The sequence below is a fragment of the Neoarius graeffei genome, chromosome 10, assembly GCF_027579695.1.
Source record: "Neoarius graeffei isolate fNeoGra1 chromosome 10, fNeoGra1.pri, whole genome shotgun sequence".
In the NCBI taxonomy this organism is placed as follows: domain Eukaryota; kingdom Metazoa; phylum Chordata; class Actinopteri; order Siluriformes; family Ariidae; genus Neoarius; species Neoarius graeffei.
In genome coordinates this window covers 85,482,628-85,594,781 of record NC_083578.1, presented here as the reverse complement: position 1 = coordinate 85,594,781, position 112,154 = coordinate 85,482,628, and the positions used below count along the sequence as shown (strand labels likewise).

General features: G+C 42.1%; 3 protein-coding genes across 3 annotated transcripts; 2 read left to right on the top strand and 1 right to left on the bottom strand.

The window, feature by feature from the left end:
• Positions 1 to 4,737: 4,737 nt before the first annotated feature.
• Positions 4,738 to 39,950, top strand: si:ch73-233m11.2 (NACHT, LRR and PYD domains-containing protein 3). Its single transcript, XM_060932480.1, has 9 exons — positions 4,738 to 4,855; positions 19,049 to 20,603; positions 27,621 to 27,782; positions 27,900 to 28,067; positions 28,188 to 28,361; positions 29,129 to 29,302; positions 32,253 to 32,426; positions 38,175 to 38,339; positions 38,443 to 39,950. Exons 1-9 carry the CDS (start codon positions 4,825 to 4,827, stop codon positions 38,510 to 38,512), a joined length of 2,673 nt encoding a protein of 890 aa, XP_060788463.1. The 5' UTR covers positions 4,738 to 4,824; the 3' UTR covers positions 38,513 to 39,950.
• si:dkey-222n6.2 (keratin, type II cytoskeletal 8) lies at positions 39,710 to 66,105 on the bottom strand. Its single transcript, XM_060932481.1, has 10 exons — positions 65,730 to 66,105; positions 59,306 to 59,514; positions 55,849 to 55,909; positions 55,641 to 55,736; positions 55,370 to 55,534; positions 49,391 to 49,516; positions 46,155 to 46,375; positions 45,947 to 45,993; positions 44,352 to 44,411; positions 39,710 to 42,636 (listed from the first exon to the last, which is right to left on the bottom strand). The coding sequence occupies exons 1-10, from the start codon at positions 66,015 to 66,017 to the stop codon at positions 42,545 to 42,547; spliced, it is 1,365 nt and encodes a 454-aa protein (XP_060788464.1). The 5' UTR covers positions 66,018 to 66,105; the 3' UTR covers positions 39,710 to 42,544.
• Positions 66,106 to 72,629: 6,524 nt separating this feature from the next.
• Positions 72,630 to 108,887, top strand: abtb1 (ankyrin repeat and BTB (POZ) domain containing 1). Its single transcript, XM_060932479.1, has 12 exons — positions 72,630 to 72,937; positions 79,610 to 79,672; positions 81,811 to 81,866; positions 82,178 to 82,322; positions 85,516 to 85,675; positions 93,981 to 94,026; positions 94,134 to 94,250; positions 98,422 to 98,534; positions 98,616 to 98,714; positions 98,835 to 99,002; positions 100,907 to 101,107; positions 105,367 to 108,887. Exons 1-12 carry the CDS (start codon positions 72,882 to 72,884, stop codon positions 105,571 to 105,573), a joined length of 1,431 nt encoding a protein of 476 aa, XP_060788462.1. The 5' UTR covers positions 72,630 to 72,881; the 3' UTR covers positions 105,574 to 108,887.
• The last annotated feature ends 3,267 nt before the right edge of the window (positions 108,888 to 112,154 follow it).

Below are 112,154 nucleotides of genomic sequence, written 5' to 3'. Positions count from 1 at the left end.
CGAGCCGCCAGTGGCTGCCGGTGAACTGTAGCTGTGCACATGGTCCTTGAGTCTTATCTGTAGTCACAGGGGGAGGTGGTGCCCTCCGTTTCTTGGGTGCTGTAGCAGTTGGATATATCATTAAAGATATTGGGGTACACAAGGCCTGACCATGAGACAGCTCTGTGTACGGTACTTGATTTGAGTGTCCTCTTGGGCTTGCCAGAGACACTCGGCTTAAAGACAATAGTCACTCCATTTTGTCAGGAAAACGCAGTCTGGGGGGTGAAGGAGATACAGAGGGGCTTGGGGTTACATCCACTGTTGTTGTTGGTGATTGCCTATTGCCAGTCTCAGGAGGTTGTGGTGATGCTTGTTTATCTGATTGTCTTTCTGATAGTTCTGCCAGCTTACCCGTTAGCTCAGATATCATGTTGCTAGCCTTGGAAAGCGACGGGGATATGTGTGGTGATAGATCCACCCTCTGATCATTTTCCTGAACTGTATTAGGGGCAGATGAGTCAGCATGATCCTCTGTAGTTGCTGGGGGCTTAGTTGCCTTCGTTGGTGACAAGGAGTTTTGCTTGACTCCACTGAGAATGGGAACTGAGATTGGACATTTCCCGGAATGTTGTGAATCATCTGTGTGTTTGATGTTGTTTATCATTTTTTCAGTTTGTAATCCATCAGAGTGAGCGTTAGTCCCGCTTCTTTCTGCCTGCAGATTCACTGTTACAGAGTGTTTCGTGTCGTAAGCCACTGCTTGAGTTTGAACCTCAACAGTGTGTTTCCGTACTGTTTTTGAGTCTTTGTTGATGTCCCTGGGAGGTTCAGTTTGTACCCAAACAGAGTTCGTATCAGTGTTGTTAACTCCTTTCAGTGCAGCTACAGAGCGCTTATCAGAGAGTGTACCCAAGGTTGGCATGGAATGGTGGACAGAGTATTGATAATGGTCTGCCAAGACTTTGGCACCAGTCCAGCTGAGTTCTGTGCTATTTGGGCTGAAAAAGGCTTTGCGTTTCCAGAAAAGGTTGAAGTTGTCAATAAAATTAATGCCAGAGGAAAAACATGTCTTTGCAAGCCAGGTGTTGAGACTGAGCAGTCGGGAAACCCCATAATTGCCGATCACAGATCCTGGTAATGGACCACTGATAAAAAAAGACATTCCAAGTCCGTTTAGGGCAGAAAAAAGGTCTTTGAAAGATTTCCTCACAGTGAGCTGTTCCCTGAAAACATCATTTGCTCCAACATGCACAATAATGCGTTTAATTGATTTGTAGTTTGGCAGCATTTTTGAAATGTTGTCTGTAGTCTCTGAGATGGAAGCGTGAGGAAAACAGCACACAACCATGGACTCTCCTCCAATATTTTTCACAGTGAAATCACCCACAGCAAGGGTTGTAGGATTAACAGGTGTTGGGGGCTGCTTTCTACCTCTACTGCGAGCTTTATTTTTGTTATTCAAATTCTGCCACTTTCTAGGAACTACTGGTTCCATGTCTGTAAGGCACTGAAATCTGTTCTGGAGTGTAATGGGCTGTGTATATCTGTAGTTTTCAGCCTGGTGGTATTCATAGACTGTAGGTCTGACGGCATCAGACCGCAATGGAGTTGAAGTTAATGCCCTTTTGTTTTTGGGTCTAGCACCTTGTCTTTTCCAGCAATCAGTACTCACATTTTGCTTTGTGAAGTCAACCGATTCATCCAAATTCCCATCATTCAGATGCTGAACATTCCCCTTTGCGGTATCAGCTGCTGGACTCCCTTCAATCCTTAATAGATGGGCATCAATCATAGATTCCAGGCTAGAAATTCTTTTTTCAAGCTCAGTCCATTTGTTACTAGAGTTCCTTGGTTTCCCCATTTTACAATAATCCAGTCTTCTGTGTCAGTTGCTTTGTTTAACTTCTAGGTTATCTTGTATAAATGGGAGAAAACATATGTCCTTCCTTGCTAAACTTGTTGAATGTAAGTAAAAAGAAAGCAAATAAGAAAAAAATAGAGAAATAGTGAAAAAAGCAGAAAAGAGGAGTTCAAGCAGGAGCAAAGCAATAGGAGCAGAGCTATTGTCATCAAAGATGCATCATGAATGAAGGGCGTTGTACAATGTGTAACCCCTCTGAGGTGTCTTCTACCTAAAATGACTCTTCTGGGACTGGTCAGGCTTGTGGTATTAGCAGGTTTATTCCACATCTGCATTTATAACAAAGGACAATAGGGTAGAGTAGAATCGTCATTTCTTGTGGACAAACAGCGCATGCTCTGTCTTGTCATAAATCCTCTGTTGCCTTGAGGATTATCCATGATCCTTTGCTATTACTACTCATGCAAGTACAACTTTATGACAGCAGGTGGCGTAGTTGTCCCATTTAGCTGGATTTAACTTGCACAAATGCACACTGGTAGTAAAGAGTAGTAGCAAGATGGTGGTGCACTCTGATTACTTGTGAGCTTTTGTTCTGTTATTGCAGATGTTTTCGTTCCATTTTTTCTGAAGATGTATCCTTTTCCACTGTGTTCTCCATTGCTGCGCTCTGCTTCCTCTCCAAACTAATAACGCACCCACTGGGTGACATGGTGGTGTCGTGGTTAGCACTGTTACCTCACAGAAAGAAGGTTCTGGGTTCTGCGTGGGTTTCCTCCGAGTGCTCCGGTTTCCTCCACGGTCCAAAGACATGCGGTTAGGTTAACATGGGGCAGCCATGGCCGAAGGTTGGGCTGAAGTGCCCTTGAGCACTTAGCAAGGCACCTAACCCCTAACTGCTCCCCAGGCGCTGTAGCATAGCTGCCCACTGCTCTGGGTATGTGTGTGTGCTTATTGCTCACTTGTGTGTGCATGTGTGTGTTCACTGCTTCAGATGGGTTAAATGCAGAGGAGACTGTGCTTAAGTCTGTGCTCGAGTGTACGTGTGATAAATAAAGGCTTCTTGTCTCTCTTGTTCTGTCTTGTTGTCACGGGTCGCGCTGGAAAAACCAGCTATAGTCTATTTTGGTTCCAGTCTATTTTGGAACCAACCAGTGGTGGTTTTCCCAAAAGCCTTTTAACACTAAGAGCATCTTAACTAGGAGAGAGATAGAACACTCATTGTGTTGCTTGCTCTACCATTTAAAGGTAGACTGCCTTTCAGGTTTTTCAAGTTTAGGTCATAAATTTTTTTTCCCTGACATCCAATTATTTTTGTTTAGTGGAATGAAAGATACTGAATTCGAATCACAGACTTCCAATTGTATTAGTTTTTTTTTAAAATAGAACAATTAATGAATTTAGGGGCATGTGGCCCTAAATTCTTGGCTATTTTTACTTGCATCACCATGACGCAATTCAAGATACTATGTCATGCATCACGTGGTGGGCTTTTCCCATTCGCACAAGGCATTGTGGGATACAAATTTGAAACAGGAGAGAAAAATGGAGGATGTGAGTGTACAAATGAAATGTGAAAGACCGACTACAGTAATGGAAAACGAGAAGAAAAGACGTTGCGAAGGAAAGGAAATGCAGGACCAAACTAATAAATATCGGCGGTCAGCGAGCACCTCGGTGTGATCAGCCGTTCGTTTGGCGACAGAATGATGGAACTGTCAGTGCATGGTCAAAGGTAAACCTGTAGATGGCAGTAATGCAACACTGTGGATGCCAGCTGCTGGAAAACCCAAAAGAGGAAGAAGGTCAACCTGTGCGTGCTCCTCTGTCTGCCTGATTGTGCGAAGTGAGTGATTTCATGCACATTATTTGCTCAGGAATCCCCTCAAATTAAATAACTTCCCAGCCACAGAATGGCCTGATATTTTCGAGATCTTACAGAAATAAACATATATCACAATTACCAAATTTCAGAGGGAACCAAATTACATCTTTGTGCTGCAATGCTTTTGGGAAACTCAGACCAGAATGGAACCCGTTTCCATCCATCCATCCATCCATCCATCCATCCGTTATCTGTGGCCACTTATCCTGTCCTACAGGGTCGCAAGCAAGCTGGAGCCTATCCCAGCTGACTATGGGTGAGAGGCAGGGTACACCCTAGACAAGTCACCAGGTCATCCCAGGGCTGATATATAGAGACACACAACCATTCACACTCACGGTCAATTTAGAGCCACCAATTAGCCTAACCTGCATGTCTTTGGACTGTGGGGGAAACCGGAACAAACCCATGCGGACATGAGGAGAGCATGCAAGCTCCACACAGAAAGGCCCTCGTCGGGCGCTGGGCTCGAACCCAGGATTTTCTTGCTGTGAGGCGACAGTGCTAACCACTACACCACCAGAACCCGTTCCTTGTTGGTGGAAAAGGGGTATAGGTGGAATTTTACATAGTTATCTGTGTCTTGAACTTTTTAGACGGTCCCTAAGTAATAACTCCAGTGACTTGTGTTATATAAAGATTTCTGAAATATTGAGTTTTTACAGGAGAACTTTATTTAAATATATATATATATTCGAATCTATTCAGCTCTTTGTCTACTCCAGGTCATGAATATAGGCATTTTAATCATCATCTGTAGGTTTATTTCATGAAAAATAGAAGACAGAAGCTCGACAGTGCAATGCATGCCCAAGATCAAAGATCATGACTGTGACAGGGACACGCCCATCATGACTGTGACAGGGACACGCCCATCCTGCGTGGGCGCCACGTGCAGTGAGTGAGGCGTGTAAATGGACTGGTTCACGCCTTTGGGAGGGATTTGATTTGTGTTAGAAGTCAGAGTACAGAATGCTGTCAGAGCACAGCCCAGAGTCCTGCTCCAGAAGGCGAGATCTGTTCACTGCAGAAGGTTTTCCTCCAGAGGAACATTGGACATTAAAAACCAAAACAGGAAGCAGAAATCTGTTTGATCATGGAGGCAAGAAGTTTGGATTGGCTTTCTGGTAAGACTTTCCTTCATTCCTTCACCTTTTCTCCTCTCTGTCCCTCTGAGAAGTTTAATTTTCCTTTCCTATCAATTGCTTTCTGTCTTTCTCTCTCTCTCTCTCTCTAGAAGGGCAGTACCAGTCAAAAGTTTGGACACACCTTCAAATAAATTTTTTTCTTTATTTTTATGGATTAAAAGTCTTATAGTAATGATGCAGAGCATTTTTTAACATAGTTACTGGGAGACCAAATGGTCTCCCAGTGGCCAGATTTGGTCTCCTAGTCAATGCCAAACCAGCTTCACTGGGAGACCAAATTTTAAACCAAGTTATGTCTTATCATTTGGTTCATCTCATCCCATCTCATTATCTCTAGCCGCTTTATCCTTCTACAGGGTCGCAGGCAAGCTGGAGCCTATCCCAGCTGACTACGGGCAAAAGGCGGGGTACACCCTGGACAAGTCGCCAGGTCATCACAGGGCTGACACATAGACACAGACAACCATTCACACTCACATTCACACCTACGCTCAATTTAGAGTCACCAGTTACCCTAACCTGCATGTCTTTGGACTGTGGGGGAAACCGGAGCACCCGGAGGAAACCCACGCGGACACGGGGAGAACATGCAAACTCCGCACAGAAAGGCCTTCACCGGCCACGGGGCTCGAACCCGGACCTTCTTGCTGTGAGGCGACAGCGCTAACCACTACACCACCGTGCCGCCCTCATTTGGTTCAATCAGTTGCAATTAATTAACCAAGTACCATGTAAGTATACATCTAACAAGGAAAACTTGGCACTGCATTAACTATGTTGATATTATGCTGGCTGAAACGAAGATTCGTAATGCGGCAATTTGCATCACAGAATATGCCGCAGCGGTGCAGCCGCATGGACTCTGGGGCCTGTGATTGTATTGCCCAGACCAGTTGGTCTCCTAGTGGAAAATCCTTAAAAAATGCTCTGTGATGATGGATGTCATTTCTGTTTACTTAGTTGGGTGGTTCTTGACATAATATGGATTACTACAGATGTCATCGAATAGGGCTGTTTACTGTATATTTATTATTTACTGTTTTTTGATCTCGTATGCGGGGTGGCACGGTGGTGTAGTGGTTAGCGCTGTCGCCTCACAGCAAGAAGGTCCGGGTTCGAGCCCCGTGGCCGGCGAGGGCCTTTCTGTGCGGAGTTTGCATGTTCTCCCCGTGTCCGTGTGGGTTTCCTCCGGGTGCTCCAGTTTCCCCCACGGTCCAAAGACATGCAGGTTAGGTTAACTGGTGACTCTAAATTGACCGTAGGTGTGAATGTGAGTGTGAATGGTTGTCTGTGTCTATGTGTCAGCCCTGTGATGACCTGGCGACTTGTCCAGGGTGTACCCCGCCTTTCGCCCGTAGTCAGCTGGGATAGGCTCCAGCTTGCCTGCGACCCTGTAGAACAGGATAAAGCGGCTACAGATAATGAGATGAGATCTCATATGCATTAAGAAGGAAATAACCTAGCCCACTAGAAGAAGAAGTGTTACGTGCACACTTCAAGCACAGTGAAATTCATCCTCTGCATTTAACCCATCTGAAGCAGTGAACACACACACACCCAGAGCAGTGGGCAGCCACACCAGAGTGCCCGGGGAGCAGTTAGGGGTCAGGTACCTTGCTCAAGGGCACCTCAGCCCAAGGCCGCCCCACGTCAACTTAACTGCATGTCTTTGGATTGTGGGGGAAACCGGAGCACCCCCACACAGACACGTGGAGAACATACAAACTCCACACAGAAAGGCCTTCACCGGCCGCTGGGTTCGAACCCGGAACTTTCTTGCTGTGAGGCGACCATGCTAACCACTACACCACCGTGCCACCCGCTAGTTAACTTTTCACGAAACATCTGTTAATTGAAAGGGGTGGCACGGTGGTGTAGTGGTTAGCGCTGTCGCCTCACAGCAAGAAGGTTCTGGGTTTGAGCCCAGTGGCTGATGGGGGCCTCTTTTTTTCTGTGTGGAGTTTGCATGTTCTCCCCGTGTATACGTGGGTTTTCTCTGGGTCCTCCAGTTTCCTCCACAGTCCAAAGACATGCGGTTAGGCCAACTGGCTACTCAAAATTGCCCATTGGTGTGAATGTGCATGTGAATGATTGATTGTTTCTCAAGCCTGGAAACAGGACGGTTGCGGCAGGAAGGGCATCTGGCGTAAAACTATGCTCCAATTAATATGATCTATGGATCAGTAGGGTCCACAAGGACCTTGACCTGGCTATAGTTCTGGACAAGGAGGAAGAAGAAGACCGCTGTTAGTTGAAAAGCATTTCAGGTGACCACCTCATGAAGCTGGTTAAGATGATGATGATGATGATCAATAGTGTGCAAGGTGTCATCAAATAACACTTTTTTTTGTTTATCACATAATTCCATACATTTTCCAAATGTTATTTCATAGTTTTGAGGTCTTCAATATTGTTCTACAGTGTAGAAAATAGTCCAAATAGAATTTAAAATTCTATCCTCTTACAAACTTCCATGAAACATATATGAAAATGACATACATGGAGGATATTACACGGTGGCGCGAAGATATGAAGTTTATCTTCGGGTGGTGAATGTATACGGGTCTGTCTCAGAAACTGGGTACTGTGGGGGAACCCCACTAAATATACTCAGTCAATAAACTATACAGTTTTGAATGGTGATGTTGGTTTTAATTTGAAATAGAATGATGACAGAAATAATACAGATAAAACTAAATCTTTGATGTGAATATTCAGAATTTGGCAAAAATTCTGCAAATTTGTGGAAAAATGGCGGTTTGATCTGGGACATGATAAACGGTTGACTACATCGCGTTCCCTTAAAAAGGTTGTAGTCCACTGAAAAGTCTACAGTTATCACTAATTGTATTTTAAGTTGTAACTTTATACACCTAAGGATTGGTGCGCTCACAGAATAATCATAACCGTAATAAAACATCATGCAAAATATTTGATCACCGTTGTAACTCCGTTTTCCGCAGACCCGAAACCAATACGATCGTGTGTTTTGATCTAAACGGAAAGCCTCAGGGTCGAGGCCACTACCTCACCAAAAGTAGTAACTTAAAATCACTACGCCGTATATAACTTTAGTTATAAATCTGCGATTTTGTTTTTTAAAACGAAAGCTGAAGGTTAGGTATAGAATATGTTTCTTACAGAATATGTTACGATGGTAGCTGGTCTTTATGAATTTCTGAGCTATAAAATGAGTTGTGGTCTATTTTTTTACCATAGCGTGTTATTTGTGTGCGGGGAAGGACACACATTAACAATTTGCATGTGTAGAATGGAATTTTCCACTCCAACAGTTAGAAGTTGATCGTGCTTCCATTTGCGGTCTTTCTGTTACGCGAGTGATCTGTTCGGACGTTATCGCTGAAAAGGTGAGTTTTGACAGTTTTATTTTGTTTTAGTCTTGCAGTATAAGGCAATAGAATGTTTGCTTCTTTTTCATCTTACTTTCATATTTCGTAGTGTTTGCGTATTTTTGGCCAATATTTTGCAACCATGGTCAATTTAGATCGAACTTTTGATAGAATCTATGGCCAGTCATTTTGCCCCACCCCTGCCTCGCGCTCCGTCCGGTGTGGTAGTGATGTCCCGTTGCTTGCGCGCCGCAACAGAGACCCGCGCGACCTTCAGCCGGTACAGTCGCTATTCTTTTACCACCGCTGTTATTCTCATCTTTCCGGTGTGTTCTTGATTTGTCCATTGTGTCCTATTTCGCCATATCTCATCTCATTATCTCTAGCCGCTTTATGCTGTTCTACAGGGTCGCAGGCAAGCTGGAGCCTATCCCAGCTGACTACGGGCAAAAGGCAGGGTACACCCTGGACAAGTCGCCAGGTCATCACAGGGCTGACACATAGACACAGACAACGATTCACACTCACATTCACACCTACGGTCAATTTAGAGTCACCAGTTAACCTAACCTGCATGTCTTTGGACTGTGGGGGAAACCGGAGCACCCGGAGGAAACCCACGCGGACACAGGGAGAACATGCAAACTCCACACAGAAAGGCCCTCGCCTGCCACGGGGCTCGAACCTTCTTGCTGTGAGGCGACGGCGCTAACCACTCCAAAACCGTTCCGCCATATCAAATACCCAAAATGTATCATATTATTCATATTTAAGTGAATAATCAATTCAGTCATCATAACTTGGCATTTTTAACCCAAGCAATCAAAAAGAGGAAATTTTATTCAATATTTTCACTCATCTGTGAAGGAGGGGCTTTAATTCTTCATGATGTAGTTATTCTCATCTCATCTCATTATCTCTAGCCGCTTTATCCTTCTACAGGGTCGCAGGCAAGCTGGAGCCTATCCCAGCTGACTACGGGCGAAAGGCGGGGTACACCCTGGACAAGTCGCCAGGTCATCACAGGGCTGACACATAGACACAGACAACCATTCACACTCACATTCACACCTACGCTCAATTTAGAGCCACCAGTTAACCTAACCTGCATGTCTTTGGACTGTGGGGGAAACCGGAGCACCCGGAGGAAACCCACGCGGACACGGGGAGAACATGCAAACTCCGCACAGAAAGGCCCTCGCCGGCCCCGGGGCTCGAACCCAGGACCTTCTTGCTGCGAGGCGACAGCGCTAACCACTACACCACCGTGCCGCCCGATGTAGTTATTTTATATGAAAATCAATCAGTTTTATAAAAGCCTTTGAATTGTAATAAAAAAAATTTCCACAGTGGAGGCCAGATAAAGCAAATACTATCTTTATTCTTATTAAACATGACAAAAGAAACATTGAGTGTTAGGGAAATGCAAAAAAATAGTAAAATTAGAAAATGTATTTTTTGACCATAACAACCCAAATGAGAGACCAGTTTCTGAGACGGACCCATATATTCATGAGTGAGCTAAGTGAACGAGTGAAATTATTTTCAACACGAGAAGATAAACTTCATATCTTCACGCTATCATGTAATGTTCTTTATATTATATGGACACATCCACAAAAAAACCCCCAAAAATGCAAGTTAATCAAAATAATTTTAATTTTCAACCGGTTCTTCATTTTGACAACGCAACATCTTGTCAGTGGAAAAACACTGGGAGTGACATCATCAGAGTGAAATATCAGGAATTATCCATACGGGACACTTTTTCGATGGAATAAAAACGTGTTCTATTCCCTTCTAGCAGGTTTCATTCATTTGGTTTGATATCATGCAGTATCGTTAGCATATCGCTTATCCTACGTGTATTACATCACTCTACCCATTGGAGAATGAGCGTTGAATATGGTTTGATATTGCATGGTTGTCAAGACAACATGACGTCACACATCGGTGATGTAAAACTTCTGCGCTCGTGAGTAGCTGGGACAATTTGTAAACGAACATGGCCGCCAGATTTGTTTCGTTAAATACGGAAAATTTTGAGGGAATTTTGAAAGAGAAAGACACGTTGAACACCCAAAAGGAGTGTGTATGTATAATAATAATAATAATAATATTGGCTGGCTTTTTTTCGTGGTATATCAGATATATTCCATTCACCTAGCATGATATTGAATGAGTCGAAGACACCCGCCAGTATAATTTAAATATGTCACTCAGATCCGTGAAGTATTTCGTGCGAGTTTTTCAACACGAGAAGATAAACTTCATATCTTCAAGCCAACGTGTGATTTTTCTTTTTATTATATAGACACGTTCACAAACAAAGTCCCCAGATTTATCAAAACAATTTATCGATTTCCTCACAAGTGACACGTAGAGATTTATGTCACGGTTTTGATTCTCCATGTCCCGGATGGAGCTCGTATGAAAAATATGAGTGGTGTATTTCCCAGTAAAACTCTCGTGTCCATATAATATAACCCAAATATTATACGCTCAGACAATATTTACTTTTGAAAAACATGAAAATGTACGTCACACTGCAAAAAATAAAAACCTTAGGAAGTTTGTCTATTTTCAGGTCAAAACATCTAGCCACCCTTATTATAAGACATAATTGCCCAACAAGCAAAACCTCATTTAGCTAGAAAGGCTAGTTTTTAGACAGTCCATCTTGAAAATCTTGTATAGACCCTTCCCACTGACGTCACCGGAAGTAAACAGACCCTGCGCCATATTGGAAGACCAACAAACTCGTGATTAGGGGGAAATAACGGCAGCGTGCGGAATTTAAACCCACGAGGCACTTGATTCATCATAAACCTACAATGGTAAACTTTTGTGCTGTGTTAGGGTGTTCCAACAAAGCTGATGGGAAAGGTGAAAAGACGTCTTTCTACAGAATACCAGCTGTGACTGAGACACAAGCAAACCAAGGAGCTTTCTTCTTCTTCTAAGTGAAATGGCGGATTAGACACTACTCGGTGTATTACCGCCACCTACAGGATAATTATGTCCACTACTAGACCATCAGTCTCATATTCTGGCAAAAAGGCCAGAGGATTTTAAAAATCTAATTAGGCATGAAGTTACTTTTGGATCCTTCACTTGCAGCAGAGCAGGGAGGGTAATAGTGGTAACACCCAAGCTGGATAGGTCAGTTATCAGTGTATGCCTGTACTCACTATACATCTTGCATTCTAATAAACTGTGGAAAACTGTCTCAGGAACTTTGCAAACATCGCATAATCCATCCCTATGTTTATGAATCAGATGTAAATTTGAATTTAAGGCACAGTGCCCCAATCTGAGACGGGACAATACGACTTGCTCAGACCTATTCCCAGATATAATGCTTTGTGAGCAGACTGACGGTTGGATTGCATACAAATGCCTACCCTTTACATCCCTATCCCATTGGTATTGCCACGTTCGAATAACCCCCTCCATCAACTTACTCCTTAATTCTGTTCTCCCTGGTCTAATTGGGGCAGAAATTGAGTCTTTTTTTAAGGATTCTTTTGCAAGTTTGTCTGCCACCTCATTCCCTTCAATGCCTATATGGGCAGGAACCCATAGAAAAGATACTTCACAACCCAATTTATCAAGGAGCTTTCTGCCAGGAGACAGAGAATAAGTGCATTACTGAGTGTCTGTGAGCAAAAGAGAGCCTGAACGTTGCAACCTCCCTATTGGCTGTTTATTGGCTGTTTGTAAAAATGTATCAATTGTTGCCCTTCATCGCGGACTCGAGAGACGAGACCTGACGAGTTAGTTCGTTGGTAGCAGAACAAAATGTCTGGACACAAATCGGGTTTTCAGAAAAGGAAAGAAAATAAACGGAGGGTCGAAAATACAAAAAAGGAGGCAGAAAATGCAAAACGAGTTAAGGTAGGACAAATGGTTACTTTTCTGAGGCAGCCCGCCATGGCTGCCTGCAGGCTTATTTATTATAGCCCATTTAGTTAAAATAGTTGATATAAAATGTTTATAGTTATGTGATGGTTGTCCTCAGTGTTCGAACTATGCCGATATTTTCGGGGGGTCCCTTTTTTTCCCTGGGGGTGTGTGCTTGCGCTTGTCTCGGAGCGCGGATCTCCAAACACACGAGAAGCCTATCTTACGCACATATCACGCGGACTCCACACCTCCACACACGCATCGCGTCTGAAGTCATAACTCATCAGGGGAAATCGTGTCCGCATTGGCATGTTCAAAAAACAACCTCGCGTCAACAATGATACCACACGCAAGAAAAAAAAAAAACAGTCAGGCTACTCAACAACCAACCTGGCAGCAGCAGTCGTTGTCATATCGGTTTATTTTATCTTTGATGTAAACACAACACTTCGGATATGCAAATGCTTCCCGTTACACACGATTGCTATGTCAATAAACATCATTTTGCCAATATTTTAGAGACCATCCAACATTTCCCAAATCATGTTTTCAAGGGATCTCATGTCTGTTTCAGGGGATCTCGGATCCCCCGAGTACCCCGTAGTTCGAACACTGGTTGTCCTGATTTAGACTGGTGTGGGGCTTTTTTTTGGGGGGGTTGCGCGATGTTGCACCCGGGTCCAGATTAGGGCAGAACCGGCCCTGGCTACATTTCAGGTGTAGTTTGTTTTATGTATGTATGTACTTGCATAGATGTGTACTTGGTCTTCCAATATGGCGCCTACCGAAATCTCGCGGCGCGGTGACGTCATGCGGGAACCCTCTTGACGTCATGCGGGAACCCTTGAAAACCTTGTTTTCAAGAACAAAATGTCTTGAAAAAGTCTTATTTGGAGCACCTTTGAAAATAAAACAAGTTTTTTTTTTTTTTTTTTTTAAACAAGTAAGTACATTTTGGACATTTGTCAAATGCGGTTCATCTTGTTTCAAGAAAAAAAAACAAAGTATGCTTGTTTTGGGAATAAATGAACTTTACTGAAATCTTTGAATTTTTCATTACAATTCAACTCCATCTTGCATATCCTAAGTTTACTGCGACTGTTTTCTTAGTCATTCAGAGTGAGCTCCTTCTAGATGCTGTACAGACTCGAGACCAGACAAGTGCCTTCAAAAAGGCTGTGAGTGAGTGGAGGGCGTTTAGTGAGGTCTTTTTGGAATGCTGTGAGTTAAGTTCAGTGGTTTTTTTTTTTGGTTTTTTTTTTTGTGCCTGATCTTGTAAACCCCTCGTACACATGAATAGTCAGTGCCCCCAGAATGCACTGTTGCTTTGGCGTTGTGTAAGCACTGTAAGTCAAAATGCGTAGACTTTTTTTTTTTTTTTTTTTCTTTTTGGTGCCTGAGGTCCTGGGGAAGTGGAATCTTAAGAGATGTTTTAATGTTTGAATGTTGAAATGGTAAAAAAAATAAACTTTTGCAATGCTACACGTGTCGTCAACTTGATTCAAGATAGTCTCTGGTCTCATATCTAGAGTATTTTACTAATTACAGGTCACAAAAGGAGAATCTTTTAAGCTAGCAATGCTTAGTTGTAGAATTTAACAATCCTAATATTAGTATATTTATCTTAAATTCAGTTTTTACTGCTAAGACTTTGTCATTTGTCATGAATTTAAGTGAAATACCCTTAAAATGAAAAAAATAAAAATGACTTGAATGGCTAAATGTAAGAAGTACGATCTTGTTATAAGAACTATTTTGATTATTTTGAGTTAATCAGGGGGCGGCACGGTGGTGTAGTGGTTAGCGCTGTCGCCTCACAGCAAGAAGGTCCGGGTTCGAGCCCCGTGGCCGGCGAGGGCCTTTCTGTGCGGAGTTTGCATGTTCTCCCCGTGTCCGCGTGGGTTTCCTCCGGGTGCTCCGGTTTCCCCCACAGTCCAAAGACATGCAGGTTAGGTTAACTGGTGACTCTAAATTGAGCGCAGGTGTGAATGTGAGTGTGAATGGTTGTCTGTGTCTATGTGTCAGCCCTGTGATGACCTGGCGACTTGTCCAGGGTGAACCCCGCCTTTCGCCCGTAGTCAGCTGGGATAGGCTCCAGCTTGCCTGCGACCCTGTAGAACAGGATAAAGCGGCTACAGATAATGAGATGAGATGAGTTAATCAGATCTCGCATAAGAAGTTCCCCAATCTTATTTTGGAATTATTTAATCTAAAAACAGGTTAGATTTTTCATCTTACTTTAAGAAATCTTACCAAGTCAAATCTGACTAGTTCCATTGGCAGGTTTTTTTTCACCTGATTCAAGCAAATATGCTTTTTTTTTTTAAAATCTTTTATTTCTTATTTTTGAAAGGCCATTTTTTGCAGTGCACCTCCAAATCAGACACTATCCATTTCCAATAGAACCACCCAAACAATCTCCCAGTACAGACTTTTTACAGGGAAATTACATCACTGTGCTGGAATGTGATCGTCAGGGTTCTCTGGTTTACTCCCATCTCCGAAACAGGGATTATATTGCCTCTACGAGTGAATGCATGCGTGTGCGTGCATGGTGCCCTGTGTCATACAGGGTGTATTCCAACCTCATACTTAAGGTTCCCAGGATAGGCTCCAGATCTACTCTACACTTTTTTTCTACATTAATTTTTTTAGGGCCCGAACACTGTACGATGCAAAGACCCTATTGTTTTCCGAAGGATTCTTCTTCTTCTTATTTTTCTGTCGCGTTTGGCCTTATTTGAGGCATTTCCCATGCACGAGAACTCATGAAATTTGATACACACATCAGTCATTGTAACCGCTTCTCAGCCACAGACGTTTGGCCCCGGGCGTGGCCCAGGGACTTCATAGCGCCCCCTAATGTCATGGAGTCCTTGGATTGGTATATAGTTTCAGCTACGCATACCAAATTTGGTACATATGTAGTACGTCCCAAGACGAACAACTTTCATATATACATTGCATTAGCCACGCCCAACAGGAAGTGAGGTAATTGGGCTTATATGCGTTTGGACACATGGTCATTTTTAATGTACTCCTCCTAGACGGTTCATCAGATTCATGTCAAACTTGACAAACTTGATGCCAAGATATTGATGTTGAATTGCGAAGGGATTTTTGATATGTTGTAATATGTTGAAATGGCAATATGATGAATTTTAATACTCGCCACATAAACAGGAAATATGTCATGAAGTCATAATACATTTAATGATTTGGCTGAAACCTTTCAGGTTATTAGAGAATGTGATTATGACTTCTAGACGCACAATATGCCTGTCTGGTATAGCGCCACCAACTGGCCAAGGAAAGAATAGGGTTTTGAATATGTGTGTGTTTTGACACACGATGAATTTTAATATACTCCTCCTAGACGGTTCATGAGATTCATGTGAAATTTGTTATACGTGATGCCAAGATGTCGCTGATATTAAATTGCGAAGGGATTTTTGATATCTTGCAAAATGTTGAAATGGCCTTATGATTTTAATATCTTGCCACATCAACAGGAAACGTGTCAGAAAGCCACAGTGCATTGACTGTATGGTTGGACACTTCTTACTTCAATAGATATTATGATAACCTGATGCCCAATGGGCCTGCCTGTTATAGCGCCACCACCTGGCCAAGCAGGAAATGTGCCAGAAATTGGCAATGCCTTAACTGATTGATCTGAGACTTTACAAAATATTGGATATCGTGATTCTGATGATATTGACACGTCTAATTCACATGCCTAGCACAGTATCACCATCTGGCCAGGCAGGAAATGTGCCAAAAATTTTCAGTGCTTTGACGGATTGATCTATGACAGGGGTTCCCAAACTTTTCCATGCCAAGGCCCCCCAAACAGCATTAGCTTCTGGCCGGGGACCCCCTTTGCAAATCCACAGACAGTGCTACAAAATATGTAAAGAAACATCAACTTTTAGAATGTTTTCTCTTTTATTCAATATTCAATAATTGTTACATTTGTTTAGCATAAGAATATTATTAACCAACATGTTTTCTACACAAATATTTTCGCACTGAACAATAAACTTTTCAACAAACTGTTGATAAGAACAGCACAAAAGAAATCAAACCACTCTCAATTGTGTGTGTGTGTGTCTGGGAGTGGCAGACGGTTTACACTAGTGGGAGGGATGGGCTTTGTGGCTCCTACATAGTTTGTCAACCCTGGGCTTAATCTCCGTCAGTGCCATACTCATGTCATTGTCCACATGTAGACGTGCTCTATGTTTGGTTTTGAGTACCTTTAAAGTTGAAAAGCCAGACTCGGACAAGTAGGTTGTTGCAAAAGGGAGAAGGCATTTCAATGCCCTGTCAGCCAAGCTGGGATAGTCCTTTCTTACATGTAGCCAGTAGTTAAACAGGGGAAGAGCCTCAAAGTCCATTTTTAAATCCCCTGAGTTTGTCATCTCAATCAGCTCCTCCTGTGACTTTAAGTCCAGACTAGAACCGACACCGGGGGCAAAGGGGTTCCTAACCCAGTTTAAATGTGTGTTTTCGAGGTCAGGGAAATAGTTTTTGAAATATCCTTGGAGGTGCTCCAGGTGGGACTGAATCAATGGAGAGACGGAGCCCAAATCATCACATGACAGCAGCTCCTGGTGAAGTAGTGGGAACATTTCTGTAACTCCCTCCTGGAGCTTGTTTGACCACAGCATGATCTTTTTGGAAAAAGCACGCACTTTGTCTTGCACCTGGAGTATGTACGTGTCACGTCCTTGCATGCTTTGATTCAGTACATTTAGATGCTGGAAAATGTCTGACATGTACGCAAGTTTGCAGATCCAGGTTGCATCGGTGAACCGATCTGCCAGCTGATGCTTTTCAGATGAGAGGAACTCTGCAGCCTCCCTCCGCAGCTCAGGTTCAAAACTGCGCCCCGTGACAGCCAGCGCACGTTCGAGTGAAGCAGCAGCCCCTCAAAACGAGCGCCCATCTCATTACAAAGCAGAGTAAACAGTCTGTGTTTCATGGGACGGGCTTTAATCAAATTCACTACTTGTATAACCTCCTGTAGTACCTGATTCAACTCGTTATCCATCCTTTTTGCGACCAGTGCCTCGCGATGGAGCATGCAGTGTGTGGTCACTACATGTGGGGCCTTCTGCTTAATGAGAGCGGTCACTCCACTGATCTTCCCGGTCATTGCCGCGGCTCCGTCCGAACACACCCCCACACAACGGGCCCAGTCCAATCCGTTAGACTCGATGTAATCGTCCAAAACTTGACAAATGTCTTTCCCAGTAGTTCTTCTTTCAAGTGCTTTACAAAATAGTATTTCCTCCACAATACGCTAGCTTGAGGAGCAAAGCAGCTTGATAAATGGCGCAAACCGCAACGTCACAGGCAATTGGAGAGATGAGCATGGCAAACAACGTTTTGATGTGATTTATTATTAATAATTATATTTTATAATAATGATTAAAAAACTAATTACAATATCTCATCTCATCTCATTATCTCTAGCCGCTTTATCCTTCTACAGGGTCGCAGGCAAGCTGGAGCCTATCCCAGCTGACTACGGGCGAAAGGCGGGGTACACCCTGGACAAGTCGCCAGGTCATCACAGGGCTGACACATAGACACAGACAACCATTCACACTCACATTCACACCTACGCTCAATTTAGAGTCACCAGTTAACCTAACCTGCATGTCTTTGGACTGTGGGGGAAACCGGAGCACCCGGAGGAAACCCATGCGGACACGGGGAGAACATACAAACTCCACACAGAAAGGCCCTCGCCGGCCCCGGGGCTCGAACCCAGGACCTTCTTGCTGTTAGGCGACAGCGCTAACCACTACACCACCGTGCCGCCCGCTAATTACAATATATTTAATAATAATTATTTAAATTTTTTTTTCGCAATTTTTTTGTTATCGTCCCTCCAACTTTCTGAGGCCCCCCTGGCGGCCCCCACTTTGGAAACCACTGATCTATGACATTCCTGACATAGCGCCACCAACACACTCACTCGTATACACACACACACACACACAGAGCTCCAATCATATACACATACATGAATACTCACGAGAATGGGTAACATATACAATTCTGTGCACACTCATACACACACTCAGTCATATGCATATTTATGCATACACACATACACACTCTCACAAGTATGCACACACAACATCTATGAGCACACGCTCTCTTTCACACACACACTTTCTCCCTCTGACAAACATATACACACACACACACACACACACACACACTAATAGTGACCTGCCATCATTGTGCATTTTGTTGCAGACATATGAAAACTCTGCATGTACACACACACACACACACACACACACACACTGCAGACACAGGAAAGCTAAGATGACTAAGATGACACCACAGAAACACACACACACTTACAGTCTATGTCTATCTCTCATCTGTCAAGCAGTTGTGGCATTGCACATCACCTTTGAACATTTGATGAATATACGACATGTGACTGTTTTGTTGGGTGGCGGAATGTCCTGGGTTGCGGAACAACACGTGCGAGGGTCCGTCAAGGCCGCTAGCGGCTTTAATTTTTTGTTTGTTTTGGAACTAGAAATGGACTTAATTGTGATTTTTATATGTCACAAATTCACACAAAATAACCCATAATATCAAAATGGGCGGGTCAAATTTTTCTACAAATAAAAACAAAAATTGTGATTGCAGATTGCAAGTATTCACACCCTTTGCTGCAAAACCCCTAAATTCATTGAGTGTGCAGGATTAGGACTTCTACCTGTTGTACCCAGCCAATCCTGGACTTCACGTAGTCTAGCACGAATAACGTTTCTACCTTTTTCAAGCCCTAGAGCGCTACTTCTGTTACTTGGTATTTCAACACCACTTGGCTGTTGAAATCATTTTCCTAAAACCAACTTCCCCTTGTTTTTTCTTGCAGATATGCAGAACTTGCACAAGGAGGTCATGAGGAATGGAGTGCTCAAGTCCACCCAGGTCAGCTCCCTTTCAAGTGGTCAGTCAATCAAAGATGTGATTTTAAACAAATACTACATTCCCCTTTCAATCAGCGTAGACGACATAACCTTGGACTTGGAAAGTGTGATTTCTCAGGAGTTTGGAGCAGGAATTGAGGCTCGTAAATTGCTCCTGTATGGAGGACCAGGGATGGGCAAGACCACGGCGGTGGAACGGCTCATTTGGGACTGGGCCACTGGGATCCATCTTCAGCGCTACACGTTTGTCGTGCGACTGTGTCTGAGCGTGCTGCGTGGACCTGAACAGAGTCTGCAGAGCATGCTTCTCAGCACATACCCTCATATCTCTGCTGAGCATCTTGAGATAATCTTGAAAACGCCTCACACAGTACTTTTAGTGTTGGATGACATCCAGAACCTTCTATCGAAATCCAGTGAATCTGGTAAGCTGGTGTGTGAGCCAGATCAGCCAGCAGGGGGCACTGTGTTGGTACAGAGTTTACTAGAAGGGTCTTTGCTGCCTGGTGTGTCATTGTTTCTCACCTCCAGAGAAGGTGTTAAGCTCGAATCTGTGCGTTTTGCTCACCTGAGGGGTTTCTCCAGCATCCAAAGGAAAGCATTCTTCCAGCGCTTCTTTGCCAACAATGAGAAAGGAGAACAGATTCTCCATCACTGTGAGCATGCTGTGGGAGTCGAGGAGATTTGTGCTTGTCCTGGATTTTGCTGGACACTGTGCTGTGTGTGCAAAGAGCAACTGGGGCATCAAAAGTGTGCCCTGGAGACACTGAGCGGGCTCTACAGTCTGATCACACACACACTACTACAAGAGCATAAAGTGAGCATGGAGGCAGCAAAGGAGCTTATTTATGGTTTGGGGAAGCTCGCAGAACAGTGCACATCGGTCACCTGTACGCAATCTGATGTCATTAAATGTGGCCTTCAGTCCTTCCTGGGCTCCCAGATCCTGTCTGCAATTTTGCGCCCCAATGCTGATGATGCCACTTCCAACAATCCTACATTCTCCTTTGTGTCTCCGACATTCAAAGACTTCTTACAGGCAGCCTCCTTTTACCTTGACCATGATGATGGCAGGATCCTAGAAAATCCCATGGAAATACACAACTATCATTTTTTTCTTGCCGGGCTTTCAGACCCTATGCAGAGGAAGCTCCTGGAAACCTCCATAGGCCTCTTCAGCAGCGGCCGTATCTCCGAGTTCCACCGCTGGCTCATGAGGACGGTTGCAGAGGTACTGCCGAGCATAGACGCAGAAAAGCACTGGCATGTTTTGCGTATCCTGTACCACACACTCAGTCCCACACTGGTCAGGGAGAGCGTGAGGTCGTGCGAGTGGAGGATGATCGGCTATGGTGGCATGCAGGACGCAGACTGTACAGCCCTGGCGTTTGTAGTGCAGTGCTTGGGAGAACTGCAGCACCTGAACCTGTACCGTAGCTCACTGACCGAGGAGCAGGCGGAGAAGCTCATGCCTGTCTTCCGCTTGGCCAAAACCATCAAGTAAGTAAGGGGAGGATGGAGGGAAGGCAAGTCCTGGTCTTTATTGACTTGGACTTGTTTCTGAATTATTGGGAGTTGTACCATGGACTTATCTCACTCTTGGGTATTGGTCTCGCTGTGCAGAAATAATGTTTAGCTCATCTGTCCATAAGACCAATGAGGTGTTACCATGGCGTGGCGTCCGTCCGTCTGTCGTCCACGATTCATTTAAATCATATCTCCTCCGTCAGTTCTCCACAGATTTCTGTTCCGATTGTCTTGTTTGAAAGAACTCCTCACTCTGCACAAAACTTGGTCGTTTTGTCAAATTTTTTTTTTTTTGCTAGCGTTCATAATTAGGCCAAATTTAATGAATTTTTTTTAGGCCTTTCAGTAGAACTTTATCTGCTCTCTGATTTCTCATCCGATTCCAGTTCTGATCGATGTTTTGGGTCAATCTTCCCTTGAGGAACACAACTTTTGGTCATGTCTTTGTTGATTTTCCTGTTGTAAACAATTTATTTACAAATTTGTTTATTTTCAGTTAAATCGTGTCTCCTCCCGCCTTCGGTTCTCAATTGATTTCAGTTCTGATTGCTTTATTTGAAAGAACTCGACTTTCTGCACAAAACTTGGTCATTGTATTGTCAATTTTTTTACTAACAAATTAGTAACTAGGCTGCATTTCTGGAGAGAAAATGCAAAGTGTGCTTGCTGAGCTGTAGCAGAACAGCTATCATGCTAAAAGCTAGCATGCCAACATGTTAACAACTAGCATGCTAACAGTTAGCATATTAACATGCTAACAACTTGCATGTTAAAAGTTAGCATACTAGCATGCTAACAGCATACTAACATGCTAAAAGCTAGCATGTTAACATGCTAATAGATAACATGCTAACAGCTAGCATTCTAACATGCTAATGATTAACATGCTATTTGTTAAAATTCTAACACTTTAAGGCTAATATGCTGACAGCTATCATGTTAACAGCTAACAGGCTAACATGCTAATGGCTAGTATGTTAACTTTTAGCATGCTAACACGTTGAGGCTGACATGCTAACAGTGTGCTCAGGCGAACTCGCTAACAGCAAACATGCAAACTCTGCATGCTACCATGCTAATCCTAACATGTTAACAGCTCTCATGATAGCATGCTAATGGTGAACATGCTAACAATTCGCGAGCTAACAGCAGGCATGATATCGTAATGGGTAACATGCTAACAGCTAGCATGGGAACATGTGAATGCTTATATGCTAATTGCTATCGTGTGTGCGTGTAAGTATTCCTAATAAAGTGGCCATTGAGTTGAAGTTGATTTGCTGTAAAAGTCTGAAATGAGCAGATCCTTGCCAAATGCATCATCACCTATGGGGGAAGGGAGGAACGACTCAGTCAAGCTTCCATTGATTAGCGGCAAAATGGAGAAAAAAATGGACGGATGAAAGGCAAGACAAAGACGAGTGCAGGTCAGAACCGATATCGTGTGTGTGATGGTGATTTGGCCTGAGGTGCCGTATGAAGTTTGGTGGATGTGTGGTGAAGTGTTACTGAGCAAAACGCCATTCATTTGAATGGGGCCCAAAATCAATGGAAGCCTATGGAGGTAAAAAGAGATGCGTGAAAACCAAGGAAAAGACGAGTGCAGGTCTCAGATGAGGGGATGGATCTGTGCAGGGACTTGGCCTGAGGCATCAAGTGAAGTTTCTTGAAGTTTGGTCACTTGGTTAAAGAAAGTGATGGAGAGTGAAAGTTTTTATCCTGAAACACCATTCATTTTCAATGGGGCCAAAAATCAATGCAAGCCTATGGAGGAAAAAGGGATGAGCAAAAAAAAGGAAAAATGAGTGCGGGTCAGAACCGATTGCATGTATGTGTCGGAGGAGTTGGCCTGAAGTATCACATGAGGTTTGGTGCATCTGCGATGGAGCATGTCCGAGTAGGACGATCCGATTCATGAGCCCTATTCATTCTCTATGGGGAAAAAAAAGAAAAACGACAAGAACAAGAGAACGGGCACGTTGATCCAAATATACAAGCACACTACACCACTTCGGGCCAGATGTCTCAGAGTTGGAACGGTGTCTCTATCTCGAACGCCCTAGGAGGAGGAGGAGGAGTGGATCCAAAAACCGTGTCGGAATAAGGCAGAATAAGTAAACTTAAGAAGAACAATAGTGTGCTTGCCTTTGGCTGCTGTGTGCTTGAGCAAGCACACTAATTAGGTCAACTTAACATTTTCTTCTGACTAGAATTGTATCTCCTCTCTCATTTATCATGTGAATTCAGTTCTGATCGATGTTTTTGGGATGATCTACACTCGGGGAACAAAATTTAGGAAATACTTTGTTGATTTTCCTGTTGTAAACAATTTGTCGTGGAGGTTGGTCCTTTCTCACATTGTCACATTTCAGTTTTGTTTGATGTTTTGGTCGTCGTGGTTGTTTTGATGGCAGGCTGGATGGGCTACTACGTCCTTGACGTTCCAGTGGCGGTTTTTTTTTTTTTTGGCTTGAAAGAATTAACTCCTTCTCCTAGAAAACGTTTGATGTTTTTTTTGGTCTTGATCTCGACTCATCTTGCTTTCGTTTGAACTCTCTCTTTACTTGGCCTCGGCTACCTTAAGAGTCGGTCTTGTTTCAATTTCAAGCCCTCTGGTCTACTGGACTTCTTGACCATAGCCCTTTTTATTGAAGATTATGTAGAGACATAAATGCTTAAAGATTTGTCAGAATAGCACCACGAGTCTATTATATTTCAATTCAGGATGCCCAAATGCAATTATTAAACAACTTACGCATCGCATTAAGAGTTTGACCAGTAAGTCTGTTGAAACAACAAACCAAGAAGAAACTATAAATTGTGTTCCTTTATATGAATGCCAACACTTTCAAACACTGCTCCCCTTTCCCACTTGCAGCCATGCCGCTGCTGCAATTAGATACTGATTGCATTTCAGTGTGGCGCAACTGCAACTCAGTAATGGAAGTAAAATGCACGTCAACAGGAAATTATGTTCACTTCTCACGTTAAGGCAGTTTTTGAGGGAAGTTACTAAAGCAGTCCACTGAGGAAGAGGTAATGCAGCATGAGCAGTGCAATAAACGTTTTGCTTTTCAGCGCGACACGTAGCCGTCACCATTCATTGCCATTTTCCCCCACTGGTTCAGTTGCTTTTCTGTCTGACCCAGAATCAGCATTCACTGATTGTTTTTCCTCCATGCCAAGGTCTGACTAACAGATTTTGCAGTCGGAAAGATTGCAGTTGATATTTATAGACAGAGGCGATTCTAGAGTCTGTTGTGGCCCCAAGCAAAAATTTCCAGGGGGCCCTTCTGACCAGTGTTCATCACCAGTATGTTATAAATAATCTGACACCAACGAAAAATGTATGAAACCAAAGTTTTTTGTTTTTTTTTTAAATTCCAAATGTGAAAATACAATGGTAAAGAACAATAAAAACAATAAAAAACAAAATAAATAAGCCCTCGGGCCCTGACTCTCAGGTGGCCCCTGGGCCAGGGGGCCCCAAGCAGCCTGACTAGCCAACTAGCCTGAGCTTTAACACTAGTGTCTGTCGTGCAAGGGGTTTGATCTTGAGTATCACTCAAGTTCTAGTCAAGTCACTAAACCTTGAGTCCGAGTCCAGTCTCGAGTCCCCAGTGTTCAAGTTTGAGTCATTAAAGAAAATTTTGAGTCAAGTCCGAGTTGAGTCCACTACTGATCTGAGTTGAGTCTGGCACAAGCCCCGCTATCAACAGGGTAAATAACATGAGAGAGGGTTAACACTAGCTAGTTCATCGCTCAGCAAGCAAGCCCCGCTATCAACAGGGCAATGAACGTAGCGTGTCACTTCCTTCTCTGGGTGGAGTCGTACCAAATGACGATTGAATTTCGAGGTCGTCCCCGTCGTCTCCTCGATAGTTCTTCTACATATGGAACACATAGCAGTGCATTTTTTCCCACTGCACGAGAAGTCTGTATTAGCAAAGCGGACAATCCTAGCGGCGTTCTCTCCAGGCATTTTAGCGCCATTAACGTTAGTTTGTTCCTGAACATGATGTATGAACAGGTGAATGTGCATTCTCTTGCATGAAATTAGTATAAAACTTAATGTAGATATAAATATCTTATGCCAAATTATTATGGCATGTTACAAAAATAAAGAAAAAATCAGAGTCCTCGTGTCCAATTTACAAATCCGAATGCAGTTAATGCACGAGTCTGAGTCATCAGTGCTCAAATCCAAGTCACAAGTCATTAAAATTAGGGCACAAGTTGGACTTGAGTATCACCATGGTGTGATTTTGTCAGTGGTGAACCTTTACTATCAGAGCTGGGACTTGAGCTCAGCCAAAACTTAGCCAGTCACCAAAAAAAGCAACAGGGCAAAGAATTTTGCAAGGGATTAGCGGCAGGCTGCCAGGTCGCTCCATTGCGTGCAGCTGTTGGTGTTGATTTTAAAAGTAATTAATTAAATAAATTACACAGGGAAATGAATACTTAAAGTGCCATTCCACCATTGGATGTATTCTTTGGCATAAAATACAATATATTTTGACAACATGTATAAATGGTATCACTAGATAGAGAAATCTTTTAGCTTCAAAATGATATATCAAACATTAATTTTTTGACAACGACAAGTATATTAATTTTGCGACCAAAGTCACCTACCCTTTTAATTTCCGCGCATGATGTCATCGGCAGGTTCCCCTTCTTGTGTACCACGTGACGTGGCACATATTATCAGCAAGGGCGGATAGAACGCGATAAAAATAATACCAATAAATCTAGCTAATACCAATAAATCTAGCTAACTGAAAGATTAACTCAAAATTTTTCGCAATTTTTTTTGGCCCCCATATACGAGGAGAAATGACTCTCTCACTTTGGGGGTTTCCTGGTCTAAAAATAGACCGGCACGTGGTACACAAGAAGGGGAACCTGCCGATGACATCACGTTTCACTACCGCGCGGAAATTAAAAGGGTAGGTGGCTTTGGTCGCAAAATTAATATACTTGTCGTGGTCAAAAAATTATGTTTGATATATCATTTTGAAGCTAAAAGATTTCTCTGTCTAGTCATGTTGTCATACAATATATTGTATTTTATGCCAAAGAATACATCCAATGATGGAATGGCACTTTAAGTTGAGTGAAAAATACTGCACTGAGTGCAGTGTGGAAGAAGGGTCTGGAGACAGAAATCTTAGTTTCTCGGTCGTTAGCCTGTGCTACTTGCTCTCGATAGATATCACTGGCTTGACCGCTTTATTAGCATTCGCTAACAATACTGATGAACGCTACACCGGCTGGAAGGTGACTTGACTGCTGCGCTGACGGCGCCGACTCGTGGTTAAGTTCACATTGGCTTTTCAGAAGGCTGAGGGCAATACATTTTTGGTCCGTCCCACTATAAATCAAAATCTGGTTGGTTAATTCATATGTTACTTCCTGCATAAACATACACTGCCATGGCCTTCTGTCCCGGCAATGAAGTCCTAACCAATGAGTGAGCAGCTCTAAACTCTTCTCAGCCGAGAGACAACAAACAAAACAATCTCATTGGATAACTATTTTAATGTTTTCAGGACAGTAACCCTTTCATTTCCGAAGCACGTTTGATAGAAAATGAGGCCGAATTAGAAAAGAATAATTACAATTAAATCATGAAAGGATGAAAGAAATTAAATATAACATTTGAAATGCTGATCTGTTTGGACTTCTCTGAACGCCTAGAAGGTCCTGACGGTTCCCTTCTGGATTTTAGATTTAGTATGAAAGATTAGCCGAGTGGAGTTTCAGGTAGTTTTATTCACTGCTGTTGTACCGTTTCAACCTCTGTAGCGTCGTTAGGTTCAGATCGTTTCATTACCCTTGACGTTAGATGCTAAAAGTGCCCGATATGTCATTCTGCGATGTGTATGATGATAATTATTGCATGAATATTTAAGAAAAGGATGGTTTTTAAAAAAAAATAAAAAATCTTACTTGCTCCAGGGGCGGCACAGTGGTGTAGTGGTTAGCGCTGTTGCCTCACAGCAAGAAGGTCCTGGGTTCGAGCCCCGGGGCCGGCGAGGGCCTTTCTGTGCAGAGTTTGCATGTTCTCCCCGTGTCCGCGTGGGTTTCCTCCGGGTGCTCCAGTTTCCCCCACAGTCCAAAGACATGCAGGTTAGGTTAACTGGTGACTCTAAATTGACCGTAGGTGTGAATGTGAGTGTGAATGGTTGTCTGTGTCTATGTATCAGCCCTGTGATGACCTGGCGACTTGTCCAGGGTGTACCCCGCCTTTCGCCCGTAGTCAGCTGGGATAGGCTCCAGCTTGCCTGCGACCCTGTAGAACAGGATAAAGCGGCTAGAGATAATGAGATGAGATGAGACTTGCTCCAGGTCATTAACTGAGTGTCTTGTGATTAGGCCAAGGTTTTTTTGTTTTTTTTTTAATTCATGCTTTGAAGATCATTATCAGTTGTATAGAACACTGCTGAGTTAGGTTTGTTTGATATAGCAAATTTATCATCCCTCCGTGATAAAACACTGCCACGAAAATGCACCAAAAGAGCATCCTTTCAATTTATGCCAAATAAAATGGGTGATGTGCAAATTGACACAATGAATCTGGAATGATCTGAAGCCTGTGATATGAAATGACACGTTTTCGGAGGCGTACGTCATCCCCCAATCTCGCACGAGCTCGACTAGACACGTGATTGTCCTGCCAACAAGCAGTTCCCGACTACACAGCTGGTAACATTACACCCTACACCTCTACTCTCCTTAAACCTAAAATAATGGAAATGCTTGTTTTTCTGTCTGATTGTTTTAGGTTTGGGATGGTTAAATCAATAAGGTGTAATCTTACTGCTTAGAGTTTCTTTTTGTTTTAGGTACGACAGTATATTATGATTACAATGAATTAAAGATGTTATTCTTTCTTTATTGTATACTTGCCTATTGAATTACACATGACAGGTTTAATAACCTTTTTTTTCTTGACACTTAACCTTTATTTAACGTTTGACCTTTCAGTTTGGCTCAGAGTACAGTGAGTATGGGTGTGATCAGACATTTCGCTCGGGCGCTGAAGGACGGACGAGCCACCGATGTCAACCTGAAGTACTGCAAGCTGGGAGACGAAGCAGTGAAGATCCTGTGTTCCTCCATCGCACACTCCGGCGTGCACACACTCAAGTATGATCCAGACAAGACTACATTGGGTGGGTGGGGGGGGAGAGAAATCCTTTTTATCATCATGTAGGTCACTGTGTGTGTATACTGGTTGGTGTGTGTGTGTGTGTGTGTGTATAGCTTGTGGGACTGCAACCTGACCCCGGCGTGTAGCGAGGCTCTCGCTGCGATGTTGTCCACTTCTAAACTGCGTGATTTGGACCTGGGAGCTAACAGCTTCAACGATGAGGGACTGATTCGGCTCGTTGGTGCCCTTGGGACGTCCACATGCGCGCTGCAGAAACTTGGGTTCTCTCTCTCTCTTTTAACATGCATACAAACACACATTTTTATTTAAAAATTTCTGGGGCTTTTTACACACCTACATTGTCAGGTTGTTTGTGTTTTGTGTGTGTGTGTGCGCTACAGCTTGGATCACTGTCCTTTGACAGGATCGTGCTTGGCTGCGCTGTCATCAGCTTTGACGTCTTCTCTCTCTGAGCTGAAGAATCTGGTCCTGAGCAGGAACCTCCTGGGTGAGGACACTCTGGAACATCTCTCACAAGCACTACAAAGTGGCCGCTCCAAACTCAACACGCTGAGGTAGCAAAGACACACACGCTATGCCTGTACCTCATGGTATATCCAAAAAAAATACATACAATACAAAATGCAAATTTTTTTCGAAGTATTCTTTATTTTATTTATTTTTAGCTCACTGGATGTCGGCCGATAAGCTATTGTCATCACACGGCATCCATCTGTACGTCCACAATTCACAAAAATCGCTACTCCTCCCTGAGTTTTCAGTGGATTTTGAGTCAGATTGTTTTGTCTGGAAGATCTAATTGTTCTCGTGAAGAGCAACTTTTGCTAATCGTAAACGAGTCTGGTTTCTCATGGTACGGCCGTGTGAGTTACTGCGTCGCTGACGCTCTGGTTTTATAGTGAGGAGAAATAAGTATTCAGACACCGCCTTTTTTTTTTTAAATGTAATATAACTTCCAGTGCACATATCCACTTAACATTTTTTCCCACATAATATTTTTTAACATCATTAATTCCATTCATTCATAAGTATAAAGAATTTTTTTTTAAATAAATTGATGGGGAAGGATTATGCTCGGATAACTGAGTTGTGTTTAATGTGAATATTAATGTTGCATTAAATCGTCAGCAAACTATCCTTTTTTTTTTCTTTTGTATAGTTTATGTACATTGCACTGTGTGTGTGAAATCCTTTTGGCTGCTATAATCTCTGCTCAACACAAGGTGTCGCTGTGCACTCAGACAGGAAAAACCTCTTTACAGGGCTGTGTGTGAGTTTAAATAGAAGTGTGTGTGTGTGTGTGTGTGTGTGTCTTCTGCAGTTTATATTCTTCTGGGCTGACCGGTTCCTGCTGCCCGTCCCTAGCAGCCATGCTTCAGTCAGAACGCTGCTCTCTGATCAACCTGGACCTGTCTGTGAACGAGCTTGGTGAATCGGGCACGCTTCTCATCTGTGATGCCCTGAAATCCCCCGAGTGTTCACTGGAAAAGATATGGTGTGTGTGTGTGTGTGTGTGTGTGTGTGTGTGTGTGTGTGTCAGGGTTCCCACGGGTCATGGAATTTTAAAAACTCTATTTCAGACATGGGAACTCAGAGGATTTGATCATATTTTTGGCCAAGTCATGGAATATCAGGGAATTTTGTTGGTAGCATGTTTAAATTTTAGGTACCATTTTGGCAAAATGACAATATTTTCCATGAAGTATTTCACCAAGTTTAAGCAGTGAAAAGTAAATTTTGTACTGAAAACATTTGTGAACTAGAAAATCACTCGGAGAGCGCAGACCTCCGCCAAGAATCCTTTAAAAAAAAAAATCCGGGATCCAGAAGGTGATCCGGATCACCGCCAAAATTTAATGGCTTGTTACTTGTGCCCAGTCACACCTCCTGGAAAAAATTTCAGAGCAATCCGTTCATAACTTTTTCCATAATGTTGCTAACAGACAAACAAACTAACCAACGCTACTGAAAATATAACCTCCTTGGCGGAGGTAAAAAACAGAGTAAACTAGAAAAGCACTCGGAGAGTGCAGACCTCCGCCAAGAATCCTTTAAAAAATTCCGGGATCCAGAAGGTGATCCGGATCACCGCCAAAATTTAATGGATTGTTACTTGTGCCCAGTCACACCTCCTGGAAAAAAATTCAGAGCAATCCGTTCATAACGTTTTCCGTAATGTTGCTAACAGACAGACAAACAAACAAACCAACGCTACCGAAAACATAACCTCCTTGGCGGAGGTAATTAGTAAATAAAGCTCACAAATTGATGGGTTTAAACTACTGAGGCTGGGTTTTGTCTGCTGAGGATAAAGGCGGCCTGTTTTTCTGTTCATTGTAGCTCATGGAAATTCAGCTTTATAGTTAGTGAAAGTCAGGGAAAAGTCCGGGAACTTGACGTTTGACTTGGAGTGGGAACCTGTGTGTGTGTGTGTGTGTGTGTGTGTGTGTGTGTGTGTGTAATATATACAGGGTGTTTAACCCTAACCCTAGTTTTAAAAAATTTGATATTATTTGAGATGTAAATATCCCAGAAACTGGGTGGCACGGTGGTGTAGTGGTTAGCGCTGTCGCCTCACAGCAAGAAGGTCCGGGTTCGAGCCATGTGGCCGGCGAGGGCCTTTCTGTGCGGAGTTTGCATGTTCTCCCCGTGTCCGCGTGGGTTTCCTCCGGGTGCTCCGGTTTCCCCCACAGTCCAAAGACATGCAGGTTAGGTTAACTGGTGACTCTAAATTGGCCGTAGGTGTGAATGTGAGTGTGAATGGTTGTCTGTGTCTATGTGTCAGCCCTGTGATGACCTGGCGACTTGTCCAGGGTGTACCCCGCCTTTCGCCCGTAGTCAGCTGGGATAGGCTCCAGCTCGCCTGCGACCCTGTAGAACAGGATAAAGCGGCTAGAGATAATGAGATGAGATGAGATATCCCAGAAACTACATGGTCTAGGCAAATGAAACTGAACACACTTAATGGTGAGCAATATAAGATTTATTCCTCAAAATTTGAAATGAGAAATTCAAAGGTATGTGGATTCCATGAACGATTTCACAAATTTTCAGCATTCGTGAACCTGCTCGCTCAACCGTCTCTTCCGATGCTGGTGGTCGTCCAGATCCTTTTGCCCTGCTGCACACACAGCCTTCCTCTTTGAACTTTTTGTCCCGTGTCCAAATCTGCACTGCAGTTGGTGCATTTTTTTTTTTTTTTAAAGAGAATTCTCTCATAAATGCACGCTGCACAGTCTTGTTCGAGCGTACTCTAACACACAAAACGCCTTTTCTTTTCCAGCGAATGGCATTTCTATACCTAAAAAGATAAAAACATAAAATTTTGACCAGTTCCCACACATGCTGTTAAAATTTGTGGTCAATTGAACAAGAATTGGCAAAATTATTAGATTGTGAAATGATATCAATTTTTTTAAACACCCTCCCTGTGTCCAAAATCACTCCATACACACTATATCGTGGACTATATAGTGAGTTTGCCGTTTTGTAGTGCTGTCCGAATGTATAGTGAGCATTATTACACCCTATATGGTGCACTCAAAGTATCCCACAATGCATCACCCAGGGATGAGATTTTTCCGCTTTTTGGCGGAATTCCGCTTTTTTGGACTCAAAAATGCTATTTTTTTTATATTATTGCAAATCTGTTTGAGAGAATTTTTTTATTTATTGGGGGGGGTAGGGTTCGTTTATCCTGGTGACTGAGACTGAACTCGTCAGTCGATAGATGTAGACCACTGTTTATATTTCTATTCGAATGCCTCCATTTTGATTCCCGCACAATCTCGTTTAACGATAGCTTGTATGTGAAGTAAAACTTATGTTATCTGCTTTATGATTGGTCAAAACATCAACGTTAAGGATATAACAGCCAACCAACATTCATCGTAGTGAAAACTTTCCTGCTATTTCACTGTGACTTCCAAATTTGCTTGTGTTGTACGTTTCGATAGTTATTGTGTTCATAATATATGTTTAAACAGGCGGCACGGTGGTGTAGTGGTTAGCGCTGTCGCCTCACAGCAAGAAGGTCCGGGTTCGAGCCCCGTGGCCGGCGAGGGCCTTTCTGTGCGGAGTTTGCATGTTCTCCCCGTGTCCGCGTGGGTTTCCTCCGGGTGCTCCGGTTTCCCCCACAGTCCAAAGACATGCAGGTTAGGTTAACTGGTGACTCTAAATTGACCGTAGGTGTGAATGTGAGTGTGAATGGTTGTCTGTGTCTATGTGCAGCCCTGTGATGACCTGGCGACTTGTCCAGGGTGTACCCCGCCTTTCACCCGTAGTCAGCTGGGATAGGCTCCAGCTTGCCTGCGACCCTGTAGAACAGGATAAAGCGGCTAGAGATAATGAGATGAGATGAGGGAGTAGTGAACGAGTGAGCGATTTCAGACACAGGGCCAGTATATTGCAGTATTTGGTGAATCCTTTCTCTCTCTCTGTGTCAGTATGAATGCATGTGAGCTGACGGAGCCGGTGTTCAGCGCCCTGGGCAGTGTGTTGGTGAGTGAAGCTTCCAGACTGAAGGAACTTGAGATCGGAGTAAACAAAGTTGGGGACGCTGCAGCCAAACACATCCTGAAGGCCCTGAAACACCCTCACTGCCAACTCCAGCACCTCAAGTAACTCTAATTTATGCACACACACATGAGCAACGATGGCCAGTGTTGTTGTTGTTTTTTTTGTTTTTTTCTTCTGTACGTCTCTCACTGTGATTAGTGCCAACTGAGCATGTTGGAGACAATAATGATGATAGATTTCGCATTTGCTATTGCTGGGATACTGAAATTTGGGGTAAACGCTTGCCCATGAAAATCACCCTTTTAAATGAAAGTTATACTGTATATACCGCATACTTTAGGTCATTTAATTATTTAAATGCACATAGCTGTGCCCAAGCAGAGTGATTTAGGACGTGTAGGATCTCTCAACAGCCCACGCATTGCAGCTGTGTGCGTGGTCCGTAAATGGCAACTGTCTAGTGCAGCCATTCCCATCTTAATGCCACGGCCCATTTTGAAATCTGAAAATTTTCTGCGGCCCATCCAAACCTTTCATGACGTAACAGCAATAATGTCAGGAACCTGGGTGTTTATGGGTCATCGCTCAGTTTTGATAACTTTCTGTGGTAATGAAGTCCAATTTTTACCAACTGAAGCCAATTTCAATGGTAAAACCTCTTCTCTTACGGAAGGACTTGGAAATAGTCCTTCAAGTCAAGTCACTTTATTTCTACAGCACGTTTAAAGGAGAACTGAAGGCAAATTTTTTATCATCAAAATTCTATTTCTCATTTTATTAAATATAGGAATGCATTTTTGATCGCAATTTTGTCGCTGCTATACGGTAGCAAGTTATGAGTGTTTGAAATATGCTCTGTAATATATCAGTCCATATGTCAAAGCAATGGCCGTAAACGAGATTCGTTGAGACCTGTGCGAGACATCGTAGGACGGGAGTAAAACATACAGCAGAAATCAAAGTGACCGACATCTGCCAACGTTGCCAAAAGACTCGCGCGGCCTCTTTCGAATGCCGACGTAATCAAGCCGGAAGTTTTGTTTGTTTTGATAGCAATCAGGAAAGTCTGAAAAAAGTAGGCAGTAATCATCATTTAAACTCGTTTTTGTGCAATACTTCGTTTGGAAAACAGTTTTCAAAATGGCGGCGCTGACACTTGACGTTTCGAAGTCTCGCACAAGTCTCGTGAAGATCGCGCGGATAAGCGACGCCTGCCGTGGACCGAACGAACTAAATTCAACACGGCTAAAAACCGAACAGGCCAATAAGTATAATATTTAATTGCAATTAGTTGCCAATACGAGTCACGATATAAGGTTACTAAAACTGAAAACGTAATTGAATAACACGATAATTAAGAAATAAAGCAAGTTTAAAAATGACTTCAGTTCTCCTTTGAAAACAACAGGAGTTGACCCGAAGAGCTTTACAGTCGAGGCAAATGCAGTTCAATACATAAAAAGCATGAATAAAAAAATGGAAGGAAAGAAACAATGAGGCAAGACCTAAAGACATCAAACCAAATAGAATCATAAAAATAAAACAAAAATCGTAAAGTTGATCTTGATATCGGATCAATCATAAAATCAAAAGGGGATATAAAACCAATAAAATTAATGTGACAAAAATATGTAGCTGAATAAGAGAGAGAGAGAGATTATACACAGTTTTTTAAAAAATGCTTCATGCTTTTATCACGTCTCGGCTCGACAATGGTAACTCCTGATCTGTAGGTTTGGCTCAGTCTTCTCTGTCTCACCTTCAGCTGGTTCAAAACACAGCAGCTAGATTTTTAACTGGCACGAGAATAAAAGATCGCATCTCCCCTGTACTCGCCTCTCTCCACTGGTTACCGGTGAGGTTCCACATCGAGTTCAAAATTTTGTTGTTTGTCTTTAAAGCTTTGCATGGTCTCGCTCCAAAATATATCTGCATCCTCCTTCGTCCCTGCTCAGCACTGAGATCACCGAGGTCATCCAGACAGCTACTCCTCATAGTCCCGAGATCTCGGCTGAAGTCTCGGGGCTTTTTCAGTTGTTGCCCCGAGGCTGAGGAATGACGTATCTTCCTCTATCGAGATTTTTAAGATGCGTCCTAAGACCTGCTTCTTCTCCTCCACCTTTTGTTGTGTAATTGTGAATTGAATAATAATTTATTATTATTTTTATTATTATTATTATTATTATTATTATTATACCCCTGCTCTGAAGGAGGGGAGGTATACTGGTTTACCTCTGTCCGTATCTCCATGTTTCCGTACGTCTGAAACACGCTTTTTCTCAGCAACCACAAATCATAGCCACTTGGTATTTGGTACCAAACTTCAGCTTGGGGTTCTATACCATGTATACCGTTTTCAGGTCTGTCTCACATCGACTTCCTGTTGACCGACTGAATGTATTTACGAAACATATAGTGTGGCTTTACAAAATTTTCGTAACACTTTTCTCAGCAACAATCAGAACTGCTTGATATTTGGTACCAAGCTTCAGCTTGGGGTTCTATACCATGTATACCGTTTTCAGGTCTGTCTCACATTGACTTCCTGTTGACCGACTGAATGTATTTACGAAACATATAGTGTGGTTTTACAAAATTTTCGTAACACTTTTCTCAGCAACAATCAGAACTGCTTTATATTTGGTACCAAGCTTCAGCTTGGGGTTCTATACCATGTATACCGTTTTCAGGTCTGTCTCACATCGACTTCCTGTTTACCGACTGAATGTATTTACGAAACATATAGGGTGGATTTTGACGCTATTTCAAGAAGCAAAATGCTATTTCAAAATGACAGTTTACCAGGATGCTGTTTGAAACCCCTGGGGAGAGACACTGCGCTTTACTTAATTGTTTCAGGGTTCATTATTTGTTGAAGTCAACATTCATAATAAGTGTCCTATTCCTTCAAATGCTTGCATTCTGATCTAAACGAGAGCGCATCCATTTTGTGTCCTTTGAACAGCATGTTGGCTCAACACCTGTTTTTAAATGTGCTTCATAAATAAATTTGACTTGACAATGGGTCAGATAAATCAAGGATAATACGGAGTTTAAATACCATAGATTTGTTTTGTTTAATAATAATTCGCCGAAAGTGAAGTGAATATCGGTGAATAAAAACCTCGATTTTGTTTTAATTTTTATTCACCGATATTCATTGAGCCACCACTGTTTACACAGGTGATTTTTATTTTAAAAAATAATCATATTAAAAAAATCTTTTATTTCAAACTTCAAAAGCAGCATGCAAAATATAATAAACAGCGCGGCGCAGACTTGTCATTGATCTACGCCGAGTCACATAAAATCCTTTGTTTTGAAATCGATAAAATAAAATAAATCACAATCCTACCTTACCTTTTGAATAGTTTTAGACCAAACTTCGCAGCATCTCTAGTGCTTTTAAGAACAACATTTTCTTTCATTATTTGTAATTTTTCCTCATTTCCGGTGATGAAGTGCTCGGCCGCCATTTTGCCGAATCGCCCGAGGTGATTATCGAGAAATAATCCAAATTTCTCGACCAATCAGCGCATGCGATTTTCTTTAATCGCCTCCATATTTATACTAATAGTTATTACTTTTTAAAATGTAAATATTTAATGATATAATTTCAAACCTGATCATGAAATTTAAAATTTAAAAAAAATATTTATTTATTGTAAATGATTTCTTGCAGCACATATGCAGTACCTACATGGCCCACCAGGGGCACACTTTGGAAAACTTGGTTCTAGCATGTACTAATGATTCTTATGTGCAGAATTCGAACTTGTTCTACACTCACTTTGACAAATTATGCCGTGTTTGATAATTAAATTAAACTGCGCTTGTTGCTCCAGTTGGGGGGAAAAAACAAATAAAACACCCCCCTGTACTCGGAAAGCATTTTCTTTATTTTTAAATCTGTTATACTGTAAATGTTGTTATTCTTTGCTTTCGATCAATGAACACCGAGATGTCCAGTTATTCACTTTTAAATCTAGAACACTGACTGACTATACAGATCACTAAATACAACCCTGATTCCAAAAAAGTTGGGACAAAGTACAAATTGTAAATAAAAACAGAATGCAATGATGTGGAAGTTTCAAAATTCCATACTTTATTCAGAATAGAACATAGATGACGTATCAAATGTTTAAACTGAGAAAATGCATCATTTAAAGAGAAAAATTAGGTGATTTTAAATTTCATGACAACACCACATCTCAAAAAAGTTGGGACAAGGCCATGTTTCCCACTGTGAGACATCCCCTTTTCTCTTTACAACAGTCTGTAAACGTCTGGGGACTGAGGAGACAAGTTGCTCAAGTTTAGGGATAGGAATGTTAACCCATTCTTGTCTAATGTAGGATTATAGTTGCTCAACTGTCTTAGGTCTTTTTTGTCGTATCTTCCGTTTTATGATGCGCCAAATGTTTTCTACGGGTGAAAGATCTGGACTGCAGGCTGGCCAGTTCAGTACCCGGACCCTTCTTCTACACAGCCATGATGCTGTAATTGATGCAGTATGTGGTTTGGCATTGTCATGTTGGAAAATGCAAGGTCTTCCCTGAAAGAGACGTCGTCTGGATGGGAGCATATGTTGCTCTAGAACCTGGATATACCTTTCGGCATTGATGGTGTCTTTCCAGATGTGTAAGCTGCCCATGCCACACGCACTAATGCAGCCCCATACCATCAGAGATGCAGGCTTCTGAACTGAGCGCTGATGACAACTTGGGTCGTCCTTCTCCTCTTTAGTCCGAATGACACGGCGTCCCCGATTTCCATAAAGAACTTCAAATTTTGATTCGTCTGACCACAGAACAGTTTTCCACTTTGCCACAGTCCATTTTAAATGAGCCTTGGCCCAGAGAAGACGTCTGCGCTTCTGGATCGTGTTTAGATACGGCTTCTTCTTTGAACTATCGAGTTTTAGCTGGCAACGGCGGATGGCACGGTGAATTGTGTTCACAGATAATGTTCTCTGGAAATATTCCTGAGCCCATTTTGTGATTTCCAATACAGAAGCATGCCTGTATGTGATGCAGTGCCGTCTAAGGGCCCGAAGATCACAGGCACCCAGTATGGTTTTCCGGCCTTGACCCTTACGCACAGAGATTCTTCCAGATTCTCTGAATCTTTTGATGATATTATGCACTGTAGATGATGATATGTTCAAACTCTTTGCAATTTTACACTGTCGAACTCCTTTCTGATATTGCTCCACTATTTGTCGGCGCAGAATTAGGGGGATTGGTGATCCTCTTCCCATCTTTACTTCTGAGAGCTGCTGCCACTCCAAGATGCTCTTTTTATACCCAGTCATGTTAATGACCTATTGCCAATTGACCTAATGAGTTGCAATTTGGTCCTCCAGCTGTTCCTTTTTTGTGCCTTTAACTTTTCCAGCCTCTTATTGCCCCTGTCCCAACTTTTTTGAGATGTGTTGTTGTCATGAAATTTCAAATGAGCCAATATTTGGCATGAAATTTAAAAATGTCTCACTTTCGACATTTGATATGTTGTCTGTTCTATTGTGAATACAATATCAGTTTTTGAGATTTGTAAATTATTGCATTCCGTTTTAATTTACAATTTGCACTTTGTCCCAACTTTTTAGGTTAGATTTTTGCGAATAGAAGATTTTCCCCCCTATTTTGTAGCTCAAACAAGGTTGAAAATGACGCAATTCCAAGTTCCCGTTTCCCATTTAAATGGAACAACACACATTTAGACCGTTTTTCGAATACAGCCTTTCACACAAACCCGTTTTTAAATGTAACTTTATACTGTATGTGCTTTTTCCTTAGTTGGCACTAGTTCTAACAAACCGTCGTGTTCGGTGTTTGTCTTGGCAGTCTGGAGATGGTGAACTTGACGGACGCCTGCGTCGACGAGCTGTGTGAAGCTGTTCAGGCTTGTAGCTCTTTAACGAGCCTGATTCTAAAGAACAACAATCTCACGGATATTTCTGTTCCCCGATTGGTCAAGCTCGTTCAAGACCGTCCAGTCTTGCATCTGAAGTAAGTACAAGTCTCATCAGGCACGGCGCACACACACACACACACACACACAGTTACAGAGCTGCAGCTCAGTGTTATCTCATTGTGTTTGTTTCTTTTACAGTATGCAGTATAATGACTTCAGCGAGGATGTTTTTGAGCTGATGGACGTCTACGAAACGATAGAATATTAACACAATGTGTGCTTTTACACAGCGAGAAGCTTATAGACTGCAAAGTGTTTTGAATATATGCAGGATATTAATGCTTCATTTACTGGGAATTCTGTAATAATGCACACTGCATGGTTTAATGTGTCCACGAGACCAGACGCAGATTTACAGAATCTCAGGGCTGTCTGTTTGATGTGAAAAATAAGTGCATTTAAAAAAAAAAGAAAACCCTAAACTCAGTGCATCACATTTGTATTGTAATATCATGACATTTTAATAAGTCTGTCTGTTTATTAGCAGGATATAGTGTGTTTTTTATTTTAGCGACCCTATGCTGTCTACAAGTTTGTATTAGCATGACTTTTTGTATTTCTGTGTTTTACAAAATTATTGGTACCCTTAAAGGTTGCTCAAATCTCATCTCATTATCTCTAGCCGCTTTATCCTGTTCTACAGGGTCGCAGGCAAGCTGGAGCCTATCCCAGCTGACTACGGGCGAAAGGCGGGGTACACCCTGGACAAGTCGCCAGGTCATCACAGGGCTGACACATAGACACAGACAACCATTCACACTCACATTCACACCTACAGTCAATTTAGAGTCACCAGTTAACCTAACCTGCAAGTCTTTGGGGGAAACCGGAGCACCCGGAGGAAACCCACGCGGACAACATGCAAACTCCGCACAGAAAGGCCCTCGCCGGCCACGGGGCTCGAACCCAGACCTTCTTGCTGTGAGGCGACAGCACTAACCACTACACCACCGTGCCGCCCCGTTGCTCAAATCATTTTTTGTCATTTTGTCTTTTTTTTTTTAAATTGTTCTCATGAACATTCTTGCTCTTGATTGTTTCTTTGAGCTATAAAGAGTATATTAGGTGACAAATCTGTGTAATCCATCGCTATGTATAAAAAAGTGTTTATTGAAAACTCTGGTACAGCTGAACATTTGGCAGGAAGAAAATGAGACATGAGCAAAGCTATTCAGCGGGAAATGATCTGCAAAATATGATCTGGATCCATGCATCAGGGCAACGACTGAAATTAATCCATGCAACAATAAGAAGAAATCGATTATTATTGAAACGGGACACACACAAATATCAGTATGATGTGTAAATAACAAATCCTTATAGATCCCCCTGAATGTCATCATTCAAAATGGTCAGTGTGTTTTCCAAAGATAAAGCTTAAAATACACTTCACAACAAAAACCAATGCATTACACTCCCTGGCCAGTTTATTAGGAACACTCATACATACACCTGCTGTTTTATTATGCAGTTCTCTAATCAGCTGATCCCTTGACAGTAGGGCTGCATACCTAAACATGACATCAGGTACCGGTACAGAGGTTTAGGTACAGGTCCGGACCTGTACCTGAACAATTTGACAAATTAACGTGTTCTTCTGAACTTCTTCAGTAATGACAGAAACATTAATAAACCTGTTGACAACTTGTCAGTATCTTTATTCAAAGAAAACCGAACATAACTAGGTTTCCTACCTCACTTCTCAGTCACCCTCTCTGTCTCACACTTGGTTAACTTGGGACAAAAAGTCATAAGTTGTCTCACAGCGAGAAGTGACTACACTAGAGTACTACAGAGTACAGACAACATATAGTTAAAACTTTCAAAGTATCTGAGAAGTGACTAGAGTACTACAGAATTCTACTACATTCTTAGCTTAACAAAACAAAAACTTACCCTTAATGTTGAACATGGACGCAATGATTCGTTCCAGACTCATGTGGAGTTGTCTCAATCTTGTGATGACGGCGTAAATGTTTTGCTATGTTAGACGTTCCACCGCTGCACTGAATGGTGGCATTACAGAGGTTTTGCACCTTGCGTTCTGGCCCCCTGAAAGCTTTGTTACGTGATCCCAGACCTTACTGGTCTTCCCACGTGGCATGACAAACAAATTCACTCCGCGGCCTTTAACTTACGCGGCAAAATTACACAAAGCAACAAAGGCCGCCAATGCCAGCAAAGGAAAAATGGCTGACCTGCTTTTGAGTCTTTTTGACCAATCAGAACGCTGGATCAGCCAAGCTCTCGCAATGTCTCGTGAGACTGTGGCGAGAGGATCTCAGATCAAAGATGGCTCTGATTTCAAGTTTCAGCGCGGCATTTTATGTCTTTTCCAGTGCTAAATTTTTGTCTTTGTGGTAGGATTTACACATCTCCAGTCACAAAATAAGCATATACTTGGTGTAAATTTATATCGGTACAGTACCGGTACTTCATGATCCGGTATTTTGGACCTGTACCGAATCGATTTTCACGGTACAGTACCGGTACGCAGCCCTACTTGACAGCATCACAATGCGGTCAAAATCATGCAGATACAAATCGAGCTTCAGTTAATTAACGTTCACAGTATTCAAACGTCAGAACGGGAAAAATTGTGATCTCAGAGTGTGACTTTCTTTCACTGTGGCATTGAGCCAGATGGACTGGTTTGAGTATTTCAGAAACTGCTCCTGATCTCCTGGGGTTTTCACAAACAGTCTCTAGAGTTTACACAGACAGAATGGTGCGAAAAACAAAAAACACTGAATGAGTGAGTGACAGTTCTGTGGGTGGAAATAAACGCCTTGTTGATTAGAAAGGTCAGAGGAAAATGGACAGATTGGTCTCGTCTCATCTTCTTCCGCTTATCCGGGACCGGGTCGCGGAGGCAGCAGTCTAAGCATGGAAGCCCAAACTTCCCTTTCCCCAGACACCTCGACCAGCTCCTCGCGAAGAACACCGAGGCGTTCCCAGGCCAGCCAAGAGACATAGTCCCTCCAGCGTGTCCTGGGTCTTCCCCGGGGCCTCCTCCCGGGGGGACATGCCTGGAACACCTCCCCAGGGAGGCGTCCAGGAGGCATCCGAAAAAGATGCCCGAGCCACCTCAGCTGATCCCTCTCGATGTGGAGGAGCAGCGGCTCTACTCCGAGCTCCTCCCGAGTGACTGTGCTTCTCACCCCATCTCTAAGGGAGCGCCCAGCCACCCTGCGAAGGAAACTCATTTCGGCCTCTTGGACAGATTGGTTCAAGCTTTTTTTTTGCCAGGCAGGATGGATATAGTAACTCGTATAATCACTCTTTACAACTTTGGTGAGCAGAAAAGCATCTCGGCATGCAACAGCAGAAGAGCACATTGGGTTCCAGTCCTGCAGCCAAGAACAGGAATCTTAGAATCAAGAACAAGTTCCTGTTAAAGTGGCCGGTGAATGTATCTGTTGTAAACATCTCCACTCAACTTTCACGTCTACGAAATGACCTAATTTGAATATTGTGTTCTTGGGGGAGCTGAAAATGAATTTTCGAGCACTACAACCGCTTGGGGAAAAGCCTGCATGGAGGAAGGCTAGTTCACGAGCTAAAGCTATAGGTATACTTGGAGGGTAAAGTATTTAAGGCTATAATTAAAAGACAGCACAAGTGTTAGCTGTAAAACAAAATACTGTACGTAGTGTGTTATAAAGACTAATTAGATTCATACGGATTTTTTTTTTTCAATTAGAAATAGATTATTCCAATAAAATGAAGTCATTTGTAACCCTCCTTGGTTGGAGTAATATGTCTTGGTTAGTTTTTCAAATTTTAGAGTATTCACTTCAACAAAAGTTAAAAAAAAAAAAAAAGCTAAATTATTGGGTGTTTTGAATTTTTTCAGGTGTGGAGAATTGGAATGAAGGTCGTAAGTATGGTTTGGTTGCATGATATTGGATAAAAATGTTGAACGCAAAATACAAAACATTAGGTGATGTATAAAGATCATTTACACGCTCGCTCTGTCAACCACTGGATCACTCACATGTACATAATCTCTCTCTCTCTCTCTCTCTCTCTCTCTCTCTCTCTCTCATGAACACACATTCATTCACCCATTTGCTCAATTTCTCACTCTGGGAACAGAATATATCAAAGACTTCATATTTTTCAGTACTAAGAGAAAAAATGTTATGTTCCTGGCTTGTTCAGTATTAGGTACAGGCAAGAGATCACATATATGAAAGAGACAAAAGGCCAGGTGAAGAAAAATAACTTTTTAAGACAATTAGACTTTAGCGGAGATGAAGTTGTCCTGAGTCGTGATCTCCTTAATGATAACGTTGGTGCAAGTGATAGTTTGCACAGGCTCAGTGTAACCTGGAAAACAAACACAAGTTTATATTACAGCTTACATTAAAGCTAGACGGCCTTTTGATTTCATAAAATCAGTGAAATTTAGTTCCCTCTGAATTGTGATATATGTCTATTTCTGTAATATCTGACAAAATATCAGGCCATTCCGTGGCTGGGAAGTTATTTAATTTGAGGGGATTAAAGCAAATAATGTGCATGAAATCGCTCGCTTCGTGCAGACAGAGGAAGTCCGTGTGTGTGCGCATGCGCAGGTTTCCCTTTGAGCGTGCACTGACAGTTCCATCATTCTGTCGCTAAACGAACAGCTGATCGCACCGAGGTGCTCGCTGAACGCCGATATTTATTAGTTTGGTCCTGCGTTTCCTTTCCTTTGTATATAACATAACGTCTTTTCTTCTCGCTTTCTTTCCGTTACTGTAGTCGGTCTTTCACGTTTCATTCGCACACTTGCGTCCTCCATTTTTCTCTCCTGTTTCAAATTTGTATCCCACAATCAGGGGCGCCGCCAGAAATTTTGGGCCCCATGAAAGATTAGAATTTTGGGCCCCTCAACTTTGCCCACCCTCGTCACAATTGCACTATTGTCATTATTTGACTTTTGATAGCCCATGGACCTTGAGTTTGTGACTTTGTTATTACATTTTATGTATTAACCTACCAGAGACTAGATGAAAACTGGTCAGTGACTAATTCTGGTGCATTTACAATCATAAATGAAAATTCAAGATTTTGCCACATGCCTTCTTGTGCTAGGACAATTGGTAGTGAAATGTGTGATGTGACTGCTAATAAATCATAGAAAAAGTTTTCTACCCAGCATCAAAATACCTATGGGAATCCCATGGATTGTTGTGTGTTAGGTAGAAAGCTGTGTGTACTGTTCTGCAAAAAGGGAATATGTTCAAAGCAAAGTGTGTCTAGACAGAAATTTGAGCATAAGCAGAGTTAATGCATGAAAAAGTTTGATGCATTCAAGTTTGATGCATTTAAATGAACTCTACTCAGTAGCCTTACAAATGTTACCCATAAAAGACAGGAAACATCTCATCTCATTATCTCTAGCCGCTTTATCCTTCTACAGGGTCGCAGGCAAGCTGGAGCCTATCCCAGCTGACTACAGGCGAAAGGCGGGGTACACCCTGGACAAGTCACCAGGTCATCACAGGGCTGACACATAGACACAGACAACCATTCACACTCACATTCACACCTACGGTCAATTTAGAGTCACCAGTTAACCTAACCTGCATGTCTTTGGACTGTGGGGGAAACCGGAGCACCCGGAGGAAACCCACGCGGACACGGGGAGAACATGCAAACTCCACACAGAAAGGCCCTCGCCAGCCACGGGGCTCGAACCTGGACCTTCTTGCTGTGAGGCGACAGCGCTAACCACTACACCACCGTGCCGCGACAGGAAACATCTTATTATGAATTTATTTCAAAATGACACGGAGTGACATTTCAATTTGATCAATTACGTACGTATTTCTTCATATGTTGTAACCTCTATCCCTCTTTTATGTGTGCTGCGCTTTCTCCAGCGCCTCAATTTGAAACCAGTGGTTTAGAACGTGTGAACATTCCACACATGTAACCATGTCAAACACTTGACTGGTGTCCGTTATTAGCAACACTTTAATCTAGCAAACTGTATATGGCGCTCGCTCATTAAAAACTTCAATCCTAAAGCATTTATGGGTTGTATTGCTGCTTACCTCCTTCTCCAAAGGGCGGTTCAGTGGTTTGGTAGGGCGGAGGTCCCCCTGAGGCTGAATCTGTGCATATTTAGGGCACCCCATTAGTTATGAAACTGGTTATTAGCACTAGTTATTAGCACAAGCATAGCGTAATATTTCATCTTGTTTATCACACAAGTCAGTTCAGTTATTAAAATGGAAAAAATGTCACTGTACAAACTGTAAAAGTGTTCTCTTGATAGGCTAATCCAACCACGTTCATACTGTTCATTTACCATTCGCTAGTATTTTGAACACACATGTGAGCGATAGCTACCTTTCTTTGGGAAAAACTGAGTGACCAGTTGCCTGCCTCTCCGGTCCCTCTCAGCTTTCAGCTGCCTTTCTTTACGTTTTTGACAGCCACTCTTCATATTTAGCGATCATAGACTGTACGCACTCCACTGCTGGCTGGCTGGCTGCTGCACCGCGACACAGCAGCAAGTAGCGTTGCACTGATCAGCACACAGATTTAACGCATCGCGCTTCTACCAGAACTGGACCGTACCATTTCGCAAAAGGGGGAGGGTTAAATGACTATGTTGAAGAACTCAAGAAATAGACAACCTTGTTCAATTAGCTCATTTTACCAGATGGAATACTGCATTGTTATTATTTCAAAAGTCTTATTAAAATCATTTTATCAGCCCCTTAAAGGGCCCCATGGCAGTGCTGGGCCCCTAGAATTGTTCTAACCTTTCCCCCCCTGGCGGCGCCCATGCCCACAATGCCTTGCGCGAACGGCAAAAGCCCACCATGTGATGCATGATGTAGTATCTTGTATTGTGTCATGGTGAAGCAAGAAAAAAATAACACAGAATTTCGGGTCACGTGGCCTTAAATTCATTTTTTGTTCTATTTTTAAAAAACGAATAAAATTGGAAGTCTGTGATTCGAATTCAGTAGCTTTCGGTCCGCTAAACAAAAATAATTCGGTGTCAGGGAAAATTCTTTTTATGACCTACGCTTGAAAAATCTGAAAAGCAGTCTAGCTTTAAACGTGGGGAGGTTGTTCCTGACCATCCGGATAAATTTCCTCTCAGCTGAGGGGGACAGTTTTGGGTCTTCTTCCAGCAAAGTGGCTGAGCAAAGTGGCTACACCTCCCAGTAACTTGTACTGACATAGAATTATTTGAACTGATGATCTTGGAAGCTGCAGTTGTTTGGAAATAGCTCCAAGGGACATTCCTGAGTTGTGTAAATCGATGATCCTTTTTCTCAGATCTGCACTGAGCTTCTTGGACTTTCCCATTCTGCTGTGTGTATGTCAGTGAGTGCTATCAAACAAATCCTTTGTACATATGTACATTTTTTGACTCTGTATGTGTAATTTTGACCCTGTTGATTTCACAAAATGCAAAATAAATTAGTGATGTTTTTGCTACAGGAAAAAAAAACATTCAGCTTTTTACTGGTTTATACTAAGCTCCACGTTAACTAATGGAGCAATAAATATGATGAAGTCTTAAATGAGTTAAATTAGGCACACTTCTGATTGGCTGGAAAATATATTTGGATCGATATATGGTATTTGTGGTGTCTCTAACATAAATCAATAAATGCATAATACTTACTGATGTTTGGCACTCTCTGGAAACGTACAACAGATTCTTGACCAATTCTGATGGATGACACACAGAGAGTGATTACATTAATTGTAAACGACATAATATTATTGACCAATTAAAGGCATACACTATGTCAAGGCCATGAGTGAAATTGGTGCATCCTCATTACAATGACCTGTTAGATTTCACCCTATTTTAATCATATTTCTCTCACCGGTTCTCTTCTCCTTCCAGAAGCTTCTTATAGGTGGCGATCTCAATGTCCAGTGCCAGTTTGATGTTCATCAGCTCCTGGTATTCACGAACCTGCTTTACCATATCCTGCTTGGCCTTCCGCAGTGCCTCCTCCAGTTCTTTAATTTGTTGCTTAGTGTTAGACACTGCCTCCTCACCACAATGCTCCGCCTCCACAATCTGGCCTTCCTTGCTCTTACACTGCAAAGATACACACACACACACACACAAAACATTAAAAGTACATGCTGTATCTACGTGTGGCAGTTAAATTTTAACATTTGTACTCCTCTCTCTCTCTTTACTTACTAGCAACTATAAGCTTTCTTGAACAGGAATAACCAGAAGTAAATAGCATCTTAGAATCTAGCAATCCCAGAAGTGACAAAGGAGAAAATTGTTCATGCTAACATTGGTGCAGATACGATCATGTCGTGGAAGTCTGTAACTCAAAAGTAGCCAAAAATATACTTACACAAAAGAAGTTGCCTTAAACACTTTTATTGTCCAGAACCAACACAAGCGTGAGTGAATCCTGGAAAACGCTGAAGTCTGAACTCTTCTCATCTCATCTCATTATCTCTAGCCACTTTATCCTGTTCTACAGGGTCGCAGGCAAGCTGGAGCCTATCCCAGCTGACTACGGGCGAAAGGCGGGGTACACCCTGGACAAGTCGCCAGGTCATCACAGGGCTGACACATAGACACAGACAACCATTCACACTCACATTCACACCTACGCTCAATTTAGAGTCACCAGTTAATCTAACCTGCATGTCTTTGGACTGTGGGGGAAACCGGAGCACCCGGAGGAAACCCACGCGGACACGGGGAGAACATGCAAACTCCGCACAGAAAGGCCCTCGCCGGCCACGGGGCTCGAACCCGGACCTTCTTGCTGTGAGGCGACAGTGCTAACCACTACACCACCATGCTGCCCCAGTCTGAACTCTTTCAGTTTTTAACTCGGGTCACTTTTTGGAAGACCCACCATAGGACCACCCCAGGACGGTACCAAAACAAAATGGTGGCTCCTATTAAAAATCATTGTAAAAGGACTTTCTTTATTTGAAACACAGACTTCTGATTGGCTAAAACATTTCCTGTTATTTTTCAGAAGAAAACAGACATACTAGCCTTTACAATGATATCTTGTGTTCTCCACCACTGACTGATCACATATCCATGAGGTCCTCTAAACATCTCATCTCCCATCTCATTATCTCTAGCTGCTTTATCCTGTTCTACAGGGTCGCAGGCAAGCTGGAGCCTATCCCAGCTGACTACGGGTGAAAGGCGGGGTACACCCTGGACAAGTCGCCAGGTCATCACAGGGCTGACACACAGACACAGACAACCATTCACACTCACATTCACACCTACGGTCAATTTAGAGTCACCAGTTAACCTAACCTGCATGACTTTGGACTGTGGGGGAAACCGGAGCACCCGGAGGAAACCCACACGGACACGGGAAGAACATGCAAACTCCACACAGAAAGAAAGGCCCTCGCCGGCCACGGGGCTCGAACCCGGACCTTCTTGCTGTGAGGCGACAGCGCTAACCACTACACCACCGTGCCGCCCCTCCCAAGTATATCAATCATAAATTCATGCTAAATAATACAACAATTTCACTATGATCTCAAAAAAAAAATTGTAGCAAGCTAAAACAGTTTTGTGTGTGTGTGTGTGTGTCTAGTGTGTGACTGGAGGTAGGAGGCCCATAAAATATTGAAATGGAAGAGCAATATTTCTAACCTAGTCAACAATGGATCAAAAAGATAACTGTGGCTACAGAGACAGCGATCTTCACAACTTTTGGTGCCTCCAGAGACAGAAAGTCTGTGGGAATCCCAACACATTCTGTAGCTTAAACCCACAAGCTAAAGACAGAATTCTCTCACAATCACTGATTCATTCACTCACCTCTTCTAGCCAAATCTTTTTTACTAAAGTTTTTTTTTTTGAGGTAGTTAAAAATTTTTAACTTTAAACTTGAAAGTGAGTGATGCTACCATCAGGGGCGGATCTAGAAAAATATTTATGGGGTGGCAAGAGGGGGGCAGGAATTTTTGAGGGGTGGCAATGTATTACAGACGTATATATACTGAATTTAATCACAGTTATCACAGTTTGATGACAAATAGTATGTACACACTACAAAAGGGCACGGGCTGCCATTTACAAACTCGTACAGACAAACTTAATCTCATGCTTTTATTGTTCACGAAGAACACACATTCTCAGATGAGGTCTATACTGTTTCTGGACAGTTTTATACTGTACATGCAAAAGAACAGACACTAAAAAACAACAACAATAACAACACTGCTTCAAGTTCAGCATGATTTAAACCATTTACACCAGTGTCACATTTTATAGGTTTTTTCCTCACGCTTTGTAAAGGCTCACCAGTGAGCAGAACATGAACTTGTCATGCCTACAACAGCTGAATGCGGCGATTTCCATGTTGCTCAGCAAAACGCTTCACAAATTTATAGTTAGCTAAATAACGTTCTCCAACCTGATTTTTATCCTCTCAAAATCAGCATCGCAACTATGCTAGCACTGTTCATTCATTATAATTTCATTTCTTGATAGATAGTTAATCAGCTTTTACCTCTTTCCTCCCGTGTCTCCTTTCCTCGCGACTCCTGGCTCCCTCGCTTCGCGCCTCTCAATTTTCCAAAACAACCAATCTCTGGCGTTATCTCGTGCTGCATTTGCCGCAGTCGGACATTGGAAATTCGTGCACGTAAATGTCAAATTGGCAGTAATCTTTCTTTGAATTCGTCGCTGCCAACTGGGGTGGCAGCAGGGGTGGCAAGGCTTTCTTTTAGGGTGGCATTTGCCACCCTATGCCACCCTGGTAGATCCGCCCATGGCTACCATCACCATGCTTCACTACAGTAATGGTGTTCAGTGAGTCACAAAACAAATTCACTAAGAAGAGAATATCTAATATACCTATACCTTGTATATACCTACATAACTTGCGTACTTATTAGTGTCACTGTTGTTACTGGTTAACTGACAATAGCCACTGAATACTTTATGATGAATAACCAACAGAAGATTGGACTTTATTCATTAATGTCACATCTTTGCACTGGCGAACTGGTAGTTTTGCCGTTTCCTGCCGATTTGATGCCATGGCGTTTACTATACTTAATATATGATATGAGTGTGTGAGAGAGTTGTAGTGGTTCTTACCTCCACTTTAACAGCCGTTATATCTGCCTGCAGCTTTGTGATCAGTCTCTTTAGATTGGCAGTTTCACTCTTAGTGCTCTTCAACTCTGAGCTGCACTGCTCAACTTGTGATGATACCAGCTCAAACTGACAAGAGAAAAGCACAATAGGTTACAAAACTCATAATGAAGTGTACGTATGTATGTGTATGTACGACAAATTCAAATTCAAGTCCTGTGGCGATTGTCAAGTGGCGAAGCAGCAGGTGTGGAAGCACTGGAAGCTGTAGTCACGAACCTGCACACAGGCAGCCCAGGGCTTAGGGTCGCTCTGCTGGAACGAAACAGCAGCGGAGTTTGGTATCCCCCTGGGTGTCTGACCAGCCTTGTTTAGGCTATGATCTCCTCACCTCCATAGAGGAAGGGGCTAGAAAAGGTGACCCAAACATAGCTTGCTTCACCTGGCCAGCACACCACGATTGGCGGCGATCCCACTCAGCAGTCGGAATACAACAAATAAGAAAATAAATAAAATAGTGAAGGTACTCAACATTGGCACATGGAATGTGTGCACTCTACTGGATAATATCAAAGCAGACAGGCTGCAGAGAAGAACTGCACTAGTCGCCAGGGAACTAGCTCGCTACAATGTAGACATAGCTGCCCTCAGTGAAACATGTCTAGCGGACAAGCACCAGCTCATGGAACGTGGTGGTGGTTATACCTTCTTCTGGAGTGGTTGTAGCAGCACTGAACGGCGAGAGGCAGGTGTTAGATTTGTTGTAAAGTCCTACCTTGCCTAGAAACTTACCAAACTCCCAAAGGGCATCAATGATCACCTGATGATACTTCAGCTCACACTTAGAGGCAAGAACAACGCAACGTTGATTAGTGCTTACACTCCCACAATAGTTGAAATGCATTGCCGAGGCCCAGAAAAAGCGAGCTGCACGGAAGGCTCGAACTATCATCACCCCGACTACAGCACCTACCTATATGTGCCCAACATGTGGGCGTACCTTCAAAGCTCGGATTGACCTCATCAGTCATCTCTGGACCCACAGTCGCCGTCCACCAAATTGAAGTCATGGTCACCTTCAACCCCAAAGGATGAACATTGTCATGTATGTATGTATGTATGTATGTATGTACAGTGCCTTGAAAAAGTATTCATACCCCTTGAACTTTTTCACATTTTTCCACCTTACAACCACGAACTTAAAAGTTTTTTTATTGAGATTTTATGTGATAGACCAACACAGAGTAGCACATAATTGTGAAGTGAAACGAAAATGATAGTCTTCAAAATTTTAAACAAATAAAAATCTGAAAAATGTGGCATGCATTAGTATTCAGCCCCCCTGCGTCAATACTTTGTAGAGCCACCTTTTGCTGCAATTACAACTGCAAGTCTTTTGTGGTATGTCTCTACTAGCTTTGCACATCTAGACACTGAAATTTTTGCCCATTCTTCTTTGCAAAATAGCTCAAGCTCAGCCAGATTGGATGGAGAGCATCTGTGAACAGCAATTTTCAAGTCTTGCCACAGATGCTCAATGGGATTTAGGTCTGGACTTTGACTGGGCCATTCTAACACATGAATATTCTTTGATCTAAACCATTCCATTGTAGCTCTGGCTGTATGTTTAGGGTCATTGTCTTGCTGGAAGGTGAATCTCCTTCCCAGTCTCAAGTCTTTTGCAGCCTCCAACAGGTTTTCTTCCAGGATTGCCCTGTATTTAGCTCCATCCATCTTCCCATCAACTCTGACCAGCTTCCCTGTCCCTGCTGAAGAAAAGCATCCCCATAGCATGATGCTGCCACCACCATGTTTCACAGTGGGGATGGTGTGTGCAGGGCGATGAGCAGTGTTAGTTTTCCGCCACACATAGCACTTTGCATTTAGGCCAAAAAGTTCAACTTTGGTCTCATCTGACCAAAGCACCTTCTTCCACATGTTTGCTGTGTCCCCTACATGGCTTCTGGCAAACTGCAAACGGGACTTCTTATGCCTGTCTTTCAACAATGGCTTTCTTCTTGCCACTCTTCCAGAAAGGCCAGATTTGTGGAGTGTACGACTTATAGTTGTCCTGTGCACAGATTCTCCCACCTGACCTGTGGATTTCTGCAGCTCCTCCAGAGTGATCATGGGCCTCTTGGCTGCTTCTCTGACCAGTCCTCTCCTTGCTCGCTCTGTCAGTCTTGGTAGGTTTGGTAGGTTTGCAGTTGTGCCATACATTTTCCACTTTTGAATGATGGATTGAACAGTGCTTCTTGAAATGTTCAGAGCTTGGGATATTTTTTTTATAACCTAACCCTGCTTTAAACTTCTCCAGAACTTTATCCCTGACCTGTCTGGTGAGTTCTTTGGTCTTCATGATGCTGTTTGTTCTTCAGTGTTCTCTAACAAACCACTGAGGCCTTCACAGAACAAGTGTATTTATGCTGAGAGTAAATTACACACAGTAGGACTCTATTAACTAATTAGATGACTTCTGAAGGCAATTGATTGCACTGGATTGTATTTAGAGGTATCAGAGTACAGGGGGCTGAATACAAATGCACACCACATTTTTCAGATTTTTATTTGTTTAAAATTTTGAAGACCATTTATCGTTTTTGTTTAACTTCACAATTATGTGCTACTCTGTGTTGGTCTATCACATAAAATCTCAATAAAAAACTTTTAAATTCGTGGTTGTAAGGTGGAAAAATGTGAAAAAGTTCAAGGGGTATGAATACTTTTTCAAGGCACTGTATGTATGTATGCATGTACATTGCTGGGTTTCACGTGACGTCACATCCGCCTCATTAGTTATTCAAAACTAGCTGGTGGTCGACCAAAGCTCAGTTGACAAAGCGTTTGTACGGAGAAGGTGCATTGCTCGCATGAAAAATGCCTTACACTTGCATTGTTTTAGGCTGTTCGAATCGATCAAACCGTGAAACTGATAAAAGTTTCTTCAGGGTTCCACATGAACTAATAAAAAAGCGTGAACAAACACAGGATTTCACAAAAAGGCGTCGAGAAAGGTGGCTTTTGAACCTCTCAGTGAAATCGAAGGGAGCCGAGTCGAAGCATGCTCGAGTTTGCAGTGATCACTTGGTGAAAGGTTTGTATTTCCCTCTCAGCTACGTCCTTATTGTTCTCCAAGTACTTTTCTTGCTACTGTATGTGTCGTTATTTTACGGTACTTTTTTTAGTCACGAAGTGCTAAAGTCCCCGGCTGTTTCTTTGTTTACTCTTCACTTCTCACAAAGTCCATATGCATGAAGGTTGCGACAAAATTCTTCCCCAGCCGTCAGTGGCGGCTGGTAGTCTTTCAAACAGAGGAGGCTGGTCGGTTACGATATTTCCAGATTTTAAAAGAAAAAACATCAATTTTGCCCATACTCTTGCCTCTGATCTGGCTGATTGTTGGCAGGGTCACAAACTGTGAAATAACAGGTTCTTTTGGCCCATTAGCCTACTGTCCAATATACATGATGGTGGTGTTGGGGGGGTATATTTTAACATTTTATATTTTAAAATTGTGGCATGTTGTTTAAAAATTGATCATTATTGAAAGCAGCTCTTTGTCAGGAACCTCAGCAGTAGAGCTGGGTGCCACACATTTCATTCAATGACATTTTCCCTATATTTTACTTATTTTGACTGAGAAATGTTTTATTGACAATTTTGATAACCCTTCACTTTTAATCCAGGTCTGTAGTGTGAAATGTTCTCGGCTGTGTTTTTGTTTAAAAATGTTTTCCAAATTGTAGCTGTGTTTAATTCATACCCAGAAAATATATATATATTCCAATATAATATACTCAGCATAAACATTTTAAATAGATTCTATATTTTTGGTCCATCCATGACATATTACTAAAGTAGCCTATTTACTGTTGTTGATGTGGGTCACTTGCTGTTAGCCAATTCACTTTCTCGTACCAGGAGAGCTGAAAGGAACGAGTATTATTCCCTACCTTTTTCACCAAGTCAGTTTGAGGTGTTGGTCTACCCTGCTCTTTAATTTTAATTTTTTCCTCGAAAGGAAGACTGGCAAATGGCTTCGCCAAAATTAAATCAGCAATGCTTGGCATCCGTGCGCAGCTTTCTTGCTAGCTGATTAGCCCCCTCAAGTTCAAGTTCAGTCACTCAAATAAACGAAATTTCTGGAACTAAGATAGCAAACTTGACAACACTATATTTACACTTTATTTACAATGAAAATATATACAAACTAAAAAAGCTGGTAGAAACCGTATGTAATGAATGAAATCAAAATGTAAGCTGATCTCTTACAATACACCACAGCACTTGCAAATCCGCATGGGACTGAACTGAAATTCACCGCTGCCTGTCTATATTTGAAACGAGCTGTCAATCAAAGAAAATATCCGGCCGCTTTCACCAATCACCAGTCTCCTCGCGGAAAGCTTTGCCATGTCCCTCCCATGTGAGGCTCGGAGTCCGTAGGCGGGCATTTTTGCAGTATTTGTCCAATAATCATCTTGCATTTTGAGATTGAAAAGCGCATCGCTCCCAAATGCCATTGAAGTCCACTGAGGCTGGGAGTCCGGTGGGCGGGCGTTTTCGCAGTATTTGTCCAATAACCGTCTTGCATTTTGATACTGAAAGCACATAGCTCCCAATGCCATTGAAGTGCACTGAGGCTGGGCTGCATCGCGCTGTCACGAGGGGGAAAAACTCACGTGCACATTAGGCGAACTGGGGAAAGTTATAACGGAATGATTTCGCACTGTAGTTGGGTTGAGCACATATATTTCTATGATTCTGGATCTGAAATAGCAATGTTATAAGGTCGGCTATAACATAAGCCTAGCGCAATTCATCCTACACGATGGTCATCATTTTTAGAGGAGGCTGAGCCTCCCTCGTTGTCTTAGAGCAATCGCCCGTGGTTCCACGTGAACTAATAAAAAAGGGTGAATGAACACAGGATTTCACAAAAAGACGTGGAGAAAGGTGGCTTTTGAACCTCTCAGTGAAATCGAAGGGAGTCGAGTCGAAGCATGCTTGAGTTTGCAGTGATCACTTGGTGAAAGGTTTGTATTTCCCTCTCAGCTACGTCCTTAGTGTTTTCCAAGTACTTTTCTTGCTATGTGTCGTTATTTTACGGTACTTTTTTTAGTCACGAAGCGCTAAAGTCCCCAGCTGTTTCTTTGTTTACTCTTCACTTCTCACAGAATCCATATGCATGAAGGTCGCGACAAAATTCTTCCCCAGCCGTACAGTTACAATGCGCCGTGATCACTTCTCCGTCTTGTTTAACTAGGATCCAGGTCTTTAAAGGGGTTTCTGATGATCTTTGTGAATGATTTAGCTGAGAGATAAGAGCCAACACAAGTCAGAATCAAGTCAACTGTTCATTGTTTACACTTCAACTTGCAGCGCTTTGCTTTAAAGATGCGAACGAAAAGCTTAAAAAAATACTTAGACGGGCAAAAACAATCCAGGATTCATTCAGCAGCGACTTGAGCCCGAGGTCCTTTACCCAGCCACGTACAAAAAAGTTGTAAGTCTCCATACTCTTCCACACTTTCATCTGTTTTGTGGTGTAGAAGGACGTCTGCAACACCAGATAGTTTGAGATGTCGGGGAACTCGACTGAAGGGTAGTTTTCGAGATTGTATGACAAATCCTTCTTTCCCAGACTGTAGGGGTCGATTCCATTGCACATAGCAATCTTCTGAATATATCTAAAGCCACCAGTGGCTTCTAGATTACAAGCGTACTCTGATAAATTATCACTAGTTGTTTGCACTACGGCAGCCGTTTAGACCACCAGCTATTTCACTTCCGGTAAAACTTTCTGCTAAGAAAAGTTACGTGACTGAAATCCAGCAATACACACACACACACACACACACACACACACACACACAAATTTAGGCCTGAGTTTGGGCTTGTTAATGTAGGCACTTTGTCTTTTCATACTTGGTTAAAGATGCGCCCTTTTCCCCTGAGGGTGTAGTGGCAGGGGGCCATCACCTTTTTCTTGTACCAGGCCTCGGCTTCCTGTTGGCTGCGTGTTGAGACCTTGTCATACTGACTCTTCACCTCCTTCACCACCTGCTCCATGTCCAGCTGCCTGCTGTTATCCATCTCAACCACCACTGAGGTGTCCTTCAGCTGCTCCTTCAGTTCTTGCATTTCCTGTTCAGAAAGAGAGATGTGAAACCAGACAGAGACAGAGAGAGAACTTCACTTCGCACAAATGACAGTATGTGCTACTGAAAGCAATAGAAGCGTGTGCATGTACCTCTGCATACAAGGCCTTAAAGAAGTCCAAGTCTTTTAGAACTTCAGACAGTTGCTCCTCTAGTTTCATTTTGCCCAAGCAACTATCGTCACAATCCTGTCAGAACAGGAAATGCAGAAAATTATTCATCAGTAAATACATTTTTAAGTTTTTTTTTTGTCAGCTGTGTTGTGATGAAATGGTGTATCGGTTTGAATGCATTTCATACCTTCTTCAAACACACAAAAACATTTTCTGCTGCGTATCTCTTTTGAAGCTCTTCTTCAAACCTGAAGTGAAGGAAAGTGATGCATGAGATTAAATTGTAATTTCACCCCCAGCTCTGAACCTAACTCCACGCACTGTACAATTTTTAAAAATGCTAAAAAGTGGGCAAGGGGCTGGCAGGGAGGGCGAGGGTGAGGACGGACTGAGGACAGGGGCAGGGTGGGGAAATGGTGTAAGCTCCTGTGTCTCAATTATGGAGGGTGAGGGCAGGGGAGGTGGGCCGCCCACTTTTGGATAGAGGGCGTTAACAATTTTTTTTGTTTTGTTTTTTAATACAAATTCATGACATAAGTGAAGTACCAAACGGTCAACTCCACTTCAACATCGGCCTTGCAAGGTTCTGGACGATTTTAACCAGTAGATAAGGTTTTGAGCCATTTTAACTCATAAAATTCAGTTTTTTATTTAAAAAAAAAGATAATTTTGTCAATATTTACACCAGCATTGATGCCTTTCATCACAATACAGGCATGTCTGGCATGTCACTGATACCCCTTTTCCACCAAATCAGTTCCAGGGCTGGTTCGGGGCCAGTGCTGGTGCTGGTTCACAACTCGTTCAACTTGCAAGCCAGCTGAGAACCAGTTTGCTTTTCCATAGCTCGCGGTGCTAAGGGAAGACACGTCATTACGTCGCTGTATACGTCAGTTACGTCGTTGTATACATCATTACGTCGCTGTATACGTCAGTTACGTCGCTACGTTTGCATAAACCTTGGCGCGAATATCGAAGCAAAAACAACACGGAAGAAGCAGAAGCAGCAACAACAACAATAATAATAATGGATGACTTCGCGTTTGTACAGCTGCTGCTTCTCGTCGCTTAAAAATGGCGATCTTTCGCAGTCTTGTTATTGTTGTTGGTCTTAACAACTCCCCCCGCTGCTGACGTAAGCGGTTCTTTCCTCTGGCCCAGCAGAGAGTTGGTGCTAGCCTGGAACCGGTTTTTCTGGCCCCAGAGCCAGTTCTTTGTCAGTGGAAACAGAAAACCCGGTTCCAAACTAAGCACTGGCCCCGAACCGGCCCTGGAACTGCTTTGGTGGAAAAGGGGCATTAGTTTCCAGCTCAAACACATTTAGATTAAACACATGAAATTTGCTCATTGTGATATATGTTTATTTCTATAATATCTCACAAAAATATCAGGCCATTCTGTTCTGTGGCTGGGAAGTTATTTAATATGAGGGGATTAAAGCAAATAATGTGCATGAAATCACTCGCTTCACGCAGTCAAGCAGACAGAGGAAGTCCGTGTGTGTGTGTGTGCGCGCAGGTGCAGGTTTCCCTTTGAGCGTGCACTGACAGTTCCATCATTCTGTCGCTAAACAAACAGCTGATCACACCGAGGTGCTCGCTGAGCGCCAATATTTATTAGCTTGGTCCTGCGTTTCCTTTCCTTCGTATATAACATAACGTCTTTTCTTCTCGCTTTCTTTCCGTTACTGTAGTCGCTCTTTCACGTTTCATTCACACACTCACGTCCTCCATTTTTCTCTCCTGTTTCAAATTTGTATCCCACAATGCCTTGCGTGAACAGGGAAAGCCCACCATGTGATCCATGACATAGTATCTTGAATTGGGTCATGGTGAAGCAGGAAAAAATAGCGGAGAATTTAGGGCCACGTGGAGATAAATTCATTAACTGTTTTATTTTAAAAAAAAAATTGGAAGTCTGTGATTTTAATTCAGTTGCTTTCGGTCCATTAAACAAAAATAATTCAGTGTTGGGGAAATTCTTTTTATGACCTACACTTGAAAAATCTGAAAAGCAGTCTACCTTTACGTATATTATTTTTGATTCTACAATCCACACTAGTGATCTATTTAAATTAACTCCCAAAGGAATTTTTGACCACTATTACCAATTATTTATTTATTTTTTTACTTGCTCATGAAATTAATCTCATCTCATCATCTCTAGCCACTTTATCCTGTTCTACAGGGTCGCAGGCAAGCTGGAGCCTATCCCAGCTGACTACGGGCGAAAGGCGGGGTACACCCTGGACAAGTCGCCAGGTCATCACAGGGCTGACACATAGACACAGACAACCATTCACACCTACGGTCAATTTAGAGCCACCAGTTAACCTAACCTGCATGTCTTTGGACTGTGGGGGAAACCGGAGCACCCGGAGGAAACCCACGCTGACACGGGGAGAACATGCAAACTCCACACAGAAAGGCCCTCGCCGGCCACGGGGCTCGAACCCGGACCTTCTTGCTGTGAGGCGACAGCGCTAACCACTACACCACCGTGCCGCCCTGCTCATGAAATTGTATCATATATTGAACTTAAGTTGCCCCTCCCCCTAATACTTATTAACCATAATAAAAGCTGAATAAAAGCTGTAAACATTGCACTTATTGCCACGCGAGCAACCTGCTGCGCCAAGGTTACATTGGTCACACGAACATTGCCTTTTATTTTCTGACTGTCTGTTCACACCCATGTCAATTCCACAATTCTCTTTAACACCAGGACTTATTCCTCTGAACTAAAGAGATAAAACAGGTTATACTAGGCTCCTGTAGAAATGGGCGTTAAAGAGTAAAAATATCTGGTATGTCATTTGTGTTTGCTGGAAGTGATTTGACATTTATTTGATTTTCACTTTATGCTCCTGAATAATACAAGCTTGTTTATGGTACACAATAGAAATCCTCTTAATTGTTTACCCATATAATTAGAGTTTTTTTTTTAAGTTGTCCCTTTGTTGCACAGCAAAATTATTGTCAGATATTTTTTTCATCTATATCACTCAGGTCATCAAACAGTGATATATTGGTCAAGTGTAAAACCGTATGTGCACATTGATGTTCGTGTTTCAAAAAGAGGGAAAGGGGTGGGACTAATTCATTTTCAATTTGCATATTCATAAACGGCGGCACGGTGGTGTAGTGGTTAGCACTGTCGCCTCACAGCAAGAAGGTCCGGGTTCGAGCCCCGTGGCCGGCGAGTGCCTTTCTGTGCGGAGTTTGCATGTTCTCCCCGTGTCCGCGTGGGTTTCCTCCGGGTGCTCCGGTTTCCCCCACAGTCCAAAGACATGCAGGTTAGGTTAACTGGTGACTCTAAATTAACCGTAGGTGTGAATGGTTGTCTGTGTCTATGTGTCTGCCCTGTGATGACCTGGCGACTTGTCCAGGGTGTACCCCGCCTTTCGCCCGTAGTCAGCTGGGATAGGCTCCAGCTTGCCTGAGACCCTGTAGAACAGGATAAAGCAGCTAGAGATAATGAGATGAGATGATATTCATAAACTCTTTATCATTAGAATAAATGTAGACACACTATCACTAATGAAATATACTTTTGGTATAACTGCACTATGCTGTGCTGTGTAAGTGGTTGAATGAAAAAGAAAAAAAAACGTATGTTTTTTAATGATCTATAAAGTGCATCACTTGTTTTTGTTCTCGTCCACCAGCAAGTGTGCCCTCTGGGCATCAGCTTTCAGGTACTCCTTGTGCTTCTCCAAGGTGTTGAGCTGAGACTGTAACATGTTGATGTACGTCTTGTACATGGGCTCCAGGTTGGACTCAGTCTCAGGGCTGCTCTGTAACAGCTGCAGCTTCGTCTCCAACTTCTTATTCTGCTGCTCCAGATGACAAACCTGAGATGGATTAGATTAAAATGTAAAAGAAACAGCTGGCTAACAGCAAGCGTGGATTTTCTGTTTGCCAATCAAAAGAAACACGGCACAATTACCAGCTTGACACTCTTTCAAAAAAAAAGAAAAGAAATCTCATATAGTGCTACTGATCTGTCTTTCGATAAATGAACATATTCCTGAGTGTATTAGTTTTACACTACCGTTCAAAAGTTTGGGGTCACTTTGAAATGTCCTTATTTTTGAAAGAAAAGCACTGTTCTTTTCAATGAAGATCACTTTAAACTAATCAGAAATCCACTCTATACATTGCTAATGTGGTAAATGACTATTCTAGCTGCAAATGTCTGGTTTTTGGTGCAATATCTCCATAGGTGTATAGAGGCCCATTTCCAGCAACTCTCACTCCAGTGTTCTAATGGTACAATGTGTTTGCTCATTGCCTCAGAAGGCTAATGGATGATTAGAAAACCCTTGTACAATCATGTTAGCACAGCTGAAAACAGTTGAGCTCTTTAGAGAAGCTATAAAACTGACCTTCCTTTGAGCAGATTGAGTTTCTGGAGCATCACATTTGTGGGGTCGATTAAATGCTCAAAATGGCCAGAAAAATGTCTTGACTATATTTTCTATTCATTTTACAACTTATGGTGGTAAATAAAAGTGTGACTTTTCATGGAAAACACAAAATTGTCTGGGTGACCCCAAACTTTTGAACGGTAGTGTATGTCTATGATGAAGTCCCATGCTGTAAGGTTCAACCCCAATGATTTCACTATGGTAACAGGGTTTCCCCTAGAAAAACTGTGGAAAGAGTAGTGGCCCCTCAAGTGCAGCAAGGTGCAAAGAGCATGCTGTAAGGTAGGGGGGTCCGGGGGCATTCTCCTCTGGAAAATTTTTAAATATAAGGGTTCATTTTGTGCCTTCTGGTGATATCTAGAGCTGATTTCTTTTTACCAGTTCAACATGTTGGGGAAAAGGCTATATTTTACTTCTAATTTTACTGAATTCCCACCCTAAAAACAGAAAATAAAAGAGTCAATACAAGACCCACTTGCATCTCACAAGCAGTGTGCTGTTCCAAAGGAGACTGCAGTTTATTTCACATCAAACAAAGTGAATGGTCATGCAACATGGCATGAGTTGTTCAAAATACTGATCATTACATTTTGGCAATAGTGCAGATGACTAAATACTCTCTCTGTCAGACTCGAGCTGGTCAGCAACATGCAGCAAACTGGTCGTTGTGGTCTCACAGCGATGGCCTGCCACTGCTGCCGAGTTGTTTTCCGCAGTTTTCTTTGTGAAAAATTTCGTAATTTAGCTGCAACCCGCTGGTATTTTGCTCACTCGTACCCGGCTTGAATGCTCCAGCATTTTTGCACAAGTTACCCGTGAATGTTAATTGTGCATCGCTCATCCAATCAATGCAGGATACCGCACACACTCAGCCAATCAGAGCGGAATACCCTTCTCTGACATCACCTGTGAACTTAGGTTAAGTTCAGGGCCATGGGCTTGCATGGACTGTATTGATTACCTGCTCAAAGGCTACAAAACACATGCATGTTGATTCTAGCTTTATACCGTAGGCCTAAATTGTAAGCGTCACAGCAGCAGTTTAACAGGTAGCGGCGTATCACTAAGCGTATCGGTCAATAAATTAAGCGCAGCAGGGCCGCTACACTATGATGCTTTAGGGGAAACGCTAAGTAATAGTTTAAGCTCTCTCATTCAATATCATGACTGTCCATCACTCTTCAGCACTTATTATGCATTATATCATTCAGTCACTGGGAATCCTGACTGCAATCTATGAATCATTAGTGACGGAGAGCATGCAGTAATCAAACTCTCCCCTGCTGAGTCATTTGTGTTGCTATATTAAGTAATGACTGGGGTAAAATGAAGACAGTTGACAGATATTCTGGTTCATAGCATTAGCTAGAGACGCAACTAGCAAGAAAAATTTAAGAAGAAAAAGTGGATATACCAAAATACTGGCTGGCAAGATGATTCCCAGTCTCCAGAGGCTTGGCAGAAGAGGAATATGCCAGCTTGATAATGATCCAAAGCAAACTGCCAAAATTGTGCAAGAGGTTTTAAAGAAGAAATAAGTGAAAACTATGACCTGACCAGGAACGTTGCCTGACTTGAATCCGATAGAACACCTTTGGAGTATTTTAAAGAGAAAAGTAGAACAACACAACCGCTTCAGCAAAGAGCAGCAGAAAAAAGTATATCTCTGAAGAACAGCAGAATATCAGTCCAGAAATTTGTGCAACGCTGGTATTCTCCATGCCAGGGAAGATTGAGTTGGTCATCAAAAATAAAAGTGGACATCCAAAGTATGGGGTAGCCATGGCCTGAAGGTTAGAGGAGCAGCCTTTGGCCCAAAGGGTTGTTGGTTCAATTCAGGAAAAATGTGAGGGCAATTGAGTGAATGAACAGCACTTTCTCCTTCCTCTGTATCATGGCTGAAGTGCCCTTGAGCAAGGCACCTAACCTCCAACTGGTGCTGCACCATAGCTGCCCACTGCTCTGGGTATGTGTGCTCATTGCTCACTTTTGTGTTCACTGCTTCAGATGGGTTAAATGCAGAGAAGAAGTTTCACTGTGAGCTTACAAGCATTTAGCAGACGTTCTTATCCAGCCCAACAGACAATACACCCAGAGCAGCCTGGGGAGTGGTTAGGGGTTAGGTGCCTTGCTCAAGTGAAGGCTGGTCCAGGAAATCGAACTAGCAACCTTTTGGTCCCAAAACTGCTTCTAAAACCATTAGGCCATGGCCTCGCCATGTACTTGTGTACATGTGACAGATAAAGGCTTCTTCTTCTTCTTCTTCTTCTTCTTCTAAGATGTGTGAGAGAGATTTTCCACTTTTCAGCGTAGGAAATTTCAAGACTATGGTATATGTGGTGTAAGAGTTAAGAATGGATGATGATAAAAAATTTTTTTTAATGTTTTGGTTAAAGTATTCCTTTTACAGGGTGAGACAAAACGCTATCCCAAGCATCCATGGCGAGCAGGTTACCCGTATATATCCAGTCTATTTCATTTTCGTTCACAGTTACCTATTTGACAAACAGGTTCAGTAACCAGTGTGTTTTTTTTAAACTTCACCCATCCAACCATAGGCTTGATCTTTGCAAAAGAGAACTGTTCATTTAATTTGTTAGTCTAAATGAAACATACATTCATTTGTTTATATGCAAAGTGCAAAGTACAAAGATGTATTATGTGGCCTGGCTGTTCGTAGGAACTACAGTACTATTTCTACACTTGTTTAGCCTATTAGCTTGCCGATCTTTCCAGAAATCAAGAAAGTTGAAACAGTGGAAAATACAATATAGTGCAACTTAAAAAGAAAAAGAAGCTATATCCAGTATTTCTAATGCTAGCACACTACATAGTCACCTTGTACCTGTATTTAAACACTTGAACAAAAATGAGGTCACGAACCAGTTTCAAGTTAATTATTTACTTGTGATGAATGAATGTCTCAACTTACAGCTGAAATTTTAATACTAAAAAGACTTTCTGCCTTTTTAGAGGGTGTTAATGCAATCCTTTGTTACCAGAGATAACTAAGACAATATAAAGTCTTTACATCTCACCTTGTGTTTACATCGAGTCTTTACAAGCCACACATCTCACTTATTTTTCATAGTATGGAGATAGAACTGTAGTCAAGATGGCCACTTTGACATACAAGGTCAAGATTGCAAGGTCAAGACCAAGTGTTAAAGGACTCAAGATCAAATCCAAATGAAAGCAAGACCAAGTCACAATCAAAACCATCCATCCATTATCCATAACCACTTATCCTGTGCAGGGTCACAGGCAAGCTGGAGCCTATCCCAGCTGACTGTGGGTGAGAGGTGGGGTACACCCTGGACAAGTCAGCAGGTCATCATAGGGCTGACACATAGAGACAAACAACCATTCACACCTACGGTCAATTGAGAGCCACCAATTAACCTAACCTACATGTCTTTGGACCATGGGGGAAACCAGAGGAAACCCACACAGACACAGGGAGAACGTGGAAATTCCACACAGAAAGGCCCCTGTTGGCCACTGGGCTCAAACCCAGGACCTTCTTGCTGTGAGGCGACAGTGTTAACCACTACACCACCATGCCGCCACAATCGAGACAGAGAACCATCAAATCCTTTTCAAGACCAAGCTTAGTTGGCTTCATTTGTGAATTGCACCAATGATTAGGTTTGACTATGTTTAACTCATTCACTCATTCATTCAGTTTCTCTGCTGCTTATCCATTGCGGTTTGTGGGTGAGTTGGAGCCAGTCCCAGCTGACACTGGGTGAGAGGCAGGGTTCACCCTGGACAGGTCACTACTCTATTGCAGGGCTAACACAGAGAGACAGACAGACATTCACACTCACATTCACACCAATGTGTAATTTAGAGTAGACACTTGACCTAGTGTGCATGGTTGGGAAAAGAATGCTGGAGACGGAGTTGCCAGGTAGAAGGAAAAGAGGAAGGCCAAAGATGAGATTTATGGATGTTGTGAAGGAGGACATGAGGATGGTTGGTGCTACAGAAAAAGATATGGAGGACAGGAAGAGATGGAGGGACATTATCCGCTGTGGTGACCCCTAAAGGGAACAGCCTAAAGAAGAAGAAGAAGTTGACCTAGTGTGCATGTCTTTGGACTGTTGAAAGAAACCGGAGCGCCTGGAGGAAACCCATGCAGGGATGGGGAGAACATGCAAACTCCAAACAGAAAGTCCCCAGTTGAATGGCAGGTTTGAACCCAGAACCACTTTGCCATGATTAACTATAACTGTTTTCTAAAAGAAGGGCAGCATAGGGGTGTAGTCTGTCACCTCACAGCAAGAAGGTTCTGGGTTCGAGCCCAATGGCCGACGGGGGCCTTTCTCTGTGGAGTTTGCATGTTCTCCCTGTGTCTGCATGGGTTTCCTCCAGGTGCTCCGGTTTCCTCCAACAGTCCAAAGACATGCAGTTTAGGCTAATTGGTGGCTCTAAATTGACCGTGAATGTTAGTGTGAATAGTTGTTTCTCTCTGTGTGTCAGCCCTGCGATAACCTGGCGACTTGTCCGGGGGTACCCCACCTCTCGCCCATAGTCAGCTGGGATAGGCTCCAGCTTGCCTGTGACCCTGTAGAACAGGATAAGTGGCTGCAGATGATAGATGGATGGAATCACTTCTTGTCAAACTTTGTAGATGAAAAAAAGAAAAGATAACACAAAAATTATTTTTGTGTTGTCTTTTCTTTTTTTATGTCTTTAATTTGTTGGCATTTGGACTTGGATATTTGGACATTGGTTTTGCCAAGACCATATTTAGTGAGACCAGTGTCCAACTGTCCAAGTTCAAATACCAATAAGTCTGAGACAATTTAACACACATGGCCTTGAGGGAAGCCATGGCCTAATGGTTAGAGAAGCAGTTTTGGGACCAAAAGGTTGCTGGTTCAATTCCCTGGACTAATCCCCAACAGCTCCCCAGGCTGCTCTGGGTACGGTGTACATTGTTGTACGTTAATGTAATGTAACCTTGAGTCCTATGTCCCTATGGGAGGATATGAATGTACACAATTAGCTTGTCTTAACTTATTAGGATTTCTGGCCAACCAAAACATGGGACTGGGCAACACATTGGAGCTCTGATTTGCCCAGTGGACTAGTTAACGAATTTATGATTTGTCACAATCAACAGCTGTTTCACACCATGGTGCACTATTGTAGAAGGAAGCTTAGAACATGAAGTGTTGGAATATTGACATTTCCCAGTGGAATAGCAAGTATTGCAGGTAGTGTGATGAAGTAATCAGAGAATGGAAAGAAAACTGATAAGCTTGGCAATGATCATGTAATTAAGTAGAATAACAATAACGTATGACCATAATGTGGTGTGACAAGAGACTTTGGTCAGACGTGAGTCAATATGGAATTAATTCAGAGGTGAAGAAATGTATAGCATTAAGCAGACAAACTTATCTAAAACACATAGTCTCTAAAGAAACATTACGGTTTATTTTTTTCATTTGAAGATAGCCAATGGAAGTTCATGTCACCATCTTGGGTCTTCCTTATACCTTGAGAGATGGTGAGTCCAGAAGGCAACATGGTGCAGAGCAGGATGTGATAAGTACCTTTAGGTATTCACAATTTAAAAAAATAAAATAAATAAATAAAAAACACAAGCTGACAAGATGGTGTCTCACCTTATCGATGAAGGAGGCGAAGTGGTTATTGAGGGTCTTGATCTGCTCCTTCTCCTGTACTCTGATTGCACGAATATTGGGATCCAGGTCAAGCTGCAGTGGCTCCAGAAGGCTCCTGTTCACCACCACAGGGTTGATGGATGACCCCACAGCTGGCTGGTTCCCAACTCCAAAGTACGAGATCCTAGGGCAGAGTATGGTCCTTTCAGAACCAGTGTGTGAGCCAAGAGAGTGACTGCTGAAGTTCTGCACCTTACGCGTGGTGTGTTTATGCTTCCGGCTGCTCATGGCTGCTGAGAGATGGAGATGGTACGGAGGTTGGTGTAGATCTTGTTTGATCGTGGACAGTCAACTTATAAGCCTGCGGTTGGAGGTGTGGTATGTGGGTGTATGAATCTGCAGGTGTGAAGTCAAAAAGCATGTACATTCTTCAGATAGCGGAACCAGTTCAGTGACATGTAAAAAAAAAAACACCATTCATTCTTCTGTATGAAGTCACACGCACGCACACACACACACACACACACACACACACACTAGTATCCGCACAGTCACATGCCCTTGAGTGCCCTCTGAGGAGCATTGAATGGTGATGTCATCACTTTGTGTTAATGATTTGATGAGTCCACAATGATTTCTCACACTCATCACATCAGGTTAAATCCAGTTGGCACATTTTGGACATCCTCGATGATTACACAAACAATCTATTTTTATTTTTAATTAAAGCTACACAGCTGCATTCCATTCCATGCTAATTAAAGGATTAACGTGTTCTATTACATTTTTGGATTGTCACCTCAAGGCAAGTTTATACAAATGTGAAACATACAATGCAAAAAAACTGTGAGAACAACAACACTAACAACAACAACAATAACTAGAAGGGTACTCGGAGAGCGCAGACCTCTACCAAGGACAACAGTCGACTCTTCTATGATATGCAAATCTGCAACGCCAACCACTTTATATATCTGAATCGTCGTCGGCTGTCCATCGCTAGCGATGATGACTGCTTCATTAGGATGCGCAGAAACGCAGATGGGCTGTGAGGCCCACACCAGAGCGACAGAGTTGCCCACAGCGGTGGCACGAATGGCCCAGCCAAGCCATTATGTAATGTCTGGCCTCGTGAGCTCTTGCATGCTATTCTCCTCTCCTCACAAAGCACCTTGCACAGTAAGATAAGCCAAGCGATGTCGTGCCCCCATCATGTTGTCTCTCTGGACCTCCAGACCTGATGCCAAGTGGTGCACAAAAGTGCCACAGACCTGATGGGTATGGAAGTTGCCCCGGAGTGACAACCGACTTGCCGAGTGATGCCATCCGTTGGCCATTTGAGTGGCTCTTCCACATACCATCTGGTGGTGTGTCATTGACCTTGTTGGGTTCATCTGCCACAATGCACCAAAAAGCACCCTGCTGCCAGCGCCTTATTGGTCATGTACTATTTAACCCACAGCTGGAACCCAGGCAGGTGCTACCACTCTGGGTCAGAGCAGACCTGGGAACAATGGTGATTAAGGGGTAACTCCACTTTCCCCAATACTCAAGTCCTCCTAGACCTGAGACTCACCACCGGTTGCAGTTTAAAGTCATACCCAAGACTTATATATATATATATATATATATATATATATATATATATATATATATATATATATATATATTAGTATATGCCCTGTGATGACCTGGCGACTTGTCCAGGGTGTACCCCGCCTTTCGCCCGTAGTCAGCTGGGATAGGCTCCAGCTTGCCTGCGACCCTGTAGAAGGATAAAGCGGCTAGAGATAATGAGATGAGATGAGATATTAGTATATATGAATAAACACAGAAACGTCACTCTTGGATTTAAATAAGTAAATACTTAAGAGCCTTTTGTTAGATAATTACTGCAGTGATTAATGTGTTTCAGCTGGCAATAATTCTTTTAACCCTAACTGATGCAGTGAGTAGCTTCTCATTTCTTAAACCAACATGTCGGAAGACGTATCCCGTGCTCATGGAAAAGATGTTACTGTGTTTCAGAAGGGTAAAATTACTGACCTGGATCAAGCAAAGAAAACAACTAAGGAGATTGCTGAAATTACTGAAATTGGGTTAAGAACTGACCAACACATTATTAAAACCTGGAAGGATAGTGATGAACCGTCAACTTCACAGAAGAAATGTGGTCGGAAAAAAATCCTGACTGACTCTGATCAGAGATCACTGAAACACTTGAAGTCAAATAATAAAAAAAAAATCGACAATAGAACTCACGGCTATGTTTAATAGTGAAACGAAGAGCATTTCTACACTCACAATGTGATGAGAACTCACAAGATTGGGACTAAACAGCTGTGTGATCAAAAGAAAACCACTTGTTAGCAAGACTAATCAGGAGAAAAGGCTTCAGTGTGCTAGGGAGCATAAAGATTGGAGTCTGGAGCAATGGAAAAAGGTCATGTGGTCTGATGAGTCCAGATTGAGCGAAAGGCGTGTCAGGGTAAGAAGGGAAGCTCATGAAGTGATGCACTCATCATGCATCGTGGCCACTGTACAAGCCTCTGGAGGCAGTGTTAAGTGTGAAGGCAACCCAGTCTTCTTAGAACTTTGAACATTTCCTGAACATTTTGTTCCACCTCTCTGTAAGCCGAGTTGTCCTTTACGAAAGACGATGAAAATTTTCGAGTTTCAGATTTGCAGTAGATGCAATGTTGAAGACTTTAAGGTATTTAACAGCCAATCAAACAGCAGCATAGCTGTTTGATCAGTTGACAGATTTTAAATTATGAACTGTGAAATGCAAAGCCCAGTGTTAATGCTATCACAGCACACACACGATCTAGACAGGATTTTTTCTAAATGTCCATTATGTAGTAAATAATAGGTCTTGATTTGTTATGTGTCATCAAGGTTCGGTCTTAAATCATCAGGATGATGATGAAATACAAAGTACTGACTGAACAAAGGAATGGTTTTAACAATTGAAATTCTGACTAACCTAATGGTTAGAGAAGCAGCTTTGGGACCAAAAGGTTGCCAGTTTGATTCCCTGGACAAGCAGGAATGGCTGAAGTGGCCTTGAGCAAAGCACCAAACCTCAAACTGCTCCCCAGGCTGCTCTGGGTGTGTTGTATGTCACTCTGGATAAGAGCGTCTGTCTGCTAAATGCATGTAATGTGATGTGACTAGTGAAGAAGAAGAAGAAGAAGAAGGTGATGAAGTGAGAGCTGAAAGTGTTCTCCACCCCGGGGCAGTTCACCCGAAAGGCTCTTTGTCTCCTGAGTACTGGCACCTTCTGGACTATTTGGCCACACCCCCAAACGCGAGTCATTCGAGCCAAAGTGGTCTTTTGAATGTTCATGTGGACTTTTTATGTGTTTCACTGCTTTGTTCACTGACTCTTGCCATTTCATTTCCCGTTAGTGCATTGTATTAGTGTGGGTCCAAAAACATAAAATGATGTATTTTTCATATCAAATATATTCCTCCCCCCCCCCCCCCCCCCCAATGTCTTTAGACTCCAAAAGCATGACATATCATAAGCTGCTATATATCTCTATGGAAGTAAATTTTCCTTGTTAATATTATCTTATGTTTTGCAACATATTTGCAGTATCTATCTATCTATCTATCTATCTATCTATCTATCTGAAAGATCATACCTGATACTGGTACTGCCCCTCAATTTCTACATTTTTATTATAAAAAATATTAATTTTGGCAGCCATTGCACACTACATTGTTGTTGTTGTTGTTTGCAACTGAATTTTAATTGTCTTAAATCATGGAATCAAGTCAAGTCAACTTTATTGTCAAATATGATATACATGCTTGACATACAGCACAGATGAAATTTCAGTCCTCTCTGACCCACGGTGCAAACAGGCAGTGCAATAAATAAAAATAGAATAACTGAAATAAATAAGGTGGCACGGTGGTGTAGTGGTTAGGGCTGTCGCCTCACAGCAAGAAGGTCCGGGTTCGAGCCCCGTGGCCGGCGAGGGCCTTTCTGTGCGGAGTTTGCATGTTCTCGCCGTGTCCGCGTGGGTTTCCTCCGGGTGCTCCGGTTTCCTCCACAGTCCAAAGACATGCAGGTTAGGTTAACTGGTGACTCTAAATTGACCGTAGGTGTGAATGTGAGTGTGAATGGTTGTCTGTGTCTATGTGTCAGCCCTGTGATGACCTGGTGACTTGTCAGGATAAAGCGGCTACAGATAATGAGATGAGATGAGATGAAATAAGTAATATATATACACACATATAAATTGGAGCAAAAGGACATAAAATAAACAGTCAAGGACACTTGAGGTATAGCAGGTAAACATGAAATAAGCAGTATAAACAATAAACTAATAGCTGTTAAGGTGAGGTAGTGCGGAATAGTGCAAATGAGCGAGGTAAAGTGAAATGTGCGGTCCCTGAGTTCAGTGTGCGAATGAATGTTGAGAGTATGTGTGTGTTGGGGGGGGAACTGTGAGGGTGACATGATGTCAGATGCTGAAGGGGGGGCAGGGGGGTGTGCGGCAGAATCTGTGGCAGGGGGCAGAGGGGGGAGGAGGGGCAGAACAGGGAGGGAGTTGAGCCTCCTGACCGCCTGGTGAAAGAAACTGTCCTTGAGCCTGCTGGTTTTGGCCCGGAGACTCTGCAGTCTCCTCCCCGACGGCAGCAGGCTGAAGAGGCTGTGAGATGGGTGGGTGGGGTCACCTGCAATCCTGATGGCTTTGCGGGTGAGGCGGGAGTAATAGATATCCATAAGAGAAGGGAGAGAGACACCAATGATCCTCTCAGCTGCTCTCATGATGCACTGCAGAGTCTTGGTGCAGGCGCCATACTACACGGTGATGCAGCTGGTCAGGATGTTCTCGATGGTGCCTCTGTAGAATGTGTGCATGATGGGGGCCGGGGCTCTTGCTCTCCTCAGTTTGCAGAGGAAGTACAGACGCTGTTGGGCTTTTTTGGCCAGTGATGCGGTGTTGTTGCTCCAGGACAGGTCTTCAGAGATGTGCACACCCAGAAACTTGGTGCTGCTCACCCTGTAAATGGAATTATGTAAATGGAAATTAAATTGCAGAGAAATGTTTGAAGCAGCATTCCTAAATTAAATTTCAATAACATCCTGAATATGCTGCAACAGGAACCTGGTTCTGGTGGTACAATAGGACACTGGATAGCTTTGCTACCTTGCCGCTCCAAGGTCCCAGGTTACTGTCTTTATAGAGTTTCACAAGTTCTCTATGAGTAGGTATCACTGTGGGCAGCACGGTGGTGTAGTGGTTAGCACTGTTGTAGTTCTTCCCTTGCTGTTGTACGGAGCAGAAACATGGACCACATACAGCAGACACCTAAAAGCTCTAGAACAATTCCATTAAAGGTCCCTGCGAAAAATTTTGAAGATCAACTGGCAGGACAAACGCACCAACATCAGCATCCTGGAGGAGGCAAATATACCCAGTATCACAACTATCATAATGAAGCACCAACTCCGCTGGACAGGCCACGTCATCCGCATGCCAGACACCCGTCTCCCAAAGCAGATCCTGTACTCCCAGCTAGAAGAAGGTCAGCGTGCCCCTGGCGGCCCAAAGAAACGCTACAAAGACAACATCAAGACCAGCCTAAAGAAGTTCAACATAACATCTAGTAACTGGGAGGATCTGGCCATGGACAGACATAGCTGGAGGAAAGCAGTGCATGAGGGTGCAGCACACCATGAAAACGAACTCCACCTTGCCACACAAGCAATGCGGCAGCGCCGAAAGGATCACATGGAAAAGGCTCCAGCAGTACCCACCACCTCTACTTTCCCATGCCCACACTGCACCAAAATATGTGGATCAAGGATTGGTCTCTACAGCCACCTGAAGATCCACAAGTAGAAAACCCTACTGAGAGGACAGTCATACTCGTTTCGAGTGACCGCTGATGATGATGACTGTTGCCTCACAGCAAGAAGGTTCTGGGTTCGAGCCCAGTGGGTGACAGGGGGCCATTCTGTGCGGAGTTTGCATGTTCTCCCCGTGTCTGCGTGGGTTTCCTCCGGGTGCTCCGGTTTCCCCAACAGTCCAAAGACGTGCAGTTAGGTTACCATGGGACGGCCTTGGGCTGAAATGCCCAAGAGTGGCGGCATGCAAGGTTTCGTTCTACCTCCCAATAACATGCCAGTAAGTGGATTGGCTTTGCTAAATTGCCCCTAGGTGTGTGTGCATGGTGCCCTGTGATGGACTGGCGTCCTGTTCCAAGGTTGCAAAACTGCAAAATTACGCCGCCCTACCAGAGGGCGCCAAAGAGCAACGAACTTCTTGTTCGTTTTGAAAGTCTGTGGTGGTCAGTGTTGTGTTTTCCCCACCCGTATTCCGACAAGCTCCGCCTCCTCGACTAGGATTGGACAGCGGTTCATGCTTCTAAAACCAGGAAGTCACATGATAAACAGAAGGCCTGCATATTGATATCGTCCTTAAAAAATACTATACCAGTTATCAGTAAATGTACATGTGCTACTTTTATTTTTTTGTGCTTGTCCTTGCTTTGTGAACTCAGTGAAAATGTATTTGACCAACAAAATTCTTTTTGATTCTGAATCTTATACCATATCAGAACATTACAGGCAGAAATTTTTAAACAATCACAAAACACTTATATTATCCTTATTTTACCTCGTTGTTGGCCTCATCACCACACAGACGCTACCATTTTATAAAAAAAAAACAACAACAAGTATAAACGAATCACTAAGCATGAGATTTGAATCATTTTAATGTACCAAACAAAGTGAATCATATAAAGAATCGGTTCGTGCCTTGTCTTTGTTTTGGCTGATGCACTATCCAATCAGCGGGCTGCTTGAAAGCGTGACTTAATTACTAGCCAATCGTTGCGCGCAGGAGGCGGTGCTTTATTAGCTAATCCCAGCTCAGAGAGCGACGTTTGTCGGAAAACGGGTGGTGGTGAATATAACTCCGTGTTCCTGTTTACGTCTGGTTGAAATTTCAGGAAAGAGAAGGCGACAGTGACGGTGTAGTCCGATCCGATCCGATCCGATCCGCGCCTCAGAAAGAGGTTTTAAAGTGGTATTTTGCAGTAAACCCTGCAGCAGTGCGCCTGCGCGTCTCCTGTCGTTAGACAGGCCGCTTCAATGCATTACAGAGAGCCGTTATCACCGCGGAGATGGACGCCAGCGACCTGTTCTCCAGCTGCAGGAAGGGAGACGTTGCCCGAGTGAGGTAGGGAGTGGAGTGGAGTGGGGTGGGGTGGCAATGCTGCTGCTGCTGCTGCTGTTGCATAGTGGGCCATGTTGTTGTTCTTGTTGAGTTGGGTGATGTTGCCAGTATGAAGTGTAAGTAAGTGTGTGTGTGGTGGTTGTTGTTGTTGTTTTTGACAGGTGAGTTGTGTATTTGGTTGTTGTTGTTGTTGTTGTTGTGTTTGTTGCATTTAGTGTTGTTGTTGTTGTTGTTGCTGCATGGTTGGCCATGTTGTTGTTGTTGTTGTTGTGTTTGTTGTTGTTGTTCTTGTTGAGTTGGGTAATATTGCCAGTATGAAGTGTAAATGTGTGTGTGTTGCTGTTGTTGTTGTTTGTTTTTTGACAGGTGGGTTGTGTATTTGGTTGTTGTTGTTGTGTTTGTTGCATTTAGTGTTGTTGTTGTTGTTGTTGTTGTTGCATGGTTGGCCATGTTCTTGTTCTTGTTGAGTTGGGTAATATTGCCAGTATGAAGTGTAAATGTGTGTGTGTGTGTTGCTGTTGTTTGTTTTTTGACAGGTGGGTTGTGTATTTGGTTGTTGTTGTTGTTGTGTTTGTTGCATTTAGTGTTGTTGTTGTTGTTGTTGTTGTTGTTGCATGGTTGGCCATGTTATTGTTCTTGTTGAGTTGGGTAATATTGCCAGTATGAAGTGTAAATGTGTGTGTGTTGCTGTTGTTGTTTGTTTTTTGACAGGTGGGTTGTGTATTTGGTTGTTGGTGGTGTGATTGTTGCATTGAGTGTTTGTTGTTGCTGCTGCATTTAGTGTTGTTGTAGTATGGTTGGCCATGTTGTTGTTGTTCTTCTTCTTCTTGTTGAGTTGGGTGATGTTGCCCGAATGAAGTGTGTGTGGTTGTTTTTGACAGGTGAGTTGTGTATTTGGTTGTTCTTGTTGTTGGTGGTGTGATTTGTTGCATTTAGTGTTGTTGTTGTTGTTGTTGCATGGTTGGCCATGTTGTTGTTCTTGTTGAGCTGGGTGATGTTGCCAGTATGAAGTGTAAGTAAGTGTGTGTGTGGTGGTGGTTGTTGTTGTTTTTGACAGGTGAGTTGTGTATTTGGTTGTTGTTCTTGTTTTTGACAGGTGAGTTGTGTATTTGGTTGTTGTTGTTGTTGTGTTTGTTGCATTTAGTGTTGTTGTTGTTGCATGGTTGGCCATGTTGTTGTTGTTATTGTTCTTGTTGAGTTGGGTGATGTTGCCAGAATGAAGTGTGTGGTGGTGGTTGTTGTTGTTGTTGTTGTTTTTGACAGGTGAGTTGTGTATTTGGTTGTTGTTGGTGGTGTGATTGTTGCATTTAGTGTTGTTGTTGCATGGTTGGCCATGTTGTTGTTATTGTTCTTGTTGAGTTGGGTGATGTTGCCAGAATGAAGTGTGTGTGTGTGTGTGTGTGTGTGTGTGTATGGGGTGGTTGTTGTTGTTGTTGTTGTTGTTGTTTTTGACAGGTGAGTTGTGTATTTGGTTGTTGTTGTTGGTGTGATTGTTGCATTTACGGTAGTAGTGTTGTTGTTGTTGTTGCATGGTTGGCCATGTTATTGTTCTTGTTGAGTTGGGTAATATGCCAGTATGAAGTGTACCGGTAAATGTGTGTGTGTGGTTGTTGTTGTTTTTGACAGGTGGGTTGTGTATTTGGTTGTTGTTGTCGGTGGTGGTGGTGTGATTGTTGCATTGAGTGTTATTGTTGCTGCTGCATTTAGTGTTGTTGTTGCATGGTTGGCCATGTTGTTGTTATTGGTCCCTTCACTGGCTTCCAGTAAGCTACAGAATTGACTTTAAAGCATTGCTGCTGGTGTACAAATCTCTAAATGGTACAGGGCCCAATTACCTCTCTGATATGTTGCGGCGGCCTAACCCAATCAGATCTACCAGATCGCAACAGAAAAATTTACTGTTAAAACCTGTCGTTAAAACAAACTGTAGTGAAGCAACTTTTAGCTACTATGCAGTACAGCTATGGAACCAACTGCCAGAGGACATCAAAAATGCTCCTGCTGTTGGCAGCTTCAAATCTAGACTAAAGACCAAGCTGTTCTCAGATGCTTTCTGCTAAATTATTAATATTGTCATCTTTACATGTTTTAAACTCTTTACTTTTACAGTCTCTGCATGTTTTAAATTTCACTTAACTTTTATTCTATTTTATTCTGCTGTTTTTTTAATTGAACTTTTACTTCATTTTATTATTTTATTTCTACTATTGTTTAATTCTTATTATTTTTCTTCCCCATTTATTTTATGTAATTTTATTTTCTTTTGCTTACTGTTTTGCTTTTACTTCTGTAAAGCACATTGAACTGCCACTGTGTATGAAATGCGCTATATAAATCAACTTGCCTTGCCTATTGTTCTTGTTGAGTTGGGTGATGTTACCAGAATGAAGTGTGTGTGGTTGTTGTTGTTGTTTTTGACAGGTGGGTTGTGTATTTGGTTGTTGTTGATGGTGGTGTGATTGTTGCATTAGTGGTGGTGTTGTTGAGTTGGGTGATGTTGCCAGAATGAAGTGTGTGTGTGTTTTGACGGGTAGGTTGTGTATTTTGTTGTTGTTGGTGTGATTGTTGCATTTAGTGTTGTAGTTGTTATTGTTGCATGATTGGCCATGATGTTGTTTTTTGACGGGTGGGTTATATATTTGGTTGTTGGTGGTGCTGCATTTAGTGTTGTTGCATGATTGGCCATGCTTTGTTCTTGTTGAGTTGGGTGATGTTGCTAGAATGGTGTGTGTGTTTTGTGTTTTGACAGGTAGGTTGTGTTTACAAATATTTTAAGTTCGTTTCTTAGACAAGTATATTTTTTAAGTTTGTTACCTTGTTAACAGTTTCGGCGAGAATCTCCCGCCTTCTTCAGAAACAGTCACCAGATGTCGAGTGGTGACGTGCCTTATCAGCTGATGTTGCGTGCAGGAGGCGTGAACGTCCCGCCCAATTTGACAGGTAGTCCACGCCTCCTGCTGTCAGGTCGCTCCTCCAGGACGGCGCTCCAGGTGTGCGACAGTGCATACGCTCCCTCGTCCCGGTTCATCGTCCTCTGCGCCCGCTTGCGTATCTCCACTGCCTCTAAAATCCAACGCTGGAATCTATTTTCTTCAGCGCGAATGACTCTGGCCTCTTCCCAATTCATTATGTGATTTTGCCGTTTGCAGTGGTCTGAAATGGCTGATTTTAGGTTTTCTTGGTGTGCTTTTTCTTTTTCGGATCTTGTGAGTCTTCTTGTTGTTTCTTTTTCACATTCTAATTGGTGTTATCTTGTGGTAGACTCACAAGATCCGAAAAAGAAAAAGCACACCAAGAAAACCTAAAATCAGCCATTTCAGACCACTGCAAACGGCAAAATCACATAATGAATTGGGAAGAGGCCAGAGTCATTCGCGCTGAAGAAAATAGATTCCAGCGTTGGATTTTAGAGGCAGTGGAGATACGCAAGCGTGCGCAGAGGACGAGGGAGCGTATGCACTGTCGCACACCTGGAGCGCCGTCCTGGAGGAGCGACCTGACAGCAGGAGGCGTGGACTACCTGTCAAATTGGGCGGGACGTTCACGCCTCCTGCACGCAACATCAGCTGATAAGGCACGTCACCACTCGACATCTGGTGACTGTTTCTGAAGAAGGCGGGAGATTCTCGCCGAAACTGTTAACAAGGTAACAAACTTAAAAAATATACTTGTCTAAGAAACGAACTTAAAATATTTGTAATAGTTAGACATAATGAACATCCACTACGTAGGTAGGTTGTGTGTTTGGTGTCTCTTGTTGTGGTTGTTGCATTTAGTGTTGTAGTATTTGGAAATGTTTGTTGTTGATTTGTTGTATATTGTTTTGTATTTTTTTAAGGTGGTTGTTGTGCTTGTGACTGGTGTGTGATCGGCCATGTTGTCGCTGTAGTTGCTGTTCTTGAGTTTGCAACAGTTGTGGTTGTAATTCTTGTAATCTTTAGCTTTGTTTTGTTGCTGTTTGTTTGTTTGTTTGTTTGTTTGTTTAAAAGCTGCTGTGATTGTTGCATTTAATGTTGATTGGAAACGTGACCCTTGTTGGAGTTATGGTTGCTGTAATCAGCGTTGTTCTGTTGTTTAGAAAAGTTGGCTGTTGTGACTGCAATTGTTTTGTTTCTTTTTGCAAATTTGTTGTTTTAGCAACGTTTTGTTTGGAAAATTTCTTTTTTTTTGTTTTTCTGATTGTTGCATTTAGCATTGTTGATAGGAAAGGTTGTTGTTGTTGTTCTCGTTGAGTTTGGAGAGATTGTTGTTGTTGCACCTTGTAACAGTCAGAGATAAACCTGTAACTAAGTCTTCAGATCAGTGTTTGTTTGTTTGTTTGTTTGTTTGTTTGTTTGTTTGTTTGTTTGTAATATGACAATCTGCATTTTTTTTTTAGTCATTAAGTCGAAGAGGGAACGATGTTTGTATCTGCTAGAACACGAGAACAAGTGATAACAGGACTGAATTGTTCCATGGACGTCCCACAACATTAACTGTAACGCTAAACAGATTTTTAAAAAGTGGTATTCATTTAATGCAGAGCCTTTAATGCATTCTTAGAACATGTGACAAATTCAGTTTTAAACATAAAGTTTATTTTTTTTCTCCAAAACCATTAATCCTGGCCCTCAATGATGCATTTATTTTAAGAAAGAATTTAACAGAACATTAAAAAAAAGTACTGAGACAACTTGTCTGAATTTGCAAAAATTTTATTTAGCCTAAATATACCAAAATGTCATTACCGCCATGTGTCTAAATGAGGATTAGTGAAATTTGAACGAAAATAATTCGTTTTTAATTTTATTTTCACTTTTTTTTTTTTGGAATTACCTCTATACCTTCACTTTTTATTGTGGAAAATATCACGATCTTTGCTTCAACAGTTTTTGGTGTGTAGCCTAAAATATATGTGCAAGAATGTGTACTTTCTTGATGTCTTCACTGTTACCCAAATGGTAAAATCATGCTGTAACTCAGTAGCCTGGCAAGCCAGACTAAATGTGAATATTTAGTCTGGCCTTGCTCGTAGACATTTCCGAAGGGTGTGGGAGGAACAACCCGCTGTCTTTCAAACTGTCTCTGTGCGTATAGGCCAACGCTCTGACCAATCAGCGCAACAGTGGCTGTGACGTAGTCAGAGCGACAGAAAGCAGTGGGGGAGGCCTTGAAATAAATAATTTTTCAAAATGTGTATTAATTAATAAACAGGTTCTAGATATTAAGAAGTTTGGAGATAATGACCACAAGTTTGGAGTCTGTACCACATACTTAACATACACTTTTATTTCAAGTGTTTTTCAAGGGTTTGCTTAAACTGTTTTTGAGAGTTTTTATTTAGTGGTGTTTGGTGAATTAATCTCCCTTAAATTTAAAATAACGGGAAAATAAGAAACAATCAAAAAGTAATGTTTCAAAGCTGTTTATTAATTCTTCGTACTGCACAAACTAGCCCCATCCTTTTGGCTACGAGCGGAGCCAGCTGGTAGATCAGACTTTTGCCATAGCCGGTCGGCAAAACAGCGAAAACGTCCTTCTTGAAAAGGAATGAGCGGAGAGCCTCTTCCTGCTCATGTTTCAACGAAAACTCCAAGTCTAATTCTTCTAAAACTGATTCCAAAGCGGAGTCAAACGCGCGCTGTTCACTAGCCGTAGCCATCTTTCCTGTTTTGCTTTCTCCAGCGTCGCGCAGCCTTGTCATCACTCCTGCAAAAGCCCGCCCAAAGAATCCAAACAAAAACCTTGCGTTGTGATTGGCGGGCACGATTTGATGCCTGGGGTGTTTTGTTGATATGGTGCGAGGCTAGACCCACTCGTAGGCAAAAATATTTTTGGCCGCTAGGCGGGTGGGTCTAGTTTACTAGGCTAGTAACTCAGGGCTTTGACAATAGAGGTAGTGCAGCTACATGAGGAAGGAGCAGGATGTTGAGCAGTCATTTTGAAAAAAAAATCACTGGTGCATGAATGTTGGAATCCAGGATACTGATCAAGTAAATATGAAATTTCGAGATGTCGGGAAAATTAGTGGTCTTTGCCATTACGTCAAATGATAAAGATAACGATGCTGCATGTTGAGAAAGTTTATCCAGGTAGCAAGTTAGAATGGGATAATAAATGCTTAATTTGCTTATCTTTTTTTTGCACTCAGTGACCCAAAAATGACATGTCTTTACCGTTACCCAGTGTTGTCTTTACTGTTTTCTATAGGGTAACGGTAAAGACAACAACTAGGCGTTTTTTTTTTAATAATATTGATATCTCTTGTTTTGTGAATTCCTGAAATATACTTTTTTTTTTTTTTTTTGTCTAGTAAATATATTTACAGGGATGGTAACTAAAATGAGTGTAAACAAAATTTTAAAATGTCTTTACTGTTACTCATCACATTTTCTGAGAATGGCCCTACAAAGAAAAATATATAATGTTTCTCAAATGAGTGGTTTGTTCCTCACATTAGCAGCAGGAAGTCAGCAGCTGACTCTGGCAGATAAGTGTTTCGGCACACGCCGGGCTTCGGCACCTCTTCAGTGCTCTCAGGGAAAACAACAGCGAAACCTTCCTCAAGCTACACCATTGATACGAGCTGTGGTTTTATTAAACTGACTTCATACTGTAATGTTTTTGCTTGTTAACATGACGATGCCAGAAGTTGTGGTGTTAAATGGATGCCGGTTTGTCTCTTTTCTTCCTCAGGTACCTGGTTGAACAGAGAGATGTGGAACTGAATATCCGAGATAACTGGGACAGTACGCCTCTGTAAGCACGAAACTTTATCAAAACCTATTTTATCATAATTTGATTATGTTGCCTGGTTTAAACAGAGCTGAAAAAGTCGCTGGAGAATCTGAGTTGGTGTTGGTCATGCGACAGATAATTTTTATTGCATCATACGCTCTTAGTTTCTTGGTAGAGCCTCCAAACGTCTATGTTTCATCGCTAGCAGTGAAGACCTCGCAATTTAACATGTGTTCGGCGCATACAGTACTACTTCTTACTCTAGATGCTGCTGAACTAGCTCGCTGCTATCTTTCTATTTAAGTTCTGTCAACAAGAGGAAATAGTAAAGCGGACAAATTTGACTAAATCCAATTAGTATAAATATGCGTGTGATTTTATAGGAAATCGTGCGCTCTGATTGGTTGAGAAATTCGGACTATTCCTTGATAATCACCTCGAGCGACTCAGCAAAATGGCGGCCAATCGCTTTGTCACTGTAAGTGAGGAAGAATTACAAATTCTGAAAGAAAACGCTGTTCCTAAAAGCACTAAAGATGCTGCGAAGTTTGGTCTAAAACTATTCAAAGGTCAGGTGGGATTGTGATTGATTTTATCGATTTCAAAACAAAGGATTTTATGTGACTCGGCGTACATAAGTGACGCAAGTCTATGCCGTGCCTTTATTACATTTATATCCCGCTTTTGGAGTTTGAAATAAATAATTAAAAAACATTTTTTTTTAAATATATTTTTAAAATAATCCAGCTGTGTATTTATAGTAAAACTTTTCTCCGCCTTGGGCTCAGTGAATATCGGGAATTATCTATCTAGGACACTTTTTCGATGGAAGAAAAATGTTCTAGCGGGTTTCATTCATTTGGTTTGATAGCATGCAATATTGTTAGCGTATCGCTTATGCTACGTGTATTACATCACGCTACCCAATGGAGAATGAGCGTTGAATATGGTTTATATTACATGGTTGTCAAAACAACATGACGTCACACATCGGAGACGTAAAACTTCCGCGCTAGCGAGCGACTGGGACAATTTGTAAACAAACATGGCCGCCAGGTTTGCTTTGTTAAATACGGAAAATTTTGAGAGAATTTTGAAAGAGAAAGATGCGTTGAACACCCGAAAGGACGATGTATGTATAATAATAATAGTAATATTGGCTGGCTTTTTTTCATGGCATATCAGATATATTCCATTCAGCTACTCGTCTTCGACTCGTTTAGTATCATGCTCGCTGAATGGAATATATCTGATAGACCACTCAACGCCAGCCAATATTATGATTATACGGTACATACACTGTCCTTTCGGGTGTTCAACGCATCTTTCTCTTTCAAAATTCTCTCAATTTTCCGTATTTAACAAAGCAAACCTGGCGGCCATGTTTGTCAACAAATTGTCACAGTCGCTCGCTAGCACGGAAGTTTTACGTCTCCGATGTGTGACGTCATGTTGTCTTGACAACCATGCAATATCGTAAACTGTATTCAACGCTCATTCTCCATTGGGTAGAGTGACATAATACATGTAGGATAAGCGATATACTAACTATATTGCATGCTATCAAACCAAATGAATGAAACCCGCTAGAAGGGAATAGAACATGGTTTTTATTCCTTGGAAAAAGTGTCCTGTGTATAATAATTCCTGTGTAAAATAATTCCTGAGCCTGAGGTGGATAATTGTTAAGCAGCATTAAGTTCTTCCAGATGGTTTGGGTCTGCTTCTCTTCTCGCCATTATCTTTTAGTGGTTTTCATGTTTCCTGATCAGCACGCCTTTGTGATTTTCGGACTTTAGATTTTTAGTTGTGTAAATTTTAGCATATGTTCTTTTAACACAAGAGTTATGCCTGATACATCAAACTTTTCACCAAATGATAATAGTTTAGGTTTTTTTTTTCCATATATATTTTAAAAAAATCACAGAGCCCCCTGGTGGCCTGATTCTTCAAGTATTTATTATTATTATTATTATTATTATTATTATTATTATTATTATTATTATTATTATTATTAAATATAGAAAACTTGTGAAATTTGTGACACAGTAAAACTATAGAAAACAAGTGTTGCATGATAATGAGTGTTTCTTTTTGGTGTGTGTGTGTGTGTGTGTGTGTGTGTGTGTGTGTGTGTGTGTGTGTGTGTGTGTGTGAAGGTACTATGCATGCCTCTGTGGACATGAGGAGTTGGTGCAGTATTTGTTGGCCAGTGGTAAATATCAAAAGTTTGTATTAAGCTAAAATCTCACCTAACATAACTGATTTTCTGAATCTAATGGGTGAATGATTCAATTCCTCATAATGCTAAATTATTCCTGTTAATCTTTGCTCATCTTGCTAATAATTAATTATTTTTAGGAATATTGGTGTCAGAAATGCAAATCTCTTTTATTTATTTATTCAGTTTTTAAAAAAATATATTTATTTTTTAAATAAGAGTCATGTCTGCTAAGTTGAAATTAAATGGCAGTGGTTTGTTATAGAAGGTCTGGTGTGAGGGTTTACAAGTTCTCGTGTGTGCAGGTGCGAAGTGTGAAGCGAACACGTTTGATGGGGAGCGATGTCTATACGGTGCTCTGAGCGACTCCATACGCCGCCTGCTCAAGGAGTACAAGCGTATCACGGCTAAAACCATGCAGCGGGATTACTACGAGCAGTTCCTGCAGACGTGAGGCATACATACGTATACACACTCGGGTGACTTGGTATCTTCACTACAGCAAAACCACTTACTGGAAGTGTGCAAGCACAAAAAACCACATTTAAGCCTTACAAAGACATGCAGTACTTAAATTCTACCCGAGCTCCTGCTGTACACAGGAACGACACTCTCCACGCAGCTGCCTGATTCAGAGCTTCACCGCTTATCTTTAGTCAGCTTTATTCTCATTATTTGCAGTCCGAGCTGCTCGGAAGAATATATTTACACCACAACGCGGCTGAACTCTTGAATTATTAGTCAGAAGGTGTGCGTTGATATTTTTGCACTCATTCTGTGTTCTAATACCTTACCGTTTCTATAGTAACAGTTCGATCGCATGGCAGAGGCTGCACAAAATCTCAGACTAATAACAAAGAAGTTAAGAAAATGTGTTGCGTGTTTTAACAAAGAAAAGTGTCTTCTTGTTGATGTGCTGAAGCTTTTGTTAGGAGAGAATTATTTAGCCGTTATGGAAGGAGTCTCCAGTGTCAGTGCTTCGTATTAGTCACTGTGCTTTACAGAGAAAATCAGGATAGAGGAGGGTACGCTTAATGCTGACCTGGTAAAATAACAAGCGCTTTTTTTTTTTTAAAGTGAGACATGGAGAGTGAGAAAGGAAGTGAGAGAGATGGGGAACAGTGAGCAAGAGAGAGAGAATGAGAGAAAGTGTGAGAGAAAGAGACCAAGACAGAGTGAGAGAGATGGGGGGAGAGAAAGTGAGAGCGATAGAGAAAGTGAGGGGAGAAAGTGAGGGATAGAACACGCGAGAGAGAAAGTGAAAGTGTGAGTGAGAGAAAGAGAAAGTGAGGGGAGAGAAAGTGAGGGACAGACAGACAGAGAGAGAAAGCATGAGCGAGAGATATGGAGAAAGTGAGAGAGAGATATGGAGAAAGTGAGAGAGAGATATGGAGAAAGTGAGAGAGCAGGAGAGTATTTGTGTAGAATTATGTAAAATACATCCGTGACACATTTCTTGGTCTTCTGTATTTAAATTTTTTGCTCATATTTATTCCTACCGCCGCATTTTCTGTGAGAAAATGTAAACTAAAAGCAATCTTATGTACAGTGGTGCTTGAAAGTTTGTGAACCCTTTAGAATGTTCTATATTTCTGCATAAATATGACCTAAAACATCATCAGATTTTCACACAAGTCCTAAAAGTAGATAAAGAGAACCCAGTTAAACAAATGAGACAAAAATATTATACTTGGTCATTTATTTATTGAGGAAAATGATCCAATATTACATATGTCAGTGGCAAAAGTATGTGAACCTCTAGGTTTAGCAGTTAATTTGAAGGTGAAATTAGTCAGGTGTTTTCAATCAATGGGATGACAATCAGGTGTGCGTGGGCACCCTGTTTTATTTAAAGAACAGGGATCTATCAAAGTCTGATCTTCACAACACATGTTTGTGGAAGTGTATCATGGCACGAACAAAGGAGATTTCTGAGGACCTCAGAAAAAGCATTGTTGATGCTAATCAGGCTGGAAAAGGTTACAAAGCCATCTCTAAAGAGTTTGGACTCCACCAATCCACAGTCAGACAGATTGTGTACAAATGGAGGAAATTCAAGACCATTGTTACCCTCCCCAGGAGTGGTCGACCAACAAAGATCACTCCAAGAGCAAGGCGTGTAATAGTCAGCGAGGTCACAAAGGACCCCAGGGTAACTTCTAAGCAACTGAAGGCCTCTCTCACATTGGCTAATGTTAAAGGTTATGAGTCCACCATCAGGAGAACACTGAACAACAATGGTGTGCATGGCAGGGTTGCAAGGAGAAAGGCACTGCTCTCCAAAAAGAACATTGCTGCTCATCTGCAGTTTGCTAAAGATCACGTGGACAAGCCAGAAGGCTATTGGAAAAATGTTTTGTGGATGGATGAGGCCAAAATAGAATTTTTTGGTTTAAATGAGAAGCATTATGTTTGGAGAAAGGAAAACACTGCATTCCAGCATAAGAACCTTATCCCATCTGTGAAACATGGTGGTGGTAGTATCATGGTTTGAGCCTGTTTTGCTGCATCTTAGCCAGGACGACTTGCCATCATTGATGGAACAATGAATTCTGAATTATACCAGCGAATTCTAAAGGAAAATGTCAGGACATCTGTCCATGAACTGAATCTCAAGAGAAGGTGGGTCATGCAGCAAGAAAACGACCCTAAGCACACAAGTCATTCTACCAAAGAATGGTTAAAGAAGAATAAAGTTAATCTTTTGGAATGGCCAAGTCAAAGTCCTGACCTTAATCCAATGGAAATGTTGTGGAAGGACCTGATGTGAGGAAACCCACCAACATCCCAGAGTTGAAGCTGTTCTGTATGGAGGAACGGGGCTAAAATTCCTCCAAGCCGGTGTGCAGGACTGATCAACAGTTACCAGAAACGTCTAGCTGCAGTTACTGCTGCACAAGGGGGTCACACCAGATACTAAATGCAAAGGTTCACATACTTTTGCCACTCACAGATATGTAATATTGGATCAGTTTCCTCAGTAAATAAATGACCAAGTATAATATTTTTGTCTCATTTGTTTAACTGGGTTCTCTTTATCTACTTTTAGGACTTGTGTGAAAATCTGATGATGTTTTAGGTCATATTTTTGCAGAAATATAGAAAATTCTAAAGGGTTCACAAACTTTCAGGCACCACTGTATATGACAATGAAGTTTGGGAATCTTGAATATTTTTGATGAGGTTGTAATATTAAAATAAATTTGACAAATTGCTTCGATATATTTGAGACTGTGGAGTGTATTTGCGTTTTAGATTTGAATATTTTCCCTTCCTTAAAGGTTTGTGAATAATTAACCTTCATGCAAAGCTGGAGTTCTGGTGCAGAGTGAAAGTGAGGCATTTGAACCAGACCTTAGACCTTAGCGTTTGCATTTTCCAAGCTTGAACCTAACCCCGAGCTGGAATCTCTCAGCACCATGGCAACTTTTTCCTCATAAAAAAGCGACTCATGAGACGTACAGGTTAATCAGGGAGTCGCAGTTCACGTTTGCACTTGCAATCATTTTCTTGTTTCGCTGCTAAAATCTAAATCCAGGGTTTAATTGGTGATTTAGCTGCTTGTTTACTGAACCACTGTTTTGTTTTCCCCCCCCCTCCCGTGTGTGTGTGTGTGTGTGTGTGTGTGTGTGTGTGTGTGCAGGCTGCTGGAGCAGGGCTCATACAGCGATGTGACGTTCATGGTGCACGGTGAGATGTTCCGCACGCACCGCTGCATCCTCAGTGCCCGCTCCGAATACTTTGCCCACATGCTGGAGACCAAGTGGAAGGGCAAGACCATGATCGCTCTCAAACATCCACTGGTGGGCGCTGTTTCACACAACGTGCATTCAAAACACACTTGCTCATCACTAGAGATGTCTGAATCCTGTAGAGGATTTCACTCTGTATCACACTTAATAACACCACGCTGACACACACCAGATCCAACGTCTGTAGTTGCTTCATTGATTCGTTGCATGAATCTGAGAGATTTACATATGATTTACATCCTGCTTTCAACGCGACAGGAATGGATGTGTTCTGATCATCCACGCACTAGGAAGTAAAGACTACGCTCAGAGTTCAGCCCTGATTTATGGCCCTTTTCCACTACCCTTTTTCAGCTCGCTTCAGCTCACTTCAGCCCGACACGGCTCGCGTTTCGACTACCTCAGAGCAGCACGACTCAGCTCGCTTCAGCCCTGCTTAGCACCCAAAACTCGCACGGTTTTGGAGTGGGGCTGAAGTAGGGTTGGGCGGTATTACGGTAAGAAGGTATCCCGAGGTATCCAAAAGTACCAACGGTATCGGTCTCATTACCGTCATTTAAAAAAAAAAATATAATATCTAAATAAATATGGAGTACATGAGGTCATAATATAAAATAATAAATTGAAGATCATCCCGAATAACTGTGTGATCGTATTTTCACTAATTCTATCAATTTCCTAAAGAAGTTTTCATCGCGTGCAGGGTTGTTTATGTTGTTACCATGGCAACCCTGCGTGACATTTGGAGTCTGACAGAAAGCTTCACAAGAGACTGAGACCGGGGGTGTCATGGCTCAGATGGCTAAGGCACCGTACCATAAATCCGGGGACCCGGGTTCGATTCCGACCCGAGGTTATTTCCCGATCCCGTCTCTCTCTCCCCCGCTCATTTCCTGTCTCTCTATACTGTCCTATCTTAAAAAAAAAAAAAAGAGACTGAGACCGCGGTTGAAAGATGGCAAGTCAAGATAACGAGTTAGTGGCAAAAAAAAAAAATACAACATCGGCAGTGTGGCAGTATTTTGGTTTCAAACCAAACGAAAAATCTAATATGTCCCCTAAGGCACACCATAGCCTGGGGTACTCCACTTCCACGAGATCTCTCCAATGAGTTGTGTTTTGAGTAGGTTACATGAGTAACAACAAGGTAAAATAATATAACGTATGACATTTGGGATGTGGGTAATAAACGTTTGAAATGTCATCTACTGAAGAAACGGAAGAAAACATCGTAGCGTAAACTGTTCGGTTTCTGGTGGGAATTAGCAATGCGCTTGCTATCTTTGTTGGGTGTGTTAAACCGTATGGATTTAAGTGGAATAATTGTAAGGAGTTATGTGATCAAGACAACGTTTTAAGCAAGGTAAGGCCATTTGATTATTAATTTCCCCGCCATGGCATGACGTGGGCCCATATGATTTTGCCTTGTGCAGCTATCACGCATTTGAATTAGGTTCGCCTCATTTGCGCTGAAGAATATGGTTTATCGCGCAGTCTAAACGGACTTGGGTGTTGGTTGATTCTTTTTCTTTTCTTTATTTCCCATGCTTGAAAGGGTATGATCCTGCTCATCGTGTACTTTTTTTTGATGGAGTAGGTGAAATAGTGCTGCAAATGGCGTTTCAACGCAGACATGTGTAAACGACAGTTGAATGCTATTTTCAAGATGAAGGAAGAGTTGCGTGATGCTTTGAAATATCTCTTAATCCATTCATCAATGCACAAAATTCGCTTTGCTGCTTAATCCATACCACAATGCACACAATTCGCTATGCTGCTTTTAAATAGTACATTTGAGGCATAGGCACACGTTACACAGTAGGCCGAAACAAAATATTATTTTTTTCTCGGTAATACCGTATACCCCGGGAAAACACAGAGACGGTTTAAAGGTATCAAAATTTGGATACCGCCCAACCCTAGGCTGAAGCGAGCCAAACCGAGCCGAGTGGGGCTAGGGGCGTGAGGAGACACTCCCCTGTGCACTGATTGGTGAGGAGGAGTGTCCTCACATGCCCACACACGCCCCGCGAGCACGCTGGGATCTGTAAACACCGTAAACCCGGAAGAAGAATAATTACGAATTACGAGAATTTCTGAAGCCTTATGCTCCTCGCCTCATCTATACGCTCTTGCCAGTATCTGTTGGCGTTGTCGGCGACAACAAGCTACAGCACCAAGACCAGCAACACTGGGGGCGTCGTGGCTCAGGTGGATAAGGCGCCATACCATAAATCCGGGGACCCGGGTTTGATTCCGGCCCGAAGTCATTTCCCAATCCCTCCCTGTCTCTCTCTCCCACTCACTTCCTGTCTCTACACTGTCCTATCCAATAAAGGTGCAAAAAGCCCCCAAAAAAATCTTAAAAAAAAAAAAAAAAGACCAGCAACACTAACGACTCCATGTCCTCCATGTTTATTGTTTACTATCCGGGTCGTGAGACTACCGCTTAAAAGGTCACTGGTGTCACTGTTTGCGCCGCCTAACGACATCACGTGACATCCACCCACTTTCGCTAACTCCACCCAATGTGTCCACCCACTTCCAGCCAGCACGGTTCAGCGCGGTTGTAGTCGAAATGCAACTCCAACAGCCCCGCTCAGCTCGACTCAGCCCAACTCAGCACGGCACGGCTCAGCCCAACTCAGCCGCGTTTGTAGTGGAAAAGCGGCATTAGAAGGTGTATAGAATACTTTCAGTGATGTCGCATGTTTTTGTTTTTCATGCAGCATCGGCCATACTGCTGGGCAAACAAAGAAACCACTATGACAGTTAATAATGAAAATCGAGATGAGTGCAGTCTCTCTGAAACGATCAAAAACTTATTTTATACCAGCAGATTGCATTGCATCCAAAAGCTGAAACATGCAGGCATCATAGATCCATATCATTTACTCACAAATTTATTTATTGATTCTGCACACTTTCTCTGATCCTTTCTTCAAAAGCCTTAGGCACATGTAAAGAAATGCTGTAGACCAAAAATGGTTTAAAAAATAATGCAATGAAATGTTTCAACATTATAAGCAGTAAGCCATAATAAATGAAACAAAGTCAATATTTGGTGTGAGACGACCCTTTGCTTTAGATCAGATTAGATTTAGATTAGATAGAACTTTATTGATCCCTTTGGGGGGTATTTTTTTATTTAATAAATAAATAAATGAATGAATGAATGAATGAATGAATGACATCTCCAGTCCAGTGAGTGCAGTTTTATGCGGAAATGAGCTGTAGGTTTTACTGAGCATCTTCCAGAACCAGCCACAGTTCTTCTGGACACTTTGACTGACACAGTCGCTTCATAATTTTGCACCAAAACCCAGCAGCCTTCAGTATGATTTTATTTTTTTTTTTTAATCTGAAAAGTGGGCTCTTGTGTAATATGCTGCTCAGATACAAGTATTTTAATTTCATGCTGAAAAACAAATGTTTGGAACTCTAAAATGTTTTTGTACTGACTCAATGTAGAAGTCATAAAATGGAGATCTATAGCAAAGTTTGTATGAAAAAAAATGGGGGGACTAAGACCTTTTTGCATAGTACTCTGTGTATTCACTATATATATATATATATATATATATATATATATATATATATATATATATATATATGCTGGCTACATAGGGCTTAAAACGACAGTAGTTGCCTACATGGTGCACGAAATTGTCCAATGAGGCACCATTTGAGACTGAAACCAGTGTTGTCGAGCCATTAAACCTCGAGTCCGAGTCCAGTCTCGAGTCCCCAGTGTTAAAGTCCGAATCATTAAAAAAAAAAAATTCAGAGTCGAGTCCACTATTGATCCGAGTCGAGTCCGAGAACAAGACTCCAACCGCACCATGTGACGGTGGCTGTTTCAGTGCCATTACCATTAGTTTGTTCCTGAACATGCCGTATGAACAGGTGAATGTGCTTCTCTTTATCAGGGAGTGTGAAGTATTCTGTCAGAGATGGTTGGGAGACGGATGTAAGTGCAGAAGGTGTGTTTATTAATACAAGTGAAGACGGTAAACAATCCAGAACGGCAGGCAAAATCGTAAAACGGTGAAACAGGCGATAGGTCGAGCGAGGCACAAACAGGCTGTCGTAGACTCTGCAGGATCAAAGACGAGAAACAGGAAATCAGTGATCAGGAAAGCAGGCTCGGTAACGTGTCAGCAACGCAACTCAATACTTCGCAAAGCAAGTGTGTTTTCACAGTTTTTATATAGGTGCACTGATTGCGCCTTAATCCTGTGCAGGTGCGAGTTGTTTGCGGCATGCGCGCCCGAGAATCTATCTGATGCACACACCAAGGTGCGCAGTAGGGTGGTCCTCAAATATATGCCAAAAATAAAAATTTGACTTTCTTAAGGTGCTTCCTCCACTAAGTTGTTCGGCTTGCTGAGAAAACATTTTGTGCAAATTTTTATTTTGATACGACTATTCTAGGGCGGCACGGTGGCGTAGTGGTTAGTGCTGTCGTCTCACAGCAAGAAGGTCCAGGTTCGAGCCCCGTGGCCGGCGAGGGCCTTTCTGTGCGGAGTTTGCATGTTCTCCCCGTGTCCGCGTGGGTTTCCTCCGGGTGCTCCGGTTTCCCCCACAGTCCAAAGACATGCAGGTTAGGTTAACTGGTGACTCTAAATTGAGCGTAGGTGTGAATGTGAGTGTGAATGGTTGTCTGTGTCTATGTGTCAGCCCTGTGATGACCTGGCGACTTGTCCAGGGTGTACCCCGCCTTTCGCCCGTAGTCAGCTGGGATAGGCTCCAGCTCGCCTGCGACCCTGTAGAAGGATAAAGCGGCTACAGATAATGAGATGAGATGAGGAGTCCAAGACAGATAAAAACAATATTATGTGCCACTGTTCACATATTTGTTTAGATCAAACAGTCATAATGGGTGGTGTTTTGTCACGATTTCTTGGCTTCCGGGAACTGACGCCGATACCATTCCACTACTTGCAACAGGTATTGCCACTGCTGCTCATCTTTTGTCAGGATTTGATTATAGTCCTGGATTAGTGCCACTCCTCTCTCAGCAAAGTCATTGACCACAGCAATACCATGCAGGGCCTTCTTTGATGACTGGAATGATGGGTCCTCCTTCCACTCTGAAGGGTCCTCGACGAGGAAGTCGGTGTCAATGTTGAATGCCTCAAAAATGTGACCCGAGGCAGATGTAACAAAATCTGCCACGGTTTTGTTTGCGACGGCTTCCTTCGCCTCGGTGTCCACTGTTGCACGTGGCTGATGAGCATCATCCGCTTCGTCTTTCAGAGCAGCCACGATCCCACGCTTTTTTCATCATCTGTGATGCTACTGTCAAATAGGGCAAGTCCGGCTAGGTCCTCACTCAGATACCAGAGGTGTCTGGCAAACTTCTTGCTGGTGGCTTTCGCAATCTCAGAATCAGGATAGGAGACCAGTCCCTTCAGGAATGACAAATCACCAGCTGGAGCAGCGATTGCAGATAGAGCACTGAACCAGGCCTTGACATACAGTGCTCCAGTGAAAAGCTGTGAAGCATTTCAGGCCAGAGAGTTCCTCAGTAGATAACTGAAACTGGTTTCTAAACAAAAACATCTTGATTTCATAGATGACATGTAAAAAACAGGGCTCATGTGGCAGTGGTTAATATTATTCAAATCACTTGAAATTTTACCCAATTTATTTTTTCCCCAAGTGGAACAAGAAAATGAAATAGCACCTTTAAAAAGTTGAAGTTTGTTTTTAGGGACCACCCTAGTGCGCAGGTGTGACACTCTCGTTATTAGTGTATAAAATTACTATTAGTATATAAAATTGGGCGGCACGGTGGTGTAGTGGTTAGCGCTGTTGCCTCACAGCAAGAAGGTCCGGGTTCGAGCCCCGTGGCCGGCAAGGGCCTTTCTGTGCAGAGTTTGCATGTTGTCCGCGTGGGTTTCCTCCGGGTGCTCCGGTTTCCCCCACAGTCCAAAGACATGCAGGTTAGGTTAACTGGTGACTCTAAATTGACCGTAGGTGTGAATGAGAGTGTGAATGGTTGTCTGTGTCTATGTGTCAGCCCTGTGATGACCTGGCGACTTGTCCAGGGTGTACCCCGCCTTTCGCCCGTAGTCAGCTGGGATAGGCTCCAGCTTGCCTGCGACCCTGTAGAACAGGATAAAGCGGCTAGAGATAATGAGATGAGATATAAAATTAGTGCAAAAGTTAATGTAGATATAAATATGCCAAGTTATTATGGCGTGTTACAAAAAAATAAAGAAAAAATCCGAGTCCTCATCTCAAATTTACGAGTCCGAATGCAGTTAATGCACGAGTCCAAGTCATCAGTGCTCAAGTCCTAGTCGAGTCACTAGTCCTTAAAATTAGGGCATGATTCGGACTGAAGTACTACAAGCCTGAGTGAAGCATAGAAAAATGGTGATTTTATTATATATACAGTACCAGTCAAAACTTTGTCCACCCCTACTCATTCCGAGGTCTTTCTGTATTTTGTATTTTCTAGATTATAGAACAATAATAAAGACATCAAAGCTATGAAATAGCATATGAAACATCTCATCTCATTATCTCTAGCCGCTTTATCCTGTTCTACAGGGTCGCAGGCAAGCTGGAGCCTATCCCAGCTGACTACGGGCGAAAGGCGGGGTACACCCTGGACAAGTCGCCAGGTCATCACAGGGTTGACACATAGACACAGACAACCATTCACACTCACATTCACACCTACGCTCAATTTAGAGTCACCAGTTAACCTAACCTGCATGTCTTTGGACTGTGGGGGAAACCGGAGCACCCGGAGGAAACCCACGCGGACACGGGGAGAACATGCAAACTCTACACAGAAAGGCCCTCGCCGGCCACGGGGCTCGAACCCGGACCTTCTTGCTGTGAGGCGACAGCGCTAACCACTACACCACCGTGCCACCCATATGAAACATATATGGGCTTAAATACAGTATGTTTCACATTTTAGAGTCTTCAAAGTAGCCAGCGTTTACCTTGACGCTGTGCACACTAAGACTTTTACACAGTACTTCATTACGAAACTTGAACTTTCATTTTAATTATGTGAAACAGATCCGATTGTTAACACAATGTAAATGGTTTTCGATCTTTGTGTAAAAACACTGAAACAAAAGCTCAAAAGAAACTGCTTTCGTTCATCTTCAGGATCAGGTGTTGATTGTATCGGTCAGGGTCGTGGTGGATCTGGATCCTGTCCCAGGAACGCTGGGTGTGAGGCAGGAATACACTCTGGATGGGATACAAATCCATCTAATGACACGCACACACATTCACACACAAGGGTGAGTTAGCATAGACAGTCTAACTACCGAGATGGCGAGAACATAAACACCACCCAGGCAGTAACCTGAGCTCAGGAGGAAACCAGGATCACTGGAACTGTGCCACACAAAATGTAATTATCCCCCACTGGCTGAAAGGCCCGAAGGGGGATTATGTCGTGGCGACGTCCATCTGTCTGTCCATCCTGGGAAGGGTGCTCACCTTCTGAACTCAACTCCTCTCACTATTTTTGGAGGAATTTCACAAAACTTGACAGGGTTCTTTGTTATATGACAGTAATACGCATTATTTAATTTTGCTTGTGAAAATTTTACCAGAGTTTTGACCCTTGATTAAATAACTTTTGACAATTTCATGAGCGTCTACGTTCTTCTGAAATCATCTCCTCTTCTCACAATTTGTGTAGGAATTTCACCAAACTTGGCAGAAGGCTTTGTTATATGACCGTTATATGCATATTGAAATTTCGTTTAATTTGGGCAAATTTTACCAAAGTTATGCCCTTGATTATTAACAAACTTTGGCAATTTCGTCAAGGTGTGTTTTGCTTTCTGAAATCGACTTCTCTCACAATTTTTATCCCCCGCTGGCTGAAAGGCCCGAAGAGGGGATTGTATTGTGGCGATGTCCGTCTGTCCGTCCTGGGAAGGGTGCTCACCTTCTGAAATCAACTCCCCTCACAATTTTTATCCCCTGCGAGCTGAAGGGCCTAAAGGAGGATTATGTCGTGGCGATATCCGTCTGTCTGTCCTGGGACGTGTGCTCACCTTCTGAAATCAACTCCTTTCACGATTTTTGGAGGAATTTCATGAAACTTGACAGAATTCTTTGTTATATGTTGGTAATACGCATATTGCACTTTTGTTCAATTCAGTCGCATTTTACCAGATTTATGGCATAGTTGCCAGCGGGGGATATAGTGCTCTCAGAGCACACTTGTTTTTTAATTTGCTCAAGAAAAATCTTCAGTGTTCACTGGAGTTACTAGCAAACTGATATAACTTACTAGGAATGGCTACAGACATGTTTTCTGGGAGTTTAAATTGTAAAGCTGATTCTGTGTGTGTGTGTGTGAGACCAGGTGAACCCGGCTGCGTTCGCTGCCATCCTGCAGTACTTCTATACGGGTGAGCATCACAGGAGATGGAGAGGGGGAAAAAACCTTTCACTTCAAACAAAAACACTGTAGATGCTGTCCCAGAGTTCCTCAACGTGTCGTTTGTGCGCTCTGCAGGTCGGCTAGACATCGACGTGAATTACGTAGAGGACTGCAAGCGTCTGGCCAAGCAGTGCAAAATCAGCGAGCTCATCGAGGAGCTGGAGGTCAAGTGCAAGCAGGTGCAGGAGTTTGGTGAGACGCGTCTGTTTGTGTATTAGTATCATGCACGATACACAGACCCCTTGTTTACACCCGGTTGGTTATGTGTCTTGTATCTGGAGCGAATCCTGGTCAATTTTAACCACTTGTACGTTATAGGAAAGTATAATTTTCAATAACCGGGTGGTGTGATGCAGCCCGACATGAAAAATTACACTACCGTTCAAAAGTTTGGGGTCACCCAGACAATTTTGTGTGTTTTCCATGAAAAGTCACACTTTTATTTACCACCATAAGTTGTAAAACGAATAGAAAATATAGTCAAGACGTTTTTCTGGCCATTTTGAGCATTTAATCGACCCCACAAATGTGATGCTCCAGAAACTCAATCTGCTCAAAGGAAGGTCAGTTTTATAGCTTCTCTAAAGAGCTCAACTGTTTTCAGCTGTGCTAACATGATTGTAAAAGGGTTTTCTAATCATCCATTAGCCTTCTGAGGCAATGAGCAAACACATTGTACCATTAGAACACTGGAGTGAGAGTTGCTGGAAATGGGCCTCTATACACCTATGGAGATATTGCACCAAAAACCAGACATTTGCAGCTAGAATAGTCATTTACCACATTAGCAATGTATAGAGTGGATTTCTGATTAGTTTAAAGTGATCTTCATTGAAAAGAACAGTGCTTTTCTTTCAAAAATAAGGACATTTCAAAGTGACCCCAAACTTTTGAACGGTAGTGTGAGGTGATGATGCACGGGACAACTTTTTGGGCAGTGTTGCCAGGAATGGACAACCAGGTGAGAGACAGGGCAACAGCCAATCAGAGAAGAGCAAATCTATTGCCAGGGAGACGGACAAGGCAAAGATGGACACAAATAGTTGCAGCTGTCACTTTTGTCTTGGCTTTAGCCTTTATGTATTTCGCTCAAGTTATCACTACTTCTTCTGGAACAAAGCTGGATCGATACTCTGGTCAAAAGATAATTTGCCATAATTTTAACATTTATAAGTCAAAATAATGACCTTCTGTTAATAATAAAGATTTTTTTTAATATATTTTATTTTTTTAAAGGCTACTAGCCTCAATCACATATGCTATAACTAACACGTACATCACAAAAACAAAATCGTTTAATTCTCATCTCAGCAAAAAAGAAAAAAAAAGGACATGGAGTAGGAGATGCTGCTGAGGAGGAAAAGGGGCAGACAGAGCTCCTGAAAGGCTTTCTTTCTTTTTTTTTAGATCCCAAAGTTTGTATTATTTCGCCCTCGGGTTCCACAAGTAGTCGTGCTCTGAATGTGAATTAGATCAGACGATAAGTTAGACAATCTCTATTACAACTCACCAAAAAAATAAATAAATAAATAAATAAGAGCTGCCCATCACTTTTTAACTTGATGCAAGAGAGCTAACGTTATTCCGACATAGCTAGCGATAACTTTCAGCTAATTATGTTAGCAAAAACCACCGCTAGTTAGCTAAATCTCATTCAATCTCTATGGAGCAGTGATGGCTGGCAGTTTACGCTTGGCTTAAAAAAAAAATCACTCTTAATTCCAACCTGAGCACATAAAAATAGATGTTTGTTGGTTTTCTGAGCCAGGGGTTCTCAATGTTTTCTACTTTAAGACCCACCTATTCATACTTCTAACGAGTCGGGGCCCATTAAAAAAGATCTCCGATTATTTTGCCTCATCTATTCTATTAGAATCTAATAATCTACTGTAAAGTGTATTAATGGGATGCGACATCACTCCCTGTTACAGATGGGAGCCCAGGAATGAAATGAACAGAATATAAACAAACTGTTTTGAATTGTAGGTGTGGTATTTAAAACTGTATGGATGTGTCAGAAACCAACATAAAACCATACACGCAGGGCATTCCCAGTCAAAAGGGGTTAATGATCCAAAAGTGGAGTCTGGGCGATTAACACAAGAACTTATTGCTATGTTTGTGTTCAGCAAACAAGCAAGTTATTAAAACCAAGAAGGGGATATCGAAACCACTCAATGGGATTAGATCCTTACATGCTAACAAAGAAGGATTTTTCCGATGAATTGGAAAATGATCCATCTGTTGAGTTCCCCGACATCTCAAACTACCTGGCGCTGCAGACATCGTTCTACACGGACACACAGATGAAAACCTGGAAGAGCATGGAGGAGTACAACTTTTTATATGTGGCTGGGTTAAAGATCTGGGCATCAGGACACTACAAGGTAGATGGATCTAAGACCCCGTCCACACGTAGCCGGGTATCTGCTAAATCGAAGATATTTTTCTACGTTTTGGCCTGTCATCCACATGAAAACACATCAAAAACGAATATTTAAAAAAACTCCGGGCAAAGTGAAGATTTTTGAAAACTCCGTTTATGCCTTTTCGTGTAGACAGAGATAACCGGACGTTTGCGTTTTAGAACGTCACAATCTGCGCCAGGCGGCACGGTGGTGTAGTGGTTAGTGCTGTCGCCTCACAGCAAGAAGGTCCTGGGTTCGAGCCCCGGGGCCAGCGAGGGCCTTTCTGTGCGGAGTTTGCATGTTCTCCCCGTGTCTGCGTGGGTTTCCTCCGGGTGCTCCGGTTTCCCCCACAGTCCAAAGACATGCAGGTTAGGTTAACTGGTGACTCTAAATTGAGCGTAGGTGTGAATGTGAGTGTGAATGGTTGTCTGTGTCTATGTGTCAGCCCTGTGATGACCTGGCGACTTGTCCAGGGTGTACCCCGCCTTTCGCCCGTAGTCAGCTGGGATAGGCTCCAGCTTGCCTGCGACCCTGTAGAAGGATAAAGCGGCTAGAGATAATGAGATGAGACAATCTGCGCCAAAAAAATGACAACAAATCTGCCCTGACGTCAAACGTGCGACCTTTGTTTACTGCCGAAGCCAGATTAAGCATGGACAAAGAGTAATGGATCGGAGTAGTGCCTTGAAAGCGTTAATTATTGTGCAGGTGCTATTTACATGTTTAATTTTAGAAGCCCAACTACTGATAAGATTCCCAATCAACGTTTTCTTGCGTCTTTTGAAGTTTATACTCCAAAATTGTGTTTAGAAGCAATTCTGTCTCCGAGTCTGTCCAGACGAACGAGCTTGGCGTCATGTTTTATGTTTAGGCGAAAGTGACGCCAACAGAGGGCTATTCTGATGTGATTAGGGGGTAGGATTTGGGGAAATAACGCCATCTACAGGTTTGGAATGCTTATGAATGTGATTGAAAACGCAGATGTTTGGTTATGTGTGGAAGGGATTTTTTTCGAAGACGAGGTGGTGTGGATAAAACATTTTTATAAATGGAGGGGGGGAAAATGTTCGGTTTTAAAAATACCCGGCTACGTGTGTACATGGCCTAAGTGCAGGGAGAGTGTTTATTAGCAGGCGTGATTATTTACAAAAACGAAAGCAAAGCGGAATCATAAAACGGAGTATTTAAACAGCGTTATAAACATGGTTAGAAACAAGTGTGATAATGATGAAACTTTGCAAAGCCTCCGTGAAAACAGCGTCCATGTCTGTGCGTACTGATTGCACTCAAATCGGTATCAGGTGTTTCCCATAATGACCGGCTCCCAAGCACGCGCACAACAGAGAGTGGACGCACAAGCTGCACCAGACTCGAGCGCACGAAGGTGTGACCGTTAACCGTTCACCTGCTGTGTTACCGCAACTTTTAGCTCACCTGTATATCGTCATGCATTGCCACCAAAATGCCTCATTTTCATTGCAAAGCATCGCGAGCTGTAGTGCATCCGTAGCTTAATGAGGCAGATGTGACATTGGATGTGACACCGCAGTTGTACCCTACTATGAGTAAAAATTAGCTTCAACTTGAGGAGGAAAAAAACCATCATGGCCCAGTGGTTGAGAAACGCTGTTCTGAGCATTTGATGAGGTAAATTGACCACTTTGGGTTTACACATAACTTACCGGCATAAAAAGATCCAACTTGTCTCTCTTTTTCTTCGCTCCACTGCTGTTGAGACGCCACCATCTTTGTTGAAAATTTCAGAAGCTTTCAGGTGGTCATGTGATTCGCTGCTAGCACTCTGATCAGATTATCTTAAAAAGTTGCTCAATTATGTTGCCCAGTCTCAATGGGAAAGTGTCAAAGCCCGGCAACATTGCCCAAAAAGTTGTCCCATGTATCATCACCTTTAATCTTAACAGCACAAAGGTGAGACGTTTTTCTGTCTCCGTCAGTGTCCAATAAACCGGGAACATGTGTGAAGGTGCTCACTCTGGATCCTCACGACTGGCAGCTGCAGGACGGCATGGCTCTGTTAGCCGACAGCGCTCTCCCCGCTGATCTCAGGGTGAGACGCGAACACTTCGGACCTGGTCACAAGTGCGTGCTGTGTCTATTTGATTAAACTGCATGTGATCTGCTTTCTCAGGTCGGATACGGGCAGCTTCCTTTTGATTTGACTGACAGTTTTCCGAGCTACCCCGACATCTGCTTCCGGGTGGACGGGTATGACTTCCTGTGTCATAAGGTGAGGGGAATATACAGATAAAAACAATCCTTGTATTTATTTGTTCTGTTTGTTTAAAAGCTGTTTTGGTGTGGGAAAAGTACATTGTAACTAATCGTATGTGTGTGTGTGTCCCCGCAGGCTTTTTTCTGTGGCCGTAGCGATTACTTTAAGGCGTTGGTGGAAGATCATTTCAGTGAAGGAGAAACCTTGCAGTCTCGCCCTGAAGTTCCTGTCATCACCCTACATGATGTATCTCACGAGCTATTCACCAAAATCCTCTACTACATCTACAGTGATAACACACAGGTGTACACACACACACACATAATATACACAAGGTGACAGATTACTACAACCCCGATTCCAAAAAAGTTGGGACAAAGTGCAAATTGTAAATAAAAACGGAATGCAATGATGTGGAAGTTTCAAAATTCCATATTTTATTCAGAATAGAACATAGATGACATATCAAATGTTTAAACTGAGAAAATGTATCATTTAAAGAGAAAAATTAGGTGTTTTTTTTTTTTTTTTTTTTAATTTCATGACAACACCACATCTCAAAAAAGTTGGGACAAGGCCATGTTTACCACTGTGAGACATCCCCTTTTCTCTTTACAACAGTCTGTAAACGTCTGGGGACTGAGGAGACAAGTTGCTCAAGTTTAGGGATAGGAATGTTAACCCATTCTTGTCTAATGTAGGATTCTAGTTGCTCAACTGTCTTAGGTCTTTTTTGTCGTATCTTCCGTTTTATGATGCGCCAAATGTTTTCTATGGGTGAAAGATCTGGACTGCAGGCTGGCCAGTTCAGTACCCGGACCCTTCTTCTACGCAGCCATGATGCTGTAATTGATGCAGTATGTGGTTTGGCATTGTCATGTTGGAAAATGCAAGGTCTTCCCTGAAAGAGACGTCGTCTGGATGGGAGCATATGTTGCTCTAGAACCTGGATATACCTTTCAGCATTGATGGTGTCTTTCCAGATGTGTAAGTTGCCCATGCCACACGCACTAATGCAACCCCATACCATCAGAGATGCAGGCTTCTGAACTGAGCGCTGATAACAACTTGGGTCGTCCTTCTCCTCTTTAGTCCGAATGACACGGCGTCCCTGATTTCCATAAAGAACTTTAAATTTTGATTCATCCGACCACAGAACAGTTTTCCACTTTTTGCCACAGTCCATTTTAAATGAGCCTTGGCCCAGAGAAGACGTCTGCACTTCTGGATCATGTTTAGATACGGCTTCTTCTTTGAACTATAGAGTTTTAGCTGGCAACGGCGGATGGCACGGTGAATTGTGTTCACAGATAATGTTCTCTGGAAATATTCCTGAGACCATTTTGTGATTTCCAATACAGAAGCATGCCTGTATGTGATGCAGTGCCGTCTAAGGGCCCGAAGATCATGGGCACCCAGTATGGTTTTCCGGCCTTGACCCTTACGCACAGAGATTCTTCCAGATTCTCTGAATCTTTTGATGATATTATGCACTGTAGATGATGATATGTTCAAACTCTTTGCAATTTTACACCGTCGAACTCCTTTCTGATATTGCTCCACTATTTGTCGGCGCAGAATTAGGGGGATTGGTGATCCTCTTCCCATCTTTACTTATTAATGACCTATTGCCAATTGACCTAATGAGTTGCAATTTGGTCCTCCAGCTGTTCCTTTTTTGTACCTTTAACTTTTCCAGCCTCTTATTGCCCCTGTCCCAACTTTTTTGAGATGTGTTGCTGTCATGAAATTTCAAACGAGCCAATATTTGGCATGAAATTTCAATGTCTCACTTTCGACATTTGATATGTTGTCTATGTTCTATTGTGAATACAATATCAGTTTTTGAGATTTGTAAATTATTGCATTCCGTTTTTATTTACAATTTGTACTTTGTCCCAACTTTTTTGGAATCGGGGTTGTACATGAGATTGGAGGGAAAGGGGGTGGAGCTTCCAGGGGGTCAGTTAAAAACATCTGTGCAACTGTTAATCATTTCAGATGCATACATCAATCGGCTTCCAAGAAAAAGAGAACGCTGCTCTAGCCTGACCAATAAATCAGTGTGTCGATATTATCAGCCGATATGAGCTAACTGCCGATAAATCGGTATCGGTGTTTATAATGGCAGATAAATGACAATTAAAAAAGAAACGAAGAGATGGAAGATGGCTTCTTTAACCATCTTGTGTCTGCGTGTGTTGCAGCTGTCCCATGATAGCGTGTATGAGGTGCTGTGTGTAGCAGACATGTACCTGCTGCCGGGTCTGAAGCGTCTGTGTGGTCGCACGTTGGCTGCGCTGCTCAGCGAAGAAAACATTCTGCACATGTGGAAGACGGCCAAGCTGTTCAGCCTGTCGCGCCTCGAGGACCAGTGCACAGAGTACATGGCCAAGATCATCGAAAGGGTGCGTTCCACATTGCAAAAAATGACAGCAAGCCAAAATGATCTTGCATTTCAGTTATTCCTCGAAATAGAGTTGGACGTGAGCTGATAGCCGATGAGGCGCGTAGCACCGAGTCAGCTATAAGCCATGTATGATGAGATTGAGTGGAATAACTGTTTTATTCTATCCACATTCATTGGATTTTCATAAATGGAGCATTTTTATTTTTTGCAAATTTGATGAATAAAAACGTTATACAAAATGTCCGACAAAATAATTTCCGCTTAGAATGTAAACAAACCGGCGAAATGACAGGAGCAATTTGTGAAAAATGCGATAATAATGATTCTTGAAAAATAAAAAAAGATGTTTCTTTCCATATTTTGTTGCCGCCTTTGTATTTTTTTGGGGTTTTGTTTTCGAGTAGTTTTTTTATTTCATCCTCGGTTGGTTCAGCAACACGCGCCGCCATTTTGTTTTTTTCTACTCTCGGTATATGAGCTGCAGTGTTGTAGTCGAGTCACTAAACTTCGAGTCCGAGTCCAGTCTCGAGTCCCCATTGTTCGAGTCCAGGTCATTAAAGAAAATTTCGAGTCGAGTCTACTACTGATCCGAGTCGAGTCCGAGAACAAGACTCCAGCCGCACCATTTGACGGTAGCTGTTGCTGCCTTTATGTTAAAGCGTCTCTGCTACTGTGTTGGACTAACATTCCTGCTCGACTGCCCCATTTTAGTTAACAGGCTGCAGATTAAAAAGCTTGTTCTTTGCTCAGCAAGCCCCACCCACTATCAACAGGGCAAATAACATGAGAAAGGGTTAACACTAGCTAGTTCATCGCTCAGCAAGCAAGCAAGCCCCGCCCACTATCAACAGGGCAATGAACATAGCGTGTCACTTCCTTCCCTGGGTGGAGTCTCACCAAATGACGATTGAATTTCGAGGTCGTCCCCGTCGTCTCCTCGATAGTTCTTCTACATATGGAGCACATATGCACGAAAAGTCTGTATAAGCAAAGCGGACAATCCTAGAGGCTTCTTTCCAGGCATTTTAGTGCCATTAATGTTAGTTTGTTCCTGAACATGACGTATGAACAGGTGAATGTGCATTCTCTTGCACGAAATTAGTATAAAAATTAGGGGTGGGACGCGATTAAAAATTTTAATCTAATTAATTAGAGCCTTTGAAATTAATTAATCGCATTTTAATCGCATAGAAATATCTGACTTGAGAACAGGTAGAAAGACATTTTTTTCCACATGGATTTTGAATGACAATACATAAGCTTAAATCCAACAAAATATTGTTGTTGTTTTTTTTTTTCAAAACCAAGATCAACAAGCCAGTGCAAATTCTGCCATAAAGTTCAGCATATTTAGGAAAGTTAATTTCAGAAATTCTACCACTGCAATGGGTATGCAGTCGAGAGCCGCCCAGTAAGCCAGCGCGTTGGTCATTTTCTCTGCCGTGGTCTTGCTGACCTTGCCCTTGAAACTTAGTTGATGTAGTGTGGGTTGGCTGTGTGTCGTCCGTGTTGGGTTAGCTTGCGCGCCATCTGCCAAGCTTGCTGCTACATGTTTGGCATTGAGGTGGTATTTCAGGCTTGATGTGCTGCGGTGATACGCGAACTCCTTGTTGCACAATTTACATACGACCACGCTCTTATCAACTCTCCCATCCTGTATTTTATAACAGAATTTCCCCTGCATGGGGCCAACTAAAACGTTCTCATCCGCTTCTTGTACTTCTTCCATCTCTCCTTCCAAAAACCAGCGTCCTTTGAAAACCGGCGTTCTTCTTCTCCTGTTCTTTTTCTGTTTCCGTCCGGCTGTATTCCGTCACGCATTAGTGCTGCCCCCACAGGTAAAATCCCAAACGACTTCTTCTGAGTTTCCAGAAGGCTGTGTACACCATCAGACGTAATGCCACTCTCCACTGCTCTAATGCAGGACGTGTCTGTTATAGTGTGCAATTAAAATGCGTTATTTTTTTTAACACATTGATATTTGTGTGATTAATTAATCGAAATTAACGCGCTAATGTCCCAGCCCTAATAAAAATTAATGTAGATCTAAATATCTTGCGCTAAATTATTATGGCATGTTACAAAAAGTAAAGAAAAAAAATCAGAGTCCTCATGTCCAATTTACGAGTCCGAATTGCAATTAATGCACGAGTCCGAGTCCAAATCAAGTCCTTAAAATTGGGGCATGAGTCGGACTCGAGTACTAAAAGCCTGGTGAGCTGGTATCCTAGTAGTAGAGTAGCCAATCAGAGCGCATGATTGCTCCTATCCAGTGAATGTGGATAGAATAATTCCTATTATAAGATCGCGACAAATCAAATATAAGCTCATTAAACCTATTTCTAGACATATTTTGAGCTTTTAAGTTTTCTGATTCTACTGGCAGTTATTTTGCTCATTTTATGCATCTGTTTCTAGAAAGAAACAAATTATTTTTCAATAGAACAAGTAGCCCAGGAGTAATAGGGTTCTACCCAGAACAAATTAGTAACAAGCTTAAAATTTCAGAATACCTTTAGGAATAACATACTAAAAGTCCCCGGAAATCCCCCTTGTGCTCTCTGAGAAATTCAAGATGGCGTCCAAAATGGCCGCCAAATGGAGATCTGCCCATATCTTAGGCCCAAAACAAAATATTAATGCAATTAAAAGGTCAGAATATATGTTTTGTAGGGTAGGAGAGTAAATTCCAACATGTGTGTATTAATTACATTGTGTATTAACATTATATCATAACAATGTACACATTATTATAACAGTATATTTGTGTATAGTGTGGATCCATTGGTTACTCGTTCACTCCGTATCGTCCTATTCTGTTCACAAAACAACAAACACAATTACTAGGGGTTGGAGCACTTATTTTCATTAATATTAATTAAAGTAAATTGGTGGTGTAAAATGAAAAATGGCATGTTAAAAGGTCATGCTGAGTTCAGTCATTTTTTTGTCCGAACACACTGGCATTGCTAGTAGTAAAGACTGGCGCTAGAAACTCAAAGATTAATTTTTTTCCACCCTTAAACAAGCTTGAATAAATTCCCTACTTCATTGATGGTACAACAAAGGTCCAAGCATTACAACTGAGGCACTGAGAAGTGTTTAAGTCTACTCATTGTTTATAAGCAAGAGCTTTTATTGAGGCAGACCTTTTTGTCATGAAAGTCGCCGGAATGTTGAAGAAGTGTACTGAAACAGCTTGCCATTGTAGTTTTAGAAGATAGAGTTCTCAAATTTAATTTCCCTTTAATATTTTATCAAAGCTTAAAGATGCACTAAATATTAAGGAAATTGATGTCTAATTGTTGTCTTACATTATGTTCATGTATGTAGGTAGCCTACTAAGCTAATCTGTCAATCATGTCAACCATCAAATTCCATGTAATTTCCACATTAATGACCTTGTAACCTTGGTTAATTTTAATTTTAACAGTGTGACAATGATGAATTTGCATTGCTTGTATGAGAGAACATATAATTTAACATTTTAATTGCATTTATATTATGTTTTATCCCTGAGATATTGAAAAATCTCCAATCGGCGGCCATTTTGGACGCCATCTTGAATTTCTCAGAGAGCACAAGGTGGATTCCCGGGGACTTTTAGTATGTTATTCCTAAGGGTATTCTGAACATATTCTGAAAAATTCAGCTTGTTACTAATTTGTTCCAGGTTGGAATCAATTTTGAGCTAATGCTCTTGGGCTAAAGTGTTCCCGGGCAAAACAAACCTCGCCTGGGCTTTCCGGTGACCTTGACATTCACCTTGATCCGATCACCCCCCAAAATTTAATCAGCTAATCTACAGACCATTGCGCACCTACCCTGAAAATTTGAAGTCAATCGGTGAAACCGTCTAGACGCTAGATTAAGATACACAAACAAACCGCACTGATTTACAATACCTCACCCCGCTTACTCCGTTGTGGGCGAATTAACAACATTTTAAAGCTTAGAAATAGTAAAATAGGCTTAATAATCTTTATTTTTGGTTTATTTTAATCTTATAATAGTAGATAAGGAAATGGAAGATAAATTTGACTAGGTTTAAGATTTATTCGCTTCTTAAATTTCATTCATCTCTTAGCAGTGCACATGCAAGTGTTGTGTCGTCACAGCTGGGATTTTGATCTCTAGAACATGAATATTAATAAGGACAGGGATCTGGGATCATTTTTTTGAAGCTGTAAATAAATCAAACGTATATTAGAAGTGTGTGTGTGGGTCTTTTGATCCTGAACTGTGTGTGTGTATAAGCTGGTGGAAAGGGCGGAGTTTGCAGAGCTTATCCGAGAGGACGCTGCGAACGTGGCGGCGCGCCAGGAGACGGACTCCATCCCGCTGGTGGACGACATCCGCTACCACATCAGCAGCAACGTTCAGACGTACAGCGCCATCGAGGAGGCCAACCAGAAAGTGCACGCCCTCGAGCTCCTGCTCAATCACATCGGCCTCGACTGCTGAACACACACAGGCCGATGTGTAGGAGAACACCGTGTGATGTTATGGCTTTATTTATGCTTTCTGCACACCTGAAATGAGTAGCGTTCTATTTTAGAATAACAACCTTAACTCGTACTAATATACAACCACTCTGAGTGAAGATTCTAGAAAAAAGCTTGAAGTAAGTTTACTTATTGTTTTTACTTTGGATTCGATTCCGTTCTTGAACAAGAACTAGTCAAATCTTTTGTGTATATCTGTCTAGCGTCAGTTACATAATACAGTAATAATGAAATTAGTTAGGGCTGCTAAAAAATATTCATGCTTTACAGTTAGTTCAGCAATTTAGGAACGAAATAGCTTTAATGCAGCCTTTGGAATAAACAATTAAATCTAATTATCTGTCGCATTGTACTTGATCAGCCTATATTCCTTCAGATGCACAAAAAAAAAATTATGAGCAAATTATTAATTTTCGAAGAATGATTTTATCTTGATCCAAATGAATAAACAGGCCACGGGAATCCTGTGACTTAATCCTGCATCTAAAACTTGTATTTAACAGTTATTCCACAAAATCAAGTCGTACATGAGCTGATAGCCGACGAGGCGCGTAGCACCGAGTTGTCTATAATCCATGTACGACGAGATTGAGTGGAATAACTGTTTTATTCTGTCCACATTCACTGGATTTTGAGAAACGGAGCATTTTTATTGTTATTTTTTTGCAAATTCGATCAGTAAAAACTTTGTACAAAACGTCCAACAAAATCATTTCCGCTTAGAATGTAAACAAACCGGCGAAATGAGAGGAGCAATTTTGTGAAAAATGCGTTTAATAATAATTATTAAAAAATTTAAAAATGATACGTTCTTACCATCAAGTACTTTTCATTCCATATTTTGTTGCTCTTTTGTATTTTTTTTTGGGGGGGGGTTGTTGTCGAGGAGAGTTTTTTATTTCGTTCTTGGTTGGTTCAGCAGCACGCTCTGCCATTTTGTTTTTCTCTACTCATGGTATATGAGCTGATAGCCTAGTAGTAGAGGAGCCAATCAGAGCGTGCATTTGCTCATATCCAGTGAATGTGGTTAGCATTTAATTATTCTATCCAATCTCTGTATCTTTAGCTAAGCTGGCCAACATTGGAGTTAATTATGTTGAATTAATTAAGGAAACTGACGTATGATCATGTTAAGCAAGAGTGCTTTCTTTTCTTCACTGCTACAATAGTGAGGTCATTTCATTAAAAAAAAAAAGTTTACCTGCACGATTTGGTAGTGTGCTATTTGTTACAAATGATTATGCAGCACAAAACATCCAGGTTATGTTTATTTCCGTTTGTTGTATGTGAGGAGGTTATGTAATTCAGCAATCAGTAACGACTGGCATCTAATTGGAGCCAAGCAGCCCCCTTTTTTTTTTTTTTTTAAAAGCTAAGCTCACATTATTATAATAATAATAATATGATGATGATGATGATCTGTTCAGCCCTAATATGATGATGATATGGCCTCATTATGATAATCTGATCTTATAAGTGATTTCTTTCTCTTCATTATAAAGCTCATGGGGTCATGTATAGAAGATTTATAAGACCTTAGAGTTGACCTACAGGATCAGAAATATAAAATATTCCAAAATATTTAAAGTTTTTTTTTTTTTTTTTATAATTAATTTTTCCCCCTTTCTCAGTGAGATCTTTTCATATAAGCTGAAATAGTTTCTGGGGGGGGAAAGGAAGTCTGTAAATGAAGAGATGGGTTTGTGACACACTTTCGTTGTTGTGTTGATGAGTGGTGTGTGTGTGTGTTGGTGTCATGACCGGCGCTGGAGTTATTGCGCTTTATCTGTGATTTATAATACATATACATAGCTATGATGTACGTGTAGATGTACGAGTCCAGATGCAGTCCTCACTGGTCTCTTCAGGTCACGCTTTGGTTCAGTGACAGATCATGCTCTCTTGTCTGTTGTTACCTGACTCAGGTGTGTTTACAATCTGGACGGGGGGGGAATGGATTGGGTTCAAACATGGATGGATTTTTTTTTTTTTTTTTAACTCCATGATGAGAGCTTGGAATTATAAGGTTCTGATGTGTTTTTTCTTTAAAAATGATGCGTGTTATTTACATGATGCTAAATATTTTGGCTTGTTTGCTGAAGTCTTCTTTTGAAGATTCTGAATCCTGATTGACCAGAAGGTTTTTTTTTTTCCCTCCTCCTAGAACAGCAGCTTGAACATTAGTAAAGCCTGTCCTTCATTCGGCTCACAGATTACTCTTAATGCACTCATTTTTTTAAAAAATCCGTTATCATTTCTGCGGTAACAACTTGCGCATTTTTGAAGGAGTCTCCAGTGTCAGTGCGCTGTAGCAGTCAGAAGATGGAGGCCTTTGTGCTTTGCGCTTGTCCTTTAATTAACAAATGGCTGTAATCATTATCGACTTGCTGTGGTAGAACAGGAATAAAACACTGAGACATGCTGTTATTGGAAAATAATCACTAATATTAAAATCACAAAATGCGTCAGAACCTTATTTCCTTAACATTTATTTACGGCGTTATTTAACAGCCAAGGTCTTGATTTATTTAGTTGTGCAATATTATACTGTATAACAGTCTTTACATTTTGATATGTTTATCTCAGTCTGGTGTTTTTGTTGTACTTTTTGTTTTACTTTAGTGGGTTTTTTTTTGTGGTGTTTCAGTTTGTGGTGGCCTCAGAGGAACAGTGTAGCATGAAAAATGTAATTTCCACTATACACCCTTGTCCAAGTGTTGTAGACCAGCTGAGACCCCCCCCCCTTTCCAGTTTTGCACTAGGATGAGAAGTTTAATGTTCCTAAGAACAAAGAACCATCAGTTTAGTCTCATGTAAACTGCATGAAACATCACACACTTGTATCAGAACACATTTTTGGCTCAGTTTGTTGATATACAATTTAATAAAATGGCATGAAATGTAAGTGTTTATAATCAGTGCTCATCTGGTAGCTATTAGCTCTCATTAGCTGTTCACAACATTAGCCTTTTAGCTAAAATAAACGTCATACGGCAAACATGTCTTGGCTGATCGACTACAGTGAGAAGGGTAACTGAAAGTCCAGATCATATTGTCTCAATGGCTTTGTTTTTGTACATGTGTATGTGTGATTGATTGAGAGAAAGAATGAGCGTGTTGGACAAAAACAGCGTGACCGTTTTGCTCTAGAATTGATGCAGAATGCACACGAATTCCTAAACTGCAGTAATATTTTCACACTGGCATGTAGTTACTTTTTGTGTGTATAAAAACCCAGTGCATAGAAGCAAATAAATAAAAGCCCTGTTTGAATTTGTTTGGTATTTGTGTCTTATTCAAAATGTTAGTGCCCAGATGCAGTACTTATATTTTTTCTACAGGGGGCGCTATATACTTGCAATGCATTTTCAGGACATTTTAGTACATTGATGGGTGGGTGTTGGCATTTTATCTGAGGCAAAGGTAAGACATTAATCTCAGTTTTAACTTGCAATAATTGGGGAGGAAAAACAGCTCTTTTGTCATGTGGACATAAAAATGAATATCAAACAGCGTTTGGCTCCATGATGATTGGGCCTTTAGAGATCTGAAAATCTAATTATATTGCATAATTGTGTTTATAATACAGTGTGAGTATTATTTACTCCATTTGCACATATTTTAAAGCAGCTTTACCAGTGAGGCGGAGTCGTTGAAGAGGGTTATGGGATTTTCCCTGGAACCCAGCAGAAGGTTTTAAAATTGCCAAAAATATGATTTGAAGCCCATAAATTCTGTTAAATAATAACTTGATTGATGTTATGGTTTCAACCTTTCATGCTTCACTTCTTTGCCATGAATTTCATGGTCTTTCAATGTCTTTGCATTATTATTATTATTATTATTATTAAGACTTTATTTCTGGCACTAAGGATGCACTGCCTTGTACAAAGCCAGTGGCTGGGTATTTTACCTAATCTGCATGTCTTTGAACTTTCATACTGAAATATAACTGGCTCTTTTATGTTGTGATGCAATAACATTTGTGGTTCACATGTTGAAGAAGCAGGGCAGCATGGTGGTGTAGTGGTTAGCGCTGTCACCTCACAGCAAGAAGGTCCGGGTTCGAGCCCCATGGCTGGCGAGGGCCTTTCTGTGCGGAGTTTGCATGTTCTCCCCGTGTCCGCGTGGGTTTCCTCCGGGTGCTCCGGTTTCCCCCACAGTCCAAAGACATGCAGGTTAGGTTAACTGGTGACTAAATTGACCGTAGGTGTGAATGGTTGTCTGTATCTATGTGTCATCCCTGTGATGACCTGGCGACTTGTCCAGGGTGTACCCCGCCTTTCGCCCGTAGTCAGCTGGGATAGGCTCCAGCTTGCCTGCGACCCTGTAGAACAGGATAAAGCAACTTTGTCACATGTACACTCAGGGACAGGCTTAAAGCTAGACTGACTTTCAGGTTTAGGTCACAAAAAGAATTTTCCCCGACACCCAATTATTTTTGTTTAGTGGACTGAAAGCCACTGAATTCGAATCATAGACTTCTAATTTTATTAGTTTAAAAAAAAAATAGAACAATTAATGAATTTGGCACCACGTGGCCCTAAATTCTCCACTATTATTTCTTGCTTCACCCTGACCCAATTCAGGATACTACATCATACATCACATGGTGGGCTTTCCCAGTTTACACAAGGCATTGTGGGATACAAATCTGAAATGGGAGAGAAAAATGGAGGATGTGAGTGTGCAAATGAAATGTGGAAGATCGACTACAGTAACGGAAAACGAGAAGAAAAGACGTTATGTTATATACGACGGAAAGGAAACGCAGGACCAAACTAATAAATATCAGCGGTCAGCGAGCACCTTGGTGTGATCAGCTGTTTGTTTAGCGACAGAATGATTCAACTGTCAGTGCACGCTCAAAGGTACATCTGTAGATGGCAGTAATGCAACACTGTGGATACTAGCTGCTGTAAAACCCAAAAGAAGGACAAAAAGAAGAAGGTAAACCTGCTCATGAGCACACTGGACTCCGTCTGTCTGCTTGACTGTGTGAAGTGGGTGATTTCATGCACATTATTTGCTAGGGAAACCATTCATCCATTATCTGTAGCCGCTTTATCCTGTCGCAGGCAAGCTGGAGCCTATCCCAGCTGACTATGGGCGAGAGGCGGGGTACGCCCTGGACAAGTCACGATGACCCTTTAAATTAAATAACTTCCCACCCATAGAATAGCCTGGTTTAAAAAAAAAAAAGATATTACAGAAATAAAAATATCACAATGACCAAATTTCAGAGGGAACTAAATTTCACCGGTTTTATGAAATCGAAAGGCCGTCTACTTTTAAGCACAGTGAAATTCCTCCTCTGCAGCAGTGAACACACACATGCGTGCGCGCACACACCCAGAGCAGTGGGCAGCTATGCTACAGCGCCCGGGGAGCAGTTAGGGGTTAGATGCCTTAAGCCTCGGTCACAACCGGCTGTATGTGCTCCTACGGCTGGTCTACGTACAAAAAACGCAAGAAACGCACGGAGGACGTGCGTGTGACGTGCTGATTTTCAAGCCGTAGACTGGCCGCAGACCGGCCGCAGAGGTTCTTTGTCATGTCAAACAAACTCTACGGGCGCTTACGTTTTTTTCAGGTTGCAAGACAAACTTACAGCCGACGTGCGTCTTTCTCCACGAAAAAAAAAAGCAGCGATTTGGGAAACCCCAACCTTTACGAAAATCTACCATGATTTACTATGGTTTTACTATGGTTTTTATGTAGTAACCATGATTCTACCATGGTATCTCATGGTTATTCTAAGTACTATGAACCAACCATAGTATTACTATGGTTCATCCATGGTAGTAACCATGGTTCTACTATGGTATTTCATGGTGATTCTAAGTACTATGAACCAATCATAGTATTACTGTTGTTTATCCATAGTACTTTGACGTAGCTGTGGTAGCATCATAGTTGTATGTGTAATAGGTCATAGTAACTACGAAATTAGTTTAAAAAGGGATAGTATGGTTTTTAAAAGGATGCACTAACTGTAGTATTACCATGCTTTCGTCCAACAGTCAATGCTGTAGAGAAGGATCTCGATTAACAGCCCAGATACATTAACATTTTCTTAGAACCTAAAAATTTAAGTGAACATTGAGGTAAAATGCACCATGGTTTTCATGGTTACCCAAAAAAACATGAATAACTATAAACCATGGTAAAACCATGGTTAGTTTTTATAGTAAAACCATGGTTAATTTTCGTAAGGGAAAAATCGCACGGCCAAAAAATCGTACGTCCGGTTGTGACCTAGGCTTTACTCAGGGGCACTTCAGCCCAACCTCAGGCCATGGCTGCCCTATGTTAACCTAACCACATGTCTTTGAATACGATAGGCCTCGTCACACCAGGTTTTTGTGAAATTTTACAAGGGAAATTATCTTTATTTTAGTGAAATTCAATTGTTTCAAAACACAGACTGGGAAAATTACTGTCCAAGTGAAAATTTCGCATTGAGTTTAATTTTGGTGACGTGTAAATCTGCTTAGTTGCTCTGGCTGTAATAATCTTTAAAGAAGTTTGTTTGATTTG

Coding starts and splice junctions, on each gene's coding strand:
- abtb1 (XM_060932479.1), top strand. CDS start 72,882: ATGGACGCCAGCGACCTGTTCTCCAGCTGCAGGAAGGGAGACGTTGCC. Junction 72,938..79,609: donor GGAGACGTTGCCCGAGTGAG/GTAGGGAGTGGA, acceptor TTTCTTCCTCAG/GTACCTGGTTGAACAGAGAG. Junction 99,003..100,906: donor TCTACAGTGATAACACACAG/GTGTACACACAC, acceptor CGTGTGTTGCAG/CTGTCCCATGATAGCGTGTA.
- si:ch73-233m11.2 (XM_060932480.1), top strand. CDS start 4,825: ATGGAGGCAAGAAGTTTGGATTGGCTTTCTG. Junction 4,856..19,048: donor AAGTTTGGATTGGCTTTCTG/GTAAGACTTTCC, acceptor TTTTTCTTGCAG/ATATGCAGAACTTGCACAAG. Junction 32,427..38,174: donor TGCCAACTCCAGCACCTCAA/GTAACTCTAATT, acceptor TTGTCTTGGCAG/TCTGGAGATGGTGAACTTGA.
- si:dkey-222n6.2 (XM_060932481.1), bottom strand. CDS start 66,017: ATGAGCAGCCGGAAGCATAAACACACCACGCGTAAGGTGCAGAACTTC. Junction 45,994..46,154: donor CTGGAAGGAGAAGAGAACCG/GTGAGAGAAATA, acceptor GTCATCCATCAG/AATTGGTCAAGAATCTGTTG. Junction 44,412..45,946: donor CCAGAGAGTGCCAAACATCA/GTAAGTATTATG, acceptor AAATATGCACAG/ATTCAGCCTCAGGGGGACCT.